The sequence below is a fragment of the Arachis hypogaea genome, chromosome 14 (assembly GCF_003086295.3).
Source record: "Arachis hypogaea cultivar Tifrunner chromosome 14, arahy.Tifrunner.gnm2.J5K5, whole genome shotgun sequence".
Taxonomy (NCBI): Eukaryota; Viridiplantae; Streptophyta; class Magnoliopsida; order Fabales; family Fabaceae; genus Arachis; species Arachis hypogaea.
Window position 1 is genome coordinate 141,128,730 of NC_092049.1, and position 137,486 is coordinate 141,266,215.

The following is a 137,486-nucleotide window of genomic DNA, read 5'->3' on the forward strand; positions in this document are numbered from 1 at the left end:
GTGCAGCGGCAGCCTCTGCAGCAGCAGCTTCTGCAGCTGCAGCAGCCTCTTCGGCAGTAGCCCTCTTTGGACAGTTCCTTCTGGTGTGTGCTGCTTCGCCACAACAACGACATCGACCTTTTTTATATATTATTTTCATCTTCGTCTTCAACTTCTTACTCCCACTTGGCTCCTCATCTGCATCTTTTTTTCTTTTTTTCTTAAGTGGTCCAGGCTTGTTTCTAAATTTTGGTGCTTGTGGTCTGTTATATGGTGACTTTTCCCATAGTGTTTGACCTGGAATTGGATTGATATGGAAGGCATATGTGTTATTATATGCTTCCATGGTCAACCACTGATGACAGTAGTCCTCCGGTCTCTTACCAGCCCTTGCCAGTGCAGCACACGCATGCAAACATGGCATCCCTAAACAGCATTCACACAACAACAAAGACAACAACAGTAAGCCTACAACAAAGGTTGATAATGATAATAAGACTAAGACAATGAATTTAAAAAATATTACCACTCAATTGCCAGAAGCCACATATGCAGAGCTTCTTTCCCAAGTCCACAACCATGTTGGTCAGCCAGCCATGTACTTCGAACTTCTCATAATCTGCGTCACCAAACCACATCGGGACCCAATTTTTTGATTCCTTCCGTATCTTTTCTAACCTGCTGCGCTGTATAGGAGGTAGAACTCCAGTGTTCGAATTCAGCTTCACCTTGTTCCTAGCTATCGACCTCATTGCATACATTCTGACTTCTTCCAAGAGTGTGATAATAGGCTTAGCTCTAGCATCTTTGATCCTGGAGTTGAAGACTTCACAGGCATTGTTGCAGATGTTATCTATTTTAGGTGCATTACTGAAGAATGCCCGGCTCCAAGAGTCTCTAGGCCACTTGTTCAAATACTCCTAGACTTCCTTATTAACCCTTTCAATCTTTTTGATGATATTAAGGAAGCCATCTTGGCTAGTACACCTTGCACAATTCCAGAGTAGCCCTCTAAGCTGGAGATCCTTTCATTGCTTGTTGAAGTTCTTCCACAGATGCCAAACACAGAATCTGTGATGGACATATGGAAAAACCTCCTTAACTGCATTTATAAGGCCCTGTTTCAGATACCAAAGAAGGGGTCAGATAGTTGTTATCGGGCAGCAAATCTGTCCCTACAGTTATATAAGTGACATCAAAATAGTCCATAGACTTGTTCAAGTGACATCAAACTAGTCCCTACACTTATGTAAGTGACATCAAACTAGTCCCTACACAGCACTATTACAGAACATTATGCAGAACAGGATAAATGAGTAACAACAGATTGACAGAATATTATGCAGCATATAATCAGTCCAGGGTTAATTCTGCATATATAGACAGCAGCCCAGTGTATTAACATCATATAGATAACTACAATAGATAGGTTGACACTAAATAACTTAGAATTCTTAAGTCACAACCACTTTATAAATAAGTCACAATAGATTAATTCAGCAACTATAGACAGCAGCCATGTGTATAATCATCATGTTGAAACACACCCAATAGGTAACTAATAAGTAACAACCAGTGATAATAGATTAATTCAACATATATAATCAGCAGCCCAGTGTATAAACATCATTTTAAGTGACAACCTATAAATATTGCATACCTTCTGCATATTTGAGATAAAACAGAGCTTGTTCTTCTTATAATCCCCCAGGTTTTGATGAAGTAATTCCAAGAACCATCTCTAGTTTTCAGTGTTCTCAACAGGGACAATTGCATAGGCAATAACATATATATGATTGTTTGCATCTTGGCCAATTGCAGACAATATCTGACCACCATGCCGGGTCTTCAGAAAAGCCCCATCCAAGCCTATGAGGGGTCTGCAACCAGCTAGAAATCCTTTTTTACATCCCTCCAAACAGACATACATCTTCTCGAAAACTGGATCATCATCAGGGTTAGGCTGAGGTATAACCCCAACTGTGACAGTGGATCCTGGATTGCTCTTCAACAGTGTCAGCCCATAATCTCTCACCATGCCATATTGGGCAGTTGCATCACCGTACACAACAGATCTAGCATCTCCTAAGGCCCTGGTCAGTGAAGACTTGTTTAGTTCCAGATCACATTTAGTCTTAAAATATTGTGCAGCCTCGGAGTGTCTCAGATTCGGGTATTTTCTTAGTTTCTTCACCAATTTGCAGGCTAGCCACTTCCTATTAGCTAGTCTGTTTTTGGTCTCTCTTGCACAGGTGTGGTCATCCATGAATGTCTTGATCTGCCAGCAATTGTTCTCAGTATTGTTAGAGGCATACACAAGCCAGCCACAGCTCGCATCCTTACACACAGCTCTCATCCTCACGTTATCGTTCTTCTTAAACCAAATCCTTCTACCCTCTTGTATGTAATACTCACGCACAGCCTCTTTGAACTCCATTTTTGTAGTGAAAGTCATTCCAACCTCTAGCCTAAGCTCTCCAAACCTCCCTTCTTCTCTAAATGCAGAGAATACGTCATCTGAATCAACTTCCTCTAACTCATCCTCAGAGTTTGGAGGAGTCTTTATTTCTTACGAATGCCATGAGTCTCCATCATCAGAATCATTATAAGGATCATCTTGCACATCATGATAAGGAGCAACTGATGATCCAAACTTAGGAATCGGTCCAAAAATGATTTCATCATTCTCAGAATCTGAGTCTACACAAACAGGACCATTTTCTTCAACCATAACAGACTTCTTTCCTTTTGTAAGTTTCTTCCCTGGCCTACTTCTCAATTTCACATTACTCTTTCCTGCTGACCTATCCGGAGGCAAGTCTTCTTCACTGGACACTTCATCACCACCAGACCTATATGCTTCATCCTCTGCACTATCGTCACTGTCATGGCTGTCTGAGGATCCCTCTGAACTAGACAAAGCAACAAAGGCTGTCTTGGGCTGTTTTCCTTTACCAGTTGTTCTTGCAATATTTCCAGTAGCAGCAGCTCTTGTCAGTGGCCTCCTTCCACATGCTGCTGCTGCTATTTTTACATTCTTACAGCCTCTCTTTGTTTTAGCCTTCTTGGTTTCTTTTCCTTTGGACCAAGGTTTCGGAATTGCTGTGGGTTGGGGCATTTTTTTTGTGGGATTTTGGGCTTGCTTTTACTGGGTTGGGCCATTGTTTTTGGTGGTGGATTGGGCTTAGGTCCAAGACTTGCAGTGGGTTGGGGGGAAATTTTTCCTGCTTTGTTTCGGTTACCAGCAGCTAATGAGGTAGGTGGCTCCTTTTGTTTTGTGGATTCAGTAGTCTTCTTTGGTTCAGAAGTTGGATTGCATGGTGTTGTGCTGGGAATTGGTTCAGCTGTGGCATTGGTGGTGGATTTTGGGGTGGGGGATAATGGTTGGTATCAGCATCATCTCCTTGCCAGAAACCACTGGTTCTGCTTCCTCAATATACACAGGCTCAGATACTCCATGTTCGTAGTAGACATGAATAACCCCCTTGTTCTGCTGAGCCAGGTAACACATCTTCATCAGCTCATTATCATCTGCTATTTCTCTTAAACCAGTTTGCATAGGCCGATTAGGCACCAGCCACCAAGTTTGGCTAACCTTGTCATACCCAATTTTCTTGTGATAGTCTCGGACGAAGAATACATCCAGCGTGTCTGTATCAATATCCGACAACTCACAAGTCTCTCCACCGTTGTAAGACATACTCCCATCAGCCTCTGTGATAAACGACCCTCCATGGTGAAATATAATGGTAATTAACGGATCACCCATCTGCCAATATTTACAAAAAAAAATAATTGATCACACCCATTGTTTGAAATCAGACATCACTGCTAGTAATAGATTGGAAATCTGAAAGTAAAGAATAATCAATTATTGTCCACTAATAAGAAATGAATAAACATTACTGATGTCACACCAAGAAATCACATCTAGCTATGCAGAGAAAGTGTGAAATCAAGAACATTATTTTGGTTTAACTAAAGATAGCAGTTCTCTAGACACTAACTTCAATCTTCATGGATTAAACCATTCAAATTTACATACCCTTTCCCACAACTAATCCACTAGTTCAGACCAAATTCATCTAACAACTTGACTATTCCAATAACTAAGTTAACTTCATTAGCAATTGCAAAACTTACTTTATATTATTCTAACATATGTATGCAAGAATCCATTATGATCACACATTCAGTTTAACTAAACAGCATTACATATTATATTCAGTTTAACTAAACCAACCCAATACAAAGAAAGGCAACTAGGTAAATCAGTCAAATTCAGAATCTGTTATCAGAGTTACAAAAAATTTCAACTCCCAAAAGATCTTTACTTCTACTGTGATCATGCAAACTCTGTTTAACAAATTCATTGATCAGAGTCATTGTCCTGAAACACATTAATAGTTTGGAAACTCCTCCACTAAGAGCAGTAAACCCTAACACATAAAAAACACGTTTTCATATCATCAAAACACAGAAAACACTCCTACTCTATAATTTTCTTGGCCAAACCACTACGAAAGCCAGTAGTGATCAAACCCTAGCACAGAGAACAGAACAGAGGCGTTCATACCCACCAGGACAATTGAAAAAAACGGCCTGAACTTTTGTGAATATTAGATTAACAACAACATCAAAAAATAGAGGAACCACATTTTTTTTTCATTTTTGGCTTACCTCTTTCAGAGCAATCAGGCTTCCCAACTTTGTGTATGAAGGAGAGGAAAGCAGCGATGCTCCAGAGCCAACGTCTTCCACTGAAATCGGTGCGGTTAATGGAGGAGCACATGCGCCATTGGAGATTGAGGGAGGGAGAAGAAGAAACCTCACTCTGTGTTGTGTTTGTTTCGTGTTTAGAGAGGAGGAAGACAATACGTTATTGAAACGTTGAGGGAGGGACGTAATCAGCGTGAAACGACGTCGTTTTTGTGAGTCCCACGTGTCAACGACGCTGCCAGCTAAGCTTTCCGATTGCGCCACCTATCCATAAATTGCCGGAAGGACCACTTTGAGTCCCGGAGTGCAAGTTCGGGGATGACTCTAAGGAACTTTTAAGTTCAGGGACTACTTTGAGGCTCGAGTGCAACTTCAGGGACTACATTGAGGCTTATCTCAACAATTAATTTATTAATTTTTATAAATAACTTACTAAAGGTAATAAATATCCATATTACAAATGTCATAATAACATTATTAATTATAATAAATTTTACGTTACAAGTATTCAAATTTCATACTATTTGAACTACTTATATAAGTCTCTTACTACTATTCTTTCAAATAATATCAAATTTAACACAAAAAGTTTATTTCTGAATTAGACATCTCAAACTTATTCAATGGAGTATCATTCTTTCAAGGCAAAATGATTAGAAATCGAATACTGTATACCTAATGAATACATAAATTGAATATTGGAATAGGAAAAGATCTTCACAATTTTAGCAACTATAAACGAAATTGATGACAAATTTGTATGAAACTATATGTTAAATGTGAAAAGTGTCCGAAAAAAGCATATAAAAAAACAACTATATTTGTGGCACATATAATCAAACACCACAATATCTAACAATAAGGTAACTCTATATACTTTTCATAATTCTATCTATCAAATTATTAGTTACTAATCCAATACTTATTTTAGATTCAGAATTCAATTAAAAGTTTCAGATTAAAGTGCTACAATAACTTTTGTACTATTTGATGGCGAAGCAAAAAAATTATTAGGCACAATTGCTTCAAATCTAATGACACTCTAGAAAAGTAATGGCATTGAAGTATCACTCCATCAAGAGATTAAGAAGAAAGAAAACCATACAAATTCAAGACATATCTTCGGAAGAAGAACATACATGCAAAGATGGAACAAACAACACAATAGAAAGTACATCAAACTCAACAATTCATAAAGAACATGTTTTTACATGATCTACGATAGAAAGAAGAAAGTAACAACTCTAACAACAACCAATAAAGAAAAAAGAAGACTAGCGCTACATAAGAAGACTAAGTCCATCAACTAAAAAAAATGTAAAAATCAAACCACCAAATAAAAATGTCACTTTGTACAACTCTTAACATCTAAATCTTTTGTACTATAAATTATTTTAAATAAAACACATTTTAAATTTAACTTTAATTTACACATATTTAATTTATTTCTACAAAATATAACAATTTTTAATATTTATTATATACTATGGTTAATTTACTGTTTCGCACAATGCGCGAGTCTCATTTTAGTACCCAATAAAACAGGGAGTACTGAGAGTACTGATAATATTCACATTTTAATAAACCTTTATAGGCTTCACCCATTTCTCTGCCAAGAGATTCAAGTTCATGAGGACATTTTTTTTTGCAAAACACCTTCTTACAGTTTCCAACTTTGAATTTCATCAAGAAATGGGAGTCTGAAGGAAGGTTGCTCTTGTATAATGAGAAATATCCTCGACACGTGTGTTTATCAATATTCTACCACGGTGGTTGTCATTAGGAAAAGCTCACTGCAACTCATCCCACACTTGAGTTTTCCAGATATCGTCTAGTACCACTAGATATTTCTTTCCACTCATGCATTCTGTGATTTTTTTTTTTTTTTTTTTTAATTTTTTCTTTATCAGTTAAATCTTTATACTCCTCGTGGATAACCCCAAAAGTTTCAAAAGACTCAATAATAATTCTTGTTGTTGTAAATCTTGTAATTTTTTATTAAATTATTACACTTTATATACTATGTACTCTTTATGTACTCTCATTTTAAATTTTTTTCTTCTCGATTTAAGCTGAACAATATTATCAATATAAGCTGTACATACAACAAATCACCTTATATATTCATGCAATCTCTGACTTTTCTTTCTATTTTTTTTCTTTATCAGTTAATTCTTTACTGTGGATAACCCCAAAAGCTTCAAAAAACTCGGTAATAATTCTTGAGCTTTGTAATCGTTCACAAAACTCCACACACAACATAGAAACATGCTCTTGATCTTGTCGTTGTTGTAGATCTTTCGAGTCAAGAGTGGTCTTTTCCAAGCCACTCATGCCTAATATGCAAACAACTCTATGAATCTCCTCTCTCAAGTTGGCTAATTACCTCAGTGGAGTCATGCACCAAGCCTACTACCTCCCCTTCTTTCACTCTCTTCTTTCACTCCTTTCTTCTCGCAATCAATGAATCTTTTGCAAATTCTTCGTTTTCAGTATGACTTTCAAAATCACCTTGTTGGATGCCATATTTGGACTTATTTTGATAAATGTCATCGATCCTTCTCTTAATGTTGTTAATACGAGCATGCACGTCATGGAGCATCATCACATTGTCTTTGCTATGGAAGTACTTGCTCATTATGTTTCTGCTCTCTTTTGTGTTACTTAAATTATTTTTTTATTAATAATAAATGTAAATTTATTTATTATCATTTTTTGTTGAGTTATTATCCTTTATATTATGTACTCTTTATGTATTCCTATTTTAAAATTTTTTTTCTTCTTAATTTAAGCTGAACAAATCACCTATAGATTTACGAGCTCTTAAGCAAATTAGCTTATTCGTGAGAAGAAAATCTGAACTGTGTTGTTGATGGTTTGATGAACCAGTAAATATTAAAAAATTAAAAGAGGAAGAAAAATAAGTTCCTCTCATCTTGAAGAGAATAAAAAATCATTTTAAAAAATATTTGTTGAGTTATTATATTTTATAGAATATGTATCTAATTATTACAAACTCTTAAATAATACAAATTTAATTAAAAGTTTGATGAATTATATATATATAGACTATCAAAATAATTAGATACTATATATATACTTTTGTTCCTGAGTTCTAACAACCACACCAACCATGGAGATGATAGAAGTATTCATTCTATGTCAGTCACTATGGGACTTCAAAACCAAAAGCTCAAAAGGACTCTTTAAATGAACACCTCCCACCAATTCCTCCCATCCAACTTTCTTTCTCACATTAACCAATCGTTATTATAAAATATATACATGTTAAAATGAATAGCTAACACTATTATTATAACATTAATGTTCTTGAAATCGGTAATATTAGAAAAATAAAAAAAATATTTTATTTAATATTTATTAATTATAATAATTAATAAATACTAAATAGAGCAAATTTGTACTGTTTTTAGTTAATTTTTTTTTTGTTATCAACTATTTTTGATAATAAGAACAATTAACTGGAAGAAATTAAAAGACTAGACATCTGCATCAGCGTAGCCCCAACAGCAATAATATATTAATATCTTCAGCTCTATTATTAGAGCGAAGTTCTTATCATCCGTGTTTGTTCCAACCAGCCATTGCATTTATCTTGCTTGGTTTCACATTTTTGGCACATTGTTGGGAAATTGTCACGGCAACCTTGACTTGTATTCATGCAAATTTGTCTCCACATTATTATGCTTATGGATTCTTGATGAAAAAAATATTCTTCAATATTTGTCCTTTATCTTTTTCCATACCAATAATTCAAATGACCATGATGACCATCATCCACTTTAAGATAAAAATGTCCCTACCGATCACTTTTCTTTATTCATAAAATTATAACAATGTCTTTTACATTAATAGTTAAAAATAGAGTCTAAAATTAGACAATTTTTTTAAGTAATTATATGATATTTTAAATCTTGACCATTCATGATGTATGCTTAAACTTGCATCTTTCGATGCAATGGAGCAGAGAAGAGAATGATGAACTGAACTTTTTTAGTGTGTGAATGAACACTAAAATGAATGTAAAGTGAGCAACAGTGTGTGCAAGCAAGACTAAGTGCTAGTTAGAGTAATATTCCAAATTAGTCCCTAAGAAATTTAGTCAAATACTTTAGTCCTCAATAAATTTTCATTATCAAGTTAGTCCTTAAACTTTTATTTCGTTAGAGCTTGTTTGAAAACCATCAATTTCATGATTTGAAATGATTATAATATGTTAATAGAATAGAATTCAAGTTTGAAGAGTATGTGAGTGAATTTGAAAATCAGACCCCTTTTGATCTGATTTACAAATGAAAGAAAAATAAAAATTAAAATTCTCAAAAGAATTCAATTCTTAGTGAATTCTAATTCCTAGCATTTCAAATAAACTCTTAGTCAAACCAGTTTCTACATCATATTGTTTGTCTATATGGAACAACTGGTCTTAGTATTTTAAAAAATTTTAGGAACTTGTATGTTTCTATTAAATAAATGACAGAGATTAATTTGTCTAATTTTTTATCAAAATTTGATATGAAAATTGATATATCTAATAAAATAAAAAGTTAGAAACTCACTTAGCAATTAAAATTTGCTGAAGATTAAACAACTAACCTTTTCAGGGACTAAATTGTTATATTACTCATATATTTGCATGGGATGACTTTGGGATAGCTTGTCAAATTAAAAAATTGAAGATGTTGACATGAGAGATTAACAATATAATTTATTTCTCCTTTTTCTATTATTCTCTTCATAATCTTTGTCCTTGATGTTAAAATGTCACGACCATTTAGTTTTATTATTATATTCTATACTTCTAATTTTATCTTTTTTCGTGAATAAACAAATTAAGAGACTCTTTAAAACTTTTTAAATTAAGTGTTAAAAACTTATTTAAATTACATTTTTATATTTTTGTTTATCTTTACTTTTTCACTTAATTTATTTGTTGGTAAAAGGATCAAACAATAAGTTTTAGCTAGAAATAGTATATATTATAAATACAAAAAAAGAAAAGAATATGTAGCACTTAAATAAATATGATGTAGATAGCTAAATATAATACAAATAAAATAAAATAAAGAATAAATGACCTTATGACCATTCGTATCCATAAAAGATGAAAACACTGACATATGTACCCACACTAGATCGAAACTAAACTTGTACCACGCAAGATGCCTTTCGTATGACAAAAGTACTCTACGTGGCACTCCAACCTTCCAAAGACAGGGTACTTTTGTTACATGGAAGACATCTTGCGTTAGTACATATGTCAGCGTTTTCATCTTTCATGGGTACAAATGGTCATTTATTCATAAAATAAAAAAGAACCAGCCTTAGCTTTCAGAATGATCATGGAAAATAATTCAAGCTTCAACAAAAGTACACAACAAAGAACCAATCAGACTATGATCTCACATTGATGTATTATAGAATATGAGTCACCACTGCTTAGCATGCTTCTATTTAATGGAAGCCAAGGATTGAAGTTGTAGAGGAAGGTCTTCCACTGCACCACCTTTGATGATCAAACGACTAAGACTTGGCATTGCACCTTCATCTTGTATCCACCTCTCAACCTTCACTTCCTTCATCTGAAGCATTTGAAGCGCCGGGAACTCTCCGGCCACACAATGAATACCATCCCCTGTTGATCCTCTTCTCAGTTTCAAAATTCTCAGATTCCGGAGTTTCCCCAGAGCTTTAAAGTCCAATTCCTTGAAGTCTACCAAGGTAATCTTCTCAATGTTTGATGGAAAAAACGTTGACTTAAATCCATTTGCACTGAATGGATTAAAGAGATCACCTCTTATTTTGAGTGTGCATAGTTTGCTAAGGTGGTTCATGCTAAGTGATGAAAGATTGGCAGCACCTGTAGAAGATTGCTGGAAGTTTGGATAGAAACATAAACCCAGCTTCTTTAAGTTAGGGAAGCTTCCATTGTTGTTAAGCATTGATATAGTTTCTGAATAGAGAGGTACTTCACAAAGGGTTTGAAGGTTGGACATTCTTTCATTGTTTGTTACTCTAGACATCTGAGAAATCTCTTTGATTCTCAAGTTGAAATGCCTCAACCGCTTCAACTTCCATATCTTGATTGGGATGGAGACCACCCAGTCACAACTTAAATGCAGTGTTTCTAGATTCCTAAGGTTGGATATAGAATCTAAAATATTTTCAGCAGATCTAGAATCTGTTTTTATCTTCAAGTACCTTAGATGGATCATCAGCTTCAAGCCACTAGGTGGCAAATCCAACAACACTTTGTTGAGGTGTAGAACACGGGCCAACTTGAAGCTTTTCCTGAACTGTTTACATCCTTTTGATTCATCATCCCAGGTAAGCTCTTCTCCAAAGAGGAACAAGGAATGTGTGTGAAAGTGGTTGTTTTTGTTTGGTGAGGATGAGAATTGTGTGCTGTGGTGGAAAGACATCTTTCTAGAGTTGGATTTGTTGATGTCCAACTCTCTGTGTATCTCTATGAATTTACTTGCTTTGCTCTCAGATACGCAAAGATCGCGAAGAAGATCATGAATTCGACATGTTTTTACGCCCCCATCGCTCCTCTTGCTTGCCACTTGCACCAGACTACGATCAACCAACTCTTCTAAGTAATACTCTGCAATGTCTTCCAGTGCTAATGTATCTGATGTTCCAGTTTCTGGAATTTGTATAAAACCTTCAGCTACCCATAACTGGATAAGGTTTCTTGCAGGGATCTCATAATCTTCAGGATAGATTGCAAAGTATAAAAAGCAAGACTTCAATTTTTGAGGCAAACTGTCATAGCTAAGTTTTAGTATGTCCATCACCACCACAGTGTTGTTGTCACGAACACGAAGCCAATGTTCTTTGATTCTTGACCACTCTCTAAGAGACTTTTCCTTCTTGGAAACATGCCCAGCTAGCACCACAATAGCAAGAGGTAAGCCACTACAGCTTTCAACAATTGACATGCCTAAATCTTTTAGATCAGGTGGACAATCTTCTTCTCCTCTAAACACTTTCTTGGAGAAAAGTTCCCAGCTTTGTTCTTCAGTGAGAAATGGAAGGAAGTAAGGAGGCATTGTTCCCATATAAGCAGCTACCTCTCCAATTCGACTCGTTATCAAGATTCTGCTACCATTATTGTCATCTGGAAAAGCTCCTTTTACATCATCCCACACTTCTGTTTTCCAAATATCATCAAGCACAATTAAGTACTTCTTCCCATTCAAGCACTCTCTTAGATGCTCCTTCAGTTCCTCTTCACTTTCTTCATTAGATTTCCATGTTGACAAACACCGAATAAGGCTCAACAATAACTCTTTAGCTCTATACTCATTAGACACATAACCCCATGCACGAAATGGATACTTCTCCTTCACCTTCTTACTATTGTAGATCTTCCTAGCAAGGGTAGTCTTTCCCAAACCACCCATACCAATTATGGAAGCTATTTGAAGCCGTGAATCTGTCTTCAAGAGTTTCTTAATGACAGTATCAGACTCATGAACCAATCCAACCACATCTTCTTCCTCCACATCCCTTCTCCTCTTCCGGAGTGCCTCCGTGGCAGCTGGGGTAGCTTCTCCACCACACTGGAACTCACCTTCTCCAATGCCATACTTGTCCCTGTTGCTGTATATCTCAGAAATGGATCTCTTGATATTCTCAATCTCAGCATCCACATTATGAAGCATCATAGCTTGGCCAACACAATGGAACATCTTCCCCAGGATGCTTCTGCTTCTGTGGAGGCTAACATTGGCGACGTAGTTGTCAACAACATCTTCAGCTTCATAGGCAACATCTCTAATCTGGTTCACAACTTCCTTAACTATGTTGTTGTTGCGCTTCCCCTCTGAACTCTTGAGGAAGATGTCTATGAACTTGAGCTCGCTGATGAGGGACTTGACTTTTCCCTCCACACCGGACAGCAGCTTCGCTTCATCAACAAGCAGCTGTGACAAGTTCTGAATCAGGAAGGAAACGACACCATCTGCCATTAATTATCTGAACTCTCTCTCTCTTCAACCAAGTCAACGCTGTTTCAGAGTGAAGAAGATCAGAGGGGATAGATACATACATACATTACAAGTAATAAAAATGATGAGAATAATTATTGTTGAGGAGTGTGTGCACCTGCTACTTTACCAAATTGTTTCGAGTTTCCAAGAAACTGCACTCGTTAAGTTGATAACTTCGTCAACATGGAGGTAGGTGGAGACTGGGATCCACACTTAAAATTGTGTTCTATTTATTTTGACATAGTAGATACTGGATAGTGTAATACTCTTCTCTTCCTAAATTACTAGCCGGTGCATTGCGAAAAAAATTAAAAAAAAAAAGGGGGGAGTTTATTTTTAAGTTTTAATTTTAAAAAAAATGTTATCTACTCACTAAATATAGCCACCAAATGAGTTAGTACGTAATAAATACATTTGTTGTTTAGTTTATTTTTAGAGTTCAAATGGTATTATTTTTTAATTACATCTGTTTTTTAAAATACTTATTTATACAGCTAATATAAAATTAAAGTGAGATCCGTACAATATACAAAAAAAAATAAATTATTTATATTATATAATGTATTTTAATAAGTGTTATATAATGTATTTTAACATGTTAAATTTCTCAAAATAAAATATATTCATACGTTCAAACATAAAAAATATATCGGTTCCGCTACGTTACCAACAGCATATCTGCCAACTTCTGCCAATTCTTATTTATAATTGTATTTCACGGAAGTGTGTTCGTGGATGTGTCTAATAAAAATGTCTTTTTTATAGCTGTGTTTAATAGAAGTGTCTTTATAGATATATTTTCTGGATATGTCTCTTTATATATGTATTTAAAATATATTAATTATTAGACACATCCACCAACACACTTCCATAAAACACAATTATAAATAAGAGTTGGCAGAAGTTGCCAGATAATATGTTGGTACCCTAGACTTTTCCAAAATATATTAATCCGTCCATCTTCTTTTATAACACGTCAATACTCAATACACGTCAACTTTGTTTCAAAATCTGAATCTATTTAAAGTCAAAATAGTAATTTACTCTATTTCTTTTTTCTAAATAAAATACCTCCTAATTACAATTTATAATTTGAAAATACGTCCTTTTCATTTTACTAATAAATCCAGGCCCAGTTTCCAGATAATTTTTCCCTTTGTAGTCAAATAAAAAAGTATCATACGCGGTAGCAGTATGCACTATACCATCATAGATCATACTTAAATATTTACAATATCATTAGAAATTCGAAGCCTGATACCTGGTAGCAGCATAACGCTTAAGAAAATTCAACAGAAACCTGATTCAAAGTCATGACAAACAAATCAAAATCTGTTTCAGTTCTCGTGTGTACACTGACTACACTGGGAAATTATAACTACAATTTAAAAAAGACGAAAAATAAAAATGACAGCAGATTTCAGATAGCCAACGGACACACTATATAATAAGGAGGATCAAAGAGACTTGGATTTACAAAACTCCAAATCTAACAAAGCTACACAGAAGGAAAACGACATCCAGCACCAAAAAAAATAAGCCCGGCACCCTTTTTCCTCCGGATATAATACACATACTGAAGCCCTTCTTTCCCCTCATATACTGTTGAAGGAAAGGGAAAAGATAAATAATGAAAAGAATATTGGCAGAAAAGCTACCAAAAAATAAAAATCATCAAAACAATGACCCATTTTTACTGTTGCAGCATAATTCTCCCAACCTTCTCAATAAAACCAGCAAGGCTTGGGAAGAGACATGGTACAAAAGCTAAGCTATTGTTGCTGTTTTTCAGCATCCACGCCAGTTCCCTTCTCGCTAAGGAGAGAAGACTGCTCGGATTGGTCAATTGGTGGCTCTAGTGTTGAGTCATCTGCGGTCGATGCCGAACCCGAGTCCGAATTTGAATCAACGAAGAGGCAAACTGCAGCACAATCATCAACCTTGCACAAAGGGAACTTCATCCTCCATGCTTTAACAGCTGACTCCACCAGTGATCGAGCCGCAGAAGGGCGTGGAGCAGATGCCACGATGTCCACAACCTCTTCATTTGATAAAACATCCCATATCTGCCAAAAGGAATCAACACGAGTTTATTAAACAGTTAAAGTATTTCATACACAATCCCCTGATACAGCAAATATTACATCACCCGCAACACACACACACACACACACACACACATATATATATATAAGAAGCTTCTGTTAACATTCTAGAAGTTCCAGTTCCAAAGGGGGAAGAAATAACATGAGGTGAATCTAAATGCAATCAACTATGAACCATATTTAGTTCATGCAAATTATTCAACGATAATACCAGCATGAGAACACTATTTTAAGTCAATTTCAATCCATTATTGTTAATCTTGAAAGGTATTCAGTTTCAACAAATGTGCAGTTCTTAGAAGATAGTACATCACAAGAAAAAGAGCCTCCAACATCCTTACCCCATCTGTTGCTAATACAACAAATTCATCATTCTCAGTAAGGCGATGATATGACACATCTGGAACTGAAATCAGTCCAAAGTCCTTCAAGCAAAAATCTCCAAAAGCCCTTGCCATAGCAAGACCAGGGAAATCAGAGTTAGGCAGCCAAACTCGAGCAACATCCGGTTCATTCTGAAGGGGAAAGACCCTTCCTTTACGAAGCCTGATTCGCTCTTCTTCCCCTAAGCAGGAAATAGAAAACCACATCAGACGTCAATATCCACATAGATAAGCCAAACTGACCTATGTATGGTAACAAATTCCCAGTAACCACATTATTAAACCATCCATTGAAAATATAGTTTCACCAGTCATGTATATATCCCCTTTTACTCCATAACAATTCATCTAAAGGTTAACCAAAGATATATATATATATATATATATATATATATAGGAGCGGGAAAAGAGAAACACATTGATGGTCCGGATAAATAAAGCAACAAAATAAAAGAAAAAGTAAGGCTTCAAAACTGTAAACAAGATAGTTAGACTTCACGTAGGATTTGTTCTATAGAGGTGCACGTTAAAAACGGATTCTATTTCAAAATGCAAAACGAAATGTGTGATGAATATAGCCAAGTTTCTGAACGGAAATAATATCTCAAAGCTTAGTATTCTGCTGTTAGCATATTAAATGATCCAGAGAAGGGCTAAAAAGATAGGTCAAACAACTTGCAACTTAGAAAATGTTGGATCATTTATTTGATCCACTCAGGTGGGCATGGCTTACTGCTATAGAGCATAAGTGGTAAATGCTACATAACATTATTTAACAGTGATTTTACAGGGTATGTTGTTCAGCAGTCAGGAATAATAAAGGAAATAGTCAAAGGTGTTCCATTTTCAGATTAAACAGCAATAACATAAGGAGCACACACAGAGATATGAAAAGGAGAAAGAGAGGGACAGAAGAGACTAGATACATACTGGGAAGATTTGGCTTGAGGTCAATTGTCAATTGAACAGCAATAAGATTATCATCATGATCTCGGGTACCCAATATAGCTCTGGAGTCCCCAACATTTCCAATAACAAGGTCCTTGCCCTAGAAAACATACGGGGTAACAATTATATATAAAACAAATTAAAGTATTATCAATTGAACATTGTTATAATTTATATTGCTTACCTGCTTAACCAAGGTAACAGCTGTAGTCCCGCTGCAAAAGCAATCAATATCAGGATGCAGTTTCAGTTCCTTATCCATAATCTTAGAAGCCTTCAAAAAGGATTCTTTTAATGTCAAGATAGTATCTGTTCCATCAGGCTCATGATCAGTCAATCTAGGTTTCTCATCAACCAGTCTAAACCCAATCTCTTCAGATTTGTAACTTCCTGCGGCACTGCCCTGATCACTCAGCCCATCTGTACTCTTGCGGTGGAAATCCCATTGAGCGCTAAGTTTTAAAGGGAAAGAATCCCTGACTTTCCTTGCAACCCTATGGCCATAAGGTCCATGACCATCAAAAACACCACAAAAAATGGTGTCCTCCTTTGAACAGAAGTTCTGCAAAAAGGAAAATGATAATAGTTAACATTTTATTTAATATAAGATAAAGAAAGAACTATCAAATACATAAACAAGAATAGTTAATTTTCAAACTTACAAAAACTAGACCGTCTACTTCAATTTGATTATTATTCTAATATACAGCTTTTGCACTTTCAAAACCAGTGGAATTCGGTGGAATGGTAATTACTTTTTTATTTAGTTATGTTGATATAGGATTAGGTTCATGCTGAGTCATATGCATGAGAACTTAATTGCCATTTATTTTAAATATATAAATGGCAATTCCATGTTAAAGTATCGCAAAACACGAGCAGTACTGAAGCTAATAGAAAATGGAACTAACCTCCCAAACAAGCATAGCATCTTGGTTGATCCCTTTTCTACCTTGCTTGCAGTACATAGATGCAACATCGCTGGACCCATTCAGGTGCATTCTCCCAGGCACTTTGTAATCAAAGGAAGGGGAACCCTTCAACCTCCTCTTCTTCCCACCATCCATATTGGTGTCTGGCTGGATTGGAAGAAGGGGAGGAGAGTGACCACCAGCCTCTGAGATGCATGACCCCATCCCCAGTGCCCTCACGATGTTCAAGAAACACTCAAAACCCGCCAAACACTCAGAATCAGAACCCCTGGCTTCACCAACAAGATCCGTTCCATACCGGTTTAGAACCTCCACAGCCTGCCACAATCATAACCAACATCACAAAAAAATGAAAAAGTAAACAAATAAATAACTATCATCAAATAACTAATGCGTGTTTCAGCTTTCTCATCATCACCATTTCAGAAAAGACAAAATCACAAGCCTAGTGTTTGTTTGGGTTAACTATATTTTGAGGTCAAATCAGCTTTGTCATCATCATTTCAGACAAAAACAACACAAATCACAACGACCTATTTGGATTAGCTTTCTCTGAATACATTCAAACCAGCTTATTCATAAATCATCATTTCAGAAAAATAACACAATTCAAAGGTCCATTATGTGTTTAGATCAGCTTCTTTTTCAGTTTTTCTTCAAAACCAGCTCATAGTAATAAACCTCTTTAAATAGCAACAGAGATTCAGATTCATAAGAAACAGTACCTGAGTCATGATTGCAACAAAATCCCGATTCGATCGAATTCCTTTATCAAAAATCAGTAAAACACAAATCAAATGCCTATTCAAGCCTATATAACAGTAACCTCCGCGTAAATCAGCTCGCGGAACGCGTCAAAGCAAAATCACACGAAAAAAACAAAGCTGAAAAATAAAGACGATCGCGAGACCGCAGAAGAATCAAGCTTCCCGATCCAGCATTTCTCCAAATTCCTTCGCATCAAAAGTGAAGAATCCCTTCGAATCCTCACGGAAATCGAGGAATCAATGAGAGAACAAAAGATTTAGGAACAAAAAAACTCGGAGAAATGAGAAAACGAAGAAACGAGTCCTCGCTCTGAAAAATCGTTGAGAGCAACGATACCGTCACGCGCGGGTGCGTCACCGGCGTCTCGTGAATTCGATGAAAGCCGTTGATGTTTTGAGCTGTGACTATACTTTTTTTCTTTTCTTTTCTTTTCTTTTTCATTTATTTTTCAACCACACAAAATATATATATGTGTGGATGGAAACAAAAGTAGTGGATCAGAACGACAACGTGGAACAATAATTAATTACACTTAAAATATTATTTTATAAAGAACGTGAAATGTGTACGGTTTTCAGGTGGTGACACGTGGCTTGGACGGTGTGGATGGATCTGGGGGTTTTACTGTTTTAGGTAGTGACAGTACCTAATAAGAAAAATGATTATTTCATGCTAGTTTCAAATGCAGTATATTTTTTATTTTTCAATGTTTTGAACGAGTAAAATTTTTTATATAATTATTTAATAAAAAATGCTATTTGTACACTAAAATCAGCCACCAATGTATTTGTGTATAAATACATGTGTGATTTAATTTTTTCAATATTTTATACTGGTGACTAATTTTGGTGGCTGATTTTGGTATACACATAGCATAATCCTTATTTAATAATCCACATTATATTATATGTATACTAAAAGTTAAAAGTTAAATAGTTATTATGTTGGAATACTATATATATTTTCAATAGTGCTACTACTTGTAAAAAAATAAGCTATTAATCGATTATTATGTATTTGATCATTTATAATTTTTTTATTATATTATTTTAAATAAATTTAATTATTTATTTATTTTTAATTTGATTATTTTATTATGACAGTTTTAGTTATTTTAATGATTATTTTTAGTTAAAAAATGTGAATTAATGAGTATAAAGATACACAATTATATAGTAGCTAATTTAGTAACTAAATTTTAGTATATATATAATATTTTTATCTTAAAATATGTAAAATAACAAATATAAATATACTTAAATATATTTTGAGTAATTTCTTTTATATTGATAACCATCAAATAAATTTATAATAATTACTGTTTTTTCATTCAAGGGGTAATTAATATTTGAGTGTGAATTATTTTAATTTTTATAGATAAATTGTTTTTATATTTATTAGTTATAAAAATCATTACTACCACTAGAATATTACACGAGTGTACCTAAAGGCCAAAACGATTATTAGCCTTTCTATGACAATCAAATCAATTAATCAACCAATAATCTTGATTATGCTATATTATACAATGTATGTATTATACACAACCAGCCATCAGAAGTTGTTGTACTTATCTCAAATACGATACTTAATTAATTAATATAGTATTCCCATTTTTGAAGTAGTACTCCTTTTAATTAATTGATTCTATATTTGATTGATTGTTATTGTTATTATTATTACTTTATTAGTTTATAAGTTGGTGTTAGACGAAGCAATACTATGTATACACGCACAAGCTTCAAACGTAGATTGTTTGTACAAGTAGTAGAGAGGAGGCTCGTGATATAATCAATTAAAAGGCTGCCTTTGTTTCAAAAAATAGATAACAGGACAAAATAAGATATTGATGGACAAAAACACAAAATTTTATGTTTTTGTATTTTGTTTGGTGATAAATTAGAATAAATTATAAAAATTTAATTTATTCTCATTTTTTTTATTCAAAAAATTTGAGATGAAAAATATAATAATAAAAAATATAATTATGAAAAATTAACAAAAATAATAAAAGAAAAATAAAAAATAAGTTGTGTCTCTTGTTAGTGTCTCCGTGTCTTTTCTGTCATGATGGACACAAAATACACTAATTCAGTGTCTCTAAACACATTATCTCTGTCCATGTCTCCTCTACCAAACACAATTTTATGTCTATGTGTCCCTGTCTCACTGTAAACAAACGCAGTCTTAGTTCTTCCTAATAATTATATCAGAATTTTAAAAAATGTATGATTAAAACGTAAAAGTATAACTACTAAATAGAGTCTCAAAAATATTTAGTAATAAAAAAATATTAGTCAAAATTTGTTAAAATTTATTATTTTAATTTTATTTAATGTATTTTTTAATAAATAAATATTAAATAAAATAAATTTAAACTGTTTAAAATAAATATTCGATATTTTATTATTTACACTCACTATAAGAAATTACCATAATAGTAATTAATTTTAGCGACCGAAAAAATTAGTTTACTAATAGCGACTAATTTAGCGACTAATATAAGATTTATAGGACCAAAAAAATTTTGATCGCTCAATTTCATTTAGCAACCGATTTGGCGACCAATAATATTTTTCTTCGATCAAAATGAAGTTGGTCGCTAAAACTAGTCGTTATTTTTTAGTTTAGCGACTGATTTAGCAATCAAAACAAAAAATTTTGTCTTTAGTTCTTTTGGTCACAAAATCAGTCGTTATTTTTAATTTAGTGACCGATTTAGCAATCAATAAGAAAATAGACTAAAACTAGTTGGTCGCTAATTCGATCTCTATGCTAAGTTAGCGATCGATTTTAGCGACCAATTATAAAATGTTGTTTTAAAGATGTTGGTTGCTAAATCGGTCGCTATTTCTAAATTTAGATTTTTAAATCAAACATCAGTGACTAATTTAATAATTGAGAAGTTGATCGCTATTTAACAACCAATTTTTTTATTGACCAATTTAACGACAAAAAAAGTGTTCACTATTTAATGACAGATTTTATTAACAACCAATATCATTTAGTAATAATTTTATAGCATCGATTAAAAATTGGTCACTGTTATTAGCGATTGAAATTAGTCTCTATTTTTAAATTAGCGACTACCAAAATCAATCACTAAATTAATCGCAAAAGATTTAGCATATTTCTCGATAATTTCTTGTAGTACCTAAAGTTCTCAAACTCAATCTTAGAAAGTAAATAAATCGTGCTACCAATTTTTTTTTTCCCATTTAATTGGGGATAAGATTTAGGGAAAGGAATTCTTTTTGTCATCTTTCAGAATACCTTTTAAACAGAATCGAAAACATTAGTTATTGCACAAAATATAATATTTATAATATTAAAACCTTTCATTTTTTCTATAAGCAAAAAAATTGTTCTTAAACATAGACACCCGCACCCCGAAAAAAAAGAAGGTTGAAAGTGGATACCATATTTTAAATTAAAAAATTCGTACATAACGTTATTGTAATGAGATTATTTAAGTAATTAAACTTCATTTGGATGGTATATTCAATATGTAAGGTATGAAGTAACTAAGGATAGAAGAAAATGAAACTTTCATATTTTATTACGGTTTCAATAGTCTAGCTTTGTATTTTACTATTTTTCGTTATCAACGAATTCTTAACGGTATATTCCATATCATAAAAATTATAATAAAGTATCGTTTTTGTTCCTAATATTTGGGGTAAGTCTTAAAGTTGTTCCTAACGTTTCAATCGTTCTATTTAAGTTCCCCAACGTTTCAAAATTGACTCAATGTTGTGCTGCCGTTAGGAATCCGTTAACAGAATTGACGGCAGGACAAAATTGAGACGATTTTGAAACGTTAGGGACTTAAATAGGACGAAAATGTTGGGGACAAAAACGATACATAGAAATAAATTTAAATTTTATCCTTCAATAATATTAATTTTTTACTATACATAGTATTCAATTATTTTTTAATCACATCTAAATAAATTACACTTAATCATATTACTTTCATTCTAAATAAATTAATTTTTTTTATAATTTTATTCTTAAAGATTTTTAGTTATCAAAAATGTTTGTGAAATGACTAGTATATAAACTTGAGGAAAAGAAAAAAATAATATATATACAATAAAATATAAATTATACCTTTTATCTCTAATGTATCAAAATTTTTTAAAATAAAAGTAATGTGATTAAGTGTAATTTACTTAGATATAATTAAAAATAAGTGAATATTATATATATTAAAAAATTGATGTTATTGAAAGATAAAATTAAATTAAAATTTATTTTTATATATCGTTTTTGTCCCCAACATTTTCGTCCTATTTAAGTCCCTAACGTTTTAAAATCGTCTCAATTTTGTCCCACCGTCAATTTTGTTAACGGATCCTTAACGGTAGGATAATATTGAGTCAATTTTAAAATATTAGGAACTTAAATAGCACAATTGAAATGTTAGGGACAACTTTAAGACTTATCTCAAACATTAAAGACAAAAATGATATTTTACTCTAAAAATTGATTGCCAATTACTTGCTTTGCTAACTTATTCGTGATTTAAGAAAATGAAACTTTCATATTTTATTACCAGTTCGATTGACACATTTATATTTTCTAGCATAATGATTGACAACGCAAATTTTCAATTATTTTGTGCTGGTTTCTTTCTTTACGCAGCCGTTAATAGAGATCATCATTGGTTATTTGATTTCAAAGAGAATAATAATTAAAAAAAATTATTGAATTGAATTATTCCTGAAAGTATTTATCTGGAAAATATGTAATAAAATACAAAGAATGATTGAAAAGGTAAAAACAGTAAAACATGCACCACCTACTTCGTATACATTATTCATCAACGTTCTATTCTGGTGTGCCCATAATAAATAAATAAATAAAAAATAAGAGCATCCTCTAGTTTCTAGATTCTTCAACTCTTCATCACCGTTTGAATGGTTTTTTATTTTAGATACACGTGATAAAGAAAAAACTGCTCGGGACAGAGAGTCAAACATAGTGGACCATATCTATGAAGTGTATAATTACCGGATGATTTTAATCTTAAAAATAATAATAACAATAATTTGTCTCCTAAGATCATGGTTTCAAGATGAAAGAACCAAAGAATTGAGTTTAACAAAAATTAAAATCGATTGGATTGAAATTTGAAAGTACGCATAAATTAAGAGGTTCAAAATTTTAAACACGGGCACAAGTAGTGGAATTCTATAAAATGGCTCCATAGGATGAATTGGCAAATATGAGAAAAAAAATTATTATAAAAATATATATATAATTATTAAAGGAAACAAAATTGCAATTCACAATTTTTTGTTAGAGTAATGTTACGCATCCCAGTCCTTTTATGAGTCGAAATTCAACCAAGTTTTTTTGGTGACTGAAATTCAACCAAGTTAAACAATAAGATTTAAAATAATAATAATAGACAGAACTAATTTTTGTTATGTTAAACTAACTTAATTAAACTTAATTAATAAAAAAATTTGAATGTATAATATTATTCTTTTTGTTGTGTCAAAATCACTGTTGATGATTTTTAGGTATACTCAATATCTTCGTAAAGCAGAATTTTTTATTTCATTATTGATGAAGAAAGCGAGATTTACAAAGATATTAGAAAAAATAGTGTTTAACGGGGTTTGGGACGTGTTTTTCGAGAAGCACAATACGCAAAGTGCGTATTTCCCTGACAATATGCAGAACGCGTATTGTGTGTATGGTCGACACGCGTCGAACCCTGCAAATGTGTAAATAAAGTGAAGGTGAATAATTACTTTCTCTCTTTCCAATTTGCATGCACTCTGAGAGACACAACCACAGTTTCACATACTCGGTTTCCTTTCTTTTTACTCTTCAATACTTCTTTAGTTCTATCCTTCCATACTTCCTCCTGCACGAGACTTTCATCTTCATTTGCCAAACATTTTTTTTCTTCAAAAATTAATAAGTAAGTTATTTTAATATTACTAATATAATTAGTAGATTAGTTGTGCATTTTTTTTAATCTGAAATAGAAATAATGTGATAATAATATGTATAGTTATTTAAATTGAATAGTGTTTTTTTATTAATAGTAAAAAAAATACATAAATAAAGATTACACTTTTATTATGTATTTAGATGAATGATGTTGATGTTAATTAGTGATTAATATTAAATATATTTTAAATTTAAATAAAATTTTTTATTTAAGTTATTTAAATCTAAAAATAAAATATAATTGTGATTTTAATTTATATTTTAAAAAGTTTAAATTTAAATAGATATTTAAATATATTTTAGTTTTAATTTTATATTAATATTTGAATTTAAATATATTTTGAATATATATATATATATATATATATATATATATATATATATATAAGTAAATTTGACGTTACTATATATATTTCAGGTTTGTTTATATAATTACATTTAAATTTAAACATATTTAAATATGTATTTAAATTTGACTTTAAATTTATTTTAGTTTTAATTATATTAAATTTGAATTTAAATATATTTTAAATTTAAATCTGACTTTAAATATATTTTGGTTTTAATTAAACATTTAAATTTAAATTTGAATAAAATTTAAATACATAAAAATACATATTTATAATTTAAAATTAAATATTTTTTTAATTAAATACATATTTAAATGTCTCTAATACCGATTCTCTTTTTATAGTGCTTCAATTATAATTTTTATTTAACGGCAATACACAATCTGTGAATTCACAATATGCAGTTTGTGTATTCATAATACGTAGACTGCGTATTATCACTTTAATATTAAATAACACAATACACTTTCTGCGTATTATTATATAAATATTAAAAAAAATAGAATCCGTCATTTACGTATTATCTTCATGAATATGTCCGCCAAAATTTATTCCTGACAATTCACTCTTTGCAAATTATACTACCGTACAAATTTTGCAAAACACCCTCACTTTGAATATTAAGGCATTACACCAAATCTTTTGCAATAACTAAAAAAATAACCACATAAAGCATGCTCTATCCTATTTTGGAGTAAATCATTCTTATTGGACACAAAAAAAATAATTAGTGGAACTAAGAATTTAAATATGGTCAATTTTATAGTATCTATCACTTAATATCTATATTTTATCTAATTTATCTTTTATAATAAATTTTAAAATTTATTAATTTTTATATTTTTAAAATAAATATTAACTATTTTACTTTTATTGGCAATTAAACACTAAAAGGCATCATAACATTTAAATATATATCAAGCAAAAGGGTTTGTGTAGGGCTATAGGCAACTTTAAACAACAAATCTAAGGGCAAGTTACTTAAATAAATAGAATAGAGAAAATATTTACTCAAATGTACAAAACTGGTTCTTGTTACCTGCATGTGCAAAAAGCCATTTCTATGTAATCCGTGGCAACCCACCACGGTTTCAAAACGTGCATAAACCGTGGCAGGTCCCAACGGATTATGGCCAAAAGATATAGAGTGTAAACCGTGGTAGGTCACCACGGTTTACTAAGGAGAGATGGCGTGCATAAACCGTGGAGAGTCACCACGGTTTATGAAGAAACTTGTTTGCACATAAAACCTTGTGGGTCACCACGGTTTATGTGTGGTAAATAATGACCAGAAAACCTTGTTAATTTTATGTCCAAGAGACACAACTTATTTTTTATTTTTTTTATTATTCTTGTTAATTTTTTATAATTATATTTTTTATTATTATATTTTTTATCTCAAATTTTTTTAATGAAAAAAATGAGAATAAATTAGATTTTCATAATTTGTTTAAGTTTATCACCAAGCAGAATTACAAGAACACAAAATTTTGTGTCTCTGTCCATCAGTGTCTTGTCCTATCCTATTTTCAGTGTCTTATTCTATTTTGTTGTTGAAAACAAAGGCAGCCTAATAAATACACACTATATAGTACATTTTATAAAGAAAAAAAAATCATCTATTTCTATTGAATATTTATAATAAAATTTTTTCGTTCTCTTTATGTATTATTGACTAATATATACTATAAAATTTTTACATGTATTATCAATTATTTTTTTATTATGTTTATCCCTATTTTTCATTTTACACTATATTTAAATATTTATTATACTATAAAAAATATTAATGAACATAATAAAATAATTACTTATTAATAATTTTTAGAGTACTCATTAATATTCTTATAATATAATAAATATTTTTTATTTTAAATTTAACAAATACTAATGTATCAATATACACTTATATGTGAATTTATTAAATCTATATAAAAGATTTAATCAATAAGCATGTTAATGAATATTAATATACCAATATTAACAAGTAATTATTTTATTGTACTCATTAATATGTTATAGTGTAATGAATCTTTATTTTATAAATGAAAAAATAAAGATGAATATAATGAGAGAGGTCACCTTAAGCTTAAACGAACTTTTGACTAGTTTTTATAAGTTCGCCTAAGATTTTGAAAACTTCATAAAAATTCAAAATAAAAAATAAAAACACAGATTCCAAACATTAATGTTTGTGTAATTTATTTTTAAAAATATTTTTTTATTTTATAATAGAAAAAAATCCAAAAATTTCATGATGTTTATTATTGGAGTCTAATTTTTTTTTAATTTATTTTACATAAAAAATTTTAAATATTTTAAATTTATTAAATTTCATCATTTTAAATTAAATATTAATTTTTATTTTTTAGTAAATAGACATCAATTTTTTAAGCACTATAAAAATCATTTTCTTAATATTATCTGATTTTTTTTTCTATTATACTCTTTCTATTATAAAAAACTGTTGTTGATAAGACATAATTTAAGATTCTGCTCATAAATTTATTGTGCTAATAAATTCATTTTCTATTGGACATAAAATTAACAAGGTTTTCTGGCCATTATTTATCACACATAAACCGTGGTGACCCACGAGGTTTTATGTGCAAACAAGTTTCTTTATAAACCGTGGAGTCTCCACGGTTTATGCACGTCATCTCTCCTTAGTAAACCGTGGTGACCTACCACGGTTTACACTCTATATCTTTTGGCCATAATCCGTTGGGACCTGTCACGGTTTATGCACGTTTTGAAACCGTGGTGGGTTGCCACGGATTACATAGAAATGGCTTTTTGCACATGCAGGTAATAAGAACCAGTTTTGCACATTTGGGTAAATATTTTTTCTATTCTATTTATTTAAGTAACTTGCCCCAAATCTAATATCTTTTGTAATTAAAGCCTTAAGATTTAGGAATAGACAATGGATCATTATTGAGTGGAAAATAGGAAATGGGATCCTAAAGTCATACTAACAACTAACAGGCATGCATTTATGGAAATAAAAAGACCGTACGACAATAGACAAGGTTACTTGTCGGTGTGTTAAGTGTAGCTGGAATTGGTCCCTAACGTGTAAGATTAGACATTTTTCTTACTCACATTAATGAATTAACACTCAAAATCTTGTATTTCGAATTGAGATACTTTGACATGTTTACAATTATTTTGTTTCACTATTTTTCAGATCTTAATGTGACTCCTTTTTTAATATTCTCACTCATATCATGTGTTACCTTTAAATGAGGATGAACACTTCACCTTTTTATTATGGATAATGCTAGGAAGACAAAAAAAATAGCCAGAACTTGCCTTATTTAGCATTTATTAATTGTCGCAACAATTAATGAATGCTAAATAAAGCATGTTATGGCTGTTTTTGGTTGATTTTCTTTAGTTACCAAACATTTTCGTTTATTATATATATGTACAAAATAACATGTCTAGCATTATTAATTAATTATCGAGCTGTCTGCTGGTTGCGTTGTACAAGTGTAATTAGTTTGTCATATATTTAATAAGATTTGTCGATTTTCAGCTTTCGCTTTCCATGAATTTATGGAAAGATAATACTTGATTGTAAAGTTTGATTTAGTAAAATTCTTTAGAGCATCTTATTTTATGTTTTGTAAATAAAAAAATTATGTACTTGTATTTATTATTTTTAAAAATTAAGAATGCTTTCGTAAAAATGTGCTTTTTAAAATTGGTTTGTAACTATAAAAATAAAAAAATAACTTTATTTATTAATAAATGTTTAAATTATCATTATACTTTTTGTCTATTATGATCTATTTAAATTTTAAAATTTATTTTATCAGACACAATTATCATGACTTACGCAAAAATTTATTTCTAATTTGTCAAACATAAATACTTCACTTTTTAAAAAATTATCTTTTAAAAGCCAGTTTCAATAAACTACTTAAAAAAAGTAAAAAACAAAAAACTTTAAAAAACTAGTGGTAGCCATACCAGCATCAATTCATTCAATTGTGATATTTTGATCCATACATAATTTATTATGTTACACTTTCCATGTTTTGTATAATTGCATCTATTATTACGAAAATGTATATATACCTTTTTTTTTTTTGTTCGAGTATATATACCTTTTAAAATCCTAAGTACACAACACACCCACACACTCCTCACATATTTCATCACATTTTTCCTCAATTGCATTTTCTAGGGTTTGAATCCTAAACCTTGAGGTGGGAGGGGGAGAAATGCCATTAGAGCCAAGGCTCATTGGCATGAGTATATATACCTTTTAAAATCAATGTATGTGCCTACATTGGGCCCAAAAAAGACAAAACAAGGAGTTAAGACAACTAACAAGGTTACTTGTTGGCCTTTTAAGCCTTAGCTGGAAATGGGTCCTGTTGTAAGTGTAGTTGTTAAATGTGAATACAATAGTCTTTTAGGTAAGGTCTAATAAAAGACCGAAAAAAAAACAGAGGTAAGGTCTAACGTGTCCATGTTAAGACATTTTGTGTACATTAATATGCTTCCAGGCAGAAAGATTCAGAATAGAGATATCAAGAAAAAGGGAAAAAAATTGAACATACAAATTTACATTACAACATCATGAACCAAAGTTTGTATAAAACAAAATCGCCCATAAAGTAGATATATACCAGATACAGATTTTTTCACAAAGTATATAATATTACAAATGACTTGGCTTCTACGCAACAGGAAAAGCTATATAAAGAATCCACACACTGCCACACAGTTTTAAATTATTGCATTCCATGAGTAACCTTTTGAGAACCCCTTATTAACTTAACCACTTTCAAAGGGATTGGCACATCAATATCATATGCTAATAATAATAATGATAAATATATGAATTTTAATTTAAGATGATGAAGATTTGGAAGATGGGTTGAAGGGAACCTGCTCGGCGCATGAAAGAACCTCATTAGGCCCAGCTTGCTCTCTGCCAACACCAAGAAGGTCAAGGTAATAGAGGTAATGGGAAATGATAGTGTTCATTGGATCAATGTCACCTTGCCCGCAAACACTGTCTCCATAGAGAAGGTTCATTGTGGCTCCGAAACCGGGAGTTCGTTTCGCCAAGGTGTCGTTCTTGGTTGGCTTCCAATTGCCAACGAAGACGTCGTGGGCAGAGGGTTGTGCCTTCTTGACAGGAGTCATCCATCTATAGATTGCAGCCTGGAAGGCGAGGGTTGCATTCTGCTCAATGTATTCAGGATGGTTAAGTAGATCCGCCTTTATACCTTCTCCGATAGCACCATAATTGTAGTTCCTGCATTAACAATATGACTAAGTAGAACCTTCACATGCTATGCTAAACTGACTTCAATGAAAAATAACCAGACTCCTCCTCGCAAATCTAGTTAACTAACAATAAGAAATTTAAATGAATACGCACAAAATAGTTAAATCTTTAAAAGAAAACAGAAATTTATCTTCGAGCAAAATCTTCGCATGCTTACTTAACATGATCACAGATTGTCAGTTGATAGAAACTAGACAAGGATACCACTATACCAGTAAAACCTTATGGATTTCGGTCTTTTGACGAGTTTGGAGTTTGGGATTGATGATAATCGGATTGATTCAGGAATGAGAAAGAAACTTTCAAGACTAGCAACTTGGAAGTCAATGAAAAGTAAGGCATCAATATCCAAAAGAAGGAAATATAAATACCAGTAAATAGGAATGGCACCACGTCCGTAGTATTCAGCACCGGGGGCACAAGGGTATGTTAGTTTGTAGAAGTCATCACAGTATTTCTGACTTGGACTCATTTCGTGATTGTAACAAAGACCCCAGGCCAAAGGTCCTCCGGTAGCCACCCCATAACCACCTGGGAGACACCATTATGAGAATAATCAGATGATTGAAACAAATGTTCAAATTTGAATACAAGTAGATCATCCACATCATCATATACAAGCACGGCAACATAGATCCAAGTCAAATGACCGAGGAACTAACCTAATTGGTTTCTAGTCTACAAAATGCAGCTGTAGATGCCACTAAATGAACACCCCGAATTACGAAAACTCAGCGCCATCCCATTCCAAATCGGTTGCAATCAACCATTCCTTGAACACATGCAATCCCACCACAAAAACCAAACCAGACAGCAGTAACCCGATTCACACACAATTTCAAAGTTTCAGATCTCTTTTTCCTCCACTACAATTCCAATAAACATAACAATATTTACCTCTCAAAATTGCTCTTCTAAAATCTAAACTAATCAAATTTAAAACTCTCTTCACCACAAACCTACTGTTAACTCTAGTTTTCCTTCAAACACCCTAATTAGACCACACAAGGCTACAGTGTAATTGATCTACGTAACAGACTTCACAAAGTTGAAAAATCTTAGCTTTTGTTCTAATCATAAACCAAACATCACAATTGCACATCCCAAAACAATAACAGTAATAATAAAATCCACTTTCCAATTTCTTGTTTAGTACTAATCAGAATTCACGACATGCTACTTAAGTTTGAAATTCCTTTCCCCAAATTTTCAGCATTTCCGGATCCACATGCAAATGTGAATAACAAAAAATCACATTTTGAGAGAGAAGAACTTACATGAGGTCTTGGCACCAACGTGTCCAAGGAATGCAGCAATCTCCTTCATCTGCGTGGTCCTATTCCCGGTGGTTCCAAACCCTAACGGCTCAAACAACGCAGCAGCAGTGATGAACGAGTGGTAATCCCAGAATCCAGCGGCATGAGCCACCATAGGAATGTTCCTCTTGGAGAACAAGTTCTCAAACTGGTAGGTTTGGAAATAATCGGTGATTGTAAGGTTACAACAGAAAATTGACCACCCTTGACATTCCCAACCTTGATCACAGTACTTCTTGCCATGCTTGTACTTCACCTTCAGCTTCGAATCGTCGCCTAAATCGCCGTTCACTGAAACAATAGCCAAAACGACGATGAAGAACGCAACGACGTGTCGTTTTGCCACTTCCATCGTCTCGGATCTGTTTAGAACAAAGAGAGAAGAGAATGTGTTATGTGAGAGTCAGAGATTATAAGAAAATGAAATTTTTAATTATTTTAATTATTTATGTTCTTTGTTAGCTGGAAGGTCTTTCTCTGAAGCTTTGGGTTTCAGTGGGTGTGGTGTTTGTTTGTTATTTAGAGGTGGTTAAGCGTCGAACATGTTTGGGATTTGATCGGACGGTGGATAAGCTGTTGGTGAGGTGAAAGTGTTCGAGGGTTAAGTTGGGAACTCCAGACTGGCTTTGAGCGAAGGCAAGGAAGCTTTGGTTCTCCACCGACAGCTAATTGGGTACGTGAGAAATGTCGGCGTTGTCCTTCTGTGCCACGTGGGATTTTCTTTTTATTACTGTTTTATTTTGTTTATTTTGGAATCACCGTTAAGTAACCAAAGTAGGTTAATTTTATTTAGGATGCCGGAGACAATGGACTATTTGTAGGATAATAATATTAAATTAATTTTGGGGTTCACTAAAAATCGAACTCTTGACTTTTTGGATGTAGTACTCTAATACCACATCATGATACCACTCATCCCAAAAGCTTCAGCTGATGGGAAAAAGTAACACTAATAATTATATCTCTAATATTCCATAAACCTCCGTTGAGTATTCTATTGACTCCTCATACTTTCCCTTTTTTTTAACATACTACACATCAAAGTATTTTTTTTAAAATTTATTTAAATATATTTAATACTAACAAAAATTATTTTTATTAAAAAAAATCATTACACACATTTTTTTTCTTCTTTCTACGCTTCTTTTTCTCTACTACTCTTCTTCTTTTTCTTTCGAAAACTATTCAAAAAAAAAGAAGAAAAAAAGAAATAGAAGAGGGAAAAGAAGGAAAAGGAGAAAGAGAAAGAATTTAAAAAGAAGATGGAAAAAGAGCGTGTAATTTAAAAAATTGTTACAACAACTTAGATATACTTAGATAAAAATTTTACTTACATGTAGAGTTTTATTCTTTTTTGATATTGGTCAAATTTTTGTGTAATATTCAATCATTAAATTTTATAATATTTTTTAAAATTTTGGATGCGAGATAATATATTTTTGTATACTGACAATATATAAAAGATATATTATTCTGTTCTTATAATTTTAAAAATACTATAAAATTCAATAATTGAATGTTACATAAAAGTTTGATTAATATTTAAATAAATTATTGACCAAGTCATTGACAAATTTTTATAAATTTTATAAATTTTGAAAAAAAATTAAATAATTTACATAAACTTATAGATTTTTAAGTGAAATGGTGAACTTAATTTTTATGCATTATTTTTATATAAATAACTAATTATGTATTATTATTTTAATAAAAAATAATTAATTTTAAATATATTATTTAAAAAATCATTTAAATACATAAATCTGATTAGATAATTATGTAAAATATTTTTTGTTATTGGTAATATATATATTAAGATTAAACTCGTAATAAGATATTAAATAAGTATTTGAAAATTTATAACTCTAATTTGATAGATGTCTAAATAATTGAATGTTGGACATATTTTATTTGAATATTTATCCTTTATCTCGTTATGTGACCTATACATTTAATAATAATTTTTTCTAAGGATCTATAAATTTATTACAAATTTATTAAAAAATTATCAGATTTTTTTTTTCAAAAACCTATTTATTCTATTACTTTAGTTTGTAAAGATGTTTTGTATTAAGTAATAAAAAGATTACTGATCTACTTTCTTCCATTAACATTCAACCAAATTTGCTTTTATTCATCGTCAAGTATAATGATTAATTTCTCATTAAGTTCTAGATATTTTAAAAGGCGATAAAAGACTAAAATTAAAACATACATATTACATAACAGAGAGGTCTTATTTATTTATTATAATTATTTAAAATGGTCTGGGCCTGCTGTTTCGGTTTAGTGGTCTATTATTCTAACGTAACCATGACAATTAACAACAAAATTTGGAACCCCAAATTAAAAATAAGTATAATTGTGGGGAGAATCCAAAACAAGAACAAGTTGTGATTTGGACAAACACAATGTTAAAAAGAGAATGACATACGACCGACAGGCACTAATTAACAGATTAACTACTTATAATAATTAATTAATTCTATTTAAGCCCCTAATAAATTAAAGTGGACATTGGGAAACTATACTTAAATCTGGTAAAGTTTTGATCAAATTGAAAATGTCTTAAGCATGGTCATTTAATCTGTGAATAATCTCATGGAAGATAATGAAATGTTAGTTGCAGATAAATTAGAAAATGAGTTTTTTTTTTTGGTCAAAATGGTATGATACTATGCAATCCTGAGCTTTCAACGTTTTTCAAAAAAAATGATGATCCTATAATTTTCCATCATTTAATCATTATAACAATTTTTTATTTATATTTTATTTTATGGTTTAATTACTCTACTGGTCCTTATAGTTTCGCAAAATTTTCAATTAGGTCCCTATACTTTTTTTTCTTTTAATTGAGTCCTTGCACCAAAAGTTTTTTTTTAATTGGATCCTTACACTTTTTTTTTTCTTTTATTTAGGTCCTTGTACCAATTTTTTTTTTAGTTGGGTCCTTATAAAATTAAGCCAATTACTACTAAGAGGGACTTAATTGAAAAAAAATTGGTCCAGAGACCCAATTAAAAAAATATATATATAAAAACCTAATTAAAAATTTTATGAAACTATAAGGACCAATAGAATTAAACCTTATTTTATTTTATTTTATTTTATTGTTGGGTTATGTATACAGATATAGCATTGCAAAAATACTATTTGATCTGATCCATCTTAATTAATTTACGTGTTCAGTTGAGAGTAATTATTATACGGTGACTATCTACGTAAAAATATTTTTATATAAAAATATAATTAAAATTTTTTAAATAGTTTAATATATTAACATTATAACTATCATCTTTATATTTAAAAAAAAAATAGCCACAATTTGTTATTAACGTTTTTATCCACCTTAACTAGGTAAAGGATAGTTGAGTTAATAAATTTACACAAAACAAAAGCGAGCATTATCAATCTTAATCATCTTCTTTTTTTACTTTTAATTGATAAAAACTAATAATAATTTGTAGTTAATTTCTTTTTAACAAAAAAAAGTCAAAGAGATTACAAATATTGATGAATCTTCATCATTTTGTGCATATATATACTTGTAAGTAATTAAACTCCTAGAAACCAAACTTAACCTTTAATAATAATCATATCATTAATCTACAATTAGAGAAGAAAACTAAATACTTGGAAATTGCCAATCAATAAAACCTTCCAACAAATTAAAGAAGTTTTTCAATCACAATTATTTGAGAAAGGATGATTAACAAGAGATTGTTGATGAGCTTGGGCATTCATGGCCAACTCAAATTGCTTAACTGAAATTGGAGACAAACACAGGAACTCAGGTGCATTAGGAGGATTATTATTGTCCCAACTCTTCACAATATTATTATTATTATTGTTATTATTATTAATTGTGGTTGTTGATCCATCAAGTCCAATATGTGTCACATGCTTCACATCTGTTGGATAACCTATTTCCATCTCAGGCTCCTCCTCCTCAATAACATCCTCTTTATAAACTGAAATTAAATGAAAGAGTATTATTCAACAAATTAGATTACAACAATGATATAAAATTTAAATAATAAAATATATTCTTTGTCTCTAATATTTGTCATGTTTTAAAATTATTTTTAATATTTAATTTGATTCAATATGAGTAAATTGTCAAATTAGTTCTCGAAAGATTTCATAAACTTATCATACTAATAGTCAATTAAGAATTCTACGTGTGTTGTAGTATTACTTAACGTGCCATATTAACAAATTTTGGCACTGTCAACAAAAAAAATCACAGAAAGACTAACGTGATTAATTTAAAATTTTTAAAGGACCAATTTGATTAAAAAATATTTTGAGATTAATTTAAAAAACGAATGACCTTTCAGAAACAAATTTAACTATTTACTTTATTTTTAATGTTTAAGATAAATTTTACTTATATTTCTATCGGTATTTTTTTTTTAAAGAGATGTATTTTCTTTTACATAGCTATCCACAATCAATAAACTATAGTATTAACTAATTATTCTTTTCAAGTGTAATTATTTTTTTTCTAAAAAGGTTCACTTTTAGTCATTAGATAATAGATACTATACAATATACAGTATACACATCAAAGATTTGGTAGAGTTATGTCAATATCCTAATTCTTTTTGAAGTGTAAATGGACTAATCATTGTATGCAAATTGTTAAATCAAAACTAATCTTATTGTGGCTTCGGCCCAGCCCATTTCAGTAAAAAACAAAAAAAGTTAACAATTAAATAGTTAGTCAAAAAAAGAAAAAAGTAGAAAAGAGATCACTAGTACATTTTTTTCTTAAAAGAATATCAAGGCTGTGTTTTATAACACTTGTTAATTATTCTTAAAACTGAATGATATTTTTCCTATAATATTCAGGTAAATTGACAATTATCTTTTCAGGTTATTTTAATTCTTAACTACTTTTGATACACACACACACACTTATATACAAATATTTGCGTTTGAAAAATCCTTGTTAAATCATTTTCAAGGTCGTTGTACCTAATTGATAGATTATAGGTTTATAACCACCAACCAAAGTGTGTTATTATAATAATATTTAAATGGAATATACCGTAACATCTTTTGTACATTAAGAAATTAAATATGCCTAAGAAATATTCGCTTGTCGGTTGAAGAGATATGTAACTAATTTTTTTTTGTTTGGACTGAGAATGTAACTAATTTAATAAGGCAATAAGAATGGTTTAGTAGTGAGAAATTTCGATAATAAAATAAATTTTAATTTTATTGTGTTCAATGTGAAAAAGAAAAAAAAGATAGGTGGTAATATTATAAAATGAGAAACAAAATAGATATGCAAATAATAAGTGGGTACAATTTAGTATCTTATTTTGTAATTAAATAAAGGTGAAAACTCAAATGCAGTCGATTTCACATGAAGTTGATAACTGAGAGCCATTAGATAAAAATTTAGTTAAATAATTCAAATTATTTAACGGCTTTCAGCTATCAACTTCACATGGAATTGACTGCACCTGAGTTTTCACCTTAAATAAAACTGTCACGACTAAAAAACAACAAAATAGTTGCGAATGTTACCTGCAAATTTTTTCGCAAAAATTTGTTGCAAATTTTGATATATATTTTTTCCTTCTAAAGTACCATTATATTATTTTTTAAAAATACTAAATATTATTTATTATTATTACATACATTTATTAAACTAAAGAATAAATAATGATTAAAGAAAGAACAAATTTTCTTAGTTTTTTTTTTTATATATACAAATTTGGAGAAGAGGAGCAGAACACCTTTTATATATCTATATAATATATAGTCAAAATTATATACCACAGGCAAAAATCCCACTATAAGTTATATACAATATACATAGTAATAACTAATAAATGCAAATAAAATAGAGATCATAATAAATAATAAATAATGAACTCACAAAATAATTGAGACAAACTCTTGATGCCTCTGATTAATCTCTGAATTCCAGCAGCAACATTAGGCTTTGGTAGAACTAGAAACCCAGAAGAAGGTTTGAGTCTCTTCATCATCATCTTCCCTTTGATCTTTGATGATCTTTGACAATGATCTTCTCCTTCTTTTCTTCCTTACATAGAAAAATTATAGATCTCAAATTACATAGATAGCAATAAATCAAAGATAGGTAGAGAGAGAGAGAGAGAGAGAGTATGCTACTTGGAACAATAATAGTGGCTTTTGAAGAATCATCAGCTTTTGGTCTTTTGGGTGCACCTAATTGAACACTTGAATGAGAAGCACATCCAAATGAGAATGGAAGAACTACTAATCTTTCCATATTTTTCTTTCTCATATTTTTCTCCCAAACCCCAAAAGTTTAAGTGTATAGTTATAATTTAATTTGTAATGTATGTCTCAAAGCATAGACTATATAGCTAGGTATATCATCATATAAGAGAGACTAATTAAATAGATAGGATTATGTTGAGGTTGCTACTTGCCTTTATGAGCAAGGTAGAATGATTTTCATGAAGATAGGAAATTATTATTCAATCCTAAGTTTGGTATATGAGAGGAATAATTTTAATAATAATAATAATAATGTGTATTAATTATGATAATGGAGTGGATATTTTATATTAGGGTTGGTAGTTGATTAAACTGTCCAACTCAGGCTTTTAATTTGGTTTTGTTAACAGCCAACAATAGTGGGATTAGTGTATGAGTTCTAATTTTAATTAGGTTTAATTATATTGTCAGTTTCTATTTTATTGAATTTTTAATTAGATTTTCATATATATATTTTAATTAGGTCCTTATATTATATCAGATTTTGTAACTAAGTTTTTACTGTGACAAAAATATTGAAATTAATAAAATATTCTGTTAAATTATACAGAATATTTAGTCAAGTGTTAGACATACTCATTTTGCTTAATAGAATATTCCGTTAATTCCATCGTTTTTATCACAGTAGGGGCTTAATTGAAAAGAAAAAAAAAAGTACAAAAATTTAATTAAAAATTTAGTAAAATTATAAGAACTAACAGAATAATTAAACTTTTTAATTAATATATATAATTTTAGTATGCTGATAATATAAAAAAAAGTTTACTGTTATTTAATTAAATTTATAAGTTTAGATAAATTTTTAAGTAGTAAATTTTAAAATTAATTATTTTTAATTATATATATACATATATATTGTCATTCTACAAGCTCCCAAATATATAATGATCACCTTATTCCAATGTGGGCTCCTCCAAAGTTGCATAATCACTTGTGTATTAAGGCATTCCATCTTTTGTGGATTTTTCTTCTTTTTTTCTTTTTGTTTTGACATCTTAATTATTATTATTATTATTATTATTGTTGTTATATATATTATTATTATTACTACTACTTTACCTTTTAATTTTGTCATTTTGGGACTCATTATTGATTATTGGACGATCCTATGATTGATATTCTTACTTATAACACACTATATATAATACTATCTATCAACATCATTGAGTGAATCACAAGTGAGTTCCGCAAATAATACTCAACCACATGTTATGATCATCTTGTTCCTTCTTCTTCTTTTTTTCCCCTTAAGTTTTATTTTGGATTTTTTTATATTCAATTTTTATTTGTCATGCATCAATAGAATTTTAAAAAATTATGTAGTAAATATATTTTTACAAAACAATAAATTTTAAACAAAAGTATATATAGGCCTGTATATGTAAGGTTGCATTTGTTTACAGATACAGGATACTGAGACAGGGACACAGAGATACAAAATCATGTTTGATAGAAAAATATGGATAGAGACAATATGTTCAGAGACACTGAATTAGTATATTTTGTGTCTATTCTGATAAGAAGGACACAGAAACACTAACAAAGGACACAACTTATTTTTTTATTTTTTTAATTATTTTTGTTAATTTTTCATAATTATATTTTTTATTATTATATTTTTTATCTCAAATTTTTTAAATGACAAAAAGATGAGAATAAATTAGATTTTTATAATTTGTCACAGTCTATCATCAAACAGAATATAAAAACAAAAAATTTTGTATCTCTATTTATTTATCAGTGTCTTGTCCTGTCCTGTTATGAGAAACAAATGCAGCATAAGAGTTAAAGAAAGATTAAAATATTTTGACAGATTCGTAAAGGAGGGATTGATGGATGCATTGAATGCATTGAAAGGTAAGGTAAATTACTTCTGAAAATATTATTCATCAACTAATTAATTAATAAGATTATGATTTTATGTTGTTTTTTAATCGCAGAGTTAATTGATTATAATAATTAATAACCATTATAAAATGTATCCCAGTACCTATAAATAAAATAATAGCTTTTGAATATTGTTGTCTCTGCCGTCTTTCGTTTAATACTGGTTGTTCTATTCTATCCATAAACTATTTATAAACATGTGTTAAGTGGATCCGGATTTGATTTGATTAAGATTATTATATAACAATTGCTAAATGAGTTTGGACACCAAAGAAAGTTAATGGATGGTTAGAAATATAATTGTTTATTATTTTTTAATTTAAATTTTTTAAATGAATAATTATTAGTACATGACATAATATTAAAATTTTTATGAATTTTTATTGTCTAAAAAAGTGCATAAGGCATACACAAAAAAAAATATATATACAAAAAATTGATAACATGATATTAAAATTTTTATGATTAAAAACATTCTAGAAATAAAAGTAAAATCATCTTTGTTAACAAAAAAATTCCAACAAAAAAAATCTAATTTGGAGATAAATAATTCTATGATATTAATTATGTATTACAATATATATAATTTACAATCATACTATCTGTATATAGAAAAACATAGCTATTTATATAAAGATATATATATATATATATATATATATATATATATATATATATTAAAAATAAATTAAATAATATATATTTATATAAAATATATAATGATTAATTTAATTATTAATTTTTAATATGAAATCAGAAAAAAAAAATCTTCCTTTAAATGATATTTCCATTTTTATCGTCTCATCAAAATGGCCAGATGCTCAATCAAATAAACCTAATAATAGCTATGGCTATATCTATATTTATTTAGCGTATCAAATAAAAAATTTAAACTAATAGTGATGTTAAGTCTTCGTCCACCAAGAGAACAAGTAATGAACTCATGAACAGTTTAAACTAAACACTCATCAAACGTAAGCATAATGATTATTACTTGTATTAATAAAATGTACTATGCAGTCCTAATACACATTCATATCATTATAGCCTTATATATAGTTATGCAAGGTTATACTAATTAATTAGCCTCCGACTGATTTAATTAAGGGACAATAATAAAGACCATGCGTTCTGATATTCTTTAATAATATATAATTAATGAAAAAAATCGGTCAAATTATATTTGAATCTATATACAAAGCCGTAATGTAGATGGGGTATAATTTAACTGATTTCTTTATTTATTTTTTTTAATGAATAAATTATTATTTTTATCCAAAAAAAGTTGAAAATGGTGGTAGATTTATCTATAAAAAAAATTATTATTTGTACCAATAAAATATGAGTTCTATACAATAAAATTATCCATACACTAAAAATCACATAAAAACTCCAAATTATCTTCATCGTCATCGTTTTTAACTTTTCATTGAACTCAAAACAGAATGCTATCACATAATGTCCCTCCAACAAATCAAACTCAAATAGGCTATATAGAAAATTGAACGAATTGAGCAATCTTCACCTGAGTCAAATTCTGAGAGGCATGGGTGAGCTTGTTCTGTTTAGCTCTGTTTCAGCGAGAGAAACGCTAGCTACGGCAGTTGCTCTGAAGGTTCGGCGACGGAAAAGTTGATGATGATGGTGACGTCGCGGATAGCTTGTTGGAGTAAAAGAGAGAGTGAGAACAGGGGCTGAGTTATGGTTCAGTGGAAGAAGTGCGAGACTGGTGAGTGGTTCTCTCATCTCTGGCAGTGGTCTGGACCGAAAGAAAGAACGATGGGGATGGTGAGGGTAGCTCGGGCGCAGATGGTGGAGAGGACGGTGGTTCGTGGCGGTTCTGGCGACTGAAAATGCGGAGGCAATGATGGCAGTGATGGTGGTTCGGAGGTCTCTGGTTCTTAAAGAGGAAAAAAGAAAGGGAAGAAGAGGAGAATGAGAAGTGAATTATAGTTTGGTGGTTTAAAATAGATGGCGAAAGAGATAGAAAGAGAGAGAGTTTGTCACGGTTTTGGTTTGAAAAGAGGACCGCAGTAGTGGCAGTTGGCGCAGTGGCCCGTCGGCGGCACTGGTTCGGTGATGAGGAGAAGGTAGCCACGGTAGGTGAGGGTGGTTGGCGGTGAAGAGAGGAAAGGCGGGGCACTACGGCTCCGGGTTGCTGGCAGTAACGAAACAAGGGGCTGGTGCAAAGGTCCTCTGGTCGGCGAGGGCGAGACAGGAAAGGAGAGACGGAGGGGTAGCCGCGGCGGAAGGAGGACGGCAGCGGTGGTTGCTGACGCTGGAAACTGCAGGAACGAAACAGAGGCTGCGATATTTGTCATGGAAGAGGAGAGGTGGCTCGAAGCTGAAAAGATTACTATTAGGATTTTTGAAAATCAATTGATTATTGGTGAGAGATAGAGGATGTGGTTAGTAGTGGTGGTGGTAGTACGGTGACGAGCAGATGAGGATTATGGAGTGATTAGTAGGGAGGGGAAAGATGATGCGGATGATGATAAGGGTAATTTGAGGTTTTTATGTGATTTTTTACGGTTTAGATAATTTTATTGTATGAAACTCATATTTTATGGGTACAAATAATAATTTTTTTATGAGTAAATTTATCAGCATTTTTAACTTTTGTAGGTAAAAATAATAGTTTACTCTTCTTTAATTATATGATTTTTTTAATTAAGAAAACTTTGCATGCTATCTGAACAAATCATATCTTACCAGTTATATTCATATATGAACATAATATAAACTATTAATAGATAAATGAATACTGCAAAACTCTTAATTATAATTCATTCTTCACTAATGTATAAATATTTCTCATTTTTAAATCAAATGAGTTTAGTCACCAAAAAAAAAAAATCAAATGAGTTCGTTGCTCTTTAAAACTCATCAATGGCTAATGTCTGGTCATACATAATTAAATATACAAGTATTTCTGGTTTGTGTGAATTGGTCTCAAAATGATTATTAATAGTAATAATCCCTCATTAAAATACATTTTTAATTGTATAATGTTTCGGGGCCATATATTGTTTTGTTTGGAACCTCTGGCAACTCTAACTTCTTTTTTAAAATATATTAGTTTTCTCATTTATATTTGTAATTATTATTAAAATAAATATATAATTTTAGATATACTAAATATATAACTATAAGAGGAAAGTGACAATTTAATTTTTGAAGATTTTGACTTCAGACTAATTAGTCATTGGAAAAAAAATACTAATTAAGTCCTTTATGATAATAAACAGTGGACATGTAGGTCTTTTTTTCTTCAATGGATAGGGCGAAACGAAACGGAGTTGTTCATAGTGCGTGTTCCATTGCTGCCACGTAAACATAGAAACGATACAGTTTTAGACAATAAAACATTTATTATCTTTTGAGTTTACATATAATCTTTTCCAAGTGCTCTCTAGTTATCACGAATTCTACTAAAATAAGTGAATGAAGTTTCGCTCTAAAAATTGTTATCTACATGATGATTTTTCATAAATAAACACGCTACAATAAGTAACAATACATATAAACATCACAGTAAAGTTTTACGAGATAAATTTATAGAAGGACATCATATATCTACTATTCAATATCGTGGATGACCAAATTGATATTTTTTTTTCTTCAATAACTAATTGGTCCGAGATCAAAATTTTCAGAGAGCCTAATTGTTACTTTACTTTAATTATAAATATTAAATTAAATAATTTTATTTTATTAATACTCTTTAAATTTCATATTTCTTAATTTACTCGTTCTTCTTAATTAACATTTATAATTGCATTTGGTAATCTTAATTTGTCTAGCATGCATGCATGTGTGATGCCTCTATATATACACATATAAGAAATTAAGAATCTTACCTGACTTAATTTCTTGATTTAGTCCTCAAATTTCTATTCTTCTTCTTCTTCTTCCATATATATTCCTTTTTAAGCCAAAAAGAAAATGAATAATTCATTGATTTTTTTCAGAACAAATCTTTTCCCATGATTTCTTTCCATATATCATTCCTTATATTTAATGCCCTTCTTATAAAATAAGAATCAAACTCTTGCATTACAAAATCAATCTCTCTCCCTCTTTTTTTCTTATGATTCATCAGAGAGAAATAATAACAAACACATACATTATATTCTTCATCTTCAAAGTCAAACACAAGAAAGAATGATGGACAATAAGTCACCATTGAGGAGGTACTTTGAACAATTCCGGTTTGTTTTTCTCACCATCTTTCTTTTCTACATGTCAATGATTCTCTTGGATTATTATTCTGTGATCAAAGAAAATGGTTTCTCCTTAAAACCATTCAAAACCAATGGTGCAAATCATCATCATGTTGATAATGATAATACTCCTATTACACCTTCAATTCCCTCACTCAATTTCACTCAAAACAATTCAACAACAAATGGGGTTGAATTCAATAGCACACAAGAGAAACAAATGATTCCTCCCCCTCCTCCTCCTCCTTTGATTAGAGACAACAACAATGTTAATGTTGATGAACTTATTGTTACACCAAATAGTAATAATAAGGCTCCACCAATAAGAAATTCAGACCCTTGTTATGGCCAATATATCTATGTTCATAAACTTCCTAGCAGGTTCAATGATGATTTATTAAAGAGATGTCGCAGTTTATTGCATTGGGGTGATATGTGTCCTTATCTCACAAATTTAGGACTTGGTCCTAAGATTATTGAGAATGCAAAGGTTTTGTTGAAGGATACTTGGTACCAAACAAACCAATTCTCCTTAGAAGTTATTTTCCACAACATTATGAAGCATTACAAGTGCTTAACCAATGATTCTGCATTGGCCTCAGCAATATTTGTGCCTTATTATGCTGGTCTTAATGTTGGTCAATATCTTTGGGGATATGATGATGGAATTAGAGATGAAGCTCCATTAGCACTTGTGGAATGGCTTTCAAATCAGAAAGAATGGAAGAGGATGTGGGGTAGGGATCATTTTTTGATTGGTGGAAGAACAGCATATGATTTCAGAAGAAAAAGTGGTGATTTTGGTGATTGGGGGACCAAGTTAATGTTCTTGCCAGAAGCTAGGAACATGTCAATGTTGACAATTGAGACAGATTCCTATGACAATGATTTCCCAATTCCATATCCAACTTACTTTCACCCTTCAAAGGATCTTCAGGTTTCTTTGTGGCAAAAGAGAATGAGAAGAATGAAGAGGCCTTATTTGTTCTCCTTCGCGGGCGCCCCAAGGCCTAATGCACCGTATTCCATCAGAAACGAGCTCATCAGACAATGCCTGTCTTCTAGAAGTTGCAAACTCCTAAGCTGCTACAAGGGTAAAAACAACAAAAATACTTGTGAAGATCCGGTCAGCATCATGAGTGTTTTTCAAAAATCAATCTTTTGCTTGGAGCCGTCCGGCGATTCCTACACGAGGAGATCAACTTTCGACGCGATCTTAGCCGGCTGCATACCGGTTTTCTTCCATCCAAAGTCAGCTTATGAACAATATAGATGGCATTTACCAAAAGACTATTTAAGCTACTCTGTGTTCATACCTGAAGGTGATGTTAGAGAGAACAAAGCAATTATCAATGACACATTGGCTAGGATTTCTAGGACTAGAATTTCTAAGATGAGAGAAGAAGTTATTAGGCTTATTCCAAGAGTTACATACCGTGAACCAAGGTCTAGATTAGGGAAAGTTGAGGATGCATTTGATATAGCAGTTAAGGGTATTATCAGAAGAGTAGAAGAAATAAAAAAGGAGATTTCATCAACAGACAATGTTTACTATTCTAATGAATGAAGTTGGTTCACAAGGTCTCAAATTTGCTCATGGATTTTTCTCACCCTTTTCGAGATGGATCATGCATGCATGGATGATGATGTTATTTAGAAATCTTCATTACAAATCATTTGAAAGGTCTATTTAGTTGCATTTCATTTTTGTGTTTAGTTGGAACAATCTTTGTACATATTAAGTCTTAGTATTATGAATACCAAATATTACATGTTGCTTCAATTAGAAAAGAAAAAAAATAATGAATTCTTCCACTATATTTTGTTTTAAAAATTCTATGAAGAAATAGAAATGTGAACTGTGTTTTGTAGAATACATATGAAGTTATCTGCAATAGAATCCAAAAACCACTTCGAAGTCAAGAATACAAAATCAGCAGCTAGAAATTTCAAAGGTTCACTGATGTAACCAAATTCATTTGAAAAGGGAATACAATACATAAACATAAATACCCTTTACACTGATCTATTTATTTTTATAGTATCAACACTCCAGAGGGTGAAATGGTAAATTAAGTGCTGAACTTGATCAAACAGCTTTCCAAGAAGAAAGTGGTGGAGTATCAGAGTTCTTCCATGTAGGTACAAAGCCATGTGGAAATCTATCACCCTTGACAACATCTGCGGCAGCAAAGGACTCGAGTTCTGTCATTTCTTGTGGTGTAAGTTTCACAGACAAGGCTCCAATGTTGTCATTAAAGTTCTCAATTTTGGTGGTTCCGGGTATGGGGCAGACATCATTGCCTTGGTGCTGAAGCCATGCCAATGCAAGCTGAGATGGAGTACATCCTTTCTTCATGGCCATTTCGTTAACCCTCTCGAATATAGTCCTGTTTGTCTCCAGGTTTTCAGGTTGGAATCTAGGCAGAGCCTGCAACACAACACACAACATAAGATTTTATAATTTATGTATCATTATGAACATTTGAAAAACATAATATAGTAAGATGCAGTGTTATACAGGGAAAACTGTTAAATTTGGATTTGGTATATGTTATGAAGTCAATATATATTACCATATATCTTTTTAAGGACACTGATTAACAAAATCCTAATAATAATAATAGTAGTAGTTAAGTTATCCACTAAAGTTTGACTTGTTAAAATTTGTTAAAAACACCAAGTTTTGAAGTAGATGAAAATGTGTGACTCTCAGCAGAAAAACATGATCATGGAAATGCACAAAGTGATTGAAGCATGATTTCTGTAATTACAGACGTGCGAAACAAACCTTCCGGAAGTCATCCTGCGACAAAGTATCGATCAACTTTGATCCAGACGAAAAGAATCCGCGGCCAAGAGGACTATATGCAACAATTCCAATGCCAAGTTCCCTGAAAAGGACAATATTTGGAAACATAAATTCCGGAATTGTATCATGATGTTTTTGAGAAGTCCTAGAAATAGAATTGCTTGTTAACAAAGAACATGAATGCTTGTGCTTTTAGATTCACACCTGCAAGTTGGAATTATTTCTTCCTCAACATCTCTAGACCAAAGAGACCATTCAATTTGCACAGCTGTTATGGGATGAACAGCATGTGCTCTTCTGATTGTTGAAGCCGACGCCTCAGATAGACCGATGTACTTTATTTTTCCCTCTTCAACAAGTTTCTTAAGCTCCCCCATCTTGATTAAAAATTACAAGGGAAAAATTTCAAGTCATCATACATATCCCTGCCTCATCTCATATTCTAAGATTGTATCAAATATCAATGCCAGAACATGTTGCATACTCATATTCCTTAACTATATGATATGAAAACTTGGAAATAGACAAAAGCATTGAAGGATACAAAGACATATATTCAAAAATGCATATAGTACAATACATTGTTAAGTAATATTAGTCCCTATGTTATCAGGAATAACAATACACAATTTACAAGGTTCAACTTGCTGATTTTTCAGTGAACAAAAAACCCTTAATAAATAATATGAAGTTGGAGATAACAGAACTATCATAAGGCAAAAACAGAAGAACAAAGAAAGGGCTCAAACCGTGACTTCAATTGGCACGCGAGTATCAACTCTATGCTGGAAATAGAGATCAATGCAATCAATTTCAAGTCTCTTCAAGCTTCCCTCACAGGCAGCTCTCACATATTCTGGATCTCCACGGATTTCAAATTTCCCATCCTCAATGAAATTGAATGAAAACTTGGTTGCCAATTCAACCTTCTCTCTCATCCCTCCCTTCAGAGCCTGCCCTAAATTGAAACTAACTACAATTAAAGACATGATATCTTCACATAGAAAAAGCATACATCCCATAACTTTTTTTTTTGGTTTCTCAGCATATCCACTGTGAAACACAATGTCTAGTCCTCAAATTTTACATGCCGAAATTCAAACCCTCGACACTAGTTAGTTATTAAGGATGGAAAAGACCCCTTATTACTTCACCTTAGTCCCCTGATTTGACATTCAAAGTGTCATGAAACCAATTATCCAAAAGCATAAACTATGAACATGATACAGAATATTCTCTAGTTCTTACTCTGTCTCAGGAGATATCAACTAACTTGTATATGCAAATAACATTAGTCTGATTAAAACCAAGGAACTTCATATCAGAAAAAAACAGAAGGAATCAAAAGAAAATTCCAAAGGGTATCAGAATCAAAGTTCAAACAGGAACCTTTCCAATTAGAATTTCGTTGGTGTGAGGGCCATAGACATCAGCAGTGTCAAGGAATGTGACACCACTTTGAATAGCATGGTGGATTAGAGCAACCATGTCAGGTTCTGGTTTTGGAGGTCCATAGGCAGCAGACATTCCCATGCAACCAAGTCCTTGCTGAGACACCTCCAAGCCCTGTGAACCCAGCTTCATTCTACCAACTTTAGCCATTGTTGTGATGTGAAGATGATGGTAGGACTATGATTGATATCAGTGGAAGAAGCTGAATGTAGCTTTGTGAACGTTAATTGTCAAATGAATATGATAGCTGTGACAATTTTATGGAGACCAGTACCCTGTGAAGAAAGATTTATTTATTATGATAAGATACAATGTGGTTCACACTTCTCAATTAAAAAGCAGCTCATACTTCATAATCATCAGCCATAGATAGTATTTTGTAAAAAGAAGAAGAAATGTTATATAAGGTAAAAATGATTGATAATAGAGTCATAAAATATGCGTTCTTACACCTCTCTTTTTCTTTTTCTTTCCCTTTCTTTTTACCTTTTTTATTATTTTTTATGAGTCACCTACAGACCTACTAATGCACACATGACACATGAGAATTATTTTAAGGTTTAAAATTAGGGAGCCACTTAATAAAAATGTTAAAAACGTCTATTTTTAAAGATATTTTTTAAAAATTAAAATTTAACACATAAAATGAATTAAATTGTATTATTTTTATTAAAATTAGACTGGACAAATCAATTTAGCAAAAAAATTAATAAATTAAATTTTGAACCGGTATAAATTAATATTTTTTATAAAAAATTACTATAATATCCCTATTATAAAACACAACTAAAATATTCCTATTATATATATATATATATATATATATTTATTTTGAAAACTTTAAATTATAACCCTATAACGATAGAGAAGAAAAGGGTTAGAATTTAAGATTCTCAAAATTAATATATATAATAAGAGTATTTTAGTCATTTTATATAATAGAGATATTGTAGTCATTTTTTATAAAAAATAATATTAATTTAGACGGATTCAAAATTCGATTCACTATTTTTCGATCAAATTAATTTGTCAGACCTAATTTTGACAAAAATAATATAATTTAAGTGATTATATATGTTAAATTTTAATTATTAAAGAATATCTTTAAAAAAAAGACGTTTTTTGCGTCTTTATAGGAGCATCCCCTTAAAATTATATATATTTGAAATAAATAAAAGAATTATTTGCAATCGAACGTTCCAAAATTTCTTTATTCTATTTTGTCGTCCATTTTCTGACCACCTCGTTAACAAAATTTCTTTATTCTATTTTGTTGTCCATTTTCAGGCCAGCCCGTTTATCATTTTATTTTATTTTTTGAAAAATATTTTGACAAAAAATATTACTTTTAGATAAAAAAATCTTTAAAAAATAATATTCTTTTTATTTGATGGGTCGAATTTTTGGGTAGGATCAGGAGAAATATCGACTAAAAGTACAACTTTTTTTTTGAAAAAATATATATAAAAAAATAAACGGGCCACCCGTTTAGTCCACGGACTAGCTCGTTTAACCGTCATTTTTTTCGAATTAATCGGGCTCGGCCCGTTTAGCCCGAAATTTAAACGAGCTTAGACAAAGCATGTCCATTTAAATGGGTAAACGAGCTGACCCGATGAGTTTGATCCATTTTGACAGTCCTAACTAATGGAGACGATGATAATAGCTTAAAAATTGAAATTTTCAAAAATTTGGATGGAGTTTATCGGGGTTGAGTGAACTCACTCTTAAAAAAAAATGACATTTCTAAAATTAAATTTAGTATATTGGCTTTGAAAAAATAATAATTTTTTTATTTTATTTTAGGAAAAAATCCTAAAAATAAACTTTATTTTAATACATATGAATATACTTTTGTTGCTAAAAAACGTTTCCCAAAAAGTGTTTCCTATGCTTAATTGCTTAGTATGCGCTTAATGAAAATTTTTCAAGGCAAGTTTTCAAGTTACTGAATTTACCCGCCATTCGAATTCACAGAGGTTTTTCTTCTTCACCTTCCTTCGTCTCTCGCCGTCGCCGCCACTCACCATCTCCGTCTCGTGCGCTCACCACCGTCGTCTCGTGAGCTCACCGTCGCAGCTCACAATCGTCGTCTCGCGCGCTCACCGTCGCTGCTCCCAATCGTCGCAAGCCTCCTTGGCTCATCATCGTAGCTCACATCGTCGTCTCGTCGCTCACCATCGTGCACTCACTAGATAATCATTCTCTGATTCACTCTCTATCTTCTCTTTCTTGCTCATTACCTCACTTCTTCTCTCGTTTCAGTGTCGAAGAAGGTGCGTGTGGCTATGATGATGATGATGATGAACAACAATGGCCAAAAGAGACAGAGATGGTATGTTTCGTTTTTCCTAAATTTGGTTCTGTGAATTGTGGAGGTTCTGCGATTATAGGGTTTTTAAGTTTGGGGGTTTAGCTTCTGAATGTGTATTGTTTCTGGTTGTTGGGGTTCTAGGTTCTGATTGTTAGAGAAGGTATGTTTCTGGTTCTTAGGGTTCTAGGTTCTGATTGTTAGAGAAGGTATATTTAACTGCATTTTATATATAAAGAAGTGCTGGATTTGAGATTTTTGTGGTATAAATAACTGAATGCCCTGGTTTAGATGAACATATATATAATGAGAATATAGAATGAAAAGTGAAAAGTGCCCTTTTGATTAAACATCCAGTCCGATTCAATACTCTTTCAAATGTCGTGATTCATTCTTGTGCAACCTGCAGGTAGCTGAAGTGAGACAGAGAGTTTCTAACATGGCAGGGGTTACGAAAGAAGAAGTTCCAATTAACACACTGAAGTCTTCTACTGAAGATCAAGAGAATCAGGATAAGTCTGCTGCACTGAGCTTACTTAGCATTCAAGGAACTGCATTGATGTCTATTGCTGTTGGTTTTGTTGTAGTAGCAACGATATGATGGACTTGAAGATGATCATCATCCATTTGGTTGCTTCACTTGGGAAGAACTCTTCTTTTCTTGATTCTTTTAAATTTTGCTTAGTTTTCTCTTTCTCACTTTCTGAAATGTCAAGAGTATGCATTGCTGTCTGATTTGTTCTTTTCAACCTTTTGTTAGTAAAATGTCTGATATGCTTTGATTAATTTGATATTAAATTTCGCAAAACCTGTTCACCATAAGTTCGGCAAAATGTGATATTGAGGCAGGAAACTCTTCAGCTTGGGCCAGTTTAAGGGGTTTGGACTTCTGTGTTTTATTTCTTCTAGAAACTTCAATATAATATAATATGATACATCAGTGTAAATCCTAAACCCTTTTAATGGTAGTTACTTATCTGGAAGTCTTTTAATACCTTTTAAAAGCCATATTTATGGATAATTGCAGAGAAATACTAAGAATGCAAGCATGGAAAAAGGGAAATTAAATTCAATCTCTTCTCTAAGTCTCAACTAACTTGATCTGTATTAATCATCATCCATGTTCTTAGAGTTTATTAACTCAATGATTGATCTTGAACACAAGTTTTATCAGAAACGTAATTAAGCAATGCATACCAGAGCTGTTTACTTATTCAATTTCCTGGCAGCTTTCTCATGTAATTTCCCCTGAAATTCGAATGAGTTCTATTCCACTGTTTGATAAATGGTCCCTGGGATTTTATCTTGTATGTGTTACTTTTTCAGGAGATTTTGAAGGGCAAGTTCGGTTCAGGTTTATCAGTGATCATAAAGTCTTGTTGTTTTCTCCTAAGTATTTTGTTGAAGTTTTCACCCCATTACTTGTAAAATTATCCTGTCAGCTGCATTCACTCGGATGTGTGCCACTTCTGTGAAAACAATTAGTCTTACAACTTGGGCCTAGTGTCAATTGTGATATTAACTAGCTCGTTGGCATTTCAACTGTCAGTTATGATCTTGTGTTATTCTCATTTTCATTGTTGTATCTTTTCTTACCTTCTCTTCCACTTTATATTAAAAACCTTGTTTGGCTAGAGATTTCTATGTATATCCTTGCTGCCTACTCCAATTATGCATTCTTTTATTAATAATATGCTGAGTTACTTATCCAAAAGTGGGGAAAAAATAATTTTCTGCAGACTGAACAGAAGCAATGAGGCTTGGTATCAATGGACCTTGGATCACCAAATCATATCTTGAAATGATCCTTGATAAAAAAAGGTTGGATTTGGATGCACTTTGACTTTGTCTTTTTGCACTCTATGACTTCTCAATTAATCGAGTTATTTTTTATTGTTTGATATTATTTCTTGTTATATATGCTGATAACTGCTCCAATAGGATAATTGTTTTGAGGATAATGAGCCAATTGGCTAAGCATAACTTAACAAAAGTAGATTATATTAATTATCAAGATAAGAAGCTCAATTTCCTTGATGATCTGACTCATGCTAAACCTGATATTGTTTTCTTTTTACCACTTCCAGGTGTTCCTCATCATAAGAAGACGCATGGTTTTCAAGTGTTTATTTGTTCTGGAACCTAATGTGACCAAGTGTTTATTTATTCTGTTGTTTTTGATAAATTCCTGCAAAACATGTGCATGCTTACACAAGGATTAACAGCTTCAATTTTTTTTTAAAAAATTTACTAATATAAGATTATCTCCTTGCTTCAGAATTATTTGAATTGATTACATATGAAACTCTATCTCATGTATCAATGTAACATAAACATTGTTAATTGTTAAGTTTTGTTATCTTTTTTCTTGCATGAGTGATTATTATTTTTCTTCTTTAGCCATAAACTTTGATATTTGAACTTTTATGAACTTGTTATGTATTATTTTTTCAGAAATGCCTTGCTCATTGGTCACTGATTGAGAAGACTAGAAGACTAGAAGAAATACATTTGTGCCTGGAAGTCAAGGCACTGCAATCATTGCACCAAAACCAATTCGCGCGACTCCTGACCTTGTTACCGGATTGGAGGATTTGTCTCGGCCATGGACTCGATCCCTCAACTGATCAAATGGCTATTTGCTCGCAAAACCTCTGTTAAATTGTCTTTGTAAAGTTCTAGTCCAAACACAGTAGGAGAGAGAGGGGGGGGGAGAGCCAGAAGAGATTGTTTGTAACCCGCATTCTGTATTATACATTTATTTTTATTTTATAATATTTGATTAATTTAATTAAAAATACAGAATTATATATATGAATTTAAAAAAGCTTAGCCTCTGAGAATTGGCAATGTCTGAGTAGGCATTTTCTTATAGTAACAAATCCTGATTGAATATAAAAACATGTGCATAAAAATTAAATTATTTTAAGATTTATTTATTTTCTCACTTTTTTTACTTATTTAAACTTAACAAAATTAGTTAATAATGTGATTTCTCTAATAAAATCTAAACTTTAAATTTTCGTTTTACATTGAGAAATATATCTTTTAAAAAACAAATTTAAATCAATTTTCGATTAGAAGGCATGTAGTTGGGAAAGAGCTTGTTTCATAATTAGATCAAGAACTAAAATAACTACCAAAGACAACAAATCCCACATTATCATTCTTTAAATTCATAGTTGTCAAGAACGAACGCTTCATCAAGCCATTTTTTGCCTCAACCTAAGTCCCTGCCTCTGTCTGTAAGCCTTCTTTGCTTTCAACTCATAGGCTTCTTCCATTGGCTTTCATCTCTTTCCGGTTCGAAGAGTTGCTGCCATTAACTTCACTTCATCAAGCCAGGAAAGAAGCTCGACATCCTATTAGGATAGTTTCTTTATTTAGTTAAAATTTTTCAAATTTACATTATATAAAAATTAAAAGATTCTAAAATAAAATTTTGAAGATGAAATCTTTTTGGATTTTATCCATAATTTAATATAATCTAAACCACTTTAATTTAAAAAATGAAGCTTATATTAAATGTGAAGAGAAAAAATCTTCCAACTAAATGTAATCCTTGTGGAAGTTTCCTTAATTTAATTTAATCTAAACAACTCTAATCTGTGTTATTAGGATTAAACCAAACGAAAGATACTCTCCAAGAAACCAAGAAGAAGAAGAACCAAGAAACTAAGAAGGGAAGACCTACAGAACGCAGGAATGATTCCAGAGGAAAGATTTGATGCAGCAATAACTGAAGAGGAGCTAGATGCTCTTTTAACGATGGATATCAAGGAGACGATGGAAGATCTGTTTCCCTTGGACTTGGACGATACTCAACTGCATTCTTGGGATGACACTCTTTCAAAGATGGATATGGAGGATAACCCTTGTGAAGAGAAAAAATCTTCCAACGAAATGTAATCCTTGTGGAAGTTCCCTTAATTTAATTTAATCTAAACAACTTTAATCTATAGTGAAGTTTCAATAAATGTGTTATTAGGATTAAACCAAACGAAAGATACTCTCCAAGAAACCAAGAAGAAGAAGAACCAAGAAGAAGAAGAACCAAGAAACTAGGAAGAAGGGAAGACCTACAGAACGCAGGAATGATTGCAGAGGAAAGATTTGATGCAGCAATAACTGAAGAGGAGCTAGATGCTATTTTAACGATGGATACCAAGGAGATGATGGAAGATCTGTTTCCCTTGGACTTGGACGATAATCAGCTGCATTCTTGGGATGACACTCTTTCAAAGATGGATATGGAGGATAACCCAGAAAAGATGAAAGAGGAACTGGATGCTCTTTTCATGATGGATACGAACCGGGAGGAGACGGAAGCTACCAAGCATTCTCAGCCTCAGCTCCAGCATTCAACGAATATGGAAGAGCAATGTGCTATTGACGTCCATGTTAATCAACCACCTCAGCCTTGCTCCCAGCCTCTGCCTCTGCCTCAGCCTCAGTTAGAATCTCCGCCTCAGCCTTGCTCCCAGTCTCTGCCTCGGCCTCTGCCTCAGCTAGAATCTCAGCTTCAATCTCAGCATCAATCCAAGTCGCAGACAGATATAAACAAGATGACTGATCAGTTTTTTAATGACACTTGGGGTTATCAACCACCGTCACAGATGATTGCCGCAGTGGGTGGTCATCAACCACTTCAATCTCAACCGCAACCTCAGGTCTGGACTTGGGAGGAGAACAAAGCTTTTGAGTTGGTTATGGCCAATTGTTTACAGGATGCTATACACAATCACTGGAAAACCGTGGCTGCTCAACTCCCTGGAAAGACTCCGGCACAGCTGCAAGAGCGATTCTTGAAAGTGATGACCGACGTTAATGCCATCAAACACGGTTATCCTGGGAACATGAGCATCACGATACCTGTGCCTGCTACCCCATTGGAACACAGCCCTCTCTCCATTCCCATCGTCAATGCAACACCACCACCTCCACCGCCTCATTGGACTCATCATCATCACAGGTGACTCCTCTAAATGTTTTCATTCCCTTTTTATTTCTTTATTTATTTTTTGCCCATACAGATATATGGATACTCAGTGATACACTTACATTCATATCCAAATTGTTAGCGCTCCTGCTAGTGTCTGCGATGTTTTTATAACTAATTTTGCATCCCAATCATTCTTAATCAAACAAAGAAACAAAATAAAAGGCAAAAAAAAAAAAATTATACTGATATATGGAGACTCGTAAAACTATTTTTATATCAATTAAATACAATTGTAATGTAGAAATGAAAAATTTCAAATCTTAGTTTTATAATTATATACAATAGAAGTTGATCCGTTGCCATTTTAAAATAACCCCAATTTGTATTTACAACATAATTAAAGCACAATTCATACTTTTTTATTTTGTGATTAATCAATATTTTTTAAATTTTTTGGTTAAGTCTTCTATTCTGTTTTGTAAATACATCTTGGTAATATTATCATGATAGGATGGAGGCAATGGCGCTTGCGGCAGACATGGCAGTGCCAATGGATATTACCTTACCGTCATCAACCATGTCAGGGGCAAGAAGAGAACAAAACCGACATACTAACAGCACCATAATCCAACCCGAAACTTTACCTGTAGCTTCTAGTGACAACAATAAACGGCGACAAACAGTTCATTGGACTTTACAAGAGCACAAGTACGTATTAATTATATGTTTGTTGTTTAAAGGTCAGACAAAAAGAACTTTCCTATAAAATCTGCTAATCATTCATTATATCAAACTATCTCTTTGGCAGGTTGTTTCTCAAAGGCTACGAAGAATTAGGAAAACAATGGTCAAGAATTTCAAGTGAATATGTTAAAACAAGAACTTACGCACAAGTTGTTAGTCACTCTCAAAAATTTTTTGAACGCCAGGAGAAAAGAGCTAGAGGAGAAAATCTAAGAAGAAAGAGTATACTTGACATAACTGATTATCGTACGTGGTTTTTTTACTATTTTAAAAATTATTTAATTTGTTACTCTCTAAACTCTTTGAATTATTTAATCATGGTAGTTATCTTATTTTAATTAATGTTTTATGTAGGAACTATAACATAATATGTGTGTTTTATTGGACCAAAGAGAATTTACAAAAAAAGAAGGAGACTATTCAAGCAAGAAGTTTTAGTAGTATATTTAGTTTGGTTTAATTATTACTTTAGTTGTTTTTCTTTTCTAAAATGTGAATATATGCCAATTTGACATTATTAGAGAGTAGTATATGGCTTAGTTTGATCAATGGTGTAGGAATATAGGTATGTACAAAACAATGGTGTAAGTATTGGAATATTTGATCCCCTAGCTCTCTTGCTCTGATGGCAATGCCGAAGGAGTGGTGGGCTAGGTCTTATCTAAGGTCTCGATGGCTTTGCCGAAGGGACTTTAGGTGGGAATAAGGTATCTTTTTAAATAATTATTAGTTTAAAATATATTAATTTAAGTGAGAACTCTTTGAAAGTTTTTTATAATAGAATATATAATATTTATATATAATTTTTATCAAAAATATTATATATATACTAAAAATTAGTCACTAAATTAATCATCATATATTATATATAAATACATATATTGTCTAATTTAATTTTGCTTCTTAAAACATATTAATTATATACTGTTAAATGCTAACTAATAAAATCAGAACGATAACATTGATAATAGCTACAAGTTACAGGAGAACCATAACATTAATAAAGTCACTATGATTTGATATTTTTCTTAAATTCTATTCAAATTGATAATGTAAAAATATTAATTCAAAGTAAAATAAGTGTAACTCTAACTCTGGCAACCATTTTCTCCTCAAGTTCAAAATAACGCACTTACTTGTGATATACAATAATCACTATTACATATTTCTTCAATTAGAAAAGAAAAAAAATGAATTCTTCCACCATACAAATTGTTTTAAAAATTCTATGAAGAAATAGAAATGTGAACTGTGTTTTGTAGAATACATATGAAGTTATCTGCAATAGAATCCAAAAACCACTTCCAAGTTAAGAATACAAAATCAGCAGCTAGAAATTTCAAAGGTTCACTGATGTAACCAAATTCATTTCAAAAGGGAACACAATACATAAATGCCCTTTACACTGATCTATTTATTTTTAAAGTATCAACACTCCAGAGGGTGAAATGGTAAATTAAATATTAAGTGATGAACTTGATCAAACAGCTTTCCAAGAAGAAAGTGGAGTATCAGAGTTCTTCCATGTAGGTACAAAACCATCTGGAAATCTATCACCCTTGACAACATCTACGGCAGCAAAGGACTCGAGTTCTGTCATTTCTTGTGGTGTAAGTTTCACAGACAAGGCTCCAATGTTGTCATTAAAGTTCTCAATTTTGGTGGTTCCGGGTATGGGGCAGACATCATTGCCTTGGTGGTGAAGCCATGCCAATGCAAGCTGAGATGGAGTACATCCTTTCTTCATGGCGATTTCGTTAACCCTCTCGAATATAGTCTTGTTTGTCTCCAGGTTTTCAGGTTGGAATCTAGGCAGAGCCTGCAACACAACACACAACATAAGATTTTATAGTTTATGTATCATTATGAACATTTGAAAAACATAATATAGTAAGATGCAGTGTTATACAGGGAAAACTGTTAAATTTGGATTTGGTATGTGTTATGAAGTCAATATATATTACCATATATCTTTTTAAGGACACTGATTAACAAAATCCTAACAATAATAATAGTACTAGGTAAGTTATCCACTAAAGTTTGACTTTGTTAAAATTTGTTAAAAACACCAAGTTTTGAAGTAGATGAAAAAGTTTGTCTCAGCAAATGAATAAGAGTTCTCTGGCTTCCAGTTTTGCTTCTCTAAGTTTATTTATTATCAATGTAACCAATGAACAAAATCTTATATATCTGCTCTATAAGATGATTACCAATTAACAAACTTCGATTCAATTTCTAACCCAAAAATTGTATTAAGAACAAGCCATTAACATAACTCAAACCCCTAGTGTTAACTAAGCAGCTAAGAAATTCACTAAAGTGAGGCCCTTAACACAAATAAAACAACCCATTCATCACCCCCGAATTATACAAAATCCTCAAAAGGAAAAAGGACAAAAATTGAGGAGTATGGAACCTGTGCGGAGCTTGATGAGGAGCTTCTTAGCGGGTTGAGGAGGGGTGGCTTTCTTGCGGGACAGATTTGCAGCGACGTCGCCGCGCGCATTCTGGTCGTCGCTCTTCAGATCGTCGTCAAGCGCCATCGGAGAGGCGGCAGGGTCGAAAAGGGCTTGATAGGGTTTTTTTTCTTTGGATAAAATATGAGGGTTCTTTTGGTATTTTAAAAAAAATAAATATATGTTCAATTAGCTATTTTAATTAATTTATAAGAATATTCGTTTTTTAAATAGAATATTCCATTATCTTAAACGTTATACTCACGGTACGGACTTTATTGAAAAAAAATTAACGTATAGAGACTCAATTAAAAGGAAAAAAAGTATAAAGACCTAATTGAAAATTTTGCGAAATTATAGGAATCAACAGACTAATTAAACCTTATTATTATGACACTTTTAATGTATGTTTATTGCATTTAATTAGTACTTGATGTTTCAATTGAATAATAATAGATAAGAATTTTTTTTTTAAATTTTTTTAAAACATTTTATTTTACTAAATAGTGGTTGGTTGATTTTTATCTTTTACCAAGTCATTAGAATTGCTGATATGACATCATTAGCAAAAAAAATAGATAGTTTAAACTCATTATGAAAGAGTTGGTATCAGTTTTTATTTATTATAAATAAATAGATAGATAGATTCTCTTTTTCAACCAAAAATAAATTAAGATTACTATTATTAGATAATTTTAAATATTTTGTTTTAACTTTTAATAAATGCATAACAATTGTATTAAAAATCAAACTTTACACAATTTTTTATAATAAACTTCTTGATTAATATCTTTATCGGACACATATTAGCCAAACCCTTTATTAATAGTCACTGGCATGTGAATTTTCTGGATTGTCAAAATCTTCACTACTACAATCAACTGCAAGTTGACCACTATCTGCAACTGAATAAGGACTCTTTTTTCATTGGCACAAATTCTCCATAAACCCTTATTTTATGTATAGGCAGCAGAATCCAAAAACCACTTCAAAGTTAAGAATATACAAAATCAGCAGCTAGAAATTTGGAAGGTTCACTGATGTAACCAAATTCATTTCAAAAGGGAACACATACATGCCCTTCATACTGATCTATTTATTGAAAGTAACCAACACTCTTGAAGGTGCAATGATAAAATAAACATTGTGATGAACATGATTAAACAGCTTTCCGAGAAGAAAGTGGTGGAGTATCAGAGTTCTTCCATGTAGCTAACATATCCTCTGCATATCTATCACCCTTGACAACATCTGCGGTAGCAAAGGACTCGAGTTCTGTCATTTCTTCCCGTGTAAGTTTCACAGACAAGGCTCCAATGTTGTCATTAAAGTTCTCAATTTTGGTGGTTCCAGGTATGGGGCAGACATCATTGCCTTGGTGGTGAAGCCATGCCAATGCAAGCTGAGATGGAGTGCATCCTTTTTTCGCGGCCATTTCATTGACCCTCTCGAATATAGTCTTGTTCGTCTCCAGGTTTTCAGGTTGAAATCTAGGCAGAGCCTGCAACAGAACACAAAACATAAGGTTTTATAATTTATGTATCATTGATGAACATTTGAGGAACATAATATAGTAAGATGTAAGTGTTATATAGGGAAAACTATTAAATATGGATATGATATATGTTATGAAATCAGTGCATATTATCATGTATCTTTTTAGGACACTGATTAACAAAATCCTCATAATATTAGTAGGTAAGTAATCCACTGAAGTTTGACTTGTTAAAATTTGTGAAAGGCACAAGGTTTTGAAGTAGATGAAAATGTGTGACTATGAGCAGAAAACATGATTAAGGAAATGCACATCACACAAACCTTCCGGAAGTTGTTCTGCGACAAATTATCAAGCAACTTTGATCCGGATGAAAAGAATCCGCGGCCAAGAGGACTATATGCAACAATTCCAATGCCAAGTTCCCTGAAAAGGACAATATTTGGAAGCCAAAAATTCAGAAGTCCTAGAAATAGAATTGCTTGTTAAAAAGAACATTAATCCTTGTGCTTTAGATTCACACCTGCAAGTTGGAATTATTTCTTCCTCGACATCTCTGGACCATAGAGACCATTCAATTTGCACAGCGGTTATGGGATGAACAGCATGTGCTCTTCTGATTGTTGAAGGCGACGCCTCAGATAGACCGACGTACTTTATTTTTCCCTCTTCAACAAGTTTCTTAAGCTCCCCAATCTTGATTAAAACAATTACAAGGAAAAATTTGAAGTCATCATACATATCTCTTCATATATGCAATTATCTCACATCCTAAGATTGTATCAAGTGTTTCCTTAACAAAGACACATATATACTAAATGCAGATTGGGGTTGTTGTACAATACAATTGTGATGCAAAGCTGGTGATTTATATTTTGGTCCCAACATAATTACAGGTACCAATTTCTAAGTTGATCTATGTATATCTGGAATAATAATAGAGACAATTTACTGATTTTACAAGGACTAGAAACTTATTTAACCCTCCATTAATGACATCAAGTTGGTGATAAAGCAAAAACAAAAAGAGAAAGAAAGAGGTCTAACAGTGAGTTCGATTGGCACGCGAGTATCAACTCTATGCTGAAAATAGAGATCAATGCAATCAATGTCAAGTCTCTTCAAGCTCCCCTCACAGGAAGCTCTCACATATTCTGGATCTCCACGGATATCGAATTTCCTTTCCCCAATAATATTGATTGAAAATTTGGTTGCCAATTCAACCTTCTCTCTCAGCCCTCCCTTCAGAGCCTGCCAAAAATTGAAACTAACTACAATAAAAGACATGATATCTTCACATAGAAAGAGTATACATCCCAATAACTGTTTGATCTCTTAAACAAAGTTTCACAAGCCGAGACTCAAACCCTCGACACTAGTTAGTTATTGAGGATGGAAAAGACTCCTTACTACTTCACCTTAGTCCCCTGATTTGACATTCAGAGTGTCATGAAACCACTTATCCAAAACCATAAACTGATAGGAAGATGTACATGAACAAGAAACAGAATATTCTCTGTCTTGTTCTTACTCTATCTCAAGAGATATCAACTAACTTGTATATGCAAATAACATTAGTCTAATTATAACCAAGGAACTTCATATCAGAAAAACATAAGAAATCAAAAGAAAATCCAAAAGGGTAGCTGAATTAAAGATCAAGTAGGAACCTTTGCAATTAGAATTTCGTTGGTGTGAGGGCCATAGACATCAGCAGTGTCAAGGAATGTGACACCAGACTGAATAGCATGGTGGATGAGAGCAACCATGTCTGGTTCTGGTTTTGGAGGTCCATAGCCAGAAGACATTCCCATGCAACCAAGTCCTTGCTGAGACACCTCCAAGCCCTGTGAACCCAACTTCATTCTTCCAACTTTAGCCATTGTTGTAATGTGAAGATGATGGTAGCACTATGATATCAGTGGAAGAAGCTGAATGAAGCTTTGTGAATGTTAATTGTCAAATGACTATAGCTGTGAAGCGTCAAATGGCTGAGTATAGTTATTCTAAACAAGAAAGTAAATATAATTTTAATAAAAAAACTTGTCCCACTCCAAGCAGCCATTATAGAATATAGCAATTAGAAAAAGAACCCCACAAGCCCACCCCCATTTAACTAATCAAATGGTGGACCTCTTATTTTCTTTAAAAAATGTTAATAGGACCTTTCACCTCATATATTTACATTGAAAAACTACTGGATCTTGAAGAAATAAAATAACACAAAATGAGTACTTACTTGTTAGTTATATTCATCCACTTATGACCATAAATTTTAATATTAAAAACAAAATACAAATCACTGAATCATTTAGATATGAAACTTTGCTTCCACCTTAGTCAAAGATTAATAGTAGAAGGCATGCCAATGCACTTTTGATGTGCTTAAGTCTTTTGTTTATTTAGACGGAGAAATACACAAGACACACACATGAAGTTATCTGCAATAGAGTTCAAACTTCAGATCACTTAATTAATTGAAAGAACAAATCAACAGCAAGAAAATTAAACAGCTTTCCAAGAAGAGAGTGGTGGAGTATCAGAGTTCTTCCAGGTACTTAGATCGCCGGCGTATCTATCACCCTTGACAGCATCCGCGGCAGCAAAGGACTCGAGTTCTGCCATTTCTTGTGGTGCAAGTTTCACAGATAAAGCAGCAATGTTTTGGTTAAAATTGTCAACTTTGGTGGTTCCAGGAATGGGGCAGACATCATTTCCTTGGTGGTGAACCCATGCCAATGCAAGCTGAGATGGAGTGCATCCCTTCTTCGCCGCCATTTCATTAACCCTCTCAAATATAGTCTTGTTCTTCTCCAGATTCTCAGGTTGGAATCTAGGCAGATTCTGTAACACACATAAGATTAACCAAGCTACTTTACTTGTTTAACTTTGTTGATCGAGAAAACTGTATTCTGTTTTATGTGTTCAGTTAGTAATCATCATTATTATATGATAAAATGCTAAGTATATAACTAAAGGAAGATCAATACAGAAAATAATAGCGAGTTCATGATTAAAGTTTGAACTAATGAAAAATCGTAAATAATGCCAAGGTACACTTAATTATGAAAATGCTCAAGTAATTAGCACTAACTTGTGTTAACACAAACCTGTCTGAAGTCACCCTCAGATAAATTCTCAAGTATCTTTGTTCCTGATGAAAGGAATCCTCTCCCAAGAGGACTATATGCAACAATTCCAATACCAAGTTCCCTGAGAAGTATAAAATTTAAAAGCCATGAAATTAAATTGTGGATCATATATTTATATTGATGATATAGGCTATGATAATCCAATCATATAGATCATAGTAACTTCTATACAATGTATGCCATTGGATCATCTTAGTGTTTCAAACATCGAGTTATTCGTTGTCTTAAACTGCACCTGCAAGTTGGAATCACTTCTTCTTCAACATCTCTTGACCAAAGAGACCATTCTAACTGCACAGCTGATATGGGATGAACAGCATGTGCTCTTCTGATTGTTGAAGCTGAAGCCTCGGATAGACCAATGTATTTTATTTTTCCCTCCTCAACAAGCTTCTTAAGCTCACCAATCTTAACTTGAAATTGAAGAAGTGAAAAAAATTGAAGTAATCACACATAAAGTAGTCTATTTTTTTACTTCATGCTCTTAACAATTAAAATGTCAGTTCCATATAACAGATTGCATTTCCATAAGAATATGATATTCAATCTTGTTAACTGATAGAGAATTATAGAATAAAATGGAATACAATGAAACATTTAAACATGTGTTCACCGAAGTAGTCCTAAAGATTCAAGATTAACTAAATAATAGTATTAGCACAGAGAAAGATTCAAACCGTTATTTCGATTGGAACACGTGTATCAATTCGATGTTGGTAATAGAGATCTATACAATCAATTTCAAGTCTCTTCAAGCTTCCCTCACAGGCAGCTCTCACATATGATGGATCACCACGGTTCTCAAACTTTTCATCATCAGAAATGCTGATACCAAATTTGGTTGCCAATTCAACCTTCCCTCTCACCCCTCCCTTCAAAGCCTGCTCAAAGTTCCAAACATTTCATCATAATATCATATGCACAAGCCAAAACAAAAATTATGACATAATAAGAAATGACATTATTCATTTATAAAATTCAAACTTGAGAACTTGCTTAAGAAGAATCCATGATCAATAACAGAGAGAAAAGCAACACAAAATCTTGAAAACACTCGGTATTTTTTCACTTGGATAAAATCAACTGAACTGTTTATATCAACTTATCTGTCTCCAATTAAGTCCAAGGATCAGAACAACCAAAAAAAAAAAAATTGAAGAAAAGTCAAAAGGGTAGGTGAATCAAAGCTCAAGTAGGAACCTTTCCAATCAGAATTTCATTGGTGTGAGGACCATAGACATCAGAGGTATCAAGGAATGTGACACCACTTTGAACAGCATGGTGAATGAGAGCAACCATGTCAGGTTCTGGCTTTGGAGGTCCATAGTAAGCAGACATTCCCATGCAACCAAGTCCTTGCTGAGATACCTCCAAACCTTGTGATCCCAGTTTCATTCTTCCAACTTTAGCCATTGCTGTGTTGTGGTGATGATGTGCTTGCAAGTTGCAACTATGATCAGTGTTCGAAGAGTGATGCAGAAGTTTTATTTGGCTTCTTTGAATGAATGTTCTGAGCTATGTGCCTACTCTTATAAGTAGTTGAAAACTCCATCATGACAGCAAGGCAAAGATTATTAATTAATATCATATTATTAATCATTCACTTCATTAGAAATCATTATGACTAATGAGGATAAATTTATGACTATCTCCATGTTGAAATAGTATTTACAACACTTTTTATGTACCAGTATATATATATTTAAGGTTCCGATTGTTGGATACGTTTGTTCTTGATTGGTATATTTCAATACTTTTATTTTTCAGTAGGTACAAAATAAAATAAATTATCTGTAAGAGAATATGCCCTAGGTCTTAATTATGTTGGTTTTCATCTCTGATATAGTGATATGTCTTTATCTTCTTAAATGCAATGAAGTTAAATGGATTTGGTATTTGATTATCTCACTAAAGTTGAGGTTTTGGTGGGCTCAATAAACTAGATCAGCATAATATAGTGCAATTTAGGTAATGCCAAAAGCACAGTGCTCCTCTTCCTTTTGAATGCTTTTCTAAACAAAAACAATACTAAACTAAAAATAAAATAAGGGGAGTGGAGGAAGTCATAATTCCTATCACAATATCTGGTTCTGGTTTTGGAGGTCCATAGCCAGAAGACATTCCCATGCAACCAAGTCCTTGCTGAGACACCTCCAAGCCCTGTGAACCCAGCTTCATTCTTCCAACTTTAGCCATTGTTGTCATGTGAAGATGATGGTAGCACTATGATATCAGTGGAAGAAGCAGAATGAAGCTTTGTGAATGTTAATTGTCAAATGACTACAGCTGTGAAACCTCAAATGGCTGAGTATAGTTATTCTAAACAAGAAAGTAAATATAGTTTTTATAAAAAAAATTGTCCCACTCCCAGCAGCCAGTATAGAATATAGCAATTAGAAAAAGAACCCCACAAACCCACCCCATTTAACTAATCAAACGGTGTACCTAACTTTTATTTTCTTTATAAAAATGTTAATAGGACCTTTCACCTCATATATTTACATTGAAAAACTTACTTGTTAGTACATTCATTCACTTATGACCATAATTTTTAACATAAGAAAAAAATACAAATCACTGAATCATTTAGATATGAAACTTTGCTTTCACCTTGGTCAAAGATTAATAGTAGAAGGCATGGCATTGTTGATGTGCTTAAGTCTTTTGTTTATTAAGACAGAGAAACACACACACATACATGAAGTTATCTGGAACAGAGTTCAAACTTCAGATCACTTAATTAATTGAAAGAACAACTCAACAGCAAGAAAATTAAACAACTTTCCAAGAAGAGAGTGGTGGAGTATCAGAGTTCCTCCAGGTAATTAGATCGCCGGCGTATCTACCACCCTTGACAACATCTGCGGCAGCAAAGGACTCGAGTTCTGCCATTTCTTGTGGTGCAAGTTTCACAGATAAAGCACCAATGTTGTTGTTAAGGTTCTCAAGTTTGGTGGTTCCGGGAATGGGGCAGACATCATTGCCTTGGTGGTGAAGCCATGCCAATGCAAGCTGAGATGGTGTGCATCCTTTCTTTGCGGCCATTTCATTGACCCTCTCAAATATAGTCTTGTTTGACTCCAGGTTTTCAGGTTGAAATTTAGGCAGAGCCTGCAAATGCACAAGGATTTTTTTTTTTTTTTTTTTTAATGTATGTATCATTGATGAACATTTGAAAAACATAATATAGTAAGATGCAAGTGTTATGAAATGAATATATATTATCATATATCTTTTTAGGTCACCGATCAACAAAATCCTAATAATATTAGTAGGTAACTTATCTACTAAAGTTTGACTTGTTAAGATTTGTGAAAGAATATGTAACTGAGTACAAAACATGATTATGAAAATGACAAGTGATCAGAGCATGAATTTCTATAATCGCACACATATGACACAAACCTTCCTGAAGTCGTCCTGTGATAAATTATCAAGCAACTTTGATCCGGATGAAAAGAATCCGCAGCCAAGAGGACTGTATGCAACAATTCCAATGCCAAGTTCCCTGAAAAGGACAATAGTTGGAAGCCAAAAACTCAGACATGGTATCATGATGTTTTATGAGAAGTCCTAGAAAGAGATTTGCTTGTTAACAAGAACATTAATACTTGTGAATGATTAGATTCAAACCTGCAAGTTGGAATCACTTCTTCTTCAACATCTCTTGACCAAAGAGACCATTCTAACTGCACAGCTGATATGGGATGAACAGCATGTGCTCTTCTGATTGTTGAAGCTGAAGCCTCGGATAGACCAATGTATTTTATTTTTCCCTCCTCAACAAGCTTCTTAAGCTCACCAGTCTTAACTTGAAATTGAAGAAGTGAAAAAAATTGAAGTCATCACACATAAGGTAGTCTATTTTTATTACTTCATGCTCTTAACAATTACCATAAAAGTAGATGAAGTGGATAGATTTCGACAAAAATGGGGATTTTTCTGTTAAATCTTTCCTTAATATTATTTATAAGGACAGGAATAGAGAGACGGATTCCAACATGTATAATTTTGCTAAAAAGTTGTGGGTTGGCTTTGTTCCTCCTAGAGTGGAGCTCCTCACTTAGTTTATAGTTCTAGGAAGACTAAATACAAAGGATAGGCTGTGCAATTTGAAGATGCTTCGGAGTGAGGATGTGAAGTGCGTGCTTTGTGGTTCTAGACCTGAGTCTGTCCACCACATTTTCTTTGCATGTGACTGGTCTTGGAATTTATGGGTTGTGATCCTTCAAAGGTGGGGTCTATCTTGGGTGTGGCCGAATTTAGCAAAAGATTGCTTTGACTGCTGGGTGGATTTAAGGCTTGGTAATATACAAAAGTGTGAATGGATTATTTGCTTCTTTGCAACGGTGTGGACTATATGGAAGGAGCGCAACTGCAGAATTTTTTGCAAGAAGGAAAGATCCTTTGAGGCATGTGTAAGCGACATTCAATTCCTGGTCAACCAATGGTGTAATTATAGGCACAGTAATTATGGTTGAAACTGCTTATTTGTGATTTTTAGTGGTGTAGGTTTGTTTCTCAGGGACTCGTTGTTCGTGTTGTTTTTTTGTTCTGTTGGCGGTCCTAGGCTTCTTAGTGCCTTCGAGGTTTTTGACATTCGTGTAATAGTCTAGATCTTTAGCTTATGTCTTTGTTGTTTTATGTTTGGTTCTTGTTTTGTTTAGTTTAAGTTTCGTTTTTTCTTGTTGTCTGTAGCTTGCTCTCACTTCCCTCTTTGGGATTTAAGTGAGTTCTAAAACTATCAAAAAAAAAAAAAAAACAATTAACATACTAAATGTCAGTTCCATAAAACGGATTGCATTTCCTTAACAATATGATATTCAATCTTGTTAAGTGATGAATAATTCAAACATAAGTGTTCACTGAACTAGTTAAATGTGAAATTCAAGGTTATTAATTTCTCGAGTTAACTCGTAAACTCTTATGGTTCAAGTTGACCTAAAGACTTATTTTATGATAGAGAAAGATTCAAACCGTTATTTCGATTGGAACACGTGTATCGATTCGATGTTGGTAATAGAGATCTATGCAATCAATGTCAAGTCTCTTCAAGCTTCCTTCACAGGCAGCTCTCACATATGATGGATCACCACGGTTCTCATATTTTCCATCATCAGAAATGCGGATACCAAACTTGGTTGCCAATTCAACCTTCTCTCTCACCCCTCCACTCAAAGCCTGTCTCAAAGTTCCAAACATTTCATCATAATATCATATGCACAAGCCAAAACAAAATTGTGACATAAAATTCAAACTTGAGAACTTGCTTAAGAAGAATCCATGATCTATAACAGAGAAGAAAGCAACATAAAATCTTGAATCACTCGTTATTTTTTTCACTTGGATAAGATCAACTGAACTGTTTATGTCAACTTATCTGTCTCCAATTAAGTCCAAGGATCAGAACAACAACAAAAAAGTAAAAAATCAGACGAAAAGTCAAAAGGGTAGGTGAATCAAAGCTCAAGTAGGAACCTTTCCAATCAGAATTTCATTGGTGTGAGGACCATAGACATCAGAGGTATCAAGGAATGTGACACCACTTTGAACAGCATGGTGAATGAGAGCAACCATGTCAGGTTCTGGCTTTGGAGGTCCATAGTAAGCAGACATTCCCATGCAACCAAGTCCTTGCTGAGATACCTCCAAACCTTGTGATCCCAGTTTCATTCTTCCAACTTTAGCCATTGCTGTGTTGTGGTGATGATGTGCTTGCTAGTTGCAACTATGATCAGTGTTCGAAGAGTGATGCAGAAGTTTTATTTGGCTTCTTTGAATGAATGTTCTGAGCTATTTGCCTACTCTTATAAGTAGTTGAAAACTCCATCATGATTGCAAGGCAAAGATTATTAATTAATATCATATTATTAATCATTCACTTCATTAGAAATCATTATGACTAATGAGGATAAATTTATGACTATCTCCATGTTGAAATAGTAGTTACAACACTTAGGTAAAATATATTATTTTTATCAAAGATTATGTACCAGTATATATATATATTTAAGGTTCCGATTGTTGGATACGTTTGTTCTTGATTGGTATATTTCAATACTTTTATTTTTCAGTAGGCACAAAATAAAATAAATTATCTGTAAGAGAATATGCCCTAGGTCTTAATTATGTTGGTTTTCATCTCTGATATGTCTTTATCTTCTTAAATGCAATGAAGTTAAATGGATTTGGTATTTGATAATCTCACTAAAGTTGAGGTTTTGGTGGGCTCAATAAACTAGATCAGCATAATATAGTGCAATTTAGGTAATGCCAAAAGCACAGTGCTCCTCTTCCTTTTGAATGCTTTTCTAAACAAAAACAATACTAAACTAAAAATAAAATAAGGGGAGTGGAGGAAGTCATAATTCCTATCACAATATCTGGTTCTGGTTTTGGAGGTCCATAGCCAGAAGACATTCCATGCAACCAAGTCCTTGCTGAGACACCTCCAAGCCCTATGAACCCAGCTTCATTCTTCCAACTTTAGCCATTGTTGTAATGTGAAGATGATGGTAGCACTATGATATCAGTGGAAGAAGCTGAATGAAGCTTTGTGAATGTTAATTGTCAAATGACTACAGGTGTGAAACCTCAAATGGCTGAGTATAGTTATTCTAAACAAGAAAGTAAATATAATTTTAATAAAAAAAATTGTCCCACTCCCAGCAGCCATTAAAGAATACAGCAATTAGAAAAAGAACCCCACAAACCCACCCCCATTTAACTAATCAAATGGTGGACCTCACTTTTATTTTCTTTTAAAAAATGTTAATAGGACCTTCCACCTCATATATTTACATTGAAAAACTATTGGATCTTGAAGAAATAAATAAAACAAAATGAGTACTTACTTGTTAGTTACATTCATTCACTTATGACCATAATTTTTAACATAAAAAAGAAATACAAATCACTGAATCATTTAGATATGAAACTTTGCTTTCACCTTGGTCAAAGATTAATAGTAGAAGGCATGCCATTGTTGATGTGCTTAAGTCTTTTGTTTATTTAGACAGAGAAACACACACACATACATGAAGTTATCTGGAACAGAGTCCAAACTTCAGATTACTTAATTAATTGAAAGAACAAATCAACAGCAAGAAAATTAAACAGCTTTCCAAGAAGAGAGTGGTGGACTATCAGAGTTCTTCCAGGTAATTAGATCGCCGGTGTATCTATCACATTTGACAGCGTCCACAACAGAAAAGGACTCGAGTTCTGCCATTTCTTGTGGTGCAAGTTTCACAGATAAAGCACCAACGTTTTGGTTAAAATTGTCAACTTTGGTGGTTCCAGGAATGAGGCAGTCACCATTTCCTTGGTGGTGAACCCATGCCAATGCAAGCTGAGATGGAGTGCATCCCTTCTTCGTCGCCATTTCATTTACCCTCTCGAATATAGTCTTGTTCTTCTCCAGATTCTCAGGTTGGAATCTAGGCAGATTCTGTAAGTGAACACATAAGATTAACCAAACTACTTTACTTGTTTAACTATGTTGAGTTAATTAGCAATCATCATTATTATGTGTTATAATGCTAAGTATATAAATAAAGGAGATCAATACAGAAATTAATAGTGACTTCATGATTAAAGTTTGAACCAACAAAAAATTGTAAAAAATGCCAAGCTACACTTAATTATACAAATGCACAAGTAATTAGCACTAATTTGTGTTAACACAAACCTGTCTGAAGTCACCCTCAGACAAATTCTCAAAGGATCTTCATGTTTCTTTGTGGCAAAAGAGAATGAGAAGGATGAAGAGGCCTTATTTGTTCTCCTTTGCAGGCGCCCCAACGCCTAATGCACCGGATTCCATCAGAAACGAGCTGATCAGACAATGCCAGTCTTCTAGCAGTTGCAAACTCCTAGGATGCTACAGGGGTAAAAACAACAAAAATACTTGTGAAGATCCGGTCAGCGTCATGAGTGTTTTTCAAAGATCAATTTGCTTGGAGCCGTCTGGCGATTCCTACACGAGGAGATCAACTTTCGACGCAATCTTAGCCGGCTGCATACCGGTTTTTTTCCATCCAAAGTCAGCTTATGAACAATATAGTTGGCATTTACCAAAAGACTATTTGAGCTACTCTGTGTTCATACCTGAAGGTGATGTTAGAGAGAACAAATGAGAAGGGAAGGTTGAGGATGCATTTGATATAGCTGTTAAGGGTATTATAATATTATTAGAAGAGTAGAAGAAATGAGAAGGGAGATTTCATCATCAACAAACAATGGTTATTATTCTAATGAATGAAGATGGTTCATAAGGTCTCAAATTTGCTCATGGGTTTTTCTCACCCTTTTGGAGATGATCTTGCATGCATGGATGATGTTGTTAGTTAGAAATCTTCATTACAAATCAGTTGAAAGGTCTAATTATTTGGATTTCATTTTTGTGTTTGATCTTCGTCAGAGTCAGAAAAATCTTTGACATATTGAGTTAAGTCTTAGTACTATGAATACCAAATATTACTACATATTGCTTCAATTAGAATAAAAAAATGAAATTCTTACATGATACAAATAGTTATCTTTTTAATGTTTTTCATGACACAAAAAAATTTATGGTTGGCCAGTTGAGTGATTTATAAACATTTTTATTAATTGTTTTAAAAATTCTATGATGAAACCGAGATGTAAACTATGTTTTGTAGAATACATATGAAGTTATCTGCAATAGAATCCAAAAACCACTTCGAAGTTAAGAATACAAAATCAGCAGCCAGAAATTTGAAAGATTCACTGATGTAACCAAATTTATTTCAAAAGGGAACACCTAAATGCACTTCATACTGATCTATTTATTGAAAGTAATAAAGTATCAACACTCCAGAGGGTGAAATGGTAAATTAAACATTAAGTGATGAACTTGATTAAACAGCTTTCCAAGAAGAAAGTAGTGGAGTATCAGAGTTCTTCCATGTAGGTATAAGATTATCTGGATATCTACCACCCTTGACCACATCTGCGGCAGCAAAGGACTCGAGTTCTGTCATTTCTTGTGGTGTAAGTTTCACAGACAAGGCTCCAATGTTGTCGTTAAGGTTCTCAATTTTGGTGGTTCCGGGTATGGGGCAGACATCATTGCCTTGGTGGTGAAGCCATGCCAATGCAAGCTGAGATGGTGTGCATCCTTTCTTTGCGGCCATTTCATTGACCCTCTCAAATATAGTCTTGTTTGACTCCAGGTTTTCAGGTTGAAATCTAGGCAGAGCCTGCAAACACACAAGTTTTTTTTTTATGAACATTTGAAAAACATAATATAGTAAGATGCAAGTGTTATGAAATGAATATATATTATCATATATCTTTTTAGGTCACTGATCAACAAAATCCTAATAATATTAGTAGGTAACTTATCTACTAAAGTTTGACTTGTTAAGATTTGTGAAGGACACCAAGTTTTTAAATAGGTGAAAATATGTAACTGAGTACAAAACATGATTATGGAAATGCACAAGTGATCAGAGCATGAATTTCTGTAATCGCACACGTGACACAAACCTTCCTGAAGTCGTCCTGTGATAAATTATCAAGCAACTTTGATCCGGATGAAAAGAATCCGCGGCCAAGAGGACTATATGCAACAATTCCAATGCCAAGTTCCCTGAAAAGGACAATAGTTGGAAGCCAAAAATTCAGACATTGTATCATGATGTTTTATGAGAAGTCCTAGAAAGAGATTTGCTTGTTAACAAGAACATTAATACTTGTGAAGGATTAGATTCACACCTGCAAGTTGGAATCACTTCTTCCTCAACATCTCTTGTCCAAAGAGACCATTCAATTTGCACAGCTGTTATGGGATGAACAGCATGTGCTCTTCTGATTGTTGAAGCCGATGCCTCACTTAGACCGATGTACTTTATTTTTCCCTCCTCAACAAGCTTCTTAAGCTCCCCCATCTTGATTAAATTTTACAAGGGAAAAATTTGAAGTCATCATACACAACCCTTAATATATGTAATTATCTCATATCCTAGCTCTAGGATTGTAACAGATGTCAATTCCAAAACATGTCGCATACTCACATTTCCTTAACTATATGATATAAAAGCTTGGAAATAGACTAAAGCATTATAGGATACAAAGACATATATTCTAAATGCAGATTGGGGTTATTGTATAGCACAATACAGGGCTAAGTAAGTTCTTTGTTGATGCAAACATTGTGATTCAAACCTACCAAATTACATAATATACTACCAAATTGTAAGTTAACCTATGTATATCTGGAATAATAGTAGACAATTTACAAGGTTCAACTTCCCTGAATAAATAATTTCAAGTTGGTGATAACAGAGCTATCATAAGGCAAAGAAAGAAGAACAAAGAAAGGGGTAAAACCGTGACTTCAATTGGCACGCGAGTATCAACTCTATGCTGGATATAGAGATCAATGCAATTAATGTCAAGTCTCTTCAAGCTTCTTTCACAGGAAGCTCTCACATATTCTGGATCTCCATGGATCTCAAACTTCCCATCCTCAATAAAATTGATTGAAAACTTGGTTGCCAATTCAACCTTCTCTCTCAGCCCTCCCTTCAAAGCCTGCCCCAAAATTGAAATTAACTACAACAAAAGTACATGATATCTTCACATAGAAAAAGTAGATATCCCAAGAACATTTTTTATTTTTGTTTTGGTTACTCAGCATATCCACCATCAAACACAATGACTAATCCTCAAAAGACATGATACAAAATTTTCTGTCTTATTTTATCTCAGGAGATAGCAACTAACTACTATATGCAAATAGCATTAGTCTAATTAAAACTAAGGAACTTCTCAGAAGAACATAAGGAATCAAAAGAAAATCCAAAAGGGTATCTGAATCAAAGTTCAAGAAGGAACCTTTCCAATTAGAATTTCATTGGTGTGAGGGCCATAAACATCAGCAGTGTCAAGGAAAGTGACCCCACTTTGAACAGCATGCTGAATGAGAGCAACCATGTCAGGCTCTGGTTTTGGAGGTCCATAGACAGCAGACATTCCCATGCAACCAAGTCCTTGCTGAGACACCTCCAAGCCCTGTGATCCCAGCTTCATTCTTCCAACTTTAGCCATTGTTGTGATGTGAAGATGGTAGTAACACTATGATATCAGTGATCAGAATATATAGAAGAAGCTGAATGAAGAAGCTTTGTGAACGTCTCTCACTTCTCAACTAAAAAGCAGCTCACACTTCATAATTCGTATATTATACATCTATAATAACAAAGGTGATGAATTTTAAAGGAAATATATATTTTTGTCAAATATTTCTCCACAAAGCATAAAGCTTATCAAAACCATTTACAGGATTAGTATTTTGTAAAAAGAAGAAAGTGTGTAATTTTCTTTTTCAAAAAGAAAAAATGACTTAATTCACTTTTATTGGTTCACATAATATTTCTTATTCATTTCTTTTCTTTTATTATAAATTTTTTATTTTTTTATTCTAATGCACACATGACACTTGTTTTTATATTCTTGATCATATAAAACACATCTTTCTGTCCTATTGATAACATTCACTTTCGAAAGGAATCACTTTAAAGATGCTGTTTTTTTTTAAAGAAAAAATTATATACTGCTATAAAGAGTGTGCAAATGTTTTTTTTTCTTAGACCAAAGACTTGGCATATGGACATGGTATCAGTCATGATCACACACCTTTCTAATATTTTACTGGTCTAAGGTTCTGCATATGATGATAGTGTATTTTGTTTTTTGTTGTTTTAAAGTAAATATTTAATTTTGTTCTTAAAATTGTACTGTTGAATTAATTTGATCTTTAAAATTTTTGGGAAAAAAAAAGTGAGTTACATTAGTTTTGGTAAATACAAGGAGGAAGAATGAATAGAGTAAATTATCATTTTTTGTATATTTTCATATTTTGTCAAATTTCAATCATTTTTAGAAGGTCAAAATATTATTTTATTTTTATTTCAAGGGTTATTCTGTAAAATTTTTTTTGAATCTTTTGGTAATAAAATAGTATTTTACCCGTAAAAGTAATATTATTGACTAAAAAAAAATTGTTAGTCACCTAAATTTTCTCATTTTTTATTTTCAAAAAAAAAAAAAAAAAGTTCACTGAATCATTCAGATATGAAACTTTGCTTCCACCTTAGTCAAAGATTAATAGTATAAGCCTTTTGTTTATTTAGACATAGAAACACACACATCAAGTTATCTGCAACAGAGTTCAAACTTCAAACCACTTAATTAATTAAAAGAACAAATCAACAGCAAGAAAATTAAATATCTTTCCAAGAAGAGAGTGGTGGAGTATCAGAGTTCTTCCATGTTCTCAGATCTCCGGCGTATCTATCACCCTTGACAGTGTCCGCGGCAGCAAAGGACTCGAGTTCTGCCATTTCTTGTGGTGCAAGTTTCACAGATAAAGCAGCAATGTTTTGGTTAAAATTGTCAACTTTGGTGGTTCCAATGCAAGCTGAGATGGAGTGCATCCCTTCTTCGCAGCCATTTCATTAACCCCCTCGAATATAGTCTTGTTCTTCTTCAGATTCTCAGGTTGGAATCTAGGCAGATTCTGTAACAGAACACATAAGATTAACCAAGCTACTTTACTTGTTTAACTTTGTTGATCAAGAAAACTGTATTCTGTTTAATGTGTTCAGTTAGCAATCATCATTATTATATGATATAATGCTAAGTATATAACTAAAGCAAGATCAATACAGAAAATACAGAAAATAATAGTGAGTTCATGATTAAAGTTTGAACTAATGAAAATTTGTAAAAAATGCCAAGGTAGCTCAAGTAATTAGCACTAACTTGTGTTAACACAAACCTGTCTTAAGTCACCATCAGATAAATTCTCAAGTAACTTTGTTCCTGATGAAAGGAATCCTCTCCCCAGAGGATTATATGCAACAATTCCAATACCAAGTTCCCTGAGAAGTATAAAATTTAGAAGCCATGAAACTAAATTGTGGATCATATATTTATATTGATGATATAGGCTAAGATAATCCAATCATATAGATCATAGTAACTTCTATACAATCTATGCCGTTGGATCATCTTAGTGTTTCAAACATCTAGTTATTCATTCTCTTTAAACTGCACCTGCAAGTTGGAACCACTTCTTCTTCAACATCTCTTGACCAAAGAGACCATTCTAACTGCACAGCTGATATGGGATGAACAGCATGTGCTCTTCTGATTGTTGAAGCTGAAACCTCGGGTAGACCAATGTATTTTATTTTTCCCTCCTCAACAAGCTTCTTAAGCTCACCAATCTTAACTTGAAATTGAAGAAGTGAAAAAGTTGAAGTCATCACACATAAAGTAGTCTATTTTTATTACTTCATGCTCTTAACAATTAACATACTAAATGTCAGTTCCATAAAACAGATTGCATTTCCTTAACACTATGATATTCAATCTTGTTAAGTGATGAATAATTCAAACATTAGTGTTCACTGAACTAGTTAAATGTGAAATTCAAGGTTATTAATTTCTCGAGTTAACTCGTAAACTCTTATGGTTCAAGTTGACCTAAAGACTTATTGTATCACAGAGAAAGATTCAAACCGTTATTTCGATTGGAACACGTGTATCGATTCGATGTTGGTAATAGAGATCTATGCAATCAATGTCAAGTCTCTTCAAGCTTCCCTCACAGGCAGCTCTCACATATGATGGATCACCACAGTTCTCAAATTTTCCATCATCAGAAATGCGGATACCAAACTTGGTTGCCAATTCAACCTTCTCTCTCACCCCTCCACTCAAAGCCTGTCTCAAAGTTCCAAACATTTCATCATAATATCATATGCACAAGCCAAAACAAAATTGTGACATAAAATTCAAACTTGAGAACTTGCTTAAGAAGAATCCATGATCTATAACAGAGAAGAAAGCAACATAAAATCTTGAATCACTCGTTATTTTTTTCACTTGGATAAGATCAACTGAACTGTTTATGTCAACTTATCTGTCTCCAATTAAGTCCAAGGATCAGAACAACTAAAAAAAATAAAAAATCAGAAGAAAAGTCAAAAGGGTAGGTGAATCAAAGCTCAAGTAGGAACCTTTCCAATCAGAATTTCATTGGTGTGAGGACCATAGACATCAGAGGTATCAAGGAATGTGACACCACTTTGAACAGCATGGTGAATGAGAGCAACCATGTCAGGTTCTGGCTTTGGAGGTCCATAGTAAGCAGACATTCCCATGCAACCAAGTCCTTGCTGAGATACCTCCAAACCTTGTGATCCCAGTTTCATTCTTCCAACTTTAGCCATTGCTGTGTTGTGGTGATGATGTGCTTGCAAGTTGCAACTATGATCAGTGTTCGAAGAGTGATGCAGAAGTTTTATTTGGCTTCTTTGAATGAATGTTCTGAGCTATGTGCCTACTCTTATAAGTAGTTGAAAACTCCATCATGATTGCAAGGCAAAGATTATTAATTAATATCATGTTTTTAATCATTCATTTCATTAGAAATCATTATGACTAATGAGGATAAATTTATGACTATCTCCATGTTGTAATAGTAGTTACAACACTTAGGTAAAATATATTATTTTTATCCAAGATTATGTACCACTATATATATTTAAGGTTCCCATTGTTGGATTACGTTTGTTCTTGATTGGTATATTTCAATACTTTTATTTTTCAGTAGGCACAAAATAAAATAAATTATCTGTAAGAGAATATGCCCTAGGTCTTAATTATGTTGGTTTTCATCCCGGATATGTCTTTATCTTCTTAAATGCAATGAAGTTAAATGGATTTGGTATTTGATTATCTCACTAAAGTTGAGTTTTTGGTGGGGTTCAGTAAACTAGATCAGCATAATTTAATGCAATTTAGTTAATGCCAAAAGCACAGTGCTCTTCTTCCTTTTGAATGCTTTTCTAAACAAAAACAATACTAAACTAAAAATAAAACAAGGGGAGTGGAGGAAGTCATAATTCCTATCACAATATCTGGTTCTGGTTTTGGAGGTCCATGCTTGCTGAGACACCTCCAAGCCCTGTGAACCCAGCTTCATTCTTCCAACTTTAGCCATTGTTGTAATGTGAAGATGATGATAGCACTATGATATCAGTGGATGAAGCTGAATGAAGCTTTGTGAATGTTAATTGTCAAATGACTACAGCTGTGAAACGTCAAATGGCTGAGTATAGTTATTCTAAACAAGAAAGTAAGTATAATTAAAAAAAAAAAAATTGTCCCACTACCAGGAGACATTATAGAATATAGCAATTAGAAAAAGAATCCCACAAACCCACCCCCATTTAACTAATCAAATGGTGGACCTCACCTTTATTTTCTTTATAAAAATGTTAATAGGACCTTTCACCTCATATATTTACAGTGAAAAACTATTGGATCTTGAAGAAATAAAATAGAACAAAATGAATACTTACTTGTTAGTTACATTCATTCACTTATGACCATAATTTTTAACATAAAAAAAAATACAAATCACTGAATCATTTAGATATGAAACTTTGCTTTCACCTTGGTCAAAGATTAATAGTAGAAGGCATGCCATTGTTGATGTGCTTAAGTCTTTTGTTTATTTAGACAGAGAAACACACACACATACATGAAGTTATCTGGAACAGAGTTCAAACTTCAGATTACTTAATTAATTGAAAGAACAAATCAAGAGCAAGAAAATTAAACAGCTTTCCAAGAAGAGAGTGGTGGACTATCAGAGTTCTTCCAGGTAATTAGATCGCCGGTGTATCTATCACCCTTGACAGCGTCTGCAGCAAAGGACTCGAGTTCTGCCATTTCTTGTGGTGCAAGTTTCACAGATAAAGCACCAATGTTTTGGTTAAAATTGTCAACTTTGGTGGTTCCAGGAATGGGGCAGACACCATTTCCTTGGTGGTGAACCCATGCCAATGCAAGCTGAGATGGAGTGCATCCCTTCTTCGTCGTCATTTCATTAACCCTCTCGAATATAGTCTTGTTCTTCTCCAGATTCTCAGGTTGGAATCTACCAGATTCTGTAAGTGAACACATAAGATTAACCAAACTACTTGACTTGTTTAACTATGTTGAGTTAATTAGCAATCATCATTATTATGTGATATAATGCTAAGTATATAAATAAAGGAAGATCAATACAGAAATTAATAGTGACTTCATGATTAAAGTTTGAACCAACGAAAAATTGTAAAAAATGCCAAGCTACACTTAATTATACAAATGCACAAGTAATTAGCAGTAATTTGTGTTAACACAAACCTGTCTGAAGTCACCCTCAGACAAATTCTCAAAAGATCTTCATGTTTCTTTGTGGCAAAAGAGAATGAGAAGGATGAAGAGGCCTTATTTGTTCTCCTTTGCAGGCGCCCCAAGGCCTAATGCACCGGATTCCTTTAGAAACGAGCTGATCAGACAAGGCCAATCTTTAGAAGTTGCAAACTCCTTGGATGCTACAGGGGGAAAAACAACAAAAATATTTCTGAAGATCCGGTCAGCATCATGAGTGTTTTTCAAAGATCAATTTGCTTGGAGCCGTCCGACGATTCCTACACGAGGAGATCAACTTTCGACGCAATCTTTGCCGGCTGCATACCGGTTTTTTTCCATCCAAAGTCAGCTTATGAACAATATAGATGGCATTTACCAAAAGACTATTTGAGCTACTCTGTGTTCATACCTGAAGGTGATGTTAGAGAGAACAAATCAATTATCAATGACACATTGGCTAGGGTTTCTAGGACTAGAATTTCTAAGATGAGAGAAGTTATTATTCCAAGAGTTACATAAAATGAACCAAGGTCTAGATTAGGGAAAGTTGAGGATGCATTTGATATAGCAGTTAAGGGTATTATAATATTATTAGAAGAGTAGAAGAAATGAGAAGGGAGATTTCATCATCAACAAACAATGGTTATTATTCTAATGAATGAAGATGGTTCATATGGTCTCGAATTTGCTCATGGGTTTTTCTCACACTTTTGGAGATGATCATGCATGCATGGATGATGTTGTTAGTTAGAAATCTTCATTACAAATCAGTTGAAAGGTCTAATTATTTGCATTTCATTTTTGTGTTTGATATTCGTCAGAGTCAGAAAAATCTTTGACATATTGAATTAAGTCTTAGTATTATGAATACCAAATATTACTATATATTGCTTCAATTAGAATAGAAAAATGAAATTCTTACATGATACAAATAGTTATCTTTTTAATGTTTTTCATGACACAAAAAAATTTATGGTTGGCCAGTTGAGTGATTTATAAACATTTTTATTAATTGTTTTAAAAATTCATGATGAAACCGAGATGTAAACTATGTTTTGTAGAATACATATGAAGTTATCTGCAATAGAATCCAAAAACCACTTCGAAGTTAAGAATACAAAATCAGCAGCCAGAAATTTGAAAGATTCACTGATGTAACCAAATTCATTTCAAAAGGGAACACCTAAATTCCCTTCATACTGATCTATTTATTGAAAGTATCAACACTCCAGAGGGTGAAATAGTAAATTAAACATTAAGTGATGAACTTGATTAAACAACTTTCCAAGAAGAAAGTGGTGGAGTATCAGAGTTCTTCCATGTAGGTATAAGATCATCTGGATATCTACCACCCTTGACAACATCTGCGGCAGCAAAGGACTCGAGTTCTGTCATTTCTTGTGGTGTAAGTTTCACAGACAAGGCTCCAATGTTGTCGTTAAGGTTCTCAATTTTGGTGGTTCCGGGTATGGGGCAGACATCATTGCCTTGGTGGTGAAGCCATGCCAATGCAAGCTGAGATGGTGTGCATCCTTTCTTTGCGGCCATTTCATTGACCCTCTCAAATATAGTCTTGTTTGACTCCAGGTTTTCAGGTTGAAATCTAGGCAGAGCCTGCAAACACACAAGTTTTTTTTTTTTATGAACATTTGAAAAACATAATATAGTAAGATGCAAGTGTTATGAAATGAATATATATTATCATATATCTTTTTAGGTCACTGATCAACAAAATCCTAATAATATTAGTAGGTAACTTATATACTAAAGTTTGACTTGTTAAGATTTCTGAAGGACACCAAGTTTTTAAATAGGTGAAAATATGTAACTGAGTACAAAACATGATTATGGAAATGCACAAGTGATCAGAGCATGAATTTCTGTAATCGCACACGTGTGACACAAACCTTCCTGAAGTCGTCCTGTGATAAATTATCAAGCAACTTTGATCCGGATGAAAAGAATCCGCGGCCAAGAGGACTATATGCAACAATTCCAATGCCAAGTTCCCTGAAAAGGACAATAGTTGGAAGCCAAAAATTCAGACATTGTATCATGATGTTTTATGAGAAGTCCTAGAAAGAGATTTTCTTGTTAACAAGAACATTAATACTTATGAATGATTAGATTCAAACCTGCAACTTGGAATCACTTCTTCCTCAACATCTCTTGTCCAAAGAGACCATTCAATTTGCACAGCTGTTATGGGATGAACAGCATGTGCTCTTCTGATTGTTGAAGCCGATGCCTCACTTAGACCGATGTACTTTATTTTTCCCTCCTCAACAAGCTTCTTAAGCTCCCCCATCTTGATTAAAATTTACAAGGGAAAAATTTGAAGTCATCATACACAACCCTTAATATATGTAATTATCTCATTTCCTAGCTCTAGGATTGTAACAGATGTCAATTCCAAAACATGTCGCATACTCGCATTTCCTTAACTATATGATATAAAAGCTTGGAAATAGACTAAAGCATTATAGGATACAAAGACATATATTCTAAATGCAGATTGGGGTTATTGTATAGCACAATACAAGGCTAAGTAAGTTTTTTGTTGATGCAAACATGGTGATTTAAACCTACCAAATTACATAAACTACCTAATTGTAAGTTAACCTATGTATATCTGGAATAATAGTAGACAATTTACAAGGTTTAACTTCCCTGAATAAATAATTTCAAGTTGGTGATAACAGAGCTATCATAAGACAAAAAAAGAAGAACAAAGAAAGGGGTAAAACCGTGACTTCAATTGGCACGCGAGTATCAACTCTATGCTGGAAATAGAGATCAATGCAATTAATGTCAAGTCTCTTCAAGCTTCTTTCACAGGAAGCTCTCACATATTCTGGATCTCCATGGATCTCAAACTTTCCATCCTCAATAAAATTGATTGAAAACTTGGTTGCCAATTCAACCTTCTCTCTCAGCCCTCCCTTCAAAGCCTGCCCCAAAATTGAAATTAACTACAACAAAAGCGCATGATATCTTCACATAGAAAAAGTAGATATCCCAAGAACATTTTTTATTTTTGTTTTGGTTACTCAGCATATCCACCATCAAACACAATGACTAATCCTCAAAAGACATGATACAAAATTTTCTGTCTTATTTTATCTCATGAGATAGCAAGTAACTACTATATGCAATTAACATTAGTCTAATTAAAACTAAGGGAACTTCTCAGAAGAACATAAGGAATCAAAAGAAAATCCAAAAGGGTATCTGAATCAAAGTTCAAGAAGGAACCTTTCCAATTAGAATTTCATTGGTGTGAGGGCCATAAACATCAGCAGTGTCAAGGAAAGTGACCCCACTTTGAACAGCATGCTGAATGAGAGCAACCATGTCAGGCTCTGGTTTTGGAGGTCCATAGACAGCAGACATTCCCATGCAACCAAGTCCTTGCTGAGACACTTCCAAGCCCTGTGATCCCAGCTTCATTCTTCCAACTTTAGCCATTGTTGTGATGTGAAGATGGTAGTAACCCTATGATATCAGTGATCAGAATATATAGAAGAAGCTGAATGAAGAAGCTTTGTGAATGTCTCTCACTTCTCAACTAAAAAGCAGCTCACACTTCCTAATTCGTATATTATACATCTATAATAACAAAGGTGATGAATTTTAAAGGACATATATACTTTTGTCAAATATTTCTCCACAAAGCATAAAGCTTATCAAAACCATTTACAGGACTAGTATTTTGTAAAAAGGAGAAAGTGTGTAATTTTCTTTTTCAAAAAGAAAAAATGACTTAATTCACTTTTATTGGTTCACATAATATTTCTTATTCATTTCTTTTCTTTTATTATAAATTTTTTATTTTTTTATTCTAATGCACACATGACACTTGTTTTTATATTCTTGATCATATAAAACACATCTTTCTGTCCTATTGATAGCATTCACTTTCGAAAGGAATCACTTTAAAGATGCTGTTTTTTTTTTTAAAGAAAAAATTATATACTGCTATAAAGAGTGTGCAAATGTTTTTCTTAGACCAAAGACTTGGCATATGGACATGGTATCAGTCATGATCACACACCTTTCTAATATTTTACTGGTCTAAGGTTCTGCATATGATGATAGTGTATTTTGTTTTTTGTTTTTTGTTGTTTTAAAGTAAATATTTAATTTTGTTCTTAAAATTGTATTGTTGAATTAATTTGATCTTTAAAATTTTTTTTAAAAAAGTGAGTTACATTAGTTTTGGTAAATACAAGGAGGAAGAATGAAAATAGAGTAAATGATCATTTTTGGTATATTTTGCCAAATTTCAATCATTTTTAGAAGGTCAAAATATTATTTTATTTTTCTTTCAAGGGTTATTCTGTAAAAATTTTTTTGAATCTTTTGATAATAAAATAGTAGTTTACCCGTAAAAATAATACTATTGACTAAAAAAAATTGTTAGTCACATAAATTTTCTCATTTTTTATTTTCAAAAAAAAAAAAAAGGTTCACTGAATCATTCAGATATGAAACTTTGCTTCCTTAGTCAAAGATTAATAGTAGAAGGAATGCCATTGCACTTTTGATGTGCTTAACAACTTAAGCCTTTTGTTTTTTTAGACATAGAATTATAGAAACACAAACACATCAAATTATCTGCATCAGAGTTCAAACTTCAAACCACTTAATTAATTAAAAGAACAAATCAACAGCAAGAAAATTAAACATCTTTCCAAGAAGAGAGTGGTGGAGTATCAGAGTTCTTCCATGTACTCAGATCTCCGGCGTATCTATCACCCTTGACAGTGTCCGCGGCAGCAAAGGACTCGAGTTCTGCCATTTCTTGTGGTGCAAGTTTCACAGATAAAGCAGCAATGTGTTGGTTAAAATTGTCAACTTTGGTGGTTCCAGGAATGGGGCAGACATCATTTCCTTGGTGGTGAACCCATGCCAATGCAAGCTGAGATGGAGTGCATCCCTTCTTCGCCGCCATTTCATTAACCCTCTCGAATATAGTCTTGTTCTTCTCCAGATTCTCAGGTTGGAATCTAGGCAGATTCTGTAACAGAACACATAAGATTAACCAAGCTACTTTACTTGTTTAACTTTGTTGATCAAGAAAACTGTATTCTGTTTAATGTGTTCAGTTAGCAATCATCATTATTATATGATATAATGCTAAGTATATAACTAAAGCAAGATCAATACAGAAAATACAGAAAATAATAGTGAGTTCATGATTAAAGTTTGAACTGATGAAAATTTGTAAAAAATGCCAAGGTAGCTCAAGTAATTAGCACTAACTTGTGTTAACACAAACCTGTCTTAAGTCACCCTCAGATAAATTCTCAAGTAACTTTGTTCCTGATGAAAGGAATCCTCTCCCCAGAGGATTATATGCAACAATTCCAATACCAAGTTCCCTGAGAAGTATAAAATTTAGAAGCCATGAAACTATATTGTGGATCATATATTTATATTGATGATATAGGCTAAGATAATCCAATCATATAGATCCTAGTAACTTCTATACAATCTATGCCGTTGGATCATCTTAGTGTTTCAAACATCGAGTTATTCGTTGTCTTAAACTGCACCTGCAAGTTGGAATCACTTCTTCTTCAGCATCTCTTGACCAAAGAGACCATTCTAACTGCACAGCTGATATGGGATGAACAGCATGTGCTCTTCTGATTGTTGAAGCTGAAACCTCGGATAGACCAATGTATTTTATTTTTCCCTCCTCAACAAGCTTCTTAAGCTCACCAATCTTAACTTGAAATTGAAGAAGTGAAAAAGTTGAAGTCATCACACATAAAGTAGTCTATTTTTATTACTTCATGCTCTTAACAATTAACATACTAAATGTCAGTTCCATATAACAGATTGCATTTCCTTAACAACATGATATATTCAATCTTGTTAAGTGATGAATAATTCAAACTTTAGTGTTCACTGAACTAGTTAAATGTGAAATTCAAGGTTATTAATTTCTCGAGTTAACTCGTAAACTCTTATGGTTCAAGTTGACCTAAAGACTTATTTTATCACAGAGAAAGATTCAAACCGTTATTTCGATTGGAACACGTGTATCGATTCGATGTTGGTAATAGAGATCTATGCAATCAATGTCAAGTCTCTTCAAGCTTCCCTCACAGGCAGCTCTCACATATGATGGATCACCACGGTTCTCAAATTTTCCATCATCAGAAATGCGGATACCAAACTTGGTTGCCAATTCAACCTTCTCTCTCACCCCTCCATTCAAAGCCTGTCCCAAATTTCCAAACATTTCATCATAATATCATATGCACAAGCCAAAACAAAATTGTGACATAAATAAGAAATGGCATTATTCATTTATAAAATTCAAACTTGAGAACTTGCTTAAGAAGAATCCATGATCTATAACAGAGAGAAAAGCAACACAAAATCTTGAATCACTCATTATTTTTTTCACTTGGATAAGATCAACTGAACTGTTTATGTCAACTTATCTGTCTCCAATTAAGTCCAAGGATCAGAACAACCAAAAAAAAAAAAAAATCAAAAGAAAAATCGAAAGGGTAGGTGAATCAAAGCTCAAGTAAGAACCTTTCCAATCAGAATTTCGTTGGTGTGAGGACCATAGACATCAGTGGTATCAAGGAATGTGACACCACTTTGAACAGCATGGTGAATGAGAGCAACCATGTCAGGTTCTGGCTTTGGAGGATCATAATAAGCAGACATTCCCATGCATCCAAGTCCTTGCTGAGATACCTCCAAACCTTGTGATCCCAGTTTCATTCTTCCAACTTTAGTCAGCTTGGTCCTTGCATCGTCCAGAGCAGCATGCAATATGGCTGCTTCCTCGTCACAATTCACGAATTCCTGAGCGACGTTAAAGAAGTGTGTACATAACCCTTTGTATAAGTTACGATTCTCATCCGAACGACTCACGTCGTGACTACTCTTAATGTAGGTGTGCTTGCGCTTTATATTCTTGCTCCAACGAGGGAGAACATAGCAGATAGGTACTCTGTTTACTTTATAAAAGAAAAACACAACAAGACAGTGACAACACAGTATGCCTGAATTCTCAAACATGTTGCACTCACATCGAACTTTCTGAGTCGAACGGTCAAAATAAACGTCGTATGTAATATAGCGAATCTTTTCGTTAGCTAATTTTTCTTCTTCCACCTTCACACAATCCGAGTCACCTTCTTGTGTAACAGCACGGATGGTGCAATCATATCTTTTACGGAACTCCATTTGGATATCCCTAAACATGTTGCTAGTGTATTCCTGTTGAAATTGTCTCTCAATGGTAGAGCTAGATGTACACAGGATAACTCCTCTAGAGTCTGCAGCATCATTTTCCAGTTCTTTCTACTCTTTGTTCCTAAGTACATTGTCGTACTCATAGATGAACTGAATCAAGCTAGTCTTGCTATATAAGAATTTTCCGTAGAATGCGTGCATACTCTCACTCTTTTGCATACTTTTCATAGCAGCCCAAAATTCACCCTTAAAAAAGATTGGAACCCACATCTGTCGGTTGTTGTAAAGTTCTACACAAAACAAATCATTCATAGAGCCAGTTAGACTCAACCAGAAGACCACAATTACATAACCAACAAAAACCGCGAAAAGAATACATTTTCAGAAAACAATACAAGCACATGACAAACATAAGCAATAACGAAGCATGATATAATTTTAAAGTAACGAACCTGATAGCCATGTGTTGTGATCTAGGTTGCACTCATTTATGAATTCAGTCCAATCATCTTTGAATGACTCAACCGAATGAGAATTCCATACAATGTCACTCAATTTAGCATTCAACTCTTTGAACTGAGCATAACCTCTGAGCTTTTGCGATATCTTTTTCAATATGTGCCAGATGCACCATCGGTGGCGTGTATGGGGTAGGACCTTCCTAATTGTACTAAACATGGCCTTGCATTGGTCGCGAGTGATGATTCCCTGTGGCACAATTCCCATGCATTTCACCCATTGCATGAACACCCACTCAAAATTATGAATGTTCTCGTTTCCTAGTAGAGCACAACCAAGAAGAGTGTACTTTCCATGGTGATTGACACCGACAAAAGATACGAACGATAATCCATGCCTACACGAACAACAACCACATGTAAGAACATTTGACTATTACAAAACAAAAAAGTTTTTAACAATTCCACGTAAATACATATTACTTGTTTGTACTATATGTGGTATCAAACAACACCACGTCTCCATAATATTTATACGATGCCCTGCACCTTGCATCTACCCAAAGTACACTCCTAAACTTGTAATCATCGTCAATATTTATTGCATAAAAGAAGTTTGGATTGATCTCTTTCATTCGTATAAAGTAATTTAACATCTCTTTAACATCCGCATTGACACCAATAGACCGGAGTTTGGATGTAATATAATTCCTCACTTCCTTTTCTAAGAAACTCAGGTTCGACGATCCACCAATCTCATTAGCCAGTGTTAAATATGTCTTATTGGGTTGTATGTCAACCTCATCGTTATCTTCAATCACGCATTTAGTATGCATGGTCAACTCTCTATACTCATGGTAGTGCACCGTCTTTTTAGGAGAACATGGATGCGAATGCTTCAATTCTACCTTCAACAACACCTAATCTTTCTTCTCTCTATCAAACTTCACATATATCTTTGCTCTACATCCCATGGCTGCAATCGTTTTCTTCCGTGTTGCTTCTTTCGCACGAGACTCGCGAAAACCCTCCCGATTACAATGAATAGATTGGTTAATTGGTTTCTTGAATTCCTTTATCGTCCTGTCAAATGTTGTGGTCCTAATTTTACTTATGAAACCGACTTTTTTTGCATAGGTCGCATAAAATTCTTGTGCCAGCCAACTCTTGGTATTTCTTCTTTGCAAAGGCCACTGTGATCCGGTAACTGTATATCAATTCACAACAAATATCACTTAATGACACAAATGATTAATAGTGAATTCTAAAATCTCGTTATTGTTAAATCAACAATAAATTACAATTTGAACTTCATGACTCAGTTTCGTCTCATCACTTTCTAGCTCAGTAACGCCCATAACTTCCATGATCTGCAATCGAACACAAACAAATAAAGCCAAACAAAAGAACCAAACCAAATATCGTACCAAAAAGTAAATATAAAAAAAATAAACAACCAATCAATGACCAAAAAAATTCAGATAAACATGCAATAAGAGACATTCAATTATATTAAATCATCCAACAAAAAATAACCATCTCAAATTTTTTATTTTTAAAACTCCAATATATTAACATAAAATCAACATTTTTGTTTATATTACATGTATAATGATTTAAAAAAAAATGTTATTATTACTTTTCATCTTTCATCGGAATTGTTATGAATGCAACTCCAAAAAAGTAATAGGTATAACAACAAATACACATAAAATATAATAGAATAAACCATTTACATTAAGAACAAACATCTCATTTGTATGAAAAATAAACATTTTCATGCAAATAAAATCTTCGCTGCATACCTTGTCATCACGTTGACCTTCCACAAGGCATAAATTCACAATGTTGCCATTTGAATGGGTAGAATGGTCATGTAGGAGGATGGGGCATTAGAACTTCCTTCATCCATTGATGACTCCGTCAACAGTCCCAATAGCACGCCTTCAACCCCAAACACGGTAATGAGCTTGGGATAGCAGCAGTGGCGACCACCTTGGTGACCACGAGACAACAGTTGCGGCGGCGGTCCTAGTGTCGTGAATCGGACGGAAGGAGCACAGGATCGTGAAGGAAACACACCGGCTACGGCTGCGTCTGCACGGGTGCAGTAGGGGACAGCGGCGTTCTCGGAAGGAAAGGCACCTCGTCACAAAGCTGTCTCCGCGCGAAGACAGCGAATTGTGGATGTGAACCAGAGAGGGGCTGTGTAGGCTACGCGACGGCCATTAGAATGAATTTATGGTGGGATTGGGAGTAACCGTAGTAGTATGAATGTGTTTAGATATTAATCCTAATTTTCAAATTTTAAAATCTGATAATAATTAATTAATTAAGAATTTGAATTTTAAAATGGACTTTGCTAGGTTTGTGAATAATATGAATAATGGGCTTTAAAATTGGTCCAATAAAGTAAAAATGCACTACATTCTTAAATTATCCACCTAAATCTTAATATTAGGATAATCATCTGTATACCTAGTGAATTGAACATCCGATATATTAATTATTTACATTGTTTAGAATTTTCATTGTCTACCTATACATTTTTCTTTTAAAATTAGTTTTACCTTCCTTTTTTAATCTGTTGTTCGCGTTGTTTACTATATGCAGTTTTACCTTCCTTTTTTAATCTGTTGTTCGCGTTGTTTACTGTATGCGTATGCGTTGTTTCCCTATACTTCCTCATATCCTATTATTAATCATTCATTTCATTAGAAAACATTACGACCGATGAGGATTAGTTTATGACTATCTCCATGTTGAGTAGTAGTTACAACACTTGGATAAAATATATTATTTTTATCCAAGATTATGTGCCACTGTATATATTTAAGGTTCCCATTGTCGGGTTACATTTGTTCTTGATTCGAATATTTCAAGACTTTTTTTTTTCAGTAGGTACAAAATAAAATAAATTATCTGTAAGAGAATATGCCCTAGGTCAAATCATTTGTAAGGACAAATCAATAAGAAGAAACTTGAAAATTTGATGCTACTAAATACCGGAAATTTTTTTGGTGAGGAATAAAGTCAGGTAAAAAGTAAAGATTGTAACTAAATATTTGAGGAGAGTGTGCAATGCACATGATATCTTGGCAAATGATTCGATGGTCACAGAACGTTTGAACCATTAAATGGTTCCAGAACACAAATATATTTTTTAAGTTTTTTTAATAACTGTTAAATAGTTTTTTTTTAATTTTAATTACAAATTAACTCCATATATTTTATTTAATCATAAAAATTATTTTTTATTTTATAAATTATTATTTTATCATTAATCTATTATGTTTATTAACAATCAAAAACAAAAACAATAACGAATTAGATCTTCCATTGATTGTAATAAACTTTTTGGTTATTCCAATCGATTAAAAGATTATATTTGATCCGTGACGTTCGTCCAGGATTGTGAAATCGTGTTTCTTTGAAAATCAATCGATTGGATTATCAAAACAATCGATTGAATTTCAGGTTTCCCATAACTCAATCGATTGGACTACAGGTTGTTATCACAAAACAATAGATTGAAAATTGCAAGACAGCATGGTTTTCGCAAAAATCAATCGATTGGTCATATTACACAATCAATTGCACGATGATTAAAATGTGGGTTTTTAATAATTCAATCGATTGCTTATACTACCCAATTGATTGAATGCTTTAAAACAACCTGAGGTCTCACAATTCAATCGATTGGTTGTGTTACCCAATCGATTGAAGTCATCAAAACAACATGGATTTGCCGAATTCAATCGATTGGTTGTGCTATCCAGTAAATGGTACATATGGTACATAAAAGACATATAAAATTGATTAACCATCACTTACAATTCCTAGGCACAAAAGTCACAAGTCTATTCAAATATATTCATTTATCCAAAAGAGAGAATGCATAACCAATTACCCTAAAGAAGAGTCCCATTCATTTATGCAGTCAATCACATTTACATGCTCAAGTGAATAAGCTCAAGAAGACAATGTTATAAGAATGCAAAATTGATATCACAATTCTAAGATCTGAATATAGCTAAAACTAAAAGACGGATGAGACGCAATTCTTAGGGGATTAGGATCAGCCTCAATTCTTTCCATTAATATCAAGTTCTAGATATACAATTGCAAGATCTAGAAGTATGATTTGCGTAAATTATAATTTGAAGAAATGAGATTTCTTCAAATGAATATGAAAGAGTATCTAAATCAAAATAAAACCTTAAAAATTGAAGATAGAATTTTAAAGATAAGATAGATGAATAATAAGATAATAATTTATAAAAACGATAACAAAATTGAAATAGGCGTAGTACACACTTCAATCGATTGGGCAGCAAATCCATATTGTTTTGATGAATTCAATCGATTGGTTAACACAACCAATCGATTGAATTGTGAGACCTCAGGTTGTTTTGAAGCATTCAATCGATTGGGTAGTATAAACAATCGATTAAATTATAAAAAACCCACATTTTAGTCATCGTTCAATCGATTGGATAATATGACCAATCGATTGATTTTTGCGAAAACCATGCTGCCTTGCAATTTTCAATCGATTGTTTTGTGATAACAACCTGTAGTCCAATCGATTGAGTTATGGGAAACCTGAAATTCAATCGATTGTTTTGATAATCCAATCGATTGATTTTCAAAGAAACACGATTTCACCGTCCTGGACGAACGTTACGGATCAAATATAATCTAAGTTTATTACGATCAATAGAAGATTTAATTCGTTATTGTTTTTGTTTTTGATTGTTAATAAACATAATAGATTAATAATAAAATAATAATTTATAAAATAAAAAATAATTTTTATGATTAAATAAAATATATGAGGTTAATTTGTAATTAAAATTAGAAAATGACTATTTAGCAGTTATTAAAAAAACTTAAAAAACATGTTTTGTTCTAGGACCATTTAATGGTCCAAACGTTCTGGGACCATCAAATCCGGTGCCTGATATCTTTATTTCAAAAGGGAAAACGTGTCCCAAAAACATTAAATACCAAAGGTGCAGGGCTATATATATCTATATCAGTATAAGCACTGATGCAACTTAACTAAACATCTTTCCAAGAAGAAAGTGGTGGAGTATCAGAGTTCTTCCATGTAGTTATATCACTTGCGTATCTATCACCCTTGACAGCATCCGCAGCAGCGAAGGACTCGAGTTCTGTCATTTCTTGCGGTGTAAGTTTCACAGACAAAGCACCAATGTTTTGGTTAAGATTGTCAATCTTGGTGGTTCCAGGAATGGGACACACATCATTTCCTTGGTGGTGAACCCATGCTAATGCAAGCTGCGACGGGGTGCATCCCTTCTTAGCTGCCATTTCATTAACCCTCTCAAATATAGTCTTGTTCTTCTCTAGGTTCTCAGGTTGGAATCTAGGCATATACTGCAGTAGAACACATAAGATAAGATTGATATGTAGGCACCAATGTAACCTTCTTATAACATGCAATATCAAGCTGTTTTGAGGAGGAAAAAGTAGAATCATAAACAAAATAGTTTTTACTATAATTAAATTGAATGCAGCACCATACACAAAGCTTAATCAAGGTAATTTACTGATTTATTTATCCATGGTGAATTGGTGATTGAGAAAACTGTATTCTGTTTAATGTCCTTGGTACTGGTTAAGCAATCCTATAACATCAGATTCAATCGATTATTTGCATTCAACTTTGAGTGACTATCTCTAGGTACAGAAACTAACAAGGATACTGAATTATGAAAATGCAAAAGTAATTAAAGCTATGGATTTATTTTACACAAACCTTTCTGAAGTCATTCTCAGACAAATTCTCAATCAATTTTGTTCCTGATGAAAGGAATCCTCTCCCAAGAGGACTATATGCCACAATTCCAATTCCAAGTTCCCTGGCAAGGAAAATATTTAGAACTTGCGAAAGGCTAGACTCAATATGATTATGATATATTAGAATTTCGAGTTAGAGAAGAAAAACTTAACATAAAGTCTTTACATTAAATCACACACCTGCAAGTTGGAACTATCTCTTCCTCAACATCTCTTGACCAAAGAGACCACTCCAACTGCACTGCTGTTATGGGATGAACAGCATGCGCTCTTCGGATTGTTGAAGCTGACGCCTCAGATAAACCAATGTATTTTATTTTTCCCTCCTCAACAAGCTTCTTAAGCTCCCCAATCTTAATTTGAAATTAAGAAAACAAAAGGAAAACATTTGAACTCACCAAACATGTACTATCATATATGTAACCAAATAGTCAAATTTCATTACTTTATCCTCTTTAACATTAACAATGATAGTGAAACTTGAAAGCAGAGAATTTTATGACAACAAATACATAGTATATTCTAATTTCTAAAGAACAATTGAGGTTCTCATATACAAAGTAGCACAGAGAAAGATTCAAACCGTGACTTCAATTGGAACACGAGTATCGATTCGATGTTGGTAATAGAGATCAATGCAATCAATGTCAAGCCTCTTCAAGCTTCCCTCACAAGCAGCTCTCACATATGATGGATCTCCACGGATCTCAACTTTAAAACCATCAGACATGCTGATTCCAAACTTGGTTGCCAATTCAACCTTCTCTCTCACCCCTCCCTTCAAAGCCTGTATAAAATTCCAAAGATCAAGTCTAGTGTGTATATTCAACCCTAATTTCTCTAATTCAGACCATGGATTAATACACCATAAAGAATCGAAGAATCAAAAGAAAACCAAAAAGGGTAGCTGAATCAAAGCTCAAGTTGGAACCTTTCCAAGTAGAATCTCGTTGGTGTGAGGACCATATACATCAGAGGTATCAAGGAATGTAACACCACTTTGTGCAGCATAGTGAATGAGAGAAATCATGTCAGGTTCTGGCTTTGGAGGTCCATAGAAAGCAGACATTCCCATGCATCCAAGTCCTTGCTGAGACACCTCCAAGCCCTGTGACCCCAGCTTCATTCTTCCAACTTTGGCCATGGCTGTGGTGTGATGCTGTGCTTCCAAAGAGTGATGAAGAATGTGTCTGTCTATTTGGATTCCCTGAACTGAAAGAATGCTCTAATTCTATGTCTTACTCATATAAACTACTTGTGATTGTAATTTAATCTTTATATAACAGTTGTCTCCGTTTATTGGCACTTCGCATAGAACTTTGGATAAAATTATACTTCTTCTGACTTGTAACCATCGAACTCTAGACCCACTTCGATATTTTCAGGGTAGCGACAGTGGGAAGTGGACCCCACTTTGATATTTTCTTAGTAGCATTGTAAAAGTTACTTTACACTTAGGATAATAGGACAAAGGACATGCTTGATTAGGGAAAAAAAAATACATCATTTTTATAGTTGAATTTTTAGGTATAAATAATGTTTTGTGGTTGCAGAATACACTTGTCTGGTTTTGGTATTTATATTTTATAAGTTTTTTTGCTTCAAAACATTTAAAAGTTGTATATTTGGTCTTAGTTATTTAAAAGGTTAAATGCTGACGCAACAAATTAAATGTTGCATACTTTGTTTTGTTAGACATGCATATGTACACACCTGAAGTTTTCTGCAATGTAGTTGGTTCAAATCAATAGCAAGAAACTTAGAAAGGTGAATGCAATCAAATTCCTTCGAAAAAAACAAGGGATGTTCCTTATCTGATATTAAGAATAACAAACCAATAACAAATAGCAAAGAGTTCAATAATATATAATAGTGTAAGTAATGCACTTAAATCTAAACAGGTTTCCAAGAAGAAAGTGGTGGAGTGTTAGCTTTCTTCCATGTAGTTATATTCTCCGGATATCTGTCACCCTTCACAGCATCCGTGGCAGCGAAGGACTCGAGTTCTGTCATTTCTTGTGGCGTAAGTTTCACAGACAAGGCAGCAATGTTTTGATTAAAGTTCTCAACTTTAGTGGTTCCAGGAATGGGGCACACATCATTTCCTTGGTGGTGAACCCATGCCAATGCAAGCTGAGATGGAGTGCATCCCTTCTTTGCCGCCATTTCATTGACCCTCTCGAATATAGTCTTGTTCTGCTCCAGGTTTTCTGGTTGGAATCTAGGCATAAACTGCAACAAGAACACAAGAATATGTCAGGTATCATTGATGGATATTTGAAAATTTTCCAAGGCAATATTCCAAACTATACTAATTTAGGCCATGGTGAATAAGAAATTTAATTCTTATTGATGTTTTTCAGTTAATGCAGATAAATACAGAAAATATCAATGAATTGTGCAAATAATATTAATAGGTATTGGTGAAGAAAACCAAGGTTAGAAGATGTGAATGTCACTCTCTCTAGGTACATACATAAGCAGAATCATGATAATTATGATTATAGAAATGCATATGTTAATTAACATGAATTTCTGTAATAGCAAGTATTGACAAACCTTTCGGTAGTCATCCTGAGACAAATTATCAAGCAACTTTGATCCGTTTGTAAAGAATCCGCGGCCAAGAGGACTATATGCAACAATTCCAATACCAAGTTCTCTGAGATGGAACAATTTTAGAAGCCATGAATTCAAACATTGTATCATGATGGTTTAGTCCTAGAAAGAGAATTGCTTGTTGACAAAAAACAAAATGAAATAATGGGATGGGATGAACACACCTGCATGTTGGAACTATTTCTTCCTCCACATCTCTTGACCAAAGAGACCATTCAATTTGAACAGCTGTGATGGGATGAACAGCATGTGCTCTTCTGATTGTTGAAGCTGAAGCCTCAGACAAACCAATGTATTTTACTTTTCCCTCCTCAACAAGTTTCTTAAGCTCTCCAATCTTAATGAAAATCACAAAGGAAAAAGAGTCAAGTCATTAGAGTATATACATGTATTTAACTTTTCATTAGAGTGAAAAACTAGTCTATAATCTATCTCTATTTTCATTGTTTCAATAACCTCAAAGAAGCAAAAGCCAAATCAAAGAGAAAATCCAAACCGTGACTTCAATTGGAACTTTAGTATCAATTTGATGTTGGTAATAGAGATCAATGCAATCAATATCAAGTCTCTTCAAGCTTCCTTCACAAGCAGCTCTGACGTATGCCGGATCGCCACGGCTACTGAATTTTCCATCATCAGAAAAGATTACTCCAAACTTGGTTGCAATTTCAGATTTCTCCCTCATCCCTCCCTTCAAAGCCTGTCTCCATGTATGTCACCAACTTAGTCATAGGATCATATGCATGCTCAAAGCAAAGCAAAACTTTTAACTAAATCAAAGACACATGATAAATAAAAAAAATACAAGCCAGACATCTCAAAATCATTCTAGAGAAGGAAACACATGATAAATGTTCATATCATATTAAGAAGTTAGTGGATCTAATTCAACTCCAAAAACTAGCTCATGATATTCAATTTTCTCTACTTTGTTTAATAGATGTCTGCTTTTATAGCTCAAACCAAAGATTTTTCATATCAGGAAAAGAGAATCAAAAGAAAAACCAAAAAGGGTAGGTGAATCAAAGTTCAAGTAGGAACCTTTCCAATAAGCATTTCATTGGTGTGAGGACCATAGAAATCAGAGGTGTCAAGGAATGTGACACCACTATGAATAGCATGGTGAATGAGAGCAATCATGTCAGGTTCTGGCTTTGGGGGTCCATAGAATGCAGACATTCCCATGCAACCAAGTCCTTGTTGAGACACCTCTAAGCCCTGTGACCCCAGCTTCATTCTTCCAACTTTAGCCATTGATCTGTTGTGATTGTGTGCTTCCAACTATGTTGCTGTCATATAAATAGGCTTAAGATTGTGAAACTGTTAAAGGATAAAATAAGATGAAAGTTGGTGACCGTTTCCTTGTTTGGTAAAAATGGTATATGTAAAATAAAATGAATGTCTTTCACTTCTGCTTTCCTTATTTGAAAGTTGTTTCTATATGGTTGTTTAATTCTACTGCTGACTTGTTCTAGTGTTCTACTGCTGAAGAAAATTGACAACTTGAATTTCAAAGAGTTGGTAACTTCCTGTAAAAATTTGATACTCAAAATATTATTTTATTGTCTTCACTCTTTATCATCTCTTTATAGTGGGGCAAGTGGATTGAACACTCCAATTTTTCAGCACCAAATAGTACTCCTGTTTGGGAAATGATATTTAAATCCTATTTTCATTTTCTTTCTTCTATTTCCATTGCTGCTTCTTCTTTCTTCTTATATTTTGTGCTTCATAGTTTATACGGTTGTTAACTCCTCATCATATTGAAATCAACAACAATCACTTTGGACAGGAGAACTTGTGAGCCTTTGACAGTAACATTAATCAAAGAGTGCATTGATCTTTATTTTTTGGTGATGTGTTTGATATTTATTTAAAACTAAATTATATTTTTCTGGTAGAGTAATCAAAAGATGAACTTCACCTTCTCTCAAATGTTAATAGGACCGTTCACTTAAAAATTTGCACTTTGACAGTTGAATACATGATCTGAAGAGAGCACCATACATGGAGCAACTTCTATTACTTAAAAATATATTGTTCAGATATTTCAGAAAAATTACAAATCCACATATCATTTGGTTGTGAAAATTCACTCCCAAATTAGTCAAAGATTATTATAATATGCAACTAAATAGTGCTAATTTCCAAGGCAACAATCACAATTCTTATTAGTAGTAAAAGATACATGCATATATATGTCATTGCTCCTTTTTCATGAACTGTTTTTGTTTTCCTAAGACATACATGTATACACATGAAGTTATTAGTAATGAAGTTGAAGCCATTTGAAAGGGAAAATCAACAAGAAACTTCAAAGGTTGATGCAACAAAATTCTACTAGAAAACTAGGTGTATCCCTCATACAGAATACATTATTAGGTACCAACACTCAAAATTAAACAACAAATACCAAAATACAAGGGTGCCTAATAGTACAAGTCATGACTTGATTAAACAGCCTTCCAAGAAGAAAGTGGTGGGGTATCAGAGGTCTTCCATGTAGCGATATCATTACCATATCTATCGCCTTTGACAGCATCCGCAGCAGCAAAGGACTCGAGCTCTGCCATTTCTTGTGGTGTAAGTTTCACAGACAAAGCACCAATGTTTTGATTAAAGTTCTCAACTTTAGTGGTTCCAGGAATGGGGCATACATCATTTCCTTGGTGGTGAACCCATGCCAATGCGAGCTGCGACGGGGTGCATCCCTTCTTTGCAGCCATTTCATTGACCCTCTCGAATATAGTCTTGTTCGCCTCCAAGTTCTCAGGTTGGAATCTAGGCATATTCTGCAACATAAGGCACAAGACATAAGAATATATCATTGTATCTGATGAACATTGAAATAATATATATACAAGGAAGGTTGAATATGAAAATGCATTAGTGATTGCCATGAATTTCTGAAATAATTAAGCAATCAGACAAACCTTCCGGTAGTCACCCTCAGGCAAATTCTCAATCAATTTTGATCCTGATGAAAGGAATCCTCTCCCAAGAGGACTATATGCAACAATTCCAATACCAAGTTCCCTGAAAGCAACAAATTTAGAAGCCATGAATATAGACATTGTATCATGTTGTCTTATCAGAAGTACTAAACAGAAAATTCTAAGGTAACATGACATGTTTCGGATATTAATTCGCAGACAGAGCTATAATGCACTGAGAAGAAATTGGTGCATTGATCTTAACATAATTTTGCACAGATAACTTCTATTGATTCTATATTACTGGATCATCATAGTCTATCAAACACCAAGTCATTCCCTTAAAACGCACCTGCAAGTTGGAATTATGTCTTCCTCGACATCTCTTGACCACAGCGACCACTCCAACTGCACGGCCGTTATGGGATGAACAGCATGTGCTCTTCTGATAGTTGAAGCTGAGGCCTCAGATAGACCAATGTACTTTATTTTTCCCTCCTCAACAAGCTTCTTAAGCTCACCAATCTTAATTAAAATTAAATAGGAAACGGGTTAGGCCACCATAAACAATTAGTATATTTTCATGATCTCATGTTGAAACTTGGAACTAGAAGCATTATAGATTTATAGGATTCTAAAAGTCAATTGGGATCTCATATAATTAAGAAAATAAGATAAAGATGATGTTCATTGAATTGGTCAAATTCTAGCACACTCCATGCTCTGGAAATGAGGTGATGAGTTCAAAGTATGTATACAAAAACTAATTCACACAAACATTTCTCAATCTAGAGCAAGAGAAAGGATCAAACCGTGACTTCAACCGGAACACTTGTATCGATTCGGTGTTGGTAATAGAGATCAATGCAATCAATATCAAGTCTCTTCAAGCTTCCTTCACAAGCAGCTCTCACATATGCTGGATCTCCACGAACCACAAATTTCCCCTCACTATAGGTGGCTCCGAATTTGGTTGCCAATTCAACCTTCTCTCTTATCCCTCCCTTCAAAGCCTGCCCCAAAATTTCATGATGCAGATAAACCATCACTTAGTCATTATCAAATAAAAAAGCCAAAGCAAACATTTAACATAAAAAGACATGATATCTCAACATATAAGGTCAATTTCAACAACATAGTATAGAAAGTAGAAACAGAAACAGACACTTGTAGCTAGGAGAAAGAAGCATCAAAAGAAAACAAAAAAGGGTATCTGAATCAAGGTTCAAGTAGGAACCTTTCCAAGTAGAATTTCATTGGTGTGAGGGCCATAGACATCAGAAGTGTCGAGGAAAGTGACCCCACTTTGAACAGCATGGTGAATGAGAGAAATCATGTCAGGTTCTGGCTTTGGAGGTCCATAGAAAGCAGACATTCCCATGCATCCAAGTCCTTGTTGAGACACTTCCAAGCCTTGTGACCCCAGCTTCATTCTTCCAACTTTAGCCATTGCTATGTTTGTGATGATGGTGTGTGCTTGCAACTATGATCAGTGTCCAAAGAGTGAATGAAGTATTTTGAATCCTGAGCTGTGTTGCTTAAATAGCCTGAAATTATTGCTAATTAATTATCATTCATTACAAATAATATATAATTTTTTATTGAAAAATTTAATAGAACATTGTTGCACCGCTTGTATGAATTACTCTTGACGTATGTTATTGCGTTAACTGTGCTTGAAATTTATTCATTTGACGTATGTACATACTTAAAATGTTGTCGTATTTGATATTGTTACCGACACTTTCAGCTTTAAGATGTTATGATTATTGTTGACTTTGACTTTTCTTATGTTTTTTAGTATTTAATATTTATAATTGGTTGATATTTCGATTGGGATTTGCCCCCGTAGAAATTCAGTTTTGAAAACCAAGTTCTATTTGGCTTCTCCTTAAAAAATTAGACAAGGTTTTTGGTAGCTTTATTATTATTATTATTATTATTATTATTATTATTATTAAGAAAAAAGATAAATAGGTCTTTAATTTTTTTATCTGCATACATTTAAGTTCTTAATGATTTGAAAATAGTCAAATACATTTAAATTTTTAACTTTTTTAAAATCTAAATATATCGATATCTCATGTTCACTTGGATGTATTAAACCCAACAAAAAAATCAAAAGTAATTTTCATTATAAAAACCTAGTTAATACAGGATTAATGACTTAAATGTATTTTTAAATTCTCAAAAACTTAAATATCCACCGACCAAAAAATCAGAGATCAATTTATGCTTTTCTCGTATTATTATTACTACGTGATTTTTGGAAACTTATTATTATTATTATTATTATTATTATTATTATTATTATTATTATTATTATTATTATTATTTTGAGGTCTTGTAGTAAGGTTATACACTTATACTAAACTAGATCACCATAATCCATAGGAATTCAAAATGTTTGGTTTATTGTTATTTCTAGTCTTGTCGTCGCGAATCGGAACTCTATTTAAGAGTTTATTATTGGCTAATGAGTTGGTGCATACATAAGTCAGGATTCAAACTTTTGACACTTGCTTAAACCGACTAATGAACTAACCACTAAACCAACCCAACTTGGTTAGTAAAAATATTTCTAAATAATTCGTCACGAACTTGATTTTAACCATGAGTTTAGGATCTAGTATTTTTGTAAGAAAATATTATTTATATACTAAAATTAGTTATCAAAATTAACTATCAATATATGTATATAAATACATATGTTATTTAATTTATTTTCAATAAGTATATATATTTTAATATATATTTTATAATAATGATCGATTTTTTAATGATTGATTTTGTTATATACCAAACATAGTTAATTTTTGTTTGTGTATAAAATTTAGGCTTAAATATATATATTTTTTTATCCACGGTATCCTTCCATCCGATAGGTCAAGGACTAACCCGTCGCGGATCTGACCAATTGATTGCTGCATGCACAATGTAGGATTTGAACCCCTGATATTTACTTAAGCGGATGAGTGAGCTGACCACTCATGTCACGACCCAATCTGGGTGTGACTGGCGCTTAGAAAAATCTTCCCAATCAAGCCTCAGAAATCGATATTACAGAAAACAGAATAAATAAAATTTTCATTTATACTAAAAGGCAATACATTCTCAGCATCATATTTAAAACATACTCAGCATATTTACAGAAAATTTGACTTTAATATTTACAGCAAAGCATGGTCTATTAGTTTCATCTACTAGAATATTTACAAAGCAACATATTCAAGTCACTAAAGTCGGATCCTACTTGTGTCACTTGGAGCAGTTTAAAACTATTTACACAAAACATTAAGCCATTGAATAGTAAAGAGCTCACCAACACAAACAAAACTAGAGCAGAACGGATAAAGTTGGATTAGGATCAAGGCCCATATCTCAAAAAAATGAAAGAATAATAGAATGAGTTTTGCAACTCAATGAGTAAATAGAGCATTCATAATCCCACGAGAAACAATTGTATAAATAATTAATTTTTAGTCAAAATAAATTCACTTTAATAATAGCGTTAAAAATATAGTCAAACATAATGATAATTATTTATATACATCAAATATTCAAACGAACTTTCTTATTTTATATAAATATAAACGAAAGGTTATCTAATTCAAAAAAGTCAAAATAACAGACAGAAATCACACTTAGATTGTTTTTCTTTGTGTGAATTCTGAAACAAATATGCTCTACTGATTTTGTGGATATGAAACAGACAAGTACCATTTTTCATTCATATGTACGTAAAAGTACAATTATATATTGACATGGGTGCACCAAGTCTAGCGCTTACTGCCGCTAGCTGCAATTTCTGTCATAGAGCCTTCCAAAATATTTTGACATACGAATCATGATCAAACTAAAGTTGTCAAACAAATCAATAAATGCATTATCAATTCAGAATACTAACTTTAGATTCAAAGTGTATATGCAAGATAATATTTACTTTATAATTTAATTCTCAAATGACAATTTTAGTAAGAGTGAATACTCCACCCGGCCCCTGACAATTACCTCGAAAGGACAACGAGGTCCCAAAAGAAAATAACCAACTCGGTCCCTGATTTTTTTTTGGGACTGGTTAGCTCTTGTGCTAAAAAAAATAACATTGACTTTTTTTTTGCATAAGGGTCTCGTTGTCCTTCTGAAGTAGTTGTCAGAGGTTGGGTTGGATTTTTTTTTTGTTAAGGGCCTCGTTGTCTTTTGAGGTAATTGTCAGAGGCTGTTTAGAGTTTTTTTCCTTTTATTAATTTCAACACAAAATATTATGTCTCAAGTGAAATTTTTTTCGTAAAATATTTAACATAAACATCATGTTGACAAATAAGTTAGTAAATAATTAAATAATAAATTTTAAAATTATTTTTAATAATTATAAAAATGATACAATGCTAAAATTTAACTACGGATACAAAATTTACTCAGACTAAAATCCAAGAGAAAAAATTTTACTCCACAGATTCCAATAAGTAAAAAGAATGATTTCTTTGAGAATCTAATATCACAAACATAACAATAATAATTCTAATAAATTAATCTTAACATCAATTAATATAATATAACCTATATACCCAAAAATTTCAAATTCTATTTTTATATATCCAAAAATTTTAAATTTTATTTTATTCTAATTCTAAATTTTTAAATTTATTAATACTTATCACTATAAATAAGATAAAAATTAAAAATATAAGTAATTATCAAATTAAAGAGTCATCTTAATTGAATTAAAGGTGATTTTTTTTTTATAAATTTAGACTACTTTAGTGGAGTTTTGAAAGTCAACATAAGAGAATATACTAAATAGGGTATAATAGAGTTGGAATAGAAGAAGAATAGTAAAATTAATTGAAATAAAGTGTGTGAAATTAAAACATGAGGGAGGGAAGATCAGCACAGTAGCATTGGCGGTGAAGGATTCTGAAATGATGTAATAATTATTTTTTTTTTTGGTTAAGGTAAGGGGCCAGAAGCCCAAACAACAAAAGGAACTACACTAAATTAATCATTCTGGGCCAAGAGGTGCCAGTAATATCACTAAGTACCCAAAGATCGCTCCCTGGAGGAGGGGAATTCCATACCATGAGGCTTTGTTCTTGTGCCGCTCCAAGATTGGCGAGAAAATCTGCACAACCGTTTGCTTCGCGATAAACGTGCTCAATCCTAACTTGCCAACCCCTGTCAAGGAGCTCGCTGATCCTGTAGTAGAGGACCGACCCAGAATTCCTCTTCAAGGAAGGATTTTTGACACTGTTTACTACTGCACTTGAGTCACAATCAAGCCAAATTCTTCTGAACCCCATCGTCCAGGCTATTTCCAGGCCGGTGTATACCCCCCAAAGCTCAGCAAGGTGTGCGGAACAGACACCCAGATTTCTGGAAAAACCCATGATCCATCTTCCTTCACTATTTCTTAGAATACCACCGCATCCCGCCCTCCTTGGATTATCTTTTACTGCCCCATCTGTGTTAATTTTAATCCAATTACTTTGTGGGGGTTGCCACTTGATACTGATAGTCATTCTCCTGTGAGTATTGGTCCCAACGAGATACTTCTCAAAGGCTTTTTGAATGGTGTTAACATAATCCTGAATAAGATTGTACGCTACCACTGGTCTCTTGAAGGATCTTTGGAATATTTCCATATTTCTCCAATTCCAAATCCTCCAACAAGCAACCATATAGATACTAATCCATTCCGCTTGAATCGAGCAACCCCAATCCTTGTTCAAACACTCATGGAACCAATCAGACGTTGGAATGGAAAAGAACTCCAACGCTAACTCGCTTCTAACCAGCTTTTTCCAGATAACCTTTGCCCCCTCGCAATCTCTCAAAACATGCATAGTGTCTTCAACTTGATTTGTGCAATAATGGCAGAGGGGGGAAGTCCCATACCATTTACTCCTTCTGTAGTTAGTGATCAATCTACCATGTATGGCTTGCCACATGAATATTTTTATTCTTTGAGGGCCGTGCCATTTCCAAATCTTCTTCCACACATTGCTGGTACCAATAGGAGGTTGGATAATAGCTTTATAAGCTTCTCTAACTGAGAATCTTCCATCTGAGGAATTCTTCCATGCTCTGCTATCAGGAGGATCTGAGGGTCTAGGGGCAGGGATGGCTTTAATTAAGGGAATGCACTCTGTCTCAATTACAGAGTTGAGCACCTCCAAGTTCCATTCTCCCTCTGAGTTCACATAATTCTGGGCACTTGCATCCATATCTTCAATTTGCACGTTAGGCCTAATATGGTCCGCAAGGCACCCATCCATGTTAAGCCATTTATCCTTCCAAAATTTGGTATTTTCCCCGTTGCCAATTCTGTGAACAATATTCTCCTCAAAGGTTGGCCATACTTGCTGCAAAGCTCTCCAAAGGTTGGAGCATCCCACTGTAGGGTTATGAGGTCTATTAGTGTCCCCATTACAATACTTATACCATAACACCCTCGCCCACAAAGTGTCAGGATCTTCGTTCAAATTCCAACAAATTTTAAACAAGAAGGCTTGATTCATCACTTCCAGCCTTTTGAACCCCAAGCCTCCAGCATCCTTCGGGAGACAGAGGGTTTCCCAACTAATGAGATGCACCCTGCGGTGATTTTCGTCCGAACCCCAAACAAAATTACGTTGAGCTTTCTCCACTTTGCTGCAAATGCCTTTTGGCAATTTGCTGTGTTGCATCGCAAAATTGGCAATCGGGCCAATAGAAGATTGAGCTAGCACTACCCTTCCCGCTATGGACAAGCTTTTCTGCTTCCATCCCTTGAGTTTATTCTTCACCTTGTCTAGAATGTGCCCATAATTTCTCTTGCTATCCCGTCCCTCCACAATATAAGATCCCAAATACCTTCCAATCTCTTTTGTTTCTTTATAGCCTGCCTCTTTAACAATCATTTCTCTACACTCATTATTCACCTTTTTTGAGAAGAAGATTTGTGTTTTCTGGGCATTGATCACTTGACCCGAGGCCTCACAAAAAATTTCAAGACATTTCTTGATGTTACGAATTTGTCCCTGAGAAGCTTCAGCAAACAACATGATGTCATCGGCAAACATCAAGTGGGATATAAGAGGTCCGTTTCTCCCAACACGGAAAGGAATCCACTGCCCCTCATTTACCATGTCCTCAATCAGATGAGACAGCCTATCGATACATATGACAAAGATATATGGTGAAAGAGGGTCACCTTGGCGGATGCCGCAAGTTGGAGAGAAGACATTAGTTTTTTCCCCATTCCACAAAACTTGAAAGCTGGTCGACCTAATGCAATTCATAATGACACTGATAAGCTCTGGAGGTATTGAGTAATCTTGAAGACATCTCTCAATGAAGTTCCAACTAAGTCTATCATAGGCCTTTTCTAGGTCAATTTTGATCGCCATGTGCCCATGCTTAGCTGCTGACTTCCTCATCGAATGGATGATCTCATGTGCGATAATAATGTTATCTTGAATTTTTCTACCCGGGATAAAGCTAGACTGAGCAGGAGATATACGGTTATTCAAGGTGGTTTTGATCCTATTAGCCAAAATCTTTGTTATGGTCTTGTAAGATACATTACAAAGAGAGATTGGGCGAAATTGATTCACAAACTCAGGGTGGTCCACTTTAGGAATGAGAGTCAGGAGAGTGTTATTCACATCCTTGATGCCGCTTGGGTTCCTCCATGAGTCCAATACAAAATTAATGACACTGCTTCCAACTACCTGCCAATTTTCTTTAAAGAATCCTGCCGGGAGTCCATCATCTCCGGGAGCTTTGAGGGATCCCATAGCAAAAATTGCATCCTCAATTTCCTTTTTGTTGACGAATTGACTCAGGTTGTGTATCTCCCCATCTTCCATCGGGGGGTAGAAGGTTGTGGTGTTGATCACACTATTTCTTCTAGGGTATTTGTCCTGGAAAAGGTTTTGGAAATACTGACAAACATGACTTTTTAGAGCTTCGTGGTCTTCCATCCAGACCCCACTATCATCCCTCAGCTTTAAAATCTTGTTCCTCCTCCTCCTAATGATGGTTTTGGTGTGGTAATATCGCGTGTTGCGGTCCCCTTCCACAATCCAGTTCTCCCTCGATTTTTGGAGCCAAAACGTTTGCTCCCTATCAAGAATAGCTTCTAGCTCGCCATTGAGCCTTTCCTCCAAACTATCCAAAAATTCACTCTTCCCATATCTGGGTGAGTTTTGGATGCCTCGAAGCCTGTTCAAGATGGTTCTTTTTTGCTTAAACAGATGCCCAAAATTATCCCGATTCCACAATTTAATTTTTTCCACAAAAGAGCTGATGGCACTAGTCAAATGGTGGTTGCCGAGCCAGGCTTGTCTAATAAAGGGTTGGAAGTCATGGTGTTGCATCCACATAAACTCAAATCTGAATGGTTTTTCCCTAGGGTGATTGTGCGTACCTTTGCATTTAATGAGGATAGGGTGATGATCCGACCTAACCCTTGGCAAAGTATCTACCACCGCTTCCTGGAATCTGAGTCTCCAATCCACATTGCACAAAGCTCTGTCCAGACGTTTGAAAATACGCTCCCCATTTTGCCAAACTGGTCCTCTCCAAGTAAATTTTGTGCCATTAAAACCCAAATCAATAAGACTGCAACGGTCAATCCACTCTGTAAACCTCCTAATTTGAGCTTTATCTGGAGGAGCCCCACCCTTTTTCTCATCTATTCTTCCAATATCATTGAAGTCTCCACAAAGTAACCAGGGGCCTTGGACTGTGTCTGCAATGTCGCTAATGAAGCTCCTAATTTCTCTTCTCTTGGTCTCCTGAGGACTAGCGTATACCACGGTTAGATTCCAATGCTCCATACCATTCTCAATCTGAACGTGCAAGGCTTGGTTATGCCTGCTAATTTCTTGAATGTGAAAATTTGGGTTATTCCACAAAAGCCAGATCCCTCCAGAGAAGCCTTGGGCATCCACCGTCAGATGAAAATTGAAGCCACAATTCTGAATAGATCTCTTTGCTACTTCTCCGCCACACTTGGTCTCCTGAATCGCAACCAAGTCAGGTTTAAATTGCTGAGTATATTCCTTTAATGTTTTTGCAAAGCTTGGGCCAGCAGCCCCTCTAGCATTCCAAGAAAAAATGATCATTAAGACTTATTTTTAAAGAAGCCCAAAGCTTCAAGGATCCAAAATTCAGAGACAAGTTAAACCATGATTGGCCCAACTAGGCCATGTGCACATCGTTCCCCTTCGGGGCTTCTCTTTTTCCCCATTCCACTATTGTCGTAGTCCCTTCGGCCATGACTTCGTCCAGATCCGAGCCCGAAAGGAAAGGTTGCCTTGGGTCTGGGGGTTTTGGATCCATACAAAGGTCCACTTGGGTCTCCAACACCATATGAGTGTCAGATGTCTCTAAAGATTGAGACACATGCGATAAGATTGGGCTGGGGGTAGGGTCAGAAATGGGGGCTATAATATGGGCTTGATGGGTCATGGGCTGTCTTAGGGACAGTTGAGGGGTTGGCTGTGATGAGGCTGGAGTAGCTTGGTGGTGTTGTTGTGAATAAGTTGGGCTTTGGGGTTTGCGTTTGGATGATTGGGCTAGGTTTGGATGGTCAGAAGGATATTCATCATTGATCTGCACTGAAGTGGTAGCCTTGGCCTTTCTCATTTGGGAACCTGTTAGAAATTCCTTCGAAACAATCTCAGCCTGCTTCCTAACAGGGGACACATTGTTTTTCTGAAGACTGCCTTGATCATGCATTGGTTGGTCCCCTTTGTCCTTTTCTGCCAGAATCTCGTACCTTCCTTTTTCCTCCACTGCCTCTATTTTGTCTCTTTCGCTTTTATGCTTCGACCCACTACTTATGTTGGAGGTGTCCTTATTAGTGGGTGTTCTTCTTGTCCTTTTCTGCTTTTGTACTATCATCCATACACCAAAATTTTGGCTTGTTACAATGACTTCTTTACCCTTGTCGTTACATTTCCCTCCTTCTTTGTTCATAGGATCAGCCTGCATCTCTTCCGTCGGAGTATTCTTTTCTGCTTCTTGATGCTGCACTTCTTTAGCCTTTCCTCCCTTACCTTCTTGATTGGTATTAGCCATGCAACTATCACTCACATGGCCAAACCTTCCACAACTGAAGCATACCATATGCAGGCCCTCATATTCTATGTAGAATCTTTTTCCATTCACCAAGTAGGAGGCTTCCAAGGGCTTGCTCAAGTCTAGTTCAACACAGAGTCTCGCGAACTTACCCCGGGATTGATTCGCTGTGTTCATGTCGACTTTAAGCGTCTTACCAATCTGATCACCTACTGTCCCCAGGAAACGCTTGTCGTAGTATTCAATGGGAAGGTCTGGGAGCCTAATCCAAGCTGCCACCTTATTGATGGTAGTTCCGAAGGGGTTGAAGTCTGGGGTCCAACTTCTTATCGTTAGATAATGATCGAAAAGTAGCCAGGGACCTCCTTCCATCACATGCCAGTAATCTTCTTCATTAAACAATCTCACCACATAGAAGTCATTACCAACATCGATGAGGTCCATGCCTCCTGACTTGGCCCACATGGTGTCTAACCTTCTTTTCAGCACTCCATACGTAATCTGCCTCCCCAGGAGTTTCACTATCAACGTGTGTTTCCAAGGCTTCTCTAACCTTTTCTTCTCTGTTTTATTAACTGTAATACTGATGGTGCCGTTAGGGAGTCTTTCAACAGAAATTGATGGTTGACGGTTGGCCTCCTTTCTCTCCTTCTTTAGAGCGTCTCTTTGCATCTGGCTCATATTGAAAAGCTCTTCCATCGGTATTTGCTCTTCCGTTTCCTCTTCAGAATCATCTGATGAACTCCTATCAGAGTCAGACTCTTCGTCATCCGATCTTGGTTCTGCACTTCCATTCATAACAAGATCGGCATACGTTCTTCTTTTGCCATTAGTTCCCACAAAAGACGTTTTCTCGCACATCCACTCCTCTTCTCTAGCTATCCTTGATGTCTCCCCTTTAAATTCTCCTCTGTCATTACGGAGTTTCTTTTTGCTTCGTTGCAGTTGATCCGCTTCTTCAGCGGTAGTTACCGGTGAATTCATGGGAAGGGTTTTTCGATTCCAGTGTCCTACGATTCCAGTGGCTGGTCAAGTGTAATATCGTGCGCTGGATAATTTACTATGAGGTTTGTACTTTGTGGCCCATTTCAATTGGCATGAGTGATATGTAATAATTATAATATGTGTGTATTGCTGAATTGAAGTGTTTGTGTGCCAATGGAGTAGAAGGAAAAAAAAAGAAAGACTATGGGCTTGGTCCATAGTGTTTTTGTTTTTTGTTTTCATTATTAGAGACTAAGTCAACCAAATTGGTTAAATAGGCTTAAATATTAATTGGCTAGTTTTGGAAAATAAAATATATATTAGGTTGAAACCCAACTAAAAGCCCAATAAAAAATGGAAAGACCATAAAAGTTTGCTCAAGAATCTTTTTTAGAGATCGAACACAACGATTATTTTCACTTCTATTTCGTACATCTTAAGTTTTTAACGAATTTATTTTTATTATTAAACAAAATAAAATATAACATCACACGATATATGTTTTACATCCCATTTAATCATGAAATATGCGTCAATTTATTATTTTTATCAGAAATAAAATAAGTATAAATAATATTTTAATTATTTTAATATGTAGTGCAAAATTTAAATTCATGAATGGATACGAAGTTATGTTCGAAGTCTATGCGTGTTTGTTTTATTGTTTACATTTGTGCTTTGTATTTAATTAACTCCTGAACTATAGTTTAACTGTTTAAGTAAAACCACACCAACTTAAGTAAAAGATATCCAAGTTAGAAAAAAAAATTGGATTTTACATAAATCTGAAGAATAAATTAAATATGTAAAATTCAAAATCAGAACAAATAGTAAAATTGTTCCAACTAGTAAAAAATTTATAAAGTCGATTAAGCTTTTAAAATTATAATATCTAAAAATTTAATAAACTTTCTCATTGAGAAAAATCGTAACAACAATTAAATGTAGCCGTACAACGTTACCCTGAAGCTAAAGCATGCAAAATAAACCTCAAAAACCAAACTTACACTTCAAGAACACAACATTATGAAATACGTAACAGTTAACTAACATATACTCCTATATTAAAATTTTGCTACATGCTACATCAAATCCTAAATTCTTATATCCATCCACCAATGAATAACTTGAAATCTATCAATGTTTCATTTGAAACCCATCAAACACAACCTCCTAGTGGATCTTCTATACAAATCCTAGATTCATCAATCCAAAGTCTAATAAGATCATGGCAAAGAAGGCAAAGGTGGCTACATGTTTTCGCCACATCATCATCATCAACCCAACACCAACAAGTTATGAATAATAATGCACCATGGAGGAACCATTTGGCCAATTTCCTACAATCAAATTGGGTTCATTTGTTTTCAATCTCATTGCTCATTGTGGACCTCATCATCACAATTCTTGAGCTATCTTCATCTTTGGTTTCACCATGTCATCAACAAAGGGTGAACAAGGTAGAAAAACTTAGTCTACATTGGATTGGAATTAGTATCCTTAGTTTACTTTCAATAAAGTCTATGGCTTTGTTAGTGGGGTTAGGCTCTTCATTCTTTAAGCATTTTGGGTATGTTATGGATGGAGTTGTGACCATTGTGGCTCTGTTTTTGGAAGTGTTTCTTGAGAGAAAAGGAGGTAGTTTATTGATTGTTGTGAGTTTGTGGCGTGTGATTAGAGTGGTGGAGAGTGTGTATGAGTTAAGTGATGAAACAATTGAAGCTCAAATTGAAGGTATAGTTTGTCAATTTGAGGCACTCAAAGAAGAGAACATGAGGCTCTTAGAAACAATCCAAGGAAAGAGCAAGGCCATTGAAAAGCTCAAGGAGGATTTGGATAAATGTAGGCATTGAATTTGAAGCTCCACCCCCATCATCATGAATTCAAGAAATTTTGATATTCACATTGTGGCCTTCTATTTATTTGTAGGCTAAATTAATATACAATTTTCTATTATCAAATAGAGTATGAAATGTATATGGGATGAGCTTTACATCTTATCTAAAAATAAAGAAATCCCAAAAAAAATCTTTGTTATAATTGAAACCGAAAAAGATGCATTAGTTATAAAAGAGAAAGCTAGTGCAATTTCTGATAACTTGTCTATATTAAGTTTGGTTTACATGATATTTACAATAATTAGTTCTTAATACTTTTTAAGTAGATGATAAATTAAAAATATAAATTTGATGGTTTAAGACAATACATAAGGCACCGTTTGGTTGATGTTTGTGTATGTCAAAGACAGAGACACAGTGGGACGTGTTCTTTGTTTGGCACGTGAGACATAAATTAAGAGAGACACAGTGACCTCATTGCTATAATGCTATGATATTCTTAACTGCTTGTTATGTCATTGACTCATTGTCATTAATCAGGAGCAATATCGTGGGGTTTGCTTATTTATTTATTTTAATCACGCATTTGCCATAAGATCAACGTATATTGAAAATGAATAGGGATATGAAGGAGTGCTTCTGACTGTTAGCCATGATCCATGATTTAAATTATAAATATATGGGATAGCAATTACCGATGAGACGCTTGTTTGTAATGACTTTTTTTATTGAAGATAGAGAGACCTGAATTTTCCGTGACTTCTTAAATAAGTATGAGAAGACCGTGTAATTTGAGTTATAACTCATTGATTTGTTTGTTTATTTGTAATGACTTTGAAGTTTGAACTATTAATTAGTGAGTATTAATATTTTTATATATAAATCTAAATAAAATCCAAAAGTAATATAATGTTAAAAGTTAAATATTGGCCAAATACGGACTAAATTTGTTAGAATTTGTTAACTCTGGAGACTTTCTCATATTTTTCTTAGATTGCTTAATTAATTGAGAGCCACATAGTATCATAAAATGTTTCTGATCAACAAATATTTTTTGTATAGTGCATAGTCATAGTTTATCAAAAAAATCGATCATGGCTTTCTCTGTCTTTCTCAGATTTTGGTGAGAGTTCAGTCACACAAAATATGAATTTTTTTAATTTATATTTATATATGTCTTTGTTAGGCATACCAAATTCTGCTATAATTTTTCTTTTAAGTCACCAAAAAAAAATTCGAGATATCATGTCTTGGAAATGGCATGCTGATCTTCGGTTGATCTTGACAAATACAGTAGCAGACATCATGGCAAAGACTGCAATGAGGACTATTTCTCCCCAAATGGAGCTTCCATTGCCTTGGAAGGAGTTTGAGAATAGTATTCAGCGGGACTGCCTTTCTTAAGCAGTTTCTTGTTTTTTTTTCTTTTTTAGTTTTTGTTTATTTTTCTTTTAAGTCACAAAAAAAAAAAATTCTACTATAATAGATTATTGTGATGGCTTATTTTCAATAATGATATTCTGACATGCTTGCTATGTCATTGTCCTAATAGAGTGATATGGTTATTTGGGTGAAAAAAAAGAACTGATATATATCAAAATAGACATATGATGAGTGATTTTAAATCTTAAGCCATTATAGAAGGGGTTTAGTGTTTAACGCTACACTAAAAGTATAAAATACTCATCTCATATTTAGTGATAGAGAAAATCTAGAGAACCTACCAACTCTATATGCAATCATACTCATTAGTCATAGTTCATCTAAGAAGTCAAGCATCATGTTCTTTATCGGATTTTGGTGAGCTAACTCGCAATGGATGAACTTTTTGGCTATATTCATATCTGATCTTTGCTAGCTATATCAGAAACTGCTGTCATAGATTAGTGTGATGGCTTACATTCAATAATGATATTCTGAGGATCTTGCTATGTCATTATTCTAATACAAAGCAATATGTTTTATTGGATCAAGAAAAACTGATATATATCAAAGTAGACATATGATGGAGTGATTCTGAATGTTAGACATGATCGAGAATATTTAATGATATACACTAATAATTGAACTCATATCATATTTATTTATAACATGAAAGAAAATATGTCATGTTCAGTGTAATAGAGAATCATAATATAAATGTGCTCAAGGAAAACAATGCAATATAAGAGAATCACACTCCATTACAATACAGTGAGACTGCAGGACCACCTGTAATGATATGAATTATGGAGGAGAGTTCTGCACGAATTGATAATACATACATACATGCTAGAATGATTCATCTTAGCAAAAGCATAGAAAGGAATTAACTTGCATGAAAAGGAAATTAATTAGCATAAACCTTATGCATGTGCCTATGAATCAGTGACATTGATATCCTATGAAAAGGAATTAACGGCCAAGCGTCCTGCAGTATATGTAATGTTTCTAAACTTGGAAAGTTATGCAACCCATCTGAGTCACCAAAGTCCATTCTCAAGTACTTGATGAGGTCGGGTGTCAAACTCAAACTCAAACTTTCCAAACACTTGACACTTCTTGATCTATTACTTACTCGTTGAGAAAAATACAGCACCTTAACACGGCGGTTTTCTGAAATATGTTGGGCCCACCCCTTTGCATCTCCATAAAAGAATAGTGATCGAGTTGGTGATTCCGTACATGTCTCTACTGAACAGGCATAGGATCCTACGTTTCTGGGAAAGGACAATAATCTGCGATCATTGTTGTTGTTATCTGGTTTGTTACTCAGTGATATGCACAGTTTCTGTAAACTTCCTTTTCAATGCACTGTTTGGAAACAGTTACCCATTCACGACAAGGGAATACCTCCCTCACCTCATTGCTGTCATAGATCATTCGGGCAAGAGTAGTCTTGCCCGACCCGCCCATGCCGCTAATTGAAACAACATTCCTCCTATTTGAATCTTCTTCCTTCAGTTGATTAATTACACCGATGAATTCTTTCACAAATCCCACTACCTTCTTCTCCTTCACAATCTTTTCCTTCCCGAATTCACCTTCACGTATGCAATGTTTCTCAAGCTTAACACCATTCATCACAGCAGGACAATCCTGAAAGAGATTTCTGTTTTCTGTTGCTATGAGGATCCTACTACCACCACCAAACCAATCACTTATTCCCATTCCCACTAGCAACTCCAAATGCTCTTCACTATCAACCCCTTCCAGAACCAGAAGCATCTTTTTATGCTTCAACTCATGCATGGTCTTCACATCCATATCAGAAAGAAGCTCCTTTTGGAAAATTTCCAAGCGATCGTCATCGGTGGTTTTCCTTAGAAGTTCACTAACATCAACAAGAAAACCTGCTGCTTGGAACTTATATTTGATCTTATAGTACAGCTCAAAAGCAAATACTCTTATGTAACTTTTGCCTATTTTAGGATCTTCATAAATTCCCACCACACCAACAGTATCACAAGATTCAAGGTTCAAAAGTGATTCAACCACTCCAAATTGAGAATCAAATCTATTTAATTGTTGCCTGATCTCTAGAAGTTTTGCAGACACTTGTTCAACAATCTTGCCTATGACCCCTGTTTCATAACTATACATCACAACACACAATATTAAATATCAGAAAAGTTTAGAGCCGGCAACTTTATTAAATTTTGGTCAGTATGTAACTAGTAAAAGAAAAATGAGTAATTCCACACCATTGGATGAAATCTCACACAATTAAAAACATTATTGATAACTATAAATCACAAAAATTAATGGCCCCTAGCACTCCTCTATTAATATCTTTGTATGTAATTATTATTTTAGAAAAAATTATGTCTACCAAATAATTAATAAAAATAAAAACTTTATCAGGATTCATTGTAAATTTTAGAGTGACCTAATATAAAGAAATTAAACACATAATAAAACTTGTTGTCTCAATTTTTATTAATCATTAAGATGATAAAAAATTATGAGTTCAATTAATTTGGTAATTAATTAAAAAGAACTCACTGATCTCGCTCCTCAACAATGTGTTGTCCACTTAGGTCGCAAACTGTAAATAGAGCAGACTTCCACGCTTCCCCCTTGTCTTTGCCTTCTCTCTTTTCATGTTTCTCCATGGCTTCCTTATATTTGGCGCTAATCTGATATCTCACTTCTGCGGGCTTTACGTGATAAAAAACTGGGACCATGGATCGTTCGTTTCCATTGTTTTTGGAGTACTTGAGCATCTGCTCTAGTTCCAGGAGGCACCATGAGGAAGATACATAGTTTTCACTCATCACAACAATATGAATCCTAGATCTTTTAATGGCTTCCATCAGAGTAGGTTTAATTGCGTCACCTAGTTCCAGAGCCGGATCATCCCTGAATACTTGGAGTTTTTTTACATCGGCCAGACCATGATAGAGATAATCTGTGAATAAGAACCTTGTGTCCTCGCCTCTAAAGTTCAGAAAAACATCATACATGCCTCCTTCTGATGATAAGGATGACGTCGCCCACAACCACGGGGCCGGCGACGAGGAAGACGCCACCCCGGCCGCTCCATCATCGGCCGTGACGTGGTATACAACAATTGAAATCAAAGAAGCAGTGAAGCAGTGTGGATATCAATGATGAAATAGTTGGTGGATTGATTCATGAACTTGCTTGGTGACTTTGGAATATATTATTCGCTACTTGCAATACTTTGATGAATGATTGATACATATATTTGTTATAAAAAGACCTTGGTCATGACAATTGCTTTCACCAGCAATTTTATTAGAGGAGTGTTAGGGCAGCAATTTTTATATTTTGTAATCATCAATTGACCATTAATAATATTTTTAATGGTGTAAGATTAAATCTAATAGTGTGGGATCATTTAATTTTTTTTTAATGGTTAAATGATGGCCAACTTTTTAAAAAATTGCTGGCTCTAGATTTTTTCATTTTATTATATGAGCAATGCTAGGGGGCCAACAACTTTTGTGATTAGTAGCCATCAAATAGTCATCAATAATGAGTTAATGGTGTGAGATTGATGTGAGATTTCATCCAATGGTTCATCTTTCTCTGCTGGTTACATGCTGACCAAAATTTCATAAAGTTGCTGCCTAGACTTTTTCTTATTATATTATACTAACTACTATATTATTAAACTCTTGATATTAGACTTAACCAATCTTAACTTGTCCTTTAGCATCCCAAGTCATATGTATGTCCAGCATGATGCTCACTCATTTATAGACAATTATTCTTATGATTAAAGAATAGAGAGGTGTAATCAAGGTGAAGCTATCAGCTATGGCCATGGTCCCCTCCAATTTTGTAATTTTTCTCTTTCAATTCAAGTAAATGGAATTGTGTTCTTAGTTCATTTTAAGTCATAATTTATCTTTTTCCTCATCCTCAAATATATATAATATTCTTCTCAACTTCAATACAATCTCAATCATATATCCCATTTTTTTTCTACTTCTCTAATCCTTAGTTTCTCTAATTCTAGTCCTAAGACAAAGACATATATACCTAGTGATACTTTTTATGTTCCTCTTGACTAAGAAGGAGAAATTATGTTTATTTGACTAAAGTTTTAACATCCTTCAAATATCATTAGCAGTCCATTTGATTTTAAAGATCTTGATAGTAGTCGCTATGCTTTTATTAGTTGTAATTTTTAAAATTTCACAGTATTGCTTCATTTTTTTAAAGTATTGTTAGAAAAATAATAAAAATTAGTTAACAAAAATTACACACATCTAAAAATTAAAAATATATATTTAAAATTTATTTGGAAGATAACCAAACTTTTTTTTTCGATCCAAGAATTAACTAATAAAATAGTGAAAAGCAAAGATTAAGGAATAGAAAGAGAAATTTAAAAGAAAAGAGAAATATTGTCTAATTATTATTGGTTGAAAAAAATTTTGTTCTCAATCTTTTTTTATTTAAAATCTAAAAATCACATTTAAAAGCTTCTGTTACATTAAAAGTTTATTATATATTATTGATGGTTTCAGTGGCTAAGAGAAGGGGGTTGAATCTTAGCCCCCTTTTTGCTTACTAACACTTGCTGAACTCAGAGGAGACTTTTCTGTTTTTAGCTCGTCCCTAGCCACGAGACTTTTTCATTTTGTCTCGTCACTTGGCACGAGACATTTTTGGTTTTTGCTCCTGTGCAGTAGAAAACAGAAATGGAGTAGGAGAGAAGAAAGATTACACCCAGATATATCCTGGTTCGGCTGCTAAGTGCAATGCAACCTACATCCAGTCTCCATCACAACAATGATGGAATTTCACTATAATCAACCTGATTACAAACTGTAAAGTGCTAACCCAACTTACAAGGAGATTCCCACAGAATCATAAAACACAACATAGATGAACAAAGGAACTCTAAGACATCTATGGCTTTTTCTTTTAATTTTGTACTCTCTGCCTTTTTCCGCTCTATGACTTTTTCATTACAAACCTCACTGTTTGCCTTTTCTCCATGAGACTCAAGACATGACAAAATTAAACAGAAAAATACTAAACAGAATACATTGAAGGAGAAAAAAATCTGTAAGCTTAGGTAGCTCTGAGAATCATGTGCCTTGCACTCTCACTGCTTACTTCTAACTCCTTGCTTCAAAGCGTGGTTGTTCACTCTTTTTATAGAAGAGGGAAGCCTCCACACTTGAAGCCAAAACCCAAGCTTAACTTCTTTTCCTTCACACATAACCGGTTCGGCCACACAGAGAGAGAAGAGATAACCATGCAAAACCCAACATGCAATTACCTCTAGTCCTTCCTTGGTCATCACTCTTCATCAATCCGAGCTCTCCATCCTTGGCTTCCTCTCCAAGATGGATTTCTGGCCCTTGATGCTTCATGATGATGATGACTTCATCTGCTTCAATCTCTGCCTCTTCCATCACTTCGTCACTCTAGCTACTTCTTGTGGTGGTTGAGCAGAATCAAAGACAAGCCATGCCTCCAAGAATCTCACCTTGCTGGTCGAATCTTCTTCTTCCTTTTTGAGCATGAAGAGCTCAAGATTACCTCACCAAATCTAACCACATTTGGTGAAAATCTCAGCCACAACTCATTTTTATTTTAGTATGTTTTCTTGCCATCATTGTGATGGTCTTTAGACTTGCTTTCTCTTCCTTTCGATAGCTCATTTTTGCTTCCATGGCTACCATTATTTCCTGTGTAATAACCGAAGAAGAGAAGCAAATAGAGAGAAAAGAGAGAAATTTGAAGAGCATTGATTTAGGAAAGAGAAAGAGATAAAATGAAATGATTCTTTCCTTGCTGAGTAGCGTGTAGTCATAAGTGCTACTATCAAATCAATTGTCTTGCTTTCTCTCTCATAGTTCCCATGCAATAAATGACAATGTAATGAATTTGGAATCCATCACATGGTGAAATGCTTGGATCCGTTGGAAGCAATTTTGCTTTCCTTCTTCCACTTGTTTCGGATCATGCATGAGGAATTAAAATTGGGCTAGTTGTTTCAATCATTTAATTCTGGCCCAATAGTAACATTTACTTTCCTGATGAATTTTTGGAACATAGGAAAGCATTTTCAACTTGGACTTGTAACCATAATAGATTAAATTGGCCCAAGTAAAATAAAGAATCAATTCAGCCATGTTCATCATATATATATTATCAAAACCAAAGGCTGAATGTAATTGGGCTTGCACCAGAATTTTGGCCCAATATTAAAACTTACAACAAAATTATTTAATCAATATATGTTAAATGAAAATCAGATTAATAATTTTGTAATTAATTATTTTTAATAATGTTTAATCATCATAAATATTAATTTAGAGTTTTCCAAACTCATCAATTATAAATCATACCAGTAAATTTAATATCAATATAAAATTACTTGCATAATTTTAATAATTCAAAAGTAACATACCATAAAACTACTGTGTATTAAATATACAGGAGTTATTAGATTATAAAATATAAATAATCTTATAAAATAACTAAATAAATAAATAAATAAATAAGAGGTAACAAATAAAGAAATATAACGAGAGAGAGAATTGTTATTGATGTTGTATTACATTTGTTTCATATTACACTCCTATTTATATGCACACAAAAGGTAACATTTTTAACTTTTATTAAATTCATCTCTCTTGAAAATGTGCCTATTACTAAATGATGGTCATTCACTTCATTTGATCTTATCATAACACTCCCCATTGTATGACCATTTAGGATAATGTCTCGTTAAAACCATACTAAAGAAAAACCCTGTGGGAAAAAATCTTAGTGAAGGAAAAAGAGTACAATATCCTTTGTGATGGGGACTGCCTCATTAAAAATCTTGTCAAGAAAAATTCAATGAGAAAAAACCTGACCAAGGAAAAAAGAGTACAGTCTCTCCCTGTTGTCGACATCATTTAATGTCTCGAAATCGGCGCATCCCAATTTCATGTACCAATCTTTCAAAGGAGGATTTTGGGAGTGACTGTGAATAAATCTGCCAGATTGTCACTTGAGCGGATTTTTTGGACATCAATTGTCCCTTGATTTTGAAGATCATGAGTGAAGAAGAATTTGGGAGAAATATGCTTTGTTCTATCGCCTTTGATGTATCCGCCTTTAAGTTGAGCAATGCATGTTGTATTATCTTCAAACAAGATAGTTGGAGCTATCTTATGATCAATCAGTCCACATGATGACAGAATATATTAGATCAGACTTCTGAGCCAAAAATACTCGCGACTAGCTTCATGAATCGCTAGTATTTCGGCATGATTAGAGGATGTTGCAGCAATCGTCTGTTTCGTGGACCTCCATGATATAGCTGTACCTCCATATGTAAACAGATATCCTGTTTGAGATCTCCCTTTATGTGGATCAGACAAGTATCCAGCATCTGTATAGTCAACTAATTGTGACTTGGATCCATAGGGATAAAACAATCCCATATCAACCGTCCCATGAAGATATCGAAAGATTTGTTTGATTCCGTTCTAATGTCTTCTGGTTGGAGAGGAACTATACCTTGCTAATAAATTCACAGCAAATGATATATCGGGTCGTGTATTATTAGCAAGATACATTAGCGCTCTAATGGTAATAAGATATGGTACTTCAGGACCAAGGATATCTTCATTTTCTTCCTTAGGATGGAATTGATCTTTATTCACATTCAAAGATCTTACGATAATTGGGGTACTTAATGGATGTGACTTATCCATATAAAATCTCTTCAAGATCTTTTCTGTGTATGTTGTTTGATGAATAAAGATCCTATTTTTTGTATGCTTGATCTGCAGTCCGAGACAAAATTTAGTTTTTTCAAGATCTTTCATCTCAAACTCTTCTTTTAGAGCTTTTATAGTTGTTGGAATCTCTTCAGGAGTTCCAATGATATTTAAATCATCAACATACACAGCAATTATAATAAATCCAGATGCAGATTTCTTTATTAAAACACACGGGCTGATATCATCATTTTTGAATCCGTTTTTGGCCAGATACTCAGTAAGACGATTATACCGCATTCGTCCAGATTGCTTTAGACCATATAAAGATCTTTGCAATTTAACTGAGTATGTATAACCCCTGCGAATATTCATTGGATGGTTTAGATATCTTTAGTCTTTCGGGGACTTTCATATAGATATCCCGATCTAATGAGCCGTATAAGTAGGCTGTTACCACATCCATTAAATGCATATGTAGTTTATGATATGCAGATAAACTGACCAAATAACGCAATGTTATCGTATCCACTACAGGGGAATACGTTTCTTCATAATCTATACCGGGTCTTTGTGAAAAACCTTGTGCCACAAGTCGGGCTTTGTAGCGCACAACTTCATTTTTCTCATTTTGTTTTCTCAAAAATACTCATCTGTATCCAACAGGTTTTACATCTTCTGGTGTACGGACTACAGGTCCGAAAACTTCACGTTTTGCAAGTGAGTCTAATTCAGCCTTCATGGCTTCTTTCCATTTTGGCCAATCATTCCTTTGTCGACATTCTTCGACTGACCTTGGCTCAAGATCTTTATTACTTTCATGCATGATATTTAATGCCACATTATATGCAAATATTTCATTGACAATTGTCTTATTTCGGTCCTATTTCTCTCCTGTAAAGACATAATTTATCGAGATCTCGTCATTTTCACAATTTTCAGGTACCTAAACGTCTTCTGGCGTTAACACTATATCAGAATTTTGGACAACTGCAGGTGTCTCTACTATGTCTTTTTCAACAAGAATAGTATTTACCTCTTTTTGCTTTCGAGGATTTTTGTCTTTGGAACCGACAGGCCTGCCACGCTTCTAGCGTGTATTTGCTTCGGTGGCAATTTGTCCAATTGGGACATCAATTTGAATTGGGGCATTTTCTGTTGGTATATAAGACTTGGTTATCCTCTTTGTATCGGAAAATGCATCATGCAAATCATTTTCTATTCTTTGCAAATGTATAATCTTTTGAACTTCTAGTTCACATTGCCCTGATCGAGGAGCTAAATGAATCAAGGATGATGCATTCCAATTAAGTTCCTTTTCAGGAAGCTTATTCTCTCCCCTTAATGTTGAAAATTTTGATTCATCAAAATGACAATCTGCAAGCCAAGCTTTAAATACATCTCCAGTTTGTATCTCAAGATACCTCACTATAGAGGGAGAATCATATCCAACATATATCCCTAATTTTCTTTGAGGTCCCATTTTGGTGCGATTAGGTGGTGCAATAGGAACATATATCGCACACCCAAATATTCTTAAATAAAAAACATTTGACTGCTGGCCAAAAGCTAATTGCATAGGAGAGAACTGATGGTAACTCGTTGGCCTCAAGCGAATAAGTACTGCGGTATGTAAAATAGCATGCCCCCAAACCGAAGTTGGGAGATTTGTTCTCATAACTAAGGGTCTAGCAATCAATTGGAAGCGTTTAATAAGTGATTCTGCTAACCCATTTTGTGTGTGAACATAAGCTACTAGATGTTCAACACTTATTCCATTAGCCATACAATAAGCATCAAAGGCTTGGGAAGTAAATTCACCAGCATTATCAAGACAAATTACTTTGATTGGATTTTCTGGAAATTGTATTTTTAATTGAATAATTTGAGCCAGTAATCTTGCAAATGCCAGGTTGCGAGAAGATAATAAGCACACATGTGACCATCTTGAAGATGCGTCTATTAGGACCATAAAATATCTAAAAGATCTACATGGTGGATGAATAGGTCCACATATATCACCTTGAATCCTTTCTAGGAATTCAGGGGCTCAAATCCAATCTTTACTGGTGATGGCCTTAAAATTAACTTCTCTTGAAAATATGCAGCACAACAAAATTCACTAGTTTTAAGAATCTTCTGGTTCTTTAGTGAATGTCTATGGGAGTTTTCAATAATTCTCTACATCATGGTTGTTCCTGGATGACCCAATCGGTCGTGCCAAGTTATGAATTCATTTGGGTTAGTAAACTTCTGGTTTATAATGGCATGTGATTCAATTGCACTAATCTTGGTATAATATAACCCAGATAAAAGTGAGGGCAACTTTTCTAATATAACCTTTTTATTTGAATCATGAGTTGTGATACATAAATACTCATGATTTCTCTCATTCATAGTTTCAATATGATATCCATTTCGGCGAATATCTTTGAAACTCAACAAGTTTCTCAGAGACTTGGTAGATAATAGTGCATTATTTATTACAAATTTTGTTCCTCCAGGAAACAAAATTATAGCTCTTTCGGAGCCTTCTATCACATTACCCGAGCCAATAATAGTATTAACATACTCTTCTTTTGGCACAAGATGGGTAAAATATATATCACTTTTAAGAATAGTATGCGAACTTGTACTATCTACAAGGCAAATATCTTCAGAATATGTCCTTACTATTTTTTTCAAAGACAAATAATAACAATAATAAAATGAGTAAAAGTACATACACAGTAAAATTATTAACATGAATACTTAACAAATACACATATTAAACTATTCCATCATTGATCAAATGACCAATATTTCCTTCAAAATCCTTAAAGAAATTAGATACATCATAATGAGTGGTGGAATTTTCATTATTTGAAACAAAATTTGTTTCCTTTCCTTTATCATCCCTTTTCAAGGATGCTTGATAAAGATCAACTAGGTGTCTTGGGGTACGACAGGTACGTGACCAATGGCCCTTTCCATCACAACGGAAGTATTTATCCTTAATTGATTTACTTTACCCATTGTTTCTTTCTTTATCCCACTTCTGGTAAGATCCTTTCTTGTGAACATAATTTCTTTTCCTTCCATAATTTTTCTTGTTATCAAAATCTTGCCATTTACCTCTTCTGGGGTTATAAGTTGCCGCATTTGCTTCAGAAAATGGGGCGACGCCAGCTGGGCGCGCTTCATGATTTCTTAAGAGCAACTCATTGTTGCGTTCAGCAACAAGAAAGAAAGAAATTAGCTCAGAATATCTTTAAATCCTTTTTCTCTATTGCTACTGCAGGAGCACATTCGAGGCATGGAAGGTCGAGAAAGTTTTCTCTAACATATCGGACTTGAGGAGGTATCACTGTCGTTTGATGATTGTACCTTTCTTCAAGGTCTTTCCACAGATCTGCAGGATCTTTTAATGTGGGATATTCATTTTTCAATCATACGTCAAGATGACGATGAAGGAAAATCATAACTTTGGCTTTATTCTTCTGGGATGTATTATTTTCAGCCTTAATGGTATTTCCAAGATCCATTGAATCAAGATAGATTTTAGCATATAGTATCAATGGTAAATAATTATTTCCAGATATATCAAAAGCATTATATTCAAGATGAAAGAGTTTTGACATAATAAAAATTTGTTACCTGAAGTCTTCCTAAAATATCGTTAGAATTTGGTGCTGATAACGTGTTATAAAATAACTAAATAAATAAATAAGAAAGATGTAACAAATAAAGAAATATAATGAGAGAGAGAGAGTTGTTATTGATGTTATATTACATTTGCTTCGTATTACACTCCTATTTATATACACACAAAAAGTAACATTTTCAACTTTCATTAAATTTATCTCTCTTAAAAATATGTTCATTATTAAATGATGGTCATCCACCTCATTTGATCTTATCATAACAAACAAATATATATTGAGCTGTCTTGGTGCACAATTATTGCATGTGGTGTATGTCCGTGGTCAGGTTTGTAAAGGAAAAAGATACCTGAAGAAATATAGGCATACAATAGTGATGTTTTAGTTTAAGTGATTTGGTATTAATTAATTATTAGTCCAACAAAATCAAAATATACTTCTATGTTTAATGAGTCTTCATAAAAGAAATTTAGCATCAACAAACAAACAAAAAAACTCTTAAACCAATAAATTAATTTATTTTTGTGAAATACGTTTCGGATTTTTTTTTTTTTTATTTGTGTCAATTGACTCAATTCTGTTTTGTCCAAATAAATAAGTGATGTTTGGGTGAAAAAATTTTCATCGATATTGGATTCTAATAAAATTACACAAATGATGGAGAAGAATTCCGTTAATTGTCAAAATAAGTGGATCATGGCAGAAGTGGCCAAAATAATTTAACTTTGATGAAGTTGTTGGTGTATATATAATGATAAACAGATTTAAAATTTAGGATTTAGAAATATAATATTAAGATTTTTTTATCGGAGATAAATTACGTAAAATATAAAAAAAAAAAAAACCATGATGCAAAAGTATATTTAATATGAATTTTTCACCCCCAACAAATTGTCATCATCCATAATTTTATATTATACCATTGTTAATCACATCTCCATACTACACCATTATTTAAACCATTTAAGAAATTATTAGTGGGGAGAAGTTGTTTGGCTTGGCACAATAATAATGATCGAAATAATATTTTAGTCATCCAAAAACCACACCGTTTTAAATACCGAAAGATTGAATGAATATATATATTTAAAATAAAAATTCATGTTAAACGCCTTAATCATGTAAGAGTAAAAACCCTTATCCACTTAAGTCTTTAAATATTAATGAGAAGTACTTTTGTAGGAACAAATAAAGTAATAAGATTACATGATTTGAAAATAGGTTTAATTATTCTAAAAATTTCTATATTTTCACAAAATATTCAATTAGATACTTAGTACTAACAAATGTCCCTGAAAAATTGAATATTTTAAAATATTTGTTATTATGTTTGACATAGAAAGATTTTAAATATTTTTAGAATATTTTTTTTTTAAATTATAAGGACGAAATTATAGGACCACAACTACTTATTAGTACAAATATATTTTAAAAAATTTGGTACATTTGATATGAAGAACTTTCGTAAACTGAAGAGTTATATATAGGTTTTTTTTATTATTGAAAATTCAAGGAGTTAATTTTATATAAAGTTAATAGTTGAGAGATTAAATTATCATTTAAGGACTATTAACTATTACTTAATTTTATATAAAATTATTTGCATTTGAATTTCTATTTTTTTTATTATATATGTAGGAAGAGGTTTTCTTTATTTTGACAGTAAATGAATGCTTTGGATTTTCTTTATTTATTTTGTTTATCTCACTAATAAAGACTATTTCGACGTTAATTTCTACTTTATCATTTTGTTTATTTTTTAAATTTAAAAACAGCAATGAACTTACAATACTAACGTGAAAGATAATTAATAGATCAAATAAAATTAAGCACTGAACTATTCTTGGATCGGAGCAACTGAAAATTTCTTAAAGATTAAAGTATATAATCTTTAAATATTAAAGCACTAAAATAAAAATATTTCAAGAATTAACTGTTTCATAAAAAATTACATACCGTTAAAATAGAAACTATAATTTATCACCTATTTTGAGAGCACATGATTTCACCCCCTAAAACTAGTTTAACACATGTTTTATATATTATTACTGTCTTAATTACTTAATCAAATATTTATATCAATAATATTAAAAAAACAAAAAATAGCCCAAACTTATTTTATTTAATATTTATTAATTTTAATAATAATTAATAAATATTAAATAAGACAAAATCTAATTTGTTTTTGGCTAATTTTTTTGATAAAAACTCAGGTGAAGTCGACTTCACATAAAGTTGATACTTGAAAGTCGTTAGATGAAAATTTGGTCAAATTAGTCAAATCATTTAATGGCTCTCAAGTATCAACTTCACGTCAAGTCAACTGCAACTAAGTTTCCACCAATTTTTTTTATTACCAATCGAACATTTCTATAATAATAGCTTAAGTAGAAATTCCATAAGCCTCCGCCGGCAACCGCGGCATTGCAAATGCCATGAGTGGCTTTGCTTTTATGGTACTTCCTTCTGTTTCGGAGAGGTCAATGGTTTTTTCATTGGGTGGCACACTCCAATTGAAGCCATGCAACATCCTAGCAAATAACATAACTGTCATGGTAGAACCAAGATTGATTCCGGGACATGCACGTCTTCCGGTGCCAAACGTAATCAACTTCAAACTCGGCTCATTTAAATTCAAATTCTTAAACCCATCAATATTATTATTATCTTTTTCTAAATGGCGTTCGGGTTTAAACTTCAAGGGTTCTTCCCATATTCTTAGATTTTGTCCGATTCCTTGCCGTCTTAGAACAATGTGGCTACCTTTTGGAATGAAGTATGTGTTGTCGGCAATAAATGTGTCTTCCATGGAAACATGGGTAGCGTTGATATCATCAATGGGGTGAAGGCGAAACACTTCTCTTGCACATACTTTTATGTAATTGAGTTTTGGAATGTCTGATTCTTGAACTTGTCTTTCCTTGCCAACCACCGTATCTAATTCCTCCACCGCCTTTCGGAGCGTCTCCGGCCGATTTAGCATCTCGGCAAGTCTCCATTCAAAGGCATTCGATGGATTGTCCACGGTTGCAATCATCATATCCTGAACATAAATTTTTATTTATTGAGTAATCTAAAAAGCGAAAACTCGGTGCAGTCAATTTTATGTGAAATTGATAGTTGAAAAATTTAGTCAAATCTGTTAAATTATTTAACAACTTTTAACTACGTAAAATTGACTGTATCTAAATTTTTTCACCAAAAAATCAAATTGAAGATTCATGTGTATGCATGTATATGATTGAATAATGGATGTCTCTCCCTAATTTTATTTGAAAACTCAACATTATTTGAAAAAAAAAAGTTGAATATGTATATGCAATTCTTTTTATATAAAATTAATAGTTAAAAATTATTAAATTATTTAATATATTTAATTAAATTATTATCTAATAATTTTTAACAGTCAACTTTATATATAGATAATTGTATATGAATTTTTATATAAAAAAATTTAATGCATTAACAATATAAACTTTTTGTTAATAATATATTAATACATAATTAATTATATGTGTAAAACTCTTTTACATCAATTATATACGCATGAAAGTTAAATTTGATATTTGGTGAAAATCAGAACTCTTGTTTTACTTATGAACTGAAAAAGACCTTCATATACTCATCATTTCACTCAATATGTAATTTTTTAAAACATTTTCTCTTAATTCCACCTTGATTATATATCAACCTTTAATAATGTTCATTAAAAATGTGTAACTTATGCACTGAAAGTTAAAAATACAATATAATATATAAAGATATATAGTAGAGTATCAAGTGTTATTACCATAATTTGAGACTTAATTTCATCAAGAGTCAAAAGTGGATTATCATTTGCATCTTTCAAGGAGATTAGAACATCAAGCAAGTCCTCTTCACATGTTCTTTTACCATTCTTCCATTGCTGAACCCTATCTTCAATTAAGGGATCATGATACTTCAATATCAACTTAGTGGCCATCTTCAAGTTCTTCTTATGACCATCCAAGTCAAGCTCTCTCAAGCATGCAACATAATCAGAGATAGAGAATGCAAAGAGGTATCTCAAAACAGTGAAGATTGCATCAATATGTTCCACCTCCTCAAATCCGGGTCCTCCATCTTCCCTTCCTTTACCAAAGTGCCTTGCATTGAAGACCAACCTGTTGGAATAATAATAATAATAATACAATTCATCAATGTATGTCAAGAATAAATTAAAAAAAAATTCTCAAAATATTAAGCTCTTTATTATTAAGGTCTCATGTTTAAATTTCCTAGAGGATAAAAATATAAAAACATTAAAGATAAAATATTACAAATAAAAAAGTTATATTTCTATTTGTATCTACTGCATTTCTCATAATATTTTAGTTAACCAAAAAATTGAACAACTTTTTTTTTTCTAGAACAAATAATATTTTGTCTGTTTCTGTATTTGTCTATTTTTTAAATTATTTTTTGTCTTCTAGTATATTTCTATGTCATCATGAAATTTAATCATATCACATAATCGACATGTACATTAATACACATATGGTTTAACTAATTTTTAATTAATAAATATTAGTCAATTTTTTAGTGTAAAATATTTTCTTAAAGATTTAAAATTTATAATTTATAATATAAAATTTAATAAAAATAAATTGTTATTAACTAAAAAATAGTCAATTTTCTAGTTGAACTTAAAAAAGAAAAGAAAAGTTTTTTTTTTTTTGAATTGATATCCCACCTTCTAATAATGTTGCCACAATAATGTCGTGCCACAATCCTCGCATCCACAAGACCGCCACCATTCTTGTTGCATTGATTGTAAACATAGAGAACGATGTTGTCGGCTTCCTCCACCCTCTTGTCTTGTAGCCATTGGAGTCTTCTTGGAGACACCAATTCATTGGCCATAACTCTCTTCATTTTCTTCCATTGTTCTCCATAGGGCACTACTATTGTACTCAAGTACCCACCTGAGACATGTTCACTAGACCAATTCGTAGGCCTCGACGCGAAAATTGAATCTTGTTTTGTCAATAATTCGCGAGCGATTTCAGGACTAGTGATGGGAATAACATGAATGTTACCTAGACGAATGCACGCGATTTCGGTGTTTAGATCACTCATGATCTTATGTATCCATCTAGATGCTGATTTGTTTGCTACCATTTCAGGTAGGTTACCAATTATAGGCCATGGTTTTGGTCCCGGAGGAAGTAATGTAGTTTGTTTGCGTTTTGAAGTTATTTGGTGTTTGAGGAATTTGAGAAATGGGGTGATGAATCCAACAAGTAAGAGAAGGAGATAACAAAATCGTAGAGAGCTAATAAGAGAAGATTCCATGGCTTGGAAGTGAAGTAAATTGATGAAGCTCAATTTTAGGTTTAAGCTAAGATGTGTATGTGATTATTATTATTAGGGTTTAGTTTGATGTGTTGAATTGTTTAGTGTAGTTGTCTTTCTTTATTTATAGATGTAAGATATATGTGATATCATGGGGATGGAAATGACACGTTTGCATGGCACGATGATTTGGCTAGAGTAAATTAAAACATGAACAAGTTTGCATGCAATTAACATGTGAGTGATTGATAACACGTGAGATTATCTACAATAACACGTTTTCACTCTTTGGACTTCACTAACCTTTAAAATTTTCTACTTTCCAATATATATAAGGGGTGTTTTCGATGCGGTTTGGATTGGTTTTGAGTCAAAAATTCATCCGATCCGAATATTAATTTTACTTGCGGTGCGGTTTGGATTGAATTGGATTTGCGGTTTTATAAATTAAAAAAACTAAATATATATAACAAGTCTCAACGTCAAATTTTAAATAATCAACAATGACATAACAAGCCTCAACAATATCTTTAAAAGCCAACAATAACATAACAATAGAAATAAAATTATAGATTAGTTAAAATAAATAAATAAATAACATTTTGAACATAAAATATTTATTAAATAACAATAACACATGAATAATATAAAAATGTATAAACAATTGAACATGTTATAAGTATAATTGTAAATATAATAATAAAATAATAATATTATAGTACATTGTGCGGTTTGGATTGGATTGGATTGGTTATGAAAATTAGATCCGAAATTCGATCCGATCCAGCGGTTTGCAAAAAATAGAATCCAATCAAATCCGAATTAGTGCAGTTTTAATCGATTTTCGATTTAAATTGGAATAGATGAACGGTTTAATTTAAATCGGTTTAAATTTGAACACCCCTATATTATATATATATATATAATTTCCACACGTATCAACGTTTTTCTTTTATCTTTATGCTGATTTATTTACACGTATCAAGCACATAATAATTGACTAAACGTATATACACGCGAAATGGGCTAACAACTTCGGACTAATTAATTAATCTTTAATTTTTTTTACAAAAATATTTATTAGTAACAAAAAAGATTAACAAACAATAATTAAATGTTAGATGTAATTGTTGATATATTCTGGAGCATATGTTAGGATAGTGGTTTACCTTTGTGGTTTTGCCCTAAATGCTGTGTATTTGTCTGTGTGTGTGTGTGTTTGCTTGGTTTAATTTTAAGGGGAGCTCAATTTGCTATAATTCTACATATGCCCTTGTAACAACAATATTTTTTATTATCTAACTATACTAATAAATACCATTAAGCCCCTTTGAGTTTAATTAGTTTAGTGTCAATATATTAGGCTGCATTTGTTTACAGAGACAGAACATTGAGATAGAGATATAGAGACGCAAAATTGTGTTTGATAGAAGAGACATAGACAGAAATAATGTGTCTAGAGACACTGAATTAGTGTATTTTGTGTCCATCCTAGCAGGAAGGACACAGAGACACTAACAAGTGACACAACTTATTTTTTATTTTTTTTCATTATTTTTGTTAATTTTTTATAATTATATTTTTTATTATTATATTTTTCATCGATCTCAAATTCTTTGAATGAAAAAAAATGAGAATAAATTGGATTTTCATAATTTATTTTAATTTATCACCAAACAAAATACAAAATACAAAATTTTGTATCTTTGTCCATCAATATCTTGTCCTGCTCTCAGAAACAAACGCAGCCCTTAGAGACTTGTGTACTTTAGCGGTCACTAACCATTTGCCTTAGCTTTTGCCTTATATTGTTAAGGATGATATACTTTGTTAGCTTCTTCCTTTTAAAAAAAGAATAATTGACCATTTGTACCCATGATAGTTCAGAACGCTGACAAATATACCCATCGTAGAAGGAAATTGACTTTGTAACCATGAGAGATGGGCTCGTGTGACAAAAATAGCCTGGCTTGGGTTGGCACCTGCTTCGGATATGTATAGTCCTACATGGCAATCCGAACCTCCCAAAGCCCAATCCACGTGGATCTGAACGTTGTATATGTAGATAATGGTTGAAATGAAAACCCTAGCAAGTTCTCTTCCCCAATTCGAACCATAACCCCAAATCTAAAATTTTGTTGCAATTTGAACCATAACCCAGAGTGATCTCAGAATCCCAGCGATGTCATCACGCAGATTTAACTCAGATGGAAATTTTGGAACTCGCAGCAGTTCTTCCAGTTCGAAGAAGATGAAGGAGAAGAAGCTCGACGGCAAATGTTTCTGTGGGAGAGATGTTGTGTTGATGGAGTCTGGAACGATTACGAACCCTAACAGATGGTTCATCAGATGTCCTCTATGGGCGGTAAGGGACAACTGCTGTTGTTGTTGAGGTTTAGACAATGATTTCTGAGTTTTAGTTGACAAATTTGGGGTTTTTTTCTCTCAGACAAGAGATTGCAGATACTTTGTTTGGGTGGATGAACTCAAACAAAGATGGGAGGGCGTGGCAAGATGTTTAGCCAAGAGGAAGTTCAAGCATTGTTATGCAACGCCTGATGATGGATTGACTCTGAATGCAGGGGAAAAAATCTGCAAGCATCCTCAATTATGGCTAAGAAGATAGACAAATTTAGGGTTGAAATTAGGGGTGAAATTAGGGGAATTAGAGTGATGATTATTACTGTTGCACTGGGGGTAGCATTTTGTCTGTTTTGTGAGTTGTATTTGGTTATGAAATCATAAGGCTTGTAAAAAGAGAGGTCTTTGTTCTGTCATAGTTAAAATTTTTGAATGATATTGGTATAATATAGATTGTTCCTAATCTATACTGGTTTGCTTTTCATGTGATACATTGATATGGATACACAATGTTTGAACTTGTTGCTACAATCTAAAATGATTCTGATAACATTAAGGATCAAACAGTAAGCTGGAAATTAGCAACCTGATAATTTTGCTTTTCAATATATGAGTAAGGAACAAATTGGATGAAGAAAGTGTTGTAACAATAACAATAGTGATATCAAAAAGAGGCAAAAGAAGGCAAGTATATAATTGCCTTAACAAGTAAATTGTTCATTATATATATATGGATGCTGGAGGTTCCAAACATTCTGATATTAGACAAAAAAGCCAAGTACTGGCCACTGAGTTTACACCCTCAAAAAAAGCCTTACTAAGTCATATCTAAGCAATAGGATGAAAATGCATCAGAAAACACAAGAGTTCTGTATCTCACAAGTGTAACCTAAAAACAACAAAAAGCCAGATTCCAAATTTTGCAGTATTAGTCTATGATATTAGGGTCGAGTTACTGCTCCCGCTTGATAAACCATTTTTTCCTCCACTTGATCCCCGTATCCTGCCTCGACCTCTACCTTGACCTATCCCTCTATCAGATGTGCCTGGACCTGTAGCATTTGGAGTGACAACTCCAGGTGTGGGCATGAACTGCATGAACTGGGTGCTTGTTCCTGCACTAGCACCTTGCAGTAGATGTGGTGTAGTTTGAGAGTTGTGTGTGGAGGAAGTTGTTGCTGGCTGGTTGGCAGCTGGTGTACTTGGCTGCTGTCTTTGTTCGGTCGGAGGCGGGCGTTTAACACTTCTCCTTTTAACCTATTTTCTGATTGTTGCATTGGTTGGCTGTGGCTGTGGCTGTGCAGTTGGTGGGGGAGGCATTGGGTGAGGCTGCTGCAAACCATAGACCAACTCAGTTATTATCACACAAGGTTTGCTAGGCAGCTTAGTTAAATGATTAAAACAATGCACTTACTTGTTGAGTGTTGGTTCTTGCAGATTCGTTTCCTTCTTCAGTGGCCTTCTGTTCAGCCTGTGCAGATTCTAATGTCTCCTCATAGTACATTTCAGCCAGTAAATCCTCATTCTCATCATCTGTTGGTGCTTGTGGGGCAGAACTCCCTTCACCTGCAGCTTCCTTCCACTTTTTACAACTTCTCTTATTGTGACCAGCCTAATGATAAACGTATTAGTCATAATTTAAACTAAAAATCACATTTATCAATAACTATAGAACAGGACAGAATCTCAACTATAATTGGTTTGCCATACCTGGAGGCAATACTTGCAGATAATAGTCCCAATCCTCCTCATTGTTCTATGAGGGTCACTCTTCTCCTTAGGGCCATCATTTCTCTTGTCTCTCTTGAGTGTAGGTCGACCAATTGGTTTTCTATACCGTGGTGGCAGAATGGGGAGGGTATCAACATCGTGCTCCCAGTACTCCTGGCTTGGAACTGGACGCATAGAAATCTGATAGGCTGCGTTGTATGCACCCATGGTGAGCCAGTTGTGGGCATATTCTTCTGGCCTTCTATTCTGGTAAGCCAAAGCAGCACAGGCATGTCTACATGGTAAACCTGTGATTTGCCATAGTCGACAGCTTCATGTACCTTTGCCAAGATCCACACTTACCTTCGTTGGCAAACAATGCACCTCATACACATTCCCTGCGTCATCTCCAGTAGACAGAGGCATCCATTTGTTGCTCTCTCGCTTTTTTCTCTCTAACCTTCTGCATATCTGACATGAAGTTAAACCCATTAGCTTGAAAATCTCCCACATCCTCCAACTGAACCTGGTTAACTGGAGCATCAGCATTGCTCTGAGGAAAAACTAGAGTTTGTTCAGTATCGTCGTCACTTGCTATGCTATGCAATTCCTCTGATTCATAGCAATGATGACTAGGATTTTCATCAGAGAAATCATCATCATCAATGGGGACGTAGAAGGTTGGAGGCTTGTCTGGATCGGGGTTTGGAATGAAAGACTGGCCTGTAAGGGGGACCTCTTAGTTGTCTCCTCTTATTCACCTTTGGCCTTCCCTAAACCTCCTCTGAAGGATTACTATGATCATTCTGGGAAGTCCTATTGGTGTCAGAGGGTGAGACTGTCTGAGGGATTGATTGTGAGAGTGGATTCCCATATGGATGAGGGGTGTATTGGGTTAGTTGTTCTGGTTCAAGAGGTGCAGAGACATTGGGTTCAGAAGAAGGGACTGAGTCTGAACAAGCAGTGTGTGTTGGTTGCTGATCTTGTTCAATAGGTGGCTGGGAAGGTTGGGACTGACTTGATGGTGGTTTATCTGGTATGCCAGGTGTTGGGGGAGGCTGAGAAACCTGTCCTGCCTCAACAGATCCTGAAAGTTGTGGGTCTGCTGTCTCCTGGGCCATAGTGATATTGTCCTCTTTTTGAGCCTCCAAACCAGCCTGTGTATGTGCTTCATAGGCCCCTTCCCTGCTCTGGGCCTCACTCCTTTTTCGGTCATCCATCCCAACTTGCAGATTACTTACAATTTCAGCATCATCCTCATCTTCCACTACTATCAACCTTCTTTTTGGACTCTTTTTCGGAGTTGGAACCCTTTTAGCACAACGCTTTACTCTCATCTTTGATGGAGTCATGTTGTTCTCCTCAACTAACACGGGCTTATCCACCGGATGCTCTGTATATACATTTATTCTGTTACTGTTCTTCACAGCTGCCTCATACATCCTAACTATATCCATGTCAACCTTGATGTCCCTCAACCCATCATCAAACCCTTTCCCAGGTTCCAGCCAGAAAAATTAGAAACAGATGTATATCCTATGTCCTTCACCAAATCAGATACGAAAAAACCATTCAAGGTATCAACATTGACCCTCTCTATCTCTGTGACTTCACCACCAACGTAACTAAGCTTCCCACACGGCCCTCTCTCAAACCGTCTCTATGATTAATACACAGTGTTATATGGATGGTGGTCATTCCTGAAACTGAAATAAACCAACACATTCTAAGATAACAATGCATGTTACTACACCTAACATAAACCATAAATCAACTACTTGAGCACCTAACACAAACCCTAAATCAATTAATCAACTAATTTAGCAATTCTCAGCCATGATTTCATATGGTAATGTAATCTGTCCAACTAGTCTCAGTGACATTTGAAATAAATTAACACTGGCAATGACATACCTCAGCTCTTTGCCGACCAAAGGGGGTGACCTCTACACCGTCAGCAACGAAATCCCAGGGGTTCGACCTCTGCTGCCTATTCCTTGCAAGTTCCTTTACCAGGTTCTCGTTTTGATGGCTCTGTACTGCTCCCAATGCCTTTTCCGACTTCAGAATGACAACGTTGAAAGCCGTAGCTCCAGGGTGATGGTTTGGGAGTGTTCCTGGCGTCTTCTCCGGCTTGGAAACAAAAGGACGTTCTTTGCTAGGGCATCAGCAAAGTCCCGTGAATTTCTCTTCAATGTTAAATTGTTTAATGTTAAATTCCACGTGGATTGGGCTTTGGGAGGTTTGGATTGCCATGTAGGACTATACATACCCGAAGTAGGTGCCAACCCAAGCCAGACTATTTTTGTCACACGGAGCCCATCTCTCATGGTTACAAAGTCAGTTTTCTTCTACGATGGGTACATTTGTCAGCGTTCTGAACTATCATGGGTACAAATGGTCAATTATTGAAACAAAGTTTAAATATTAATTTCAATTGTTTAAAAAACATCTTAAAAAACTAATTATCTTACATTTTTAATAAAACCTAATATTATTACCAACATTATTTAGAAAAGAAAATATTAGATAATCTATTAATGTTCTTTTTTAATAGAATGATCTATCTATCTAATACTACAAATATTATTAAAGATCAATTTGTAATTTTTTTTAGGTTTAATTACTATGCATGTCTCTATAGTTTTATCGAATTTTTAATTAGGTCTTTATACTTTTTTTCTTTTTAATTGGGTCCCTATACGTTAATTTTTTTTTCCAATTAAATCCCTATTAACGTTGAACGTTAAAAAAATGTTAGTGAATTGTAAAATATTATATACCCTTAGAGACCCAATTGAAAAGAAAAAAAAATAGGACTTAATTGAAAATTTGGTGAAACTATAAATATTCAATGAAAGATACTCCTATAATCCCTATTTAATGATTTTACGACATGAAAGATATTTCTATAGTCCTTTTTATTTTGTCACTATCATTCTTTTGCTTATTTATATACAAATTGTACCAAAAATACCTTTTTTTTTTTACTTTCAAAATATCTTATCTTAAGAACATACAACAAAAAAGAAGGGATAAAATGAAACAGAAATAGTAGTAATCAGTATATGTAAAATTCAGTTTCCATTATTCAAGTATTCATCATGATTATGTAACATTTTATATTTGTGTGAATTTATGGAATATAGTTTGTGTCTTTATCATATCATGGTACACCATAGAAAATCACAAGATTATGTAATTTGTATTATTGAAATTTGAAATCTAAAAACGAAAACTATAGAAAACGTAGTTTTCAGTGCAATACAAATAATATAGAAATCAGTTCTTGTGTTGCAGCCTCCCACACTCTGAACTAGTATATAAGATTAACAATAACATTGATAACAGTCAATTTTCAAGCCGAGAAAGATTCTGAAAGAGCAGACTTGAGTTCATTAGGTGTCCCAACAAGATAGTCATTTTCACAAAAAACTTCAAACAAAGCATGATATCCTGCTTTCGAAACAAAAGAACACAACTAGAAAATTGATTAATACATACAGATTTACAAACAGATTTAATCTTTATTACAGACAAATTATTTTTTTATATAATAAAAAAATCCCATACAATATGTATTTTTTTAATAAATTAAATTATAATTTTCATGTTTATTTAATTTTATTTTTCACAAAAAAAATTCTTTTATTATTACCAAAAGAAAAACTTTAAGAAATTTTCAGCCTTTGCATTGTAGCATTATGATCGAGTCAATAAATCCATATCCCGCGTCATATTCTACATTAGTTTTCCATGTTTCTGCTTGCTAATGACAAGTTTCAAGTGAATTTTATGTTGTTTTTTATTTAGTAATTAATTTTTATTTAATTATTTAAAATTTATTAATTTTTATATTTTTTAATCTTTAGTTTTTAAATGTTAGATATAATTGTCTTTAATAAAATAAATAAAACAATTTAATTAGTTCTTATCTCTTAAAATTTCATACAGTTTAATATATACCAAACAATTTCTTTAAAAAAGAAAATAGAGGCTCTGAACTCTTAGATAGATGTATGTAACTTAATCAGTAGTTGATAATGTTTGAAGAGGTTTATATTCTGCCTTGTTGGGGGTTGATATATTCTGGACCATGTGTTAGGATAGTGCTTTACCTTTGTGGTTTTGCCCTAAATGCTATGTATTTGTCTCTCTCTGTGTGCTTGCTTAGGTAGCATTTGGTGGAGAGATAGAGACGGAAAGACTGAGACTGAGAGATAGAGACTAAGAGACATGAATTGAAATAAATTTCAGTATTCTGTTTGGTGCAAAATGGGAGACAGGAATTGAAACAAGAATAAAATTCTAATTTAATTTGCACAAAGGGTAAAATTGGAATTAATTAATTGAAATAAAAGTATTTTAGGTATAAAATGTTATTAAAGTTTCAGTCTCCATCTCTAAAAATTTCAGTCCCTGTGTCCCTACTTTTTGGAGGTACTGAAATACTGAAATTTTAGAGAAAGAGACAGAAATTTTAGTACCAGTCTCTGAACTAACAAACACGATACTGAGTCTCA

General features: G+C 33.2%; 23 protein-coding genes, 1 long non-coding RNA gene and 1 pseudogene across 31 annotated transcripts; 4 read left to right on the forward strand and 21 right to left on the reverse strand.

Moving 5' to 3' along the window:
- Nucleotides 1–1,720: 1,720 nt before the first annotated feature.
- LOC112795459 (uncharacterized) lies at nt 1,721–2,416 on the reverse strand. The gene has a single exon (XM_025837388.1). The coding sequence runs from the start codon at nt 2,414–2,416 to the stop codon at nt 1,721–1,723; it is 696 nt and encodes a 231-aa protein (XP_025693173.1).
- A 7,299-nt stretch (nt 2,417–9,715) lies between these two features.
- LOC112798076 (disease resistance protein RPP13-like) lies at nt 9,716–13,922 on the reverse strand. Its single transcript, XM_025841243.3, has 2 exons — nt 12,832–13,922; nt 9,716–12,734 (listed from the first exon to the last, which is right to left on the reverse strand). The coding sequence occupies exon 2, from the start codon at nt 12,693–12,695 to the stop codon at nt 10,170–10,172; it is 2,526 nt and encodes an 841-aa protein (XP_025697028.1). The 5' UTR covers nt 12,696–12,734; nt 12,832–13,922; the 3' UTR covers nt 9,716–10,169.
- A 212-nt stretch (nt 13,923–14,134) lies between these two features.
- Nucleotides 14,135–18,369, reverse strand: LOC112798077 (probable protein phosphatase 2C 33). Of its 4 annotated transcripts, XM_025841246.3 has the most exons (7): nt 18,189–18,369; nt 17,810–17,850; nt 17,064–17,402; nt 16,337–16,714; nt 16,135–16,252; nt 15,163–15,386; nt 14,135–14,782 (listed from the first exon to the last, which is right to left on the reverse strand). In XM_025841246.3, exons 2-7 carry the CDS (start codon nt 17,816–17,818, stop codon nt 14,489–14,491), a joined length of 1,362 nt encoding a protein of 453 aa, XP_025697031.1. In that variant the 5' UTR covers nt 17,819–17,850; nt 18,189–18,369; the 3' UTR covers nt 14,135–14,488. The 4 variants fall into 4 exon arrangements, with proteins under 4 accessions (XP_025697031.1, XP_072071704.1, XP_072071706.1 ...); XM_072215603.1 differs by lacking the exon at nt 17,810–17,850 and having other exon boundaries at nt 18,189–18,357; XM_072215605.1 differs by lacking the exon at nt 17,810–17,850 and having other exon boundaries at nt 17,911–18,291.
- Nucleotides 18,370–28,736: 10,367 nt separating this feature from the next.
- On the reverse strand, nt 28,737–31,556 carry LOC112798078 (chitinase-like protein 1). The gene is made up of 3 exons (XM_025841247.3): nt 30,761–31,556; nt 29,855–30,014; nt 28,737–29,450 (listed from the first exon to the last, which is right to left on the reverse strand). The coding sequence occupies exons 1-3, from the start codon at nt 31,149–31,151 to the stop codon at nt 29,039–29,041; spliced, it is 963 nt and encodes a 320-aa protein (XP_025697032.1). The 5' UTR covers nt 31,152–31,556; the 3' UTR covers nt 28,737–29,038.
- Nucleotides 31,557–34,411: 2,855 nt separating this feature from the next.
- Nucleotides 34,412–37,328, reverse strand: LOC112798079 (CRIB domain-containing protein RIC4-like). The gene is made up of 3 exons (XM_025841248.3): nt 36,953–37,328; nt 36,696–36,863; nt 34,412–34,770 (listed from the first exon to the last, which is right to left on the reverse strand). The coding sequence occupies exons 1-3, from the start codon at nt 37,086–37,088 to the stop codon at nt 34,481–34,483; spliced, it is 594 nt and encodes a 197-aa protein (XP_025697033.1). The 5' UTR covers nt 37,089–37,328; the 3' UTR covers nt 34,412–34,480.
- A 5,688-nt stretch (nt 37,329–43,016) lies between these two features.
- On the forward strand, nt 43,017–45,731 carry LOC140178496 (probable xyloglucan galactosyltransferase GT13). Its single transcript, XM_072215606.1, has one exon. It carries the CDS (start codon nt 43,136–43,138, stop codon nt 44,759–44,761), a length of 1,626 nt encoding a protein of 541 aa, XP_072071707.1. The 5' UTR covers nt 43,017–43,135; the 3' UTR covers nt 44,762–45,731.
- On the reverse strand, nt 45,059–47,913 carry LOC112798080 (probable aldo-keto reductase 2). The gene is made up of 5 exons (XM_025841250.3): nt 47,396–47,913; nt 46,756–46,959; nt 46,211–46,383; nt 45,986–46,088; nt 45,059–45,625 (listed from the first exon to the last, which is right to left on the reverse strand). Exons 1-5 carry the CDS (start codon nt 47,606–47,608, stop codon nt 45,284–45,286), a joined length of 1,035 nt encoding a protein of 344 aa, XP_025697035.1. The 5' UTR covers nt 47,609–47,913; the 3' UTR covers nt 45,059–45,283.
- A 1,739-nt stretch (nt 47,914–49,652) lies between these two features.
- Nucleotides 49,653–52,567, forward strand: LOC112798081 (uncharacterized). Its single transcript, XR_003199920.3, has 3 exons — nt 49,653–49,793; nt 50,179–51,590; nt 52,224–52,567. It is a non-coding gene; the product is annotated as an uncharacterized lncRNA (long non-coding RNA).
- Nucleotides 52,568–53,276: 709 nt separating this feature from the next.
- On the forward strand, nt 53,277–55,576 carry LOC140178791 (uncharacterized). The gene is made up of 3 exons (XM_072216053.1): nt 53,277–54,741; nt 55,222–55,423; nt 55,520–55,576. The coding sequence occupies exons 1-3, from the start codon at nt 53,864–53,866 to the stop codon at nt 55,574–55,576; spliced, it is 1,137 nt and encodes a 378-aa protein (XP_072072154.1). The 5' UTR covers nt 53,277–53,863.
- A 1,133-nt stretch (nt 55,577–56,709) lies between these two features.
- On the reverse strand, nt 56,710–61,881 carry LOC112798082 (probable aldo-keto reductase 2). 3 transcript variants are annotated; one of them, XM_025841251.3, is made up of 6 exons: nt 61,742–61,881; nt 61,077–61,412; nt 60,454–60,657; nt 59,930–60,102; nt 59,730–59,832; nt 58,849–59,412 (listed from the first exon to the last, which is right to left on the reverse strand). In XM_025841251.3, exons 2-6 carry the CDS (start codon nt 61,287–61,289, stop codon nt 59,071–59,073), a joined length of 1,035 nt encoding a protein of 344 aa, XP_025697036.1. In that variant the 5' UTR covers nt 61,290–61,412; nt 61,742–61,881; the 3' UTR covers nt 58,849–59,070. The 3 variants fall into 3 exon arrangements, with proteins under 3 accessions (XP_025697037.1, XP_025697036.1, XP_072071708.1); XM_025841252.3 differs by lacking the exons at nt 58,849–59,412; nt 61,742–61,881 and adding an exon at nt 56,710–57,274 and having other exon boundaries at nt 61,077–61,482; XM_072215607.1 differs by lacking the exon at nt 61,742–61,881 and having other exon boundaries at nt 61,077–61,482.
- LOC112798087 (probable aldo-keto reductase 2) lies at nt 61,688–64,226 on the reverse strand. Its single transcript, XM_025841260.3, has 5 exons — nt 63,759–64,226; nt 63,236–63,439; nt 62,794–62,966; nt 62,517–62,619; nt 61,688–62,250 (listed from the first exon to the last, which is right to left on the reverse strand). The coding sequence occupies exons 1-5, from the start codon at nt 63,969–63,971 to the stop codon at nt 61,912–61,914; spliced, it is 1,032 nt and encodes a 343-aa protein (XP_025697045.1). The 5' UTR covers nt 63,972–64,226; the 3' UTR covers nt 61,688–61,911.
- Nucleotides 64,227–65,201: 975 nt separating this feature from the next.
- On the reverse strand, nt 65,202–69,144 carry LOC112798086 (probable aldo-keto reductase 2). The gene is made up of 5 exons (XM_025841259.2): nt 68,037–69,144; nt 67,536–67,739; nt 66,192–66,364; nt 65,964–66,066; nt 65,202–65,669 (listed from the first exon to the last, which is right to left on the reverse strand). Exons 1-5 carry the CDS (start codon nt 68,247–68,249, stop codon nt 65,331–65,333), a joined length of 1,032 nt encoding a protein of 343 aa, XP_025697044.1. The 5' UTR covers nt 68,250–69,144; the 3' UTR covers nt 65,202–65,330.
- Nucleotides 69,145–69,669: 525 nt separating this feature from the next.
- On the reverse strand, nt 69,670–70,491 carry LOC140178792 (probable aldo-keto reductase 3). The gene is made up of 2 exons (XM_072216054.1): nt 70,468–70,491; nt 69,670–70,008 (listed from the first exon to the last, which is right to left on the reverse strand). Exons 1-2 carry the CDS (start codon nt 70,489–70,491, stop codon nt 69,670–69,672), a joined length of 363 nt encoding a protein of 120 aa, XP_072072155.1.
- A 713-nt stretch (nt 70,492–71,204) lies between these two features.
- Nucleotides 71,205–73,860, reverse strand: LOC112798083 (probable aldo-keto reductase 2). 2 transcript variants are annotated; one of them, XM_025841254.3, is made up of 5 exons: nt 73,422–73,860; nt 72,915–73,118; nt 72,300–72,472; nt 72,072–72,174; nt 71,205–71,782 (listed from the first exon to the last, which is right to left on the reverse strand). In XM_025841254.3, exons 1-5 carry the CDS (start codon nt 73,632–73,634, stop codon nt 71,441–71,443), a joined length of 1,035 nt encoding a protein of 344 aa, XP_025697039.1. In that variant the 5' UTR covers nt 73,635–73,860; the 3' UTR covers nt 71,205–71,440. The 2 variants fall into 2 exon arrangements, with proteins under 2 accessions (XP_025697039.1, XP_025697040.1); XM_025841255.3 differs by lacking the exon at nt 72,915–73,118 and having other exon boundaries at nt 73,422–73,778.
- Nucleotides 73,861–74,679: 819 nt separating this feature from the next.
- LOC112798090 (probable aldo-keto reductase 2) lies at nt 74,680–77,047 on the reverse strand (annotated as a pseudogene).
- A 1,168-nt stretch (nt 77,048–78,215) lies between these two features.
- Nucleotides 78,216–78,566, reverse strand: LOC112795461 (probable aldo-keto reductase 3). Its single transcript, XM_025837390.3, has one exon. The coding sequence runs from the start codon at nt 78,564–78,566 to the stop codon at nt 78,216–78,218; it is 351 nt and encodes a 116-aa protein (XP_025693175.1).
- A 1,287-nt stretch (nt 78,567–79,853) lies between these two features.
- On the reverse strand, nt 79,854–82,535 carry LOC112798084 (probable aldo-keto reductase 2). Of its 2 annotated transcripts, XM_025841256.3 has the most exons (5): nt 82,056–82,535; nt 81,548–81,751; nt 80,936–81,108; nt 80,708–80,810; nt 79,854–80,414 (listed from the first exon to the last, which is right to left on the reverse strand). In XM_025841256.3, exons 1-5 carry the CDS (start codon nt 82,266–82,268, stop codon nt 80,073–80,075), a joined length of 1,035 nt encoding a protein of 344 aa, XP_025697041.1. In that variant the 5' UTR covers nt 82,269–82,535; the 3' UTR covers nt 79,854–80,072. The 2 variants fall into 2 exon arrangements, with proteins under 2 accessions (XP_025697041.1, XP_025697042.1); XM_025841257.3 differs by lacking the exon at nt 81,548–81,751 and having other exon boundaries at nt 82,056–82,417.
- Nucleotides 82,536–83,448: 913 nt separating this feature from the next.
- Nucleotides 83,449–85,603, reverse strand: LOC112798091 (probable aldo-keto reductase 2). Its single transcript, XM_025841263.3, has 5 exons — nt 85,356–85,603; nt 84,829–85,032; nt 84,359–84,531; nt 84,082–84,184; nt 83,449–83,820 (listed from the first exon to the last, which is right to left on the reverse strand). Exons 1-5 carry the CDS (start codon nt 85,548–85,550, stop codon nt 83,482–83,484), a joined length of 1,014 nt encoding a protein of 337 aa, XP_025697048.1. The 5' UTR covers nt 85,551–85,603; the 3' UTR covers nt 83,449–83,481.
- A 532-nt stretch (nt 85,604–86,135) lies between these two features.
- LOC112795462 (protein FAR-RED IMPAIRED RESPONSE 1-like) lies at nt 86,136–87,321 on the reverse strand. The gene is made up of 3 exons (XM_025837391.1): nt 86,969–87,321; nt 86,480–86,883; nt 86,136–86,317 (listed from the first exon to the last, which is right to left on the reverse strand). Exons 1-3 carry the CDS (start codon nt 87,319–87,321, stop codon nt 86,136–86,138), a joined length of 939 nt encoding a protein of 312 aa, XP_025693176.1.
- Nucleotides 87,322–91,389: 4,068 nt separating this feature from the next.
- LOC112798085 (probable aldo-keto reductase 2) lies at nt 91,390–93,674 on the reverse strand. Its single transcript, XM_025841258.2, has 5 exons — nt 93,243–93,674; nt 92,895–93,098; nt 92,492–92,664; nt 92,271–92,373; nt 91,390–91,888 (listed from the first exon to the last, which is right to left on the reverse strand). Exons 1-5 carry the CDS (start codon nt 93,453–93,455, stop codon nt 91,550–91,552), a joined length of 1,032 nt encoding a protein of 343 aa, XP_025697043.1. The 5' UTR covers nt 93,456–93,674; the 3' UTR covers nt 91,390–91,549.
- A 396-nt stretch (nt 93,675–94,070) lies between these two features.
- On the reverse strand, nt 94,071–96,344 carry LOC112798088 (probable aldo-keto reductase 2). The gene is made up of 5 exons (XM_025841261.3): nt 95,972–96,344; nt 95,427–95,630; nt 95,095–95,267; nt 94,871–94,973; nt 94,071–94,543 (listed from the first exon to the last, which is right to left on the reverse strand). Exons 1-5 carry the CDS (start codon nt 96,182–96,184, stop codon nt 94,205–94,207), a joined length of 1,032 nt encoding a protein of 343 aa, XP_025697046.1. The 5' UTR covers nt 96,185–96,344; the 3' UTR covers nt 94,071–94,204.
- A 730-nt stretch (nt 96,345–97,074) lies between these two features.
- Nucleotides 97,075–99,536, reverse strand: LOC112798089 (probable aldo-keto reductase 2). The gene is made up of 6 exons (XM_025841262.2): nt 99,494–99,536; nt 99,101–99,410; nt 98,676–98,876; nt 98,216–98,388; nt 97,864–97,966; nt 97,075–97,722 (listed from the first exon to the last, which is right to left on the reverse strand). Exons 2-6 carry the CDS (start codon nt 99,311–99,313, stop codon nt 97,384–97,386), a joined length of 1,029 nt encoding a protein of 342 aa, XP_025697047.1. The 5' UTR covers nt 99,314–99,410; nt 99,494–99,536; the 3' UTR covers nt 97,075–97,383.
- Nucleotides 99,537–109,939: 10,403 nt separating this feature from the next.
- LOC140178912 (uncharacterized) lies at nt 109,940–110,888 on the forward strand. Its single transcript, XM_072216139.1, has one exon. It carries the CDS (start codon nt 109,995–109,997, stop codon nt 110,766–110,768), a length of 774 nt encoding a protein of 257 aa, XP_072072240.1. The 5' UTR covers nt 109,940–109,994; the 3' UTR covers nt 110,769–110,888.
- A 1,976-nt stretch (nt 110,889–112,864) lies between these two features.
- Nucleotides 112,865–115,499, reverse strand: LOC112798093 (TMV resistance protein N-like). The gene is made up of 2 exons (XM_025841264.3): nt 114,738–115,499; nt 112,865–114,327 (listed from the first exon to the last, which is right to left on the reverse strand). The coding sequence occupies exons 1-2, from the start codon at nt 115,196–115,198 to the stop codon at nt 113,505–113,507; spliced, it is 1,284 nt and encodes a 427-aa protein (XP_025697049.1). The 5' UTR covers nt 115,199–115,499; the 3' UTR covers nt 112,865–113,504.
- Nucleotides 115,500–125,849: 10,350 nt separating this feature from the next.
- On the reverse strand, nt 125,850–128,718 carry LOC112798094 (isoleucine N-monooxygenase 2-like). The gene is made up of 3 exons (XM_025841265.3): nt 128,291–128,718; nt 127,367–127,721; nt 125,850–126,619 (listed from the first exon to the last, which is right to left on the reverse strand). Exons 1-3 carry the CDS (start codon nt 128,716–128,718, stop codon nt 125,960–125,962), a joined length of 1,443 nt encoding a protein of 480 aa, XP_025697050.2. The 3' UTR covers nt 125,850–125,959.
- Nucleotides 128,719–137,486: the final 8,768 nt, after the last annotated feature.

What these genes read in the sequence shown, in the direction of transcription:
- LOC112798086 (XM_025841259.2), bottom strand. Translation starts at nt 68,249, where the DNA reads ATGGCTAAAGTTGGAAGAATGAAACTGGGATCACAAGGTTTGGAGGTA. An exon ending in ATGAAATTCTGATTGGAAAG is followed by an intron (nt 67,740 to 68,036) that starts GTTCCTACTTGA and finishes ACTTTGAGACAG; the next exon opens with GCTTTGAGTGGAGGGGTGAG. An exon ending in CACAGGACGACTTCAGGAAG is followed by an intron (nt 65,670 to 65,963) that starts GTTTGTGTCATA and finishes GTGCATTTGCAG; the next exon opens with GCTCTGCCTAAATTTCAACC.
- LOC112798088 (XM_025841261.3), bottom strand. Translation starts at nt 96,184, where the DNA reads ATGGCTAAAGTTGGAAGAATGAAGCTGGGGTCACAGGGCTTAGAGGTG. An exon ending in ATGAAATGCTTATTGGAAAG is followed by an intron (nt 95,631 to 95,971) that starts GTTCCTACTTGA and finishes ACATGGAGACAG; the next exon opens with GCTTTGAAGGGAGGGATGAG. An exon ending in CTCAGGATGACTACCGAAAG is followed by an intron (nt 94,544 to 94,870) that starts GTTTGTCAATAC and finishes TTCTTGTTGCAG; the next exon opens with TTTATGCCTAGATTCCAACC.
- LOC112798087 (XM_025841260.3), bottom strand. Translation starts at nt 63,971, where the DNA reads ATGGCTAAAGTTGGAAGAATGAAACTGGGATCACAAGGTTTGGAGGTA. An exon ending in ATGAAATTCTGATTGGAAAG is followed by an intron (nt 63,440 to 63,758) that starts GTTCCTACTTGA and finishes AACTTTGAGCAG; the next exon opens with GCTTTGAAGGGAGGGGTGAG. An exon ending in CTGAGGGTGACTTCAGACAG is followed by an intron (nt 62,251 to 62,516) that starts GTTTGTGTTAAC and finishes TGTGTGTTACAG; the next exon opens with AATCTGCCTAGATTCCAACC.
- LOC112798093 (XM_025841264.3), bottom strand. Translation starts at nt 115,198, where the DNA reads ATGTATGATGTTTTTCTGAACTTTAGAGGCGAGGACACAAGGTTCTTA. An exon ending in ATTGTTGAGGAGCGAGATCA is followed by an intron (nt 114,328 to 114,737) that starts GTGAGTTCTTTT and finishes TGTGATGTATAG; the next exon opens with TTATGAAACAGGGGTCATAG.
- LOC112798084 (XM_025841256.3), bottom strand. Translation starts at nt 82,268, where the DNA reads ATGGCTAAAGTTGGAAGAATGAAGCTGGGATCACAGGGCTTGGAAGTG. An exon ending in GCGTGCCAATTGAAGTCACG is followed by an intron (nt 81,109 to 81,547) that starts GTTTTACCCCTT and finishes ATTTTAATCAAG; the next exon opens with ATGGGGGAGCTTAAGAAGCT. An exon ending in CACAGGACGACTTCAGGAAG is followed by an intron (nt 80,415 to 80,707) that starts GTTTGTGTCACA and finishes GTGTGTTTGCAG; the next exon opens with GCTCTGCCTAGATTTCAACC.
- LOC140178792 (XM_072216054.1), bottom strand. Translation starts at nt 70,491, where the DNA reads ATGACGCTGACCGGATCTTCACAA. An exon ending in CGCTGACCGGATCTTCACAA is followed by an intron (nt 70,009 to 70,467) that starts GTATTTTTGTTG and finishes GTTCACTTACAG; the next exon opens with AATCTGCCTAGATTCCAACC.
- LOC112798077 (XM_072215603.1), bottom strand. Translation starts at nt 18,293, where the DNA reads ATGAAAAAGAAAAGAAAAGAAAAGAAAAAAAGTATAGTCACAGCTCAA. An exon ending in CTGTTACCTTGGTTAAGCAG is followed by an intron (nt 16,253 to 16,336) that starts GTAAGCAATATA and finishes TATGTTTTCTAG; the next exon opens with GGCAAGGACCTTGTTATTGG. An exon ending in TTGTATTAGCAACAGATGGG is followed by an intron (nt 14,783 to 15,162) that starts GTAAGGATGTTG and finishes TCCTTTTGGCAG; the next exon opens with ATATGGGATGTTTTATCAAA.
- LOC112798089 (XM_025841262.2), bottom strand. Translation starts at nt 99,313, where the DNA reads ATGGCTAAAGTTGGAAGAATGAAGCTGGGGTCACAAGGCTTGGAAGTG. An exon ending in ATGAAATTCTACTTGGAAAG is followed by an intron (nt 98,877 to 99,100) that starts GTTCCTACTTGA and finishes ATTTTGGGGCAG; the next exon opens with GCTTTGAAGGGAGGGATAAG. An exon ending in GACATAATTCCAACTTGCAG is followed by an intron (nt 97,967 to 98,215) that starts GTGCGTTTTAAG and finishes TGTTGCTTTCAG; the next exon opens with GGAACTTGGTATTGGAATTG.
- LOC112798083 (XM_025841254.3), bottom strand. Translation starts at nt 73,634, where the DNA reads ATGGCTAAAGTTGGAAGAATGAAGCTGGGATCACAGGGCTTGGAGGTG. An exon ending in GAAGTGATTCCAACTTGCAG is followed by an intron (nt 72,175 to 72,299) that starts GTGTGAATCTAA and finishes TGTCCTTTTCAG; the next exon opens with GGAACTTGGCATTGGAATTG. An exon ending in CACAGGACGACTTCAGGAAG is followed by an intron (nt 71,783 to 72,071) that starts GTTTGTGTCACG and finishes GTGTGTTTGCAG; the next exon opens with GCTCTGCCTAGATTTCAACC.
- LOC140178791 (XM_072216053.1), top strand. Translation starts at nt 53,864, where the DNA reads ATGATTGCAGAGGAAAGATTTGATGCAGCAATAACTGAAGAGGAGCTA. An exon ending in TGGACTCATCATCATCACAG is followed by an intron (nt 54,742 to 55,221) that starts GTGACTCCTCTA and finishes TTATCATGATAG; the next exon opens with GATGGAGGCAATGGCGCTTG. An exon ending in CTTTACAAGAGCACAAGTAC is followed by an intron (nt 55,424 to 55,519) that starts GTATTAATTATA and finishes TCTCTTTGGCAG; the next exon opens with GTTGTTTCTCAAAGGCTACG.
- LOC140178912 (XM_072216139.1), top strand. Translation starts at nt 109,995, where the DNA reads ATGCTACATCAAATCCTAAATTCTTATATCCATCCACCAATGAATAAC.
- LOC112798091 (XM_025841263.3), bottom strand. Translation starts at nt 85,550, where the DNA reads ATGAAACTGGGATCACAAGGTTTGGAGGTATCTCAGCAAGGACTTGGA. An exon ending in GTGTTCCAATCGAAATAACG is followed by an intron (nt 84,532 to 84,828) that starts GTTTGAATCTTT and finishes TTTCAAGTTAAG; the next exon opens with ATTGGTGAGCTTAAGAAGCT. An exon ending in CTGAGGGTGACTTAAGACAG is followed by an intron (nt 83,821 to 84,081) that starts GTTTGTGTTAAC and finishes GTTCTGTTACAG; the next exon opens with AATCTGCCTAGATTCCAACC.
- LOC112795459 (XM_025837388.1), bottom strand. Translation starts at nt 2,416, where the DNA reads ATGGAGTTCAAAGAGGCTGTGCGTGAGTATTACATACAAGAGGGTAGA.
- LOC112798076 (XM_025841243.3), bottom strand. Translation starts at nt 12,695, where the DNA reads ATGGCAGATGGTGTCGTTTCCTTCCTGATTCAGAACTTGTCACAGCTG.
- LOC112798078 (XM_025841247.3), bottom strand. Translation starts at nt 31,151, where the DNA reads ATGGAAGTGGCAAAACGACACGTCGTTGCGTTCTTCATCGTCGTTTTG. An exon ending in CGTTGGTGCCAAGACCTCAT is followed by an intron (nt 30,015 to 30,760) that starts GTAAGTTCTTCT and finishes GGTGTCTCCCAG; the next exon opens with GTGGTTATGGGGTGGCTACC. An exon ending in GGTGCCATTCCTATTTACTG is followed by an intron (nt 29,451 to 29,854) that starts GTATTTATATTT and finishes TTGTTAATGCAG; the next exon opens with GAACTACAATTATGGTGCTA.
- LOC112798082 (XM_025841251.3), bottom strand. Translation starts at nt 61,289, where the DNA reads ATGGCTAAAGTTGGAAGAATGAAGTTGGGTTCACAGGGCTTGGAGGTG. An exon ending in GAAATAATTCCAACTTGCAG is followed by an intron (nt 59,833 to 59,929) that starts GTGTGAATCTAA and finishes TGTCCTTTTCAG; the next exon opens with GGAACTTGGCATTGGAATTG. An exon ending in CGCAGAACAACTTCCGGAAG is followed by an intron (nt 59,413 to 59,729) that starts GTTTGTGTGATG and finishes GTTCTGTTGCAG; the next exon opens with GCTCTGCCTAGATTTCAACC.
- LOC112798079 (XM_025841248.3), bottom strand. Translation starts at nt 37,088, where the DNA reads ATGAGAAAGAAAAATATGGAAAGATTAGTAGTTCTTCCATTCTCATTT. An exon ending in AGCCACTATTATTGTTCCAA is followed by an intron (nt 36,864 to 36,952) that starts GTAGCATACTCT and finishes TTTCTATGTAAG; the next exon opens with GAAGAAAAGAAGGAGAAGAT. An exon ending in GAGTTTGTCTCAATTATTTT is followed by an intron (nt 34,771 to 36,695) that starts GTGAGTTCATTA and finishes ATTTAATTTCAG; the next exon opens with TTTATAAAGAGGATGTTATT.
- LOC112795462 (XM_025837391.1), bottom strand. Translation starts at nt 87,321, where the DNA reads ATGCATACTAAATGCGTGATTGAAGATAACGATGAGGTTGACATACAA. An exon ending in ACCACATATAGTACAAACAA is followed by an intron (nt 86,884 to 86,968) that starts GTAATATGTATT and finishes TTGTTCGTGTAG; the next exon opens with GCATGGATTATCGTTCGTAT. An exon ending in TCACAACACATGGCTATCAG is followed by an intron (nt 86,318 to 86,479) that starts GTTCGTTACTTT and finishes TGTTTTGTGTAG; the next exon opens with AACTTTACAACAACCGACAG.
- LOC140178496 (XM_072215606.1), top strand. Translation starts at nt 43,136, where the DNA reads ATGATGGACAATAAGTCACCATTGAGGAGGTACTTTGAACAATTCCGG.
- LOC112798094 (XM_025841265.3), bottom strand. Translation starts at nt 128,718, where the DNA reads ATGGTAGCAAACAAATCAGCATCTAGATGGATACATAAGATCATGAGT. An exon ending in TGTGGCAACATTATTAGAAG is followed by an intron (nt 127,722 to 128,290) that starts GTGGGATATCAA and finishes TTATTCCAACAG; the next exon opens with GTTGGTCTTCAATGCAAGGC. An exon ending in AAATTAAGTCTCAAATTATG is followed by an intron (nt 126,620 to 127,366) that starts GTAATAACACTT and finishes ATTTATGTTCAG; the next exon opens with GATATGATGATTGCAACCGT.
- LOC112795461 (XM_025837390.3), bottom strand. Translation starts at nt 78,566, where the DNA reads ATGTGTTCACTTACAGAATCTGGTAGATTCCAACCTGAGAATCTGGAG.
- LOC112798080 (XM_025841250.3), bottom strand. Translation starts at nt 47,608, where the DNA reads ATGGCTAAAGTTGGTAGAATGAAGCTGGGTTCACAGGGCTTGGAGGTG. An exon ending in GCGTGCCAATTGAAGTCACG is followed by an intron (nt 46,384 to 46,755) that starts GTTTGAGCCCTT and finishes TTTTTAATCAAG; the next exon opens with ATGGGGGAGCTTAAGAAACT. An exon ending in CGCAGGATGACTTCCGGAAG is followed by an intron (nt 45,626 to 45,985) that starts GTTTGTTTCGCA and finishes GTTGTGTTGCAG; the next exon opens with GCTCTGCCTAGATTCCAACC.
- LOC112798085 (XM_025841258.2), bottom strand. Translation starts at nt 93,455, where the DNA reads ATGGCCAAAGTTGGAAGAATGAAGCTGGGGTCACAGGGCTTGGAGGTG. An exon ending in ACGAGATTCTACTTGGAAAG is followed by an intron (nt 93,099 to 93,242) that starts GTTCCAACTTGA and finishes AATTTTATACAG; the next exon opens with GCTTTGAAGGGAGGGGTGAG. An exon ending in CTGAGAATGACTTCAGAAAG is followed by an intron (nt 91,889 to 92,270) that starts GTTTGTGTAAAA and finishes GTTCTACTGCAG; the next exon opens with TATATGCCTAGATTCCAACC.